Source organism: Hemiscyllium ocellatum, chromosome 30, assembly GCF_020745735.1.
Source record: "Hemiscyllium ocellatum isolate sHemOce1 chromosome 30, sHemOce1.pat.X.cur, whole genome shotgun sequence".
NCBI lineage: Eukaryota > Metazoa > Chordata > Chondrichthyes > Orectolobiformes > Hemiscylliidae > Hemiscyllium > Hemiscyllium ocellatum.
The window spans coordinates 50,667,177-50,802,214 of NC_083430.1; the positions used below are offsets into that span (position 1 = coordinate 50,667,177).

Below are 135,038 nucleotides of genomic sequence, written 5' to 3' on the forward strand. Positions count from 1 at the left end.
ACGTAGGTACAGTCCTTGACTCTGGTACTGCCGCATTGAGAGTCAGCTCGTAAGGTGTCATTATCTCTGACACTTCTGTTTATATCTGTCAGCCAGGGCTCCCTGATGGGACCAGATTAACAGCCCCAATCGGCCCAGCCCCAATTCTCTGAGGTCCAGCTGGCTGACTCGCCCTAATCATTACTGCTCCCAGACTCTCTGGTCATCTGAAAATGTGAGAACGATTTTGAACAGACATAGATTGTAAGTTTTTGCAAGGAATTTCCTCACTTTTCACATGATTTACAAATTGGCAATGTTCGTGTGACAGGAAGTGAAAACGTGAGTTGGTGTGTTGCGATCCTGTTTGGGGAACTGCTGGGAGGGTCAGTGCTGCGCTGTTATGTTGATAGTTGTTTGTATTAGCCTAAGGAATAGAAAGGATAATGTCCCTAATACAGTGTCTGAAATAAGTGCAAACGTTGTATTGCTGTTATAAACCAGGAAGCTGGAGTCCTCCCCCTTTCTCTCGGGGATCTGGGGTGGAGGGTGCTGCACACAGCAGTCCCCTGCAACCGCAGATTGCGGTGGTTCACGGACTCCCAGCCCAACTGCTTGTTCTGTGGTGCTGTGGAGTCCGTGGACCATGTGTATGTTGGGTGTGGGCATTTGCACTCCCTTTTTGATTTTCTGAGAAACCTCCTCCTCTGTTTTTGGTTGCACTTCAGTCCCACGCTCCTGATCTTCAGGCACCCGGTACGGAGGAGGGAGGGCAGGTCTGAAGACCTCCTCGTGGGTCTGCTCCTGGGCCTGGCCAAACTGACCATAAACAGGTCCAGGCAGCGGGCCGTGGAGGGGGTCGTTAGGGCCTACTGCCTGCCCCTCTTCCGCGGTTACGTTAGGGCCCGGGTATCCTTGGAGAAGGAGCAAGTGGTGTCCACCAGCACCCTGGAGTTGTTCAGGGAGAGGTGGGTGCTGCAGGGAGTGGAGTGTATTATTTCCCTGTCCAACTCTATTTTGATTTAGTCCCTGCCCTCCCCTTCACTGTTTTGATCACACAGCATTGCCCTTTGATGTGAAGGGCACTGCTTGTCACTGGCCACTCGGGTGTTTTCCTACTTTTCCTGGTGGTGGAAATTGAATAAAGACTTGTACACTTTGTGTCTTTCACTGTGTCTCACACCTGCACGCACACACCATGGGTGCTGGGGAAAAAATAAGCACTACCGCAGTGAGGCGGTAGTGTGGGGGTTAAATAAAAAAGGAAAAAAATTTTAAAAAATAAACCAGGAAGCTGGACTGGAAAGGAACATTGTTTATTGTTCCACACTACTCATGGTGTTCATAGACTAGTCCCAGCATGGACAGGCAGTTCCTGGGTGTGCTTTACTTTTTTTCTCTATAACCAGAGGTACTCTTACACACAACTGCTACCCACCCACCCCCAACCTGCTCCCTGTGAATATAGACCTCCTGATCCAGAGGCAGGGACACGAACACTGCACAGCAAGTGGCCTTGGACTCAGGTGATGAGTTCCAGCTGGGCAGGAAATTCCCTGTTACCCAGGCAACTCAGTGAGCTCCACAAGAAGATTAATTATTAATCTCCATTGGAATAATGGGATATAAATATGGAAATACAAAGCTCCTGGACTTCACACAAGAGGCTCTGTCAGATATGTTCTTTGAGAACTCTGTTAATGTTTTTATGTATTTCCCCTCACAATGTCAGGGTATTGCTGAGCATTTTATAGCCAAGGAAGTGCTATCTTGAAAATGTTTTCTCGTGTTGTAATGTAGGAAACACAGCAGAAAACTTGTACACAGCAAGGTCTCGTAAACAGTGATTATGGTACTGACTAAATAATCTGCTCTCGCGGTTTTACTATTGACCAGGACATCTCCATTACTCTTCTTCGAAATAATCACCCTGAGGTATTTGACTCCTGCCTGAGCAAGGCAAGGCCAAACAATGCAGCACTCCCTCGGTACTCGAACAGGGGTGTCAGCCCACAGTGTTAATGGTGATGAAGTGGGGTTTGAACCCACATGTTCTGGGAAAGCGGTGAATGTACACCCCGTTGGAGTGGAGCTGACTCCTCTGCTAGCTTCTATGACATGGAACATTAGTAAAAATGTTGGAAACATTCACTAACAGAAGGTTCTCAACTCTGTTCCATATGATCAGAACTCACAACACTCATGGCCGGCTGCAATTACCAGCATTATCAGCAAAGGAACAGCTTTATGACACACAGTAACTCATTGCAGTACTTAACCTTGGTAAGAAATCACTTGGGACCAGCTGTTTTTTATTGAACTGCACTGAACAGTTTCCCATTGTCAGCATTTCCCAATACAATCTCGACTTTTAAGTTGCTGAGTGGCAAAACCGGAATCCAGAAACTAAATTCAGATTGGTGCAGTCTTGTTCCACTTTCTGACAAGTAGCAGACTACAACTTATGAATGTCAATGTTCTCCTTCGTACCTGGGTTTGATATTTCAGCAAAGGCTGGATAATGTTTAGGATGGCACGGTGGCTCAGTGGTTAGCACTACTGCCCCAGGGACCCAGGTTCAATTCCACCCTTGGGCAACTGTTTGTGTGGAGTTTGCATGTTCTCCCTGTGTCTGTATGAGTTTCTGCCCCCAATCAAAGATGTGCAGGTCAGGTGAATTAGCCATGGAAATTAAAGGGATGGAGTAGGAATGTGTGAGATGTTCTTTACAGGGCTCATGTCGACTCAATGGCTTGTTTCCAGGCTGTAGATGTTGGTTTTATCACTATGATAGAATTTCTGTCTCATTTAATCAAGTCACAATTTTGTCAGCTAATTTAAATTAAAAATACATGCAACACATGAAAACTCCCATAAAAATCTTAGCAATTGTTAAGATAGTTTCAATTATTAAAAATTAATGTAATTGTTAAAAGGAGACAAGAAGGTAAAACTTTCCATTTTGTGTTTATCAAAACCAGGACTCAAGGAACGGGCCTGATTTGATTTGAACTGATTTGATTTGATTTATTGTAGTCATTATGTACCTAATTATAGTGAAAAGATTTGTTTTGTGAGAATTACCCACAGATCATAGGGTGCTTAGACAGAGTGAGGCATACAAGGTTACACCTGTACAGGAGGTGCACAAAGAGAGATCAACATAATTTGAAGTTAGAGAGGTCAATTCAGCCGTCAAATAATGGCAGGGAAGAAGCTGTTCTTGAACCTTTTGGTGCGTGTTTTCAAGCTTCTGTATCTTCTGCCCCACGGAAAAGATTGTAGCATATCATTACTGGGGTAGGATAGGTCTTTGATGATGTTGGCAGCCGTTCCTTGACAACGAGAGGTGTAGATGGAGTCCATGGATGGGAGGTGGCTTCTGGGATGGTCTGTGTGTGTTAGAAGGGATACTAATTTATACAGTATGAGAAGAGGGTGCTGATTAGTTGAGTCATTGCTAAAATGGAGATACAACAGGGTCAGTTAATTATCGATCTTCAATCTCAGATATGACTCTGAACCGGACAGAAAGTAATTTCCCCGACATGTAAATATGGCAGAAAAAATACAATACGAAAAATAACCAGACTGATATTGAACACAATGAATACTTTGGAATGTGAAAATTATGCAGCCAGTAGACTTAAAACTCAGATATGGATTAAGTGTTACAGATTCAGACTTGGTGATATTTTAAGTACAGTCTTACAGGCGGCTGTAGAATATTTCTGAGGTGAGTAGGTGATCCCTCCCTTTTCAGCTTAACTGATCCTCGGGCAGGAATGTGGACGATTAATTGTTGACACGTGTACAATAGGAGAGCGTGTGTCCAGGGCCTAAGGCAATCAATCAGAATGCAGAAATCAGAAAAGTGGATCTGAAGATTGTCAGATCAACAATGACCCTATTGAATGGTAGAGCAGGCTCGAAGGGCTGAATGGCCTATTATTGTTTCTATTTCTTATGGTTGTATGGTCTGGAACTCGCAACCCATTAACATAGCCAGCCATATAGTAGGGTGCTGGAAAAGCACAGCCAGTCAGGCAGCATTCGAGGAGCAGGAGAGTCGGCGTTTCAGTAGAAATGTGCTTTTTCAGTGCCACACTGTTTGACTCTGAACTCCAGCATCTGCAGTCCTCACTTTCTCTAATTCCAATTCCTTCGCCTCTGCCGCATCTGCTCCCAGGAGGACCAATTCCAATACCGAACAATCCAAATGGCCTCCTTCTTCAAAGACCGCAATTTCCCCTCCGACGTGATCGACGATGCTCTCCACCACATCTCCTCCACTTCCCGCTTCTCCGCCCTTGAACCCTGCCCCTCCAATTGCCACCGACAGAACCCCAGTGGTCCTCACCTACCACCCCACCAACCTCCATGTACATCATATCATCCTCCGTCATTTCCGCCACCTCCAAACAGACCCCACCACCAGGGATATATTTCCCTCCCCTCCCCTATCAGCATTCCGGAGAGAGCACTCTCTCCGTGACTCCCTCGTCAGGTCCACACCCCCCACCAACCCAACCTCCACTCCCAGCACCTTCCCCTGCAACCCCAAGAAGTGCAAAACTTGCGCCCACACCTCCCCCCTCACTTCCCTCCAAGGCCTCAACGGATCCTTCCATATCCGCCACAAATTCACCTGCACCTCCACACACATCATTTACTGCATCCGCTGCACCCGATGTGGCCTCCTCTATATTGGGGAGACAGGCCGCCTACTGCGGAACATTTCAGGGAACACCTCTGGGACACCCGGACCAACCAACCCAACTGCCCCGTGTCTAAACACTTTAACTCCCCCTCCCACTCCACCAAGGGCATGCAGGTCCTTGGTCTCCTCCATCGCCAGACCCTGACCACACGACGCCTGAAGGAAGACCGCCTCATCTTCCCCCTAGGAACCCTCCAACCACACGGGACAAATGTAGATTTCTCCAGCTTCCTCATTTCCCCTCCCCCCACCTTATCTCAGTCCTAACCCCCGGATTCAGCACCGGTGTCTTGACCTGCAATCTTCTTCCGACCTCCGTCTCCGGCCTATCACCCTCACCCTCACCTCCTTCCACCTATCATATTCCCAGTGCCCCTCCCCCAAATTCCCTCCCCCCTACCTTTTATCTCAGCCCGATTGGCACACCAGCCTCATTCCTGAAGAAGGGCTTATGCCCGAAACGTCGATTCTCCTGGCCTTCAGATGCTGCCTGGCCTGCTGTGTTTTTCCAGCACCACATTTTTCAACTCTGTCTCCAGCATCTGCAGTCCTCACTTTCTCCTATCATGACTTTTATTTTTAAAATTATAAATTTAAAAATCATAATATATAATATGTCAGAATTTATTCTTGTTATAGGATTGGTTTCTTCAGAAATGGCCATTATTCAAATCACCATTAAAGACCCAGCTCCACCTGACTGAATAAGATGGAACTTGTTATGGGATTTTTAACAGAGATATGAAAGTGGAAAGGGGATGTTCTTGCTACATTGCCTGATCCCCTGATTGCTGACTCTGGGAGGTCCACAGTACAGCCTGTGAGGGGACAATGAGGGACAAACCATGACTTCAGAATCTCCCCATGAGTCTGCACTTACTCAAACCTGTGAATGCATGGGCAATCACAGAATGCTAAAGACCGCAGAGATGGTGGCTGCCATACATCAGGGAGGGACCAGTCAAAATTAACGGTTTTATTATGAAATTCTTCTAGTCAGTGACCTTGGAACTTACAGCCTACTCCTGTGTTACTGATAATCTCAGTTAAATTTGTAGAACGATATTCTCATTAATCAGTATGATGCAAAGTTGCATGGTTAAAAGATATACTATCACTCCTCATTCAGGATGTATTACAGACTGACTTTCAGGTTGCCTTGGCCTTTAAAAAGACAATGTGAGAATTAGTGAAGTGTACAAACTCTGGTGATATATCATGCTGCACGAAACCAAAAGGTAAACTCACCTCAGGATTTACGCCTGCTTTTCAATATTGCACCAAACATCCAACTGCTAACAAACAATAACATTTATGAAGTGCTCACTTTCCAAGTTTCAAACATGTCGCTCATGACTGGAATTTGTGTTTGTAACTGTGTTATCTCTGGTAAAAGGCAAGTCAATATCTCCAAACAAAAGAGTAGCCAATGAAGTAACAAGTAGGGAAAGGAGTGAGTCATTATGTCCCTACACACTTCTCCCCCCATTGTTTAATAAAAGTGGGCTGATCTTGAACCTCAAGTAAAAAGTGAGGTCTGCAGATGCTGGAGTTTCCTGATGAAGGGCTTTTGCCCGAAACGTCGAATTTCCTGTTCCTTGGATGCTGCCTGACCTGCTGCGCTTTAACCAGCAACACATTTTCAGCTCTGATCTTGAACCTCAATTGTGTTTCCCCACCCCATCCTCTCTGTTTTCCTTCATTCCTCAGTCCTCAGAATCAAAGAATACAGGAACTAGGTGCAGATCATTCAGCCCATCAAACCTGTTCCCTCATGGCTGACTTTAATCTTGTAGTTGAAAATGTGTTGCTGGTTAAAGCACAGCAGGTTAGGCAGCATCTTGTACTCCACTTATCCATCCACTCAGCATTCCCATTGCTTCCCTGATCTGCCAAAGATCACAAACTTTCCATCCAAAGCTGGAGCATTCAAGCTTTCAGAGAATTCCAAGAATGAAAAAATATCTCCCCATCTCAATCTCAAATCACTGACCCCTTATTCTAAGACTACAACCCCTCAGTTCCATGGGTAGACAAATTAGAAATGATAAGCTAAGGTGTGATGATTCCTTAAAAGGAAAACTGATGGGTTATACACCTCACAAGGCATCACTCATTTCAATCAACCAACTTCAGTAAGAAGCTGTTGGAAATGCTTCTAGTTATACATTTCTTTCTGAAGTCAAATGGAAGACTAAGTAGAGAAGCAAAGGAAGTCCAATTCCTGGTTGGTGCAGGTGAATGGAGAGGTTCGCAATGGTGCACAAGAAGCTAAAGGGCAGCCAGTGGCTGGTGAGGCGAGCTCATTGTGGTGAGAAACAGAAGAGTTCTAAAATGAGCAAAGTACCAACGTTCCCCTGGTGCTCCTTTTCCCATCCCAGCGATTACATGAAACAAGGAGAGTGGAGTTGGCAAATCACAGTGAACAATTTGTATCAGTGAGTCTATAATAGATTCAAAATCATGAGGGACCTGGATAGGGTGAATAGATAAGGTGGGGGAGTCCAAAACTAGAGGGCATAAGTTTAAGGTGAGAGGGGAAAGATGTAAAAAGGACTCAAGGAGCAACTTTATCATACAGAGGATGGTGCGTGTATGGAATGAGCTGCCAGAGGAAGTGCTGGAGGCTGGTACAAATACAGCATTTAAAAGGCATCTGAATTGGTATATGAATAGGAAGGGTTTAGAAGGATATGGGCCAAATGCTGGCAAATGGGACTAGATTAGGTTGGGATATCTGGGACAGCATGGACAAGTTGGACTGAAAGGTCTTTTCCCGTGCTGTACAGTTTTACGACTATGTGACTCTAAATGTCAGCGAGCTTTAGGAATAATAGGTCCAAGGTCACCCAGTACCTCCTGGGAGAAAGTGAAGACTGCAGATGCTGGAGCTCAGATTCAAAGAGTGTAGTGCTAGAAAATCACAACAGGTCAGGCAGCATCCGGGGAGCAGGAGAATCGACATTTCGGGTATCGATTCCTGATGAAGGGCTTTTGCCCAAAATGTCAATTCTCCTGCTCCTCGGATGCTGCCTGACCTGTTGTGCTTTTCCAACACCAACACTCTCCACCCAATTCCTCCATTGCACGCACCATAGTCAGTTCAGTTTCACAATCAGAGAACTGTTACAGTGCATTAGAAGGCCATTCAGCCTATTATGGCTGCCCTGGGGCTTTCTGAGCATTGTGGCTCCTCAACCAATTGTCCTGCCTTTTCCCCATAACTCTGCACATTGTCTCTGCACAATCATCCAACACTCTCAACTGAACCTGCTTCCACCTCACCTGCAGGCAGTGCATTCCATCCCCTAACTGCCCGCTGTTTCCTCATCCAGCCCTCACCTCTTTACAAAACCATTTTAAATCTGTGCCTTCACATTCAGGATCCTTTTACAACTGGGAACAGGTTCTCCTGATTCACTCTGTCCTGACAAACTCGTCATCTTGAGATCTTCTATTTGAATTTCCTCTTAGCTTGCTTCTCGCCAAGAAAGATATCCCAGCTTCTCCAGTCTGTCCTCATTACTGAAGTATCTTATCCCTGAAACCGTTCTGGTAATCTCTTCTGCTCTCTCTTGAATGTTCTCACATTCTTTCTGAAATCTGACCCCTAGAACTGAACACAAGGCTCCAGCTGATGTCTAACACAAATTAAGCATAACCTCCTTGTTCTCGTATTCTATGCACTTAATAAAGGCTAAGATCCCGTATGTTTTATTAATGATCTCTCCATTGTCCTATCACTTTTAATGAGCACAGCAGGTCAGACAGCATCCAAGGGGCGGGAAAGTCAACACTTCAGGTTGATTTCAGCCCGAAGTGTTGACTTACCTGCTCCTTGGATGCTGTCTGACCAGCCGTGCCCTTCCAGCCTCACATCTATCAACTTGAGTTCCAGCATCTACAGTCCTTACTGTCTCCCTGCCCCCTTCAATGTCTTGTACACTTGTGCACCCAGGTCCCTCTGCTCCTACACCCCCCTTTAGACAGTACCCCTTATTATACATCATAGCTTCATCTTCTCCATTTCAAAATGAGTTATCTCACACTTTTCCCCACCCACCATGAACCACACCCACCATCCTGTCTGCCCACCAACAGATTCTCCACTGCCCCTCTCACAGGTTACAATGCTTCAAATCTCAGACTATCCCCGGTTCTGGTGTCACCAGGTTCAGGAATTAATGGCATCATGTCAGATGTTGTTCTGCAGCTCTCATGTGCTGCTGGGGAGGTGACATCCTAGTGGCATCATTATTAGATTATTAATCTAAAGACCCAGGGTTCAAATCCTATCCATGATGGAATTTGAATTTAATAATAAAAATCTGGAGTTAAGAGTCTGATGATGACTATGAAAGTGTTGTCAATTGTTGGGGAAGACCCCATCGAGTTCATTAAAGTTCCTTAGGGAGGGAAACTGCCATCCTTACCCGGTCTGGCCGACATGTGACCCCAGACCCACAGCAATGTGCTTGACATTTAAAACTGCCCTCTGGGCAATAAATACTGGTCTAACTAGTGACATCCACATCCTGTGAATGTGTTTAAAAGTAACTATATGACAGGTACAAAGTATAACGCTCCATTTATACCTTAGACCTACACCTGAGCACACTGAGCGTCATTGCTACCAACACTTCTTTCAACAAGTCCAATAGGGCCAGCATTTGCTACCAATTGTCCTTGAACTGAATGGCTTGCCAGGCAATTAGAGAGGGCATTTAAGAATCAATCATATCACTTTGGTTCTAGAGTCATATGGAGGTGGTTACACCACGCCCAGAAGGACGTTAGGGAAGCAGATATCAGGCAGATGGAGGTTGGGTGTTTCTCCTGCCTCATGGCTCCACCCCTGGAGGATATAATCTCAGGGACCAAAAGGATGGAGATGAGGAGGAATCTCTTCACCTAGAGGATAGCGAATCTTTGGAATTCTCGACCCCAAAGCTGCGAATATTCAGTCATTAAGCAGGTCCACAACAGAAATCTACAGGATTTTGGACAGTAATGACATGAAGGGATATAGAGATAGTGCAGGAAAATGGCATTGAGATGATGCTTCCTCTTAGTGTTGCTTGGATCACTATTACTGAGATTTGCTTTATATTCCAGATTTATTAACCAAAATTGAAATTTCCCCAGTTCCTGTCATAGGATTTGAACCCACATACTCAGAGCATTAGATTGAGCTTCTATAATTACTACCTGAGGAATGTTATTGCTTGGCCACCATTTCACCTTAACTACAAGGCTTCCAGCTGCACAGTTGGTCAAACGCTCCATTGGTAGCTTCATGTTTCTCGCTGACGGTCTTCTTTGGTCTTGGGGAATTATTGTATAGCTCAGCAATATATTTGTGACTATCTGTATATTGACCAAATTCCCTGCTGTACACAAATGATTGCTCAGTATTTGTGTTCCATTGTCTTTGTTCCTAGCAGTTTATATCTATAAGCCTGGATCAACAGGAGGGTAGCAAGGAGATATCTGGTATGAAGCCAAATAAGACATAGACAACATGCAAATCCCTGAACAGCTGGACAGGTTTCAGCAAACACTGTAGGGCAGTATGGTGACTCGCACTGCTGCCTCACAGTGCTAGGGACCCAGTTCGATTCCAGCCTTGGGTGACTGTGTTGAGTTTGCATGTTCTCCTGGTGTCTACATGGGTTTCCTCCTGCAGTCCAAAATTGAGCAGGTTAGGTGGGTTCACCATGGCAGGTTGCTCCATGGTGTGTAAGGGTGGGATGACCTTCAGAGAGTTGTGGTGAGGTGATTGGTGAGTCTGGATGGCAGGCTGTGGTGAGGTGGTTGGTGAGTATGGATGGCAGGCTGTGGTGAGGTGATTGGTGAGTCTGGATGGCAGGCTGTGGTGAGGTAGTTTGTGAGTCTAGATGACGGCTGGTGGTGAGGTGATTTGTGAGTCAGGATGGCAGGCTTTGGGTGGGGGGGGGTTGGTGAGTCTGGATGACGGTCTGTGGTGGGGTGGTTGGTGAGTCTGGATGGTAGGCAGTGGTGAGGTGGTTGGTGAGTCTGGATGGCAGCCTGTGATGAGGTGGTTGGTGAGATGGATGATGGATTGTGGTGAGGTGGTTGGTGAGTCTGGATGGCAGGCTGTGGTGGAGTGGTTGGTGAGTCTGGATGGCAGGTTATGGTTGGGTGGTTGGTGAGTCTGGATGGCAGGCTGTGTTGGGGTGGTTGGTGAGTCTAGATGACAGCCTGTGTTGGGGTGGTTGGTGAGTCTGGATGGCAGGCTGTGTTGGGGTGGTTGGTGAGTCTGGATGACAGCCTGTGGTGAGGTGGCTGCGCCGAGGAGCAGTGATTGAAAGACCATGAGATCGAGCCCTTGCAGGAAAAGCCTGGAGAGGCAATGGCTTGGTGATATTATCGATTGACTATTAATCCAGACACCCAGATTGCATTGTGGGGACCCGGATTAGAATCCCTGCCACAGCAGATGGTGGAATTTGAATTCAATAAATATCTAGAATTAAGAATCTAATGATAAATGTACATTGATTATTGGAAAAACCCATCTGGTTCACTAATATCCTTTAGGGAAGGAAACTGCCATCCTTACCTGGTCTGGCCTACATGTGACTCCAGACCCACAGCAATGTAGCTGACATTTAACTGTTCTCTGGGCAATTAGGGATGGACAACAAATGCTGCCTAACCAGCGACACCCTCATCCTGGGAATGAACAAAGAAAGCCCAGTGTGGAAGGACTGTAATTTGGAACTTCTAACTTTATTTCTTATTTACTTTATACTGACAAGAACTAGAATGTTGAACTTTTAACTTCATTTCTTCACTTTTCTGCTTTTTAATCGAAGATTTCATACCATGGTATCTTGTACCTAAGACAGTGTTGGAGAATGATGACATTGTAAACTTTCCACTATCCTCTTGGACTTAAGTACACGGGACAGTAAAGCCTAATGCTAATTTTTTTTTAAGCAGGAGTAGTTTGCTTTTTACATCCAGAACTGCTCTTACACACAACTGAATGTTTTCTATTCCCCATAACCAAATCCCCTGTGGTATTTTTTCATCTATTGCCCACCTCCAGTAAATCACCGTGTTTTCCAGTTGATTGATTTACATGCTAGGCCTGTTAAGGGCGGTGTGAACCATCAAGAGATGAGGGAGGGGTAGTGTAGGGAGAGGGGGAGGGGGAAATAAAGCACTGAGCCCCCTCCCCCACCGTGATGCCCAACTCCTTCTAAAAACATTGAGAGCGTTGATGGACACTGTGTGCTCTCTGTCCAAGGACACCGGGGCATGAACATAACTGTGGAACAGGGGCAGACATAACCCCCTCCACCTGTTAATACATCGTACAATCAGACGTGAGAATTATCCTGTTAATATTTCTTGTAGGAAGAGGCTATTTGTCATAAAACTCTCAGTCCTTCCAGTGTTCCATCACTTTGATAAGGTTTATCTCCAGCTGCCTCACGGACAGAGCAGTCGCAGAGTCTGTGTCCTTGCTATATCAGCACAATGGCTTCCTGCTGGAGGCTGGCCCAACTCAATACATCACACCAACTCTGGCACATTTATAGTCAATGCTGTGCATGTTCCACTCAAGTTTGTTAAACCTGTAACATTCAACTGACCTAAGCAAATCAGACAGATTGGAAATTGCACTTAATCCGCTGATCTTCAGTCAACGTTTAGTGGGCTGCTTCAAAATTTACAATGTCAGTCTCTTCAGCCGGACTCCCAGGCACCGGAGTGAAGTACAAAAATATTAGTTTTAGCATGATGGTTTATAGGCAGACAGCTGGAAAAATTACAGTTCAGAGAGAGCTGCCCGGTGATTTTGTTTTATTCACTCGGGAGGAATTTTCCAGCTTTTCGTCTCCCTCATTACAAGGAATTACACAGGATACACTGCACCGAAATACAACCAGACCTTTCCACAGTCAGTGCTCTTGCTCCATTTGAGCCACTGCTCATCTTGCCTTACAGAGCAATGCCAACAGCGTGGGTTCAATTCCCACACTGGCTGCGGTGACCATGAAGGACTTTCCTTCTCAACCTTTCCCCTTGCCTAAGGTGTAGTGACCCTCAGGTTAACCCCCCCCCCCCTCTCCCCGTCACCTCTCTCTCTGTAATGTGAGTGTGGGGCTACGGTGGTTTTACTTTTACTACCAAAGTCAGTTCTCCTCTGTCATGTCTTTCATTAACACAAATTGGCTGTAATGTGATTGGGTGAATAGGGAACGCTGTTTCTAAAATGCAAACTTTTAAAGAGTGTATGGGCTATAATGCGATTTTATCGCCAACACTTTAAGTGTTTTTTGTATTGCGCGACTTTTGTAAAGCGTGGGGTCGCACAAGAATGCAACTATCGCGTTCTGGAAGAAATGGCAGAATTCATCTCAACCGCTGTCTTGTGGTTGTGTGTTTTCCGTACGCCTCTCTCTCTCTCTGGTTAAAGAAGGTTCTTCTAAATTTCCGGCTGAATTCCTGGGTACTTATCTCATATTTGTGGCCTTCAGTTTCCCTCTTTCATAGCAGCTGAAACACTCTCTGAGCTCATTCTATCGAAACTTCCAAACACTTCAAGTGTCTATTATGTCACCTTCAGCTTTCAATCTGTTGATCCTTCCTGATTCTAAATACATAAATCAGAGATGAGGAGGAATTTGTTTTCAGAGGGGAGTGAATCTGTGGAATTCTTTACAACAGAAGGCTGCAAAGGCTAGGCCAATAAGTATATTCAAGGCTGATCAGGATAGAGTTTTAATCAGTAAGGGAATCGAGGGTTGGGAGGAGAAAAAAACAGGCTGGGGCTGTTTTCCCCGGAGCGTCGGAGGCTGAGGGGTGACCTTAAAGAGGTTTATAAAATCATGAGGGGAATGGATAGGCTACATAGACAAAATCTCTTCCCTAGGGTGGGGGAGTCCTGAACTAGAGGGCATAGGTTATGGGTGACGGGAAAAGATATAAAAGAGTTGTAAGGGGCAACTTTTTCACAGAGGGTGGTATGTGTATGGAATGGGCTGCCAGAGGAAGTGGTGGAGGCTGGTACGATTGCAACATTTAAAAGACATCTGGATGAGTATATGAATAGGAAGGGTTTGGAGGGATATGGGCCAGGTGCTGGCAGGTGGGATTAGATTGGGTTGGGATATCTGGTTGGCTTGGGATATCTGGTTGGCTTGGATGAGTTGAACCAAAGGGTCTATTTCCAACCTGTACATCTCAATGACTCTATCTCCTCAGTCCCAGAGGTCCATGGGGCTGCTGTCTGATTGGACAAAGACGATTTGCTGGTGGTTTAACCTGAGGGTCACCTCAGGGAAGAGGTTGCGTATTTAGTGAAGCACAAGTTATATATAGCAATCAGGGCAAGAGGATTGTGCCCATGACTCTCTCCTGTCTTTCAAGCATAGTGTGATCACTGAAACAAATATTTGTATCCAATTCTTATAGAAACAATCAAATCATTCCATTTGGGAGCAAATATGAGGAACAGTAGTATTTTAGGTTGCGGTTGGAATATTGTCCTTTGCCCAATTTATTTCCCTTTAGTTGTTGGGTTGGTGATGCTGAGTTCTGTCTAGGGGAAAGCGTTAATATTCACAGAAACATCTATCATGGAATGAGGCCATTCAGCCTATTATGAAAAGGTCATCCAACGGGTCCCATGTCCAATGAAAGAAAAATACTGGGGATGCTGGAGATCTGAAACAAAAACAGCGAATGCTGGAGAAACTCGGCAGATCTGGTATCAACTGTGGAGATAGAAACAGAGTTGATGTTTCATGTCCGATATGAGTTTTATTCAGACCACCTGAAGAACTGAAGAAGAGCCATGTCAGATTTGAAAGAGATTCTCACTCCACAGGCACAGCTAGACCTGTTGAGTTTCTTCACATAGTTATAGAATCATACAGCACGGAAACAACCCTTTGGTCTAACCATTCCATACTGAACATAATTCCAAACTAAACTAATCCCATCTGCCTGCTCCTGGCCCATATCCCTCCAACCCTCTCTTATTCATGCACTTATCCAAATATCTTTTTAACATTGTAATTGTACCTACATCCACCGTGTAAACTACATTCTATGTAAATATTTGCCCCTCATGCCTTTTGTAAATCTCTTTCCTTTCACCTTAAAAATCTGTCCCCTAGTTTTGAAATTATCATCCTAGGGAAATGACAACTACCATTAATCCTATAGATGCCCCACCATATCTCTATGGTGTCACTTCTCAACCTCCAGTGGAAAATGTTCCAGCCAGTCCAGCCTTTCTTTATAACTCAGACCTACCAACATCCTGGTAAATCTCCTCTGAACCATGCCCAGCTTAATAATATCCTTCCTATAACTGGGTGACCAGAACTGGACACAGTAAAAGTGATTCCTACTGTGTGCTCTTTCCCCATATCCCTCAAAGCCTTCCCCCTTTCGGTATTTATCGGATTCCTTTTTGGCATTTATTGTTCATTATTCTTCTCCCACCACTTCATTCAGAGCATCTCAGCTCACATCTAATTGCATCAAAACATTTCTCCTCATCCTCCCCACAGGTTTCAACCTCAATTCCTGTAAACTACATGTTACAGGTGTGGTCAGTAACACAGTCATCCGAAACAATCTCTCCTTCTTTATTCCAATAAAAAACACTCATCAATTTGAAAACATGTAATAAATCTTCCTTTCCCAGTCTCACCAGTGGTTTGGAGGGATATGGGCTGGGTGCTAGCAGGTGGGACTAGATTGGATTGGGATATCTGATCGGCGTGGACAGGTTGGACCGAAGGGTCTGTTTCCATGCTGTACATCTCTATGACTCTAAATTCAGTAATCCGAACATCAACTATCCGAATTTCAGATCATCCAAGCAAGTTCAAGGCCCTGTAAAGATATTCAGTTATCCGAACAAAATACTCCCTGGTCATCTTGTTCAGATAATCGAGGTTGTTCTGTAGTTGGTAAACTGGGAGATGGTGTCCATTCATCAATGGTGTGGAATGCAGTTTAAATCCAGGCTTTGAAGGACTTTCTTGATTAGAAAGTAGGAATGGGGAAAATAGGAGTCAGGTAGAGTTCAGGTCATGCACAAAATGTCTACTTCTTCACCTCTTGATGCTGCCAGGCTTCTTGTGTTCTTCCAGCCTCCTGCCTGTCTACTTTGGATTCTAGCTTCTGCAGTTGTTTTGACCCATATAAACGCAGGCAGAGTGCTGAAATATTGATGAGTATGTTCAGATGTCACATCTACAGGTCCCTGACTTGGTCCTTCCCTCTGGGTCTCGCCAAATGGCAGAATCCAGCCCACACTTCTGGTTTGCAAACTGGTCACAATTCTCCATTCAGAGACACACACAAATATCCGTTGCAGCTTTGAGTGACACTAATTATCTCATGCATGGAGTGAATTGGCTTTCACAATTTTGAACAATACAAAGACTAACATCGAAAGGCCAAGACCAGGCTGTCACGTACATGTGCAGATAAAGAAGCAGCATCCTGGAATACTGAGAGGGAAAAGGAGGGAAATGCCAATATAAGCAAACACCCACATCCTGAGCTCATTGACCTACAAAGGTTCCTACTTAGTAAACACCTAGATTTTAAAATTCTCACCTTAGTTTTCAAGTCCTTCGTGACTTTGTCCCTCCCTACCTCATGTAAGGACATGGAAACAGGCCCTTTAGCTCAACCCATCCATACCAACCCAGTTTCCTATACTAAACTAGTCCCATTGGCCTGAGTTTGGCCTATATCCCTTTAAACCTTTCCTATCAAGGCATCAGTCCAAATGTGTGATTAAATGTTGTAACTATACCCTCCTCTACTATTTCCTCTGCCACCCTATTCCAAAATCACAACTGAAAAGAAATCAGAGTATATGAGGAAAAGTTGCGTATTAGATCCTTTTTAACTCTTTCTCCTCTCATTTTAAAAAATGTCCCCACCCTGGGGAAAATCTCTTAACTATTCACCTTATTCATACCCCTCATGATTTCATAAACCTCTAAGGTCACCCCTCAGTCTCCCACACTCCAGGGCAAAAAGTCCCAGCCTATCCTTACCACTCAAACATTCCAGTCTCAGTAACATCCTTGTAAATCTTTTTTGCACCCTTTCCAGTTTAACAACATCCTTCCTATAGCAGAATGATAGGCAGCACTCCAAATAGATCTTGGAGCATTATATCATGGCTGGACAACTCCTTTCCTCAATGCTCTGACCCATGAAGGCAAACATGCCAAACGCTTTCTTCACCACCTTGTCCACCACCTCAAAAGAACGATGTACCTCTATTTTAGATCTCTCTGCTCGACAACACGCCCCACAGACCTACCATTAACTGTTTCATATACAAATTCAACTTCACTCCTTTCTCACATGCTCTATGCCTATTTGTTAATAAAGTTGAGGACATTCTTAGAAACTTACAAAATTTCTACAGGCTTTGAGATGAGGGATTTCCTTACACAGGATAGTGAATCACCAGAATTCTACCCCAGATGGATTGGAGGCTCAGCTTTCAAGTACATTCAAGACAGAAAGATAGATTTAAAGATTTGAAAACATCTAGGAATCTTTGGACAAATGTGAAAAATTGGCATTTTTGGGAGCATAAGAGAAAATGGCATTGTGGCAAATCAAGTCTTGACCTTACAGAATGGGAAAGAGCACACGGATTAGGAGGGGAACACTAACACTTGGAAATGACTAGTAGTTGCTCAAACCAGAGTTCATCTTAAAATAACTAAGACCAGTAAATATTCCTCACAAGTCCTTAACCTAACTCCCACACACCAACTCTTGTTATCAGATAATCTGCTACTATACCATTAATGTTTAATGGCTGCAGAAAGGCAGTTCGATAGGGGATCTGCCTTTGGAGGTAGTATGGGCTGAAGTCAGAAATAGGAAAGGAGCAGTCACCTTGTTGGGTGTTTACTCTTGGCCCCCCAATAGCAGCAGAGAGGTGGAGAAACAGATTGGGAAACAGATTTTGGAAAGGTGCAGAAGCCACAGGGTAGTAGTCATGGGCGATTTCAACTTCCCAAATATTGATTGGGAGCTCTTTAGATCAAGTAGATTGGACGGAGCGGTGTTTGTGCAGCGTGTCCAGAAAGCTTTTCTAACTCGGTATGTAGATTGACCGACCAGAGGAGAGGCCATATTGGATTTGGTGCTCAGTAACGAACGGGGACAAGTGATGGGCTTGTTAGTGGGTGAGCATTTTGGTGATGGTGACCACAATTCTGTGACTTTCACCTTGGTTATGGAGAGAGATAGGTGCGTGCAACAGGGCAGGTTTTATAATTGGGGGAAAAGGGTAAATACGCTGCTGCAAGACAGGATCTGAGGAGCATAAGTTGGGAGCAAAGGCGGTCAGGAAGGATGTCGTTGAAATGTGGAACTTTTTCAAGGAACAGATATGTGTCCTTGTTATGTATGTACCTGTCAGGCAGGAAAGAGATGGTCGTGTGAGGGAACCTTGGTTGATGAGGGAGGTTGAATGTCTAGTAAAGAGGAAGAAGGAGGCTTACACAAGGTTGAGGAAACAAGATTCAGACAGAGCGTTGGAGAGATACAGGATAGCCAGGAGGGAGCTGAAGGAAGGGATTAGGAGAGCTAAGAGAGGGCATAAAAAATCTTTGGCGGGTAGGATCAAGGATAACCCCAAGGCCTTTTATGTGTATGCGAGAAACATGAGAATGACAAGAACGAGGGTAGGTCCGATCAAGGACAGTAGTGGGAACCGGTGTATGGAGTTGGAAGAGATAGGAGAGGTCTTGAATGAATACTTTTCTTCAGTATTTACAAATGAGAGGGACCGTATTGTTGAAGAGGAGAGTATGAAACGGACTGGTCAGCTAGAGGAGATACTTGTTAGGAAGGAAGATGTGTTGGGCATTTTGAAAAACTTGAGGATAGACAAGTCCCCCAGGCCTGACGGGATATATCCTAGGATTATGTGGGAAGCAAGAGAGGAAATTGCAGAGCCATTGGCAATGATCTTTCATCTTCACTGTCAATGGGGATGGTACCAGGGGACTGGAGAGTGTTCAAAAAAGGGAATATGGATAACTCCGGGAATTACAGGCTAGTTAGTCTTACTTCGGTGGTAGGCAAAGTAATGGAAAGGGTACAGAGGGATAGGATTTAGGAGTATCTGGAAAGACACTGCTTGATTAGGGACAGCCAGCACGGATTTGCGAGGGGTAGGTCTTGCCTTATTGAATTCTTTGAGGAGGTGACCAAGCATGTGGATGAGGGTAGAGCAGTGGATGTAGTGCACGTGGATTTTAGTAAGGTATTTGATAAGGTTCCCCATGGTAGGCTTATGCAGAAAGTCAGGAGGCATGGGATAGTGGGAAACTTGGCCAGTTGGATAGAGAACTGACTAACCGGTCGAAGTCAGAGAGTGGTGGTAGATGGTAAATATTCAGCCTGGAGCCCAGTTACAAGTGGAGTTCCGCAGGGATCAGTTCTGGGTCCTCTGCTGTTTGTACTTTTTATTAATGACTTGGAAGAGGGAGTCGAAGGGTGGGTCAGTAAATTTGCTGACGATACGAAGATTGGTGGAGCTGTGGATAGTGAGGAGGGCTGTTGTTAGCTGCAAAGGAACTTAGATATGATGCAGAGCTGGGCTGAGGAGTGGCAGATGGAGTTCAACCCTGCCAAGTGTGAGGTTGTCCATTTTTGGAAGGACAAATAAGGATGCAGAATACAGGGTTAACGGTAGGGTTCTTAGTAAGGTGGAGGAGCAGAGGGATCTTGGGGTCTATGTTCATAGAGCTTTGAAATTTGCCACTCAGGTGGATAGAACTGGTAAGGAGACCTAAGGTGCATTAGCACTCATTAGCAGAGGGATTGAATTCAAGAGTCGTGAGGTGATGTTGCAACTGTACAGGACCTTGGTAAGGCCACATTTGGAGTACTGTGTGCAGTTCTGGTCACCTCACTTTAGGAAAACATGGAAGCTTTGGAGAGGGTGCAGAGGAGATTTACCAGGATGTTGCCTGGAATGGAGAATAGGTCTTATGAGGATAGGTTAAGAGTGCTAGGCCTTTCCTCATTGAACGGCAAAGGATGAGGGTGACTTGATAGAGGTTTATAAGATGATCAGGGGAATAGATAGACAGTCAGAGACTTTTTTCCCGGGTACAACAGAGTGTTCCAAGGGGACATAAATTTAAGGTGAAGGATGGAAGGTATAGGAGGGGATGTCAGGGGTGGGTTCTTTACCCAGAGAGTGGTGGGGGCATGGAATGCGCTGCCTGTGGGAGTGGCAGAGTCAGAATCATTGGTGACCTTTAAGCGGCAATTGGATAGATACGTGGATAGGTGCTTAAGCTAGGACAAATGTTCGGCACAACATCGTGGGCTGAAGAGCCTGTTCTGTGCTGTATTGTTCTATGTTCTAAACACCACCCATTGTTAGCCACCAGTAGTCCTCATTAGTAGCCATTCGTTATCCTCAGCTGCTTGTAATCCACTCTTTTGTCTATCCAAGTCTCTTTTGGCTCCAACTCCAGCCTATCACCTTTTTCATAGCTACCATCAATTCTGAGGAAGACTGCTTGTCACTGGCCACTGGTCTTTTTCTATCTTCCTGGTGGTGGAAAAAAAAGAAAAAGAAAAAGGAAAAAAAACATTCTGAGGAAGAGTCACTGGACCTGAAACATTAGCTCTGATTTCTCTCCACAGATGCTGTCAGACCTGCAGAGCTTTTCCAGTAATTTGTGTTTCTAGTTTCCAGCATCCACAGTCCTTTTGGTTTTTTTTGATATTTCCAGATTTTACTGGTTTTTCTCTCTTCTACTATGCAATCAGTAGCAAGCCTACATTAAATCAAGACCTCATTGTCCTGTTCAACACACTTCTTGAAACAAAGCCAGAGCATTTTGACAGGACACGTGATGCTGAGGGATTGAATTGAGATGTGGTTTTGTAGCAAATGGCTACGCATGTTGGTCAACATAAAAATGACAGCTCTTGGCTACAAAACAATCTGACATCCTGAAGATGCGCAAATACAAATTTCTTTCTATAAATCAATAATCCAAAAACTATTCACAAGTGCAAAGAGAACACATTTTTAAAAAAGTATCTTTATTTTAAGGAATCAAGTCAAAAGTGGTTTACAACTTCTAAAACTCCCACAAAACTCCCAAGATGAAATTAAGTCAGTCAATAAACAGCTTAGTAGGTTCACAGATTTCTGAAGACTCAATTACACTTTCTCTTAAGCCCTGCTTGTATGCTAGATGCATGCAGAAAAATAGAACGCAGGTCAGTCACCTGTGGACAAAACCAAGCTAAGATCAGCTTCCACAAATGCAACATGCTTGTTGACAAAAATCCAAGAGAATCAGCTGTAAAATTTGGTACAAGTTTCCAGCTGTTTGTAAATTGCTCACAAATTTAAATGTTGTACCACTCAACGTCAAAACCAGCACAAAACTGAAAGAGGGGAAATAAGAGTTAAGTACATTGTAGAGTGTCCAAGGGACAGCAAAGTAATAGAGATCAGCACTGCATCAAGAGTTAACTGTGCTGTCCATTATAAAATAAAAATAGTTCAGTGCATCAGTAATTTTATCGGTAATAAACTTAGAAGGGGTTCTCATATCTGAGGAATACGGGAGTGTAGTAAAGCTCAGGGCATTCTCAGACACCATCTACAAATGAGATTCAAAGCTAGGTCATAAATAGGTGTCAATTTTTGTTGACTTTAAAAAGGACTTTTTTTTTTAAAAAAGTAGCCTATGACTTTCATGCAACTAGGAGCATCTAAATGGTAAATAGATACTTGCTCATTTGACCTTGTGATTGCAAAAACTGTTTACAGAAATTGTGCAGATGGTTCATTTGACATTGAACATACTGGCTTTACTTTTATCCTTTTGACAGTGCTGTGAATTTTTTTTAAAGCCTAACCCTACAGCTACGGAAATGAGTGCATGACTATTCCATCTCAGAATTCTGGCACATGGTTTGTCTAACAGGTCACAACATGTCCCAGCCAGGCATTTATATTCATTCTACACTCTCCTCTCCTCCCAAAATGCTGAAATTGACCCAGGTTTCACAGGAAATCCACACAACTGCGATGGGTTACTGGGTGAACTAGTAACTTTAGTGTTCAATCACTGGTGTATAAATAATCAACAAAATATACATTTGAAACATGGCTCAATATTTGAAACCACCCAGTTTGTCAGCATCATTTTCCCCACTATTTAAACAACTTTCCGCCATCTAAAATAAAGCTGAGTGTTAATGATGCAGAATAGTTCGATGTAAACTAGGTGGCTTCACGCTTAATGACATCAGGTGTTAAGTTCACCGCACATGTTGGATGCCTGCATCAGTCACTTCCCACTGCACTCTGCAGGTGAATCTTTTAATGCTATGGATAATGTAAGCATTTAAAAATGATTACTCGTTTCATTTCAAAAGATCAAGAAAAAATTCACTGAGCAAACGAAACAAATACAGTTGAGTCCTGGATCTTTCTGCTCTGCAAAGAAACCAGTATACGTCAGGGGCAAAGCAACAAAACAAAAAGAAACTGTGCTCAGATGTGATACCGAATAAAGATTCTCTCCCACTACTGTACAGGCCTTCGTTACTAGAAAAAAATATACATATCTTACATCGGTGTTGGCTCACAAGGGGATACATCCTACTCATCACAAAAAATGGTAATTCTAGTTTATCAATGTGTAAAAAATATTAACAGCGGAAAAACTGTTTAGTGCAGTAACAAAATGCATCCAGATGCTTAGAAAATGCTATGTGCAAAAATCAGAAACAAAAAAAAAGTTTCACAGAGGAAGGCACGTGCAAATCAAGGCAACAACAATTCTTTAAGAGGATGTGTATTTTCCAAAATTTTGACATTTTCTTTAACGTTTTGGACCAATAATAATCATTGATTAAAAAGGAAACTATTATACTGACTCCAAATAATGCATTTCAATATCATGGGTGACCGTGTAGATAACATCACGAGCAATGTTTAAAAAAAAAGCAATGAGATAAGGTAACAGCATCATATTTATCCACTCATTGATGCATTTAACAGCAGCACCACTGGTGATACTTTCTACACTGTCAGTCAATCAGTAGCAGGGTAATGAAAAGATTTAAATGCTGCAAGAACTCTACTCTTTTGCAAATTTGTTCTGGTTTAATGCATTTCCTGGGCTATACAACAGCTTTGTTTCAGTAATCCTACAAAACAGTCATCCAATTTAAGTGTTTAGGAAAAAAAGACTTGAAACTGGGCTAGTGGTTCCTTAAAGACAATTTCAAACTTGGCATACTTTTCCAAAAGGAAGCTGCCCATTCCAAATGAAGGCATGCTGAAAGTGAACATTCTAGTCTAAAGTCACCTTTGGTACTGCAAGACCAGTGTACAGATGATACCATGCCAAAAATAACTCAAGAAAATCGATCTGTGACAACATAAATAAGTACGAGATCAGTGAGAAGTGTCAACACACACACACACGCACACGCACACAATGGTCTGTGCTTTGACAGCACAGCCAGGTTCACAGCTTAAAGTCAAATTCAATACATTCAGTCTTTTACTTCTCTAGCATTATCACCCATGAGGTGCAAATAGAACATTTATATGCATCTGGTTTGAACTCAAAGTTTCAAACCTTTTTCTATAATTCACCATGTACTGAACACAGTAAAAGGAATACTGAAATTGCTCCCCCAAAAACAAATAATAGAAATCTGCTGAATTGCACACGGCTGCTCACTTCAGGTGAAGCAAGTCAATAGATGCTTTCCAATGGGGCCAGTCCTGAAAGCTTCGACAGGATCATGTCATGTAGCGTGTAATAGCCCTCAACGCATACAGGAGCGCAGCTTGCATTCTGGCTTCGAGAAGGATCAGGTTTATATGCACCTAAAATTAGGGAAAGAAATGGGTTTAAGAAAATGGCTTCTATTGTGACATTTGCACAGAAATAGTGGAATAAAACACAGGCAAAACATTCCAGATTTTAAAAAAATCATTTAAGCCTTTTCATAAAACAGGACTCAATCACAATCTTGAAATGGCAAGAAGGGGAGTTTTTGGGTGGGGTGGTTTAGAAGGAGGTGAAGAAGAGAGCACAAAAAGAGAATGAGAAAGCAAAAGAGAAAAGGGAGAGGTAGAAAAAGGGAGAGAAAAAAAAGAAAGTAAAAATGAGGATGACAATGAAAAGCATCAAGCCTAGGCACATTCAATTTTAAAGAATCCAGTTGCTAGGGTCAGAATAAGGTCTAATCTGATCTCTTTTCTGTAAAGCACTGGGGTAGCTTCAAGATGCTTGACAACAGGTTTTATTAAACCCATGTCACATTTCATCAGGTCTTTCAGATTTACCACTAGACGATAGGACAGTTTTGCATAACCATTGATGCTCTAACTAACCCTGCAATTAGAGTTCAAGTTAAAAATCAAAAGATAACATTGTTATGTGAAGAAACAAACCTTTTCTGAATGTCGGAAGTGTCTCCAGAAACCTACATACATTCTCTTGGTCGTTTTCTCAGGATAGCAGGCAACAGTTTTGATATAAATCTTCAAGCTGCGCTCCAGAAGCTGATTGACCTCTCCATAATCATAGTCGTCATATCTTACCCAAAAAGAAAACCAAAATGTATGAAAATTGAATGTAGTGCTCGAGTTAGAACACCCCTCTCAAATTGCACAGCAATATACCTTATGCCAAATACACAGTGAATGTAATTCCAAATGGCTCGTCTCAACATGGAGGTGTCGACATCACAGTGCATGGCCATAGTGTTATAGGTTAAATTGTACACAACTTGAAACTTCTCATCCAAGAGCTGCCCAACTTCAGGGTACAGTCGGTTAATCAGAGAGTAACCATGATCTTCCCAGGAGTAATCCTGTGGAGGACATACATAACGTGTGAACACAAATCAGAAACCAAATAAAATAATTAAGAGTCTGAGTGACCCAGAGGTTTTTTTTATATCCAACATGTAATATTTTATAACTGACCCCAATCCCACATATCTCCTGGGGATATTGCTTCTGATAGAGGGAGCATGGACACAAGACAGAACTTCATATAGACATTGAACAGGAACTAAAACACTGTTCAATTTATTTGAGTCTAGAGGAGGAGAATTAATTCTTCTCTTTATTAAAAAAAAATAATTTACAGGATGTGGCCAGCTTTTATTGCCCAACCAGAATTTCCCTGGAGGTGGTGGCGATGATATGCTGCAGTCCATGGGGTGTTTGACCAAGCAGTGAAGAAGGAACAGGGATCAGTTTCCAAGTTGCTATTGTTTTCAAGTCTAGACGGTGTATAGTTTGGAGGGGAACTTAGAGGTTGGTGCTCCCACGTAGGGGCTGCCTTGTCCTTCTAGGTAGGAGGCAGCACAGGTTTAGGTAGACCATCAAGAGAGCTTTGGCAAGTTACCGCAGTGCATTTGGCAGATAATACAACACTGCTGCTACTGAATGTTGGTGGTGGAGGGAGTGGATGGTGAAGGCAGTGGAAGTGGTGCCAATCAAGGGTCTGCTTTGTCCTAGATGATTCAAGCTTTAAGTGTTGTTGGAGCTGTACCCATCCAGACAAGTGGGAGTATTCCATTACACTTCTGATCTGTATCTTGTTAATGGTGGACAAGAGTTGCTCTGCGCAGAATTCCTTGTCCAATTAGTATCAAACTGAAATTTGACTTGTGCACAAGTCATTTCAGATCCTAGAACCATTTTCTTTACATGGTTTTATCATGCTTGCTTTAGCCAATTCAACAATTGGAGAAAATGCCACCTTTAGTATGCACTAACCACCCTCTCAGAGTTCATCATTTCTGAGTAAACATTGAATTACCTGGGCCCGGAATGTTGGAGGAGTCTGCTCCCCACGTCTGCTAAAATCCTTGTACCCAAAATCTGCATCTTCAACAAAGCATGATAAATTGGTCGGTGAGAGTGATTCATTGTCATCTGCTGGGAAAGGAGAAGTGTATTCAGGAAAAAAATAAATCAAGGAAAATTCTCTCACAGAATCAGAACAGCAAACAAACAGTCATTAACCTGCAGGTGCAACCAGCAAACTTTCCCTCTTCTCCCTTTCAAATCGTGTTGCCATCTCCTCCTGGCTCGCTTCCTCATCCTGTCTGCCTTCCTGCAGCAGTTTCATTTTCTCTATTAGAACCTCCAGCTCCTGTAAACCATCTCTGCTCTGAAACATCCAGAAAAAAGTGTTTGTGTCAGATAGGAGCCCATTACAAAAATAAGTTCAGGTGCTATTTACTGGAAACTCACTTCCTAATTCTGAAAGAAATGCTAACACAGAAGCAAGATTGCTTCAATTATCCCACACACATTTCTACATAGATGAATATTGAGAAATAAAACTTCTCAAACAAGATTAATTTTTAAAAAATCAAAATTGCTACAGAATGCACCCAATGCTTACATGCAACAGACTGAAGCTCAGTGGAATAATTCACATACTGCTGAAAAGCCTGCTATTAAGAAATCGTTCAGATGTGATTTATTTATCCCTACCAAACATCATGAGTATTGTGAATGCATTGCTTGCTACAGAGCTATTCATGAGCTGCACATTAAAAAGGAGAAAACCTTTGGACTTACTGCACTGCCATTGATAGCCTCCTCTGACCCACTGTTACTAGCACTGTCAGAGTCACCGCTTTGTGGAGAAGGAGGTCCGAAGGTGTAGCCACCATCCTGGTCCAGCTCTGGCCTGATGCCACAGCCTAGAACGAATGATGCCAGGGAATGGTAATGTGTGAGAAGGACGACAGCATGGATGAGTTCAGCGAGTGACCAGCTACTCTCACCAGTCTTCAGCAGATTCTTCAATAAACCAAAAAAACACCAAAAAGTGAATAAACCAAACGTCCAGGAATTATCAAGTCGCAAAGTTGCCGTAGTCCCAGAGGACCATAAGGCTGCTCCCTCATTAGAGGCACACAACTGGTGTTAGTTTCACCTGAGGGTTACCATGTCTCAGGCAAAGGGAGAGGATGAAAAGGAGAATCCTTCATAGTAACCTAGCCAATGTAGGAATTGAATGCTGTTGACATCACTGCCTCATATACCAGCTGTCCAAGCAACTGAGCTAATTGCCATCCCCAAATGACAAAAACATATTCCGTAGTATAAATGTAGAGGGAGAATCAAAATGAACGGTGTACGCTCCAGTGCAGTGAAGCATAAAATAATGCTCACGTAGTTACTGCTGACAAACGTACAAAAGAGAACAAGTAGGTTATTCAGCTCCTTCAAGCCTGCTGCACCATTCTATAACATTCCTCACCAACCCTCTGCAGATTATCCCACCCAAACCCATTCCCCAACATTTGCCCCTGATTAATGCACCTAACATACACATCCCTGAACACTATGGGCAATTTAGTATAGCCAATTCACTGAACCTGCACATCTTTGGATTGTGGGATGAAATTGGAGCACCCGGAGGAAACGCCCGCAGACACGGGGAGCATGTGCAAACTCCACACAGACTGCTATTAAGAGGCTGAGGCTGGAATGAACCTGGGTCCCTGGCACTGTGAGGCAGTAGTGCTAACAACTGAGCCATTGTGCTGCCCTCTCCAGTGGTGTGTTCAAACGTTTCTGAACAGGGCAATTAGAAAATATCTAGAATGGAGGAACGAAGGTCCTTGTGGCACAGTCCCCACCTCTGAGCCAGAAGCTTCTGGTTCAAGGCCGATCTGCCCCAAATATATATCAGCGCATGTCAATTGTTGTAAAAATAAACACATCTGGTTCATTAATGCCCTTTAGGGAAGGAAATTGCCATCCTTACCTGGTCAGGTCAATATGGGAACCCAGACCCACAGTGACATGGCTGACTCTTAAATGCCCTCTTCGCAATTCGGGATGAGCAATAAATGCTGGCCGAGCCAGCAATGCCCACCTCCCAAATACGTTTTTAAAAGATAACATTGTAGTTATTTTAATCAACCTGTTATGGTTGGATTGCAGGCTGAACTTCCTTTTTGTTTGGGCCCTTGCTGTTTAGCTACTAATGTCCCCATTTCTGAGCCAGAGGCCCAGGTTCAAGTCCCACTTGCTCCAGAGGTGCATAATAACATCTGAGCAATAGGATTAGGAAACCTTTATAAACATTTCCTTTTCATCGAAGAATTTATGACCACTTTACTTAGTTTTAAATTAATCATGAGCGAATTCTCTCTCCCAATTTACCTCGATATGTTCTTTGGTGATCAGCCATGGTCGATGTGCGAGGATTTTGTTGATTTCGTTGAGAGTCCGCATTTTCGGAGGTACAAAGTTGAGGCCATTTAACCACTCCGGATTTCCACCGACCTGAAGAAACTCATTGATGTGGAGGCTGACAAGGTATGAACACTGATGTCGTGCAGCAGCCTGAAAGACAGATATACCATCAAAACAGACTTTATTCTCATTTTACTCATTCACATAAGAGATCAGGAAAATCCTGTTCTACAAACAATTGTGAAATGTTTCTCGAAATCTTGCTTTGAACCGTAGCAAACAGGCAGCCTGAAAGCTCAAAATATCTTTGAAAACACATGTTAAAATGTTAGGTGTTGTGCATGTCGTCTATGTAAACATGAATACTTTCAAACTATGATTCCATGTAATGGACCTTGTAATACACTCCACTTTTGTCATGCTGCTCTTGATAACTCAGACGAATCTTTATTACATCCAAATACTACATACAATTGCTTGAAACAGCTAACCCGAGTGTTGAAGAGTCTTACTGAATTCAACATGTTAACTGCTTCTCTCACCACAGATGCTGCCATTTCTGTGGAGTTTCTCCACCTTTTTTTTAAATACAGATTTCCAGTATCTGTAGCATTTTGTTGTAAACCTTATTGCTTCATACTTTGAACAGTCATCTGCTGAACCACTGAGTGACAAAGAAACAGGAAACTTTATTTAAAACCTCAAGAATTGGATTAGCTTGATCTTCGATATTACCCGAAACTTGCTATTGCAAATCCAGTGCTGTTCCAGCAATTTCATTCAGTTTCCTTTAAGGAATTAGATCAAAGACACCAAAGGACTACGGCAGGAACTTACCATCACTGCAATGTAATGTCTATAATGATATGGTAAAGGACCATCCATCTGTAAAAGATAGTACTGTGTTTTCCAAAAACTTTCAAGGTACTGTGAGTGCATGCCCATCACCATGGTAACATTATCTACACGACCAGTGGAGACGAAAGCTTCAATAAAGATCTGTCTTTCAGCATCTTCTAGGTCTTTCTGCAGAATCTGTAACCAGAAAGAAAATTACTTTAAATGAACTGTCAAATAATCATCCTTACCAATCCTGAACACCCATTTTAATTGACAATGTTAAGGCTCCTCAATTTTAAAGGTAGTCGAAATTCTGAGAGATTCAGGTAAAGTCACCATTGGCCCAGAGGACCATAGAGCCATTCTCTCAGGAAACGACTGGTGGTGGTTTAAGCAGAGGGTCTACACACCTCAGGAAATGGGACAGGTTGACAGGGAAAGTCCTTCATGTCTTCCTCAGCCAGAGTAGGAATTGAACCCACACTCTTGGACTTACTCTATGTGGAATGCAGAGGATAGGTAATGGACTATTTATTTGCATTTCCAACTACCTCAGTTTAGGAGAAGCAATTCCATAATAATGGTGGTGGTGGTGGTGGTGGGGGGTGGTGGGGTGGAGGTGGGGGAAATAAGTGCCAAAGCAAAAGCTGTTCCTGAAACTATGTTTTCAATTTCAGATTTTTCAGATAGACACGCTGCAGCTAATTGTAAAACTCAACCACATTCCAGCCAAATAAGGTACCCAGTTAAATAACTGTAGAAATTGTACTGATTTTAGTGTAGTCAGATATTTTGTTCAACATCAGACATGCAGCAGCCTCTGACCTTGAGAAGCTGACCCCCAATCTCTCTGGCTTGACGCTGGAGCGCTTTCAGGATTTTGTGCTTTGAATTTCAATGATGTCAGCAACTGGATATTTGAAACTTATCTTGAAAAACTCATGTGGGTATTTTTAAAACTATTCATTCATGGGATGAGGGCAATGTTTGTTGCTCATTCCTAATTGCCTTAAAGGCAGATAAGAGTCAACAACATGGCTGAGAATCTGGAGTCACACACTGACCAGACCAGTTAAGGACAGCAGATACCTTTTAAAACTTTTAGTGAACCAGATGGGTTTTTCCCCTGACAACGGTCATTAAGATTCTTAATTGCAGATATTTTCTACTATAGCAGAATTTGAACCCAGGTCCTCTGGTTTCTGGATGAATAGTATAGCAATAATACCAGCCAGCCATTGACTGGTAAGTGTTGCCGGAAAAGCACACGTTTACAATTTCTGATCAGAGTTCAAATTGTGCCAGGTTATTTCTGGATGAACCACAAACCTAGTGGCATATTAGTAAAAGGCCAACTGTAAAACCTGGATGATTACAAACAGCTTTTAAATTTCAAACTACAAAATCGTACTACCCCTGTCTTAAGCCACACCACATCCTATCCTTGGGCTCACTGACCTAGAATGCCTCTGGCTTAAGCAAAACCTCAATTTAAAATTTCTTATTCTGGTTTCAAGTTTCTTCACAGCCTTGTCCCTCACTTTATCTAACCTTTTAAATTGATCTTCACAATTGTGTTAGAGCATCCCTGATTTTAACATCCTTCCACTATAAAGTGATTGTGTTCAGATGACTGGGTCCTAAGCCCTGGAATTCCCTCCTTAAACCACTCTGGAGACAGTATGAGTGTCGAGTATGCTGCATCAGCAAAATCCCAGCAAAAAACCTAAAACATAACACTTAAGAACTGTAAACAGATTTTAAAATTTGTGAGGAAACATACTGTCAGTCATTCCTTCAGTTCAACTCATGGCCACAGGATTTAAGTGTTAGTGTCAATATCCCAGGCAATTAATTTCTAAGTAACACTATGCTCCAACAGACCTCATCTTTAAAGACTCCATTGAGGAAAATAAATTATTACAAATAGACTGCACTTCCTGCAGTTCAGAGTTTACACATCTACTTAAAAAGAGATAGACAGGATAGATGCAGATAAGCTGGTCCCTCAGGCTGGGGATTCTAGAGCCAGGGCGCACCATTTAAAAATAAGGGAACGTCATTTCAGATTGGGAGGAGTAAAGTTTTTTGTTTTACACAGAAGGTGGTGAATCTTGTAAGTTAATTGTCAGAGGCTGTGGGAGCCCTGTCTTTAAAAAGAGGTCAGTAGATTTCAGATTCCCAACGTGTAAAGAGTCATGAGGTAAAAGGCACTGAAGTGTCCAATCAACTATGATCACGCTGAATGACAGGTCAGACTTGATGGGCTGAATGGTGTGTTCCTGTTCTAGTGGGAACAGATCCAGGATCATTTGGGGGGTGGGGAAGAGGTAGAAACAATACAGAAATGAAAGCAAATAGCATTGAACTAAAGTTAAGATTGCTGACCATATTTATCTTCTTTAAAACTAGGCACAACTGAACTCCATGTTAGGCTGTGTCCACATGATATGCAAATATGAAAATAAGGAACAACTAGCTACCAGTAAACAACTTCTCAGCTGATGTAACGCAAGGTTCTGATTAGATCACTTGTTTACTCAAATTGCTGTACTGCCTTACACAATGTTGGATCAAGGATTTTCTGATCAATTTGTAGAGTTCAGAAAAAGGAACAAAATCCCCCCATGTCAGTTCTGATTCTGCACAACAGGACTCAGTTATAACAAGAAACTCAGGAGGCAGAGTACAAAGTACAGTTTAAAACATTTCGGTCACAGCTGAGCTGCTTCGGCTCAGTATCCAGCTTTGGCAATTTTTAACAACCTCCAAACAAGAGTTCTCCACCACTGATATCTTAAAGCAAAACTGGCAGTTCAATGTTTTGAAATAAGGGGCTGCACCCATTTAAGAACAGAGGAGCAGAATTTTTCTCTCTCCAAAGGTTGGAGAGCTTTTGGCACTCTCTTCCTCAAAAAGGTGGCAGAAGCAGGGTCTTTGAATGTTTTTAAGGTGAAAGTCAATAGAGCCTTGATAAAGATTGTTTCTTTTTGGGGGGGGGGGGGGGGGAAGGAGGAGGAGGTGAAAGATTATGGGGAGCAGACAGGAAAATGGAATAAATAACATCAGCCAAGATCTCTCTGAATACTGCAGGCTTGAGGGTCCTACTCCTGCTCCTAATGCAGATTTGAGTATGTTTGCTATTTACACTTGATTAATAGTCGATCTCATGAAAACGTCGACACCCAAATTTTTGGCCAATTTTCCATATATCTCATGTAAAAGTCGACCCTAGTTCTTCACAGACAACAGATCAGAGTCTGTCAGTCAGTGTGCTGGCTGTCACGTCCCACTCCAGCTTTCCAGTCTGCTGGTTGCGCGACTCCGCTCCAGTCTTCCAGTCCACTGGCTGTTGCGTTCCACTCCGGGTTTTCATAATTATTTTTTTTCCCTTACTTGTTTAGCGATCAACTGGGCTTCTGCTAATATGAAATGAATTTTTACGGGCATCAATTTCAGCCCCTCAAAAGTAGTATCCATGTAATAGACAACCCCATAAATTTAACCTTAAAAAGTAGTTGCCAAAAATTCTACAATTACTTGATTATATACATGCACCATGGCAATGATTTCACTGGAACCCCTCCATCTGAACCACCTAGGTTTCGATTCTTAAACCGGTGGTGTCGTGTGGACTTGTTGGGCCGAAGGGCCTGTTTTCACACTGCAGGGAATCTAATCTAATCAAACTGTTCCCTAACTGCTCAACATTCTCCAACCAAACTTTTGTCACCTTTAAATACACAGCTACACTCATACACAGCTGTGGAAACGCTGCCCTTATGTGAAAATCAGACTTTTTGATGGATTATTCTTCACTTTGAACAGGTTGTACTGATTTAGGAAAGTGAGGTAGGTGTGAAAGAGTGATAAAGCTCAAGCTGTAAGAAGTTAATTAATATCTGCAGCAACAGGTCCATTAACCTAAAATAGGCAGAGGAGATGACCTGGGGGGGCACTGTGAGAGAGGGACTCACTAAGATCCTTTTGAGAGAATTTCAAGGTAGGCATCCTTGGAACAGGCTTCACAGTAGGGTTGAAATCAACTTGGAGAAAGTGAGGAATGCAAATACTGGAGATCAGAGTCGAAAGTGTGAAGCGGGAAAAGCACAGAAGGTCAGGCAGTGTCCGAGGAGCAGGAGAATCGACATTTTGGGCATGAGTCCTTCATCAGGAATGGGCTGATGATTCCTGATTAAGGGTTTATGCCCAAAACATTAATTGTCCTGCTTCTCGGATCTGCTGTGCTTTTCCAGCACCACACTCTTGACATTGCAAAACATTTAGGTTCAATCAGACTCAGGGATTGTTCTGCAGAACGGACTGTCCTATCATGGGATTAGCCTATGTAGCCCACAAGTGGTGGCTCTATTTTGGTGTTTAGTAATAAACAATGTTTCTTTTTAGTCAGGCTTTCTGAGTTATAACATACATCATTTACTTTACTTAATTCAATTTGAATTAACGCATTCCTGGGAAAACTGGGAGTTTCTGATATCCAACATGGCCTCAGTTCTGAGACTGCTGGAACTATGCACAGTCGTGTATTTCACAATCCACTCCAAACAGATCCTAATCCATCACCTACCATACAGACACTGTTACACGAAAGCTCTTAAAATGCAGTAGCTTAATATCTTCAATTATAAGGTGTCTCACAGAAGGCTGCCAAAAAACACAGGAGCTCAGTGTTAGGGGCAGGCCTCTGGCATTGCTAGAGGATTGGCTAACTGGCAGAAGGCAGAGAGTATGGATAAAGGGATCTTTTTCAGGATGGCAGCTGTTGTCAACTAGAGTTCCACAGGGGTCTGTATTGGAACTACAACCATTCATGTTGTACATTAACTACCTGAACAAAGGAACGGAGGGCACTGCTTCTATATGATACAAAGAGAGGTGGAGGGGCAGATAATGTTTACGAAGTGGGGAGGCTGCAGAAACACTTGGACAGGCTAGGAGTGGGCAAAGAAGATGGCAGATGGAATATAATGTGGGAAAGTGTAAAGTTATGCGTTTTGATAGGAAAATAGAGAAGAGTGGACTACATTTTCTAAATGGAAAAAGGCTTCAAAAATCTAATGTACAAAGAGACTGAAGAGAATCCTGAACTAGGACTCCCAAGGTTAACATGCAGGTTCAGTTTGTAGTCAGTAAGTCAAATGCAATGCTAGCATTCATTTCAAGAGGGCAAGAATACAACAGCAGTGATATGTCTGCTTAGGCTGTATAAGGCTCTGGTCAGACCACATTTGAAATATTGTGAGTAGTTTTGGACTCTGCATCTGAGAAAGGTTGTACTGGCACTACTGAAACAGCATCAGGAACATCAATGCCAGATACAAGGCTCCACTAAGTGAGAGAGACAGCTTAATTCAGGGGAAAAAGTTTGGCACAAGAACCACAGGAATGGCCCTGCATGGGTAAGAGGCATTGGTGACACGAGGTCAGGTCCAGTGACACAAAGCTTAGGTATGGACAATACAAAAGCTGCAAACCCACAAACAGTACAGGAGCAAAATGTGCCTGGTTCCTCGACAGCCTTTCTGACTGTTTTGGAACATGTGGGTTCTCCCTCTCCGCTAAGTGTTGAAGATACTTTAGCATCTGAGATGGACTCAGTGAACGTCGCTGCCTGGACACCTTTGCCACCTGAAGACGACAATGAATTTCTTATGAGACGCTCTAGTGCAAGAGACAAGCTACTGTGCATTATATGCCACCCACAGAGACAGAGTTGGAGGATTTGGTGCTAAAAAGAACCAGGAAGAACTACGAAAAAAAAACCAACCCATGTCCTAGGACTGAGAGGGGAGGGATGTAATGATTGTAATGAGGTCGGCCAGATGGACCACAGAATAGGACTGTCCTGATTGGGGGTGTTCGTGTGGTCTAACTTGGGAGTCCTAGCTTACAGATAGGAACAGGGAGTGTTAGAGGCTCTGTTCACTCTTGGATCTGGCTCTGAGGTAGCTGAGTCAGTGTCTTGCACTACACATGCGTAAGTAAAAAGGTGACTTGGTAACAGGATAATGGCCTTCATGGTGTTATTTTCTATTAGCAGGAGAGACTAAGACCTGATGGCACAGTCTCAGTGTGAAGGAACAACATTTTAGAACCAAGTTGAGGAGGAATTTCTTCAGCCAGACAGTGGTGAATCTAAGAAACTCACTGCTGCAGAAACCTGTGAAGGCTAAGTCATCGGATGTATTTAAGACAGAGATAGATAAATTCTTAATTGATCAGGGAGCCAAGGATTGTGGGGAGAAGGGAGGAGAATGGAATTGAAAAACATATCAGCCATGATCAAAAGGTGGAGCAGACTCAAATGAGCCAAACAGCCTCATTCCGCTCCTATATCTTATGAGGTGGAGAGGCCTGAAAGTGAACAGCACAAAGCAGCTATGTGCTTGCAAACCAGACACTTAGTGAGAGTGCAGTCAGGACCTTTGCTTGATTCTATGTAGAGTTGGTGAAGGCTCAACATTGTTGGAACCATGTTCCTGGACTAGGTGACAGCCTTACTGTTCAGCCTATCCAACAGCCAGGTTCCAAAACATTAAAAACTCAAAACCTGCCAGTGAACTCCAGCATGAAGATGTGCAGGTTAGGGTGGATTGGCGATGCTAAATTGCCCATAGTGTCCAGGGATGTGCAGGCTAGGTGGATTACCCATGGAAAATGCAGGGTTACATGAATAGAAAGGGGGAGTTGTTCTGGGTGGAATTACCTTTGGAGGGCCAGTGTGGGGTCAATAGGCTCAGCAGCCTGCTTTCACACTGTAGGGGTTCTATGAACTGACTCGTGATGGCATCACTGCAGTTTTTTTTTGGCAGGGATATGTAGTCACATAGATGACAAGATTGCATCATACAGGAACACCTAAAATGCTGTAAACAATTCAGGGCTGGAACCATTTACACCTGAACACAGGATTCGACAGTGATACGCAATGAGGGAGCACTCAGGCGAAGGGTTATGGGGTTAAATGATAAAATCAAGGGTCATGTCAACATTTTTTAAAAAAAATCGATTAGTTAAGTGTCTGTGGGAAAGAAGAATCATACATGGGGAAGATAAAAAACACAAGGGATTAGAGCCAGTGTTCAGAAGAGGTTAAACATCAACATGAAATGGGTTGGACAAACATTTGCATGATGCAATTTCTGTGCAACAGTGGAATCTTGATGAACTCAGAATGGAGGTGAAATAAACTTCATTTGGAAACAAACTCTATAGAGTTAAACCTCACTTAAATCTGGAGTCTTCCTCACTGCTATGCAACCAATTCCCATAAAACAAGTCTTATTTAGAAAAACAAAAATCAAAGAATTTTAGTTTTGATACAGAAAAGGAACATTACAGCAGTAAGCACACACAATTAACCTGACAACAACTGAAATTCAAGAGATGGTACCTCTTTGACTGGAATGAAGGCACTCGGACCTTGTCCTAATGGGCGAGGTATTTTTACTCTGCGATCCTAAGAAAAGCACAAGAAAGGCACAGAGTTTGCATGACATCATTCACTTTAAAATTAATCTCAAAAACCTTTACATTTCAATTATTTAAAACGTTCTATATTTTATCAGAAGCTGGGTTTGAACCAAATGCTTTCAATTGGAAAAGAGAGTAAGAGATTAGAGTACAGACTCATTGCAACAACTTATTCACTTATTCTGCGTTGCGTTTACATTGTAAAACATTTGGTCAAACACATACAACTAAACTCACCATCAGCAGGTGTCAGTCATAGCTCAGGAAGATGGGCACAGACTGAAACACACCATATTCCATTAGATTCTGCCAGCTTTTCAAAGATGTGGAATTCTATCGTGCCAAACAGTTTACTGCCTATTCCAAATAAGTCTTCCTGTTTATGAATCACCTCAGAATTCCTCACTGATGTCACACCCATGCTTATTGTAAAACCAATTAAAACATGACTGTATGATCTATCAGTTACACATCCCACAGAAACTGAGGAACTGAATGCCATAATAAAATTCAGTGTTTACAGATATTCAAACGGTTTTGCTCCCATTTGGTCAGACTATAAAATAACTTCAACACAATAGTTTCTCAGTTAGGGAAATAGAATATACAGTACTAAATTAGGAAGGACCTAACCATGTGTGAACTTAACTTCAGAATGGGAGAGAGTTGAGAAACAGAAGTTGAGAATTCAACAAATCGTGGCTCCTTGGGAAAATAGTAGCCACGATCACTTCTGATGTCACTGTGTTCTGCTGGGAGAGGCAAGTAGAGCTTGACTGGGAAGATCATACAGTTGGTCAGAGCTTCCAGTGGGAAATCAACACCCACCATAATGAGGACAAACTGTCCAGCTGCAGGGACCAACCTCTATTCTGGTTACCAGTTGTTAAACACTTGTATAATCACAGCCACTTGCAACTACGCCAGAATGTTGAAGACTCATCATCTGGTGCTTATGTGGCTCTTCAGAGTGGGTCACAAAAGGTGAATGCAGAAATGCTTGACAGATCCACTCCAAACCCAAAGTCAGTGTGTTGAGATTTGATACTGGAGCTCTCATTCACTTCTCAACATCGCTGACAACATGTCAAAAGGACTTAAGCAGGGTTGAACTAACTACACACAAGGCAACAGAAGAACACAAAACGAGAAAAAGGAGAACTTGCAGCAATAAACATTGAGATGGAGAATTTGCCATTTGACAAAAAATTACATCCATGAAAGCACAAAACAAGGACAAATCACAACATAAAGAAAGCTCAACAGGAGGGGCTCTCTCTAACTTGACTGTAGTACTCACATTGGCAAAACCATTCCAGAGGCTTCTTTGCTGTAAATACTTCAAGTGGGAGCCCAGAGGGCAGTTGCAGTAGGAATTCTAGAGACTCAAAGTACTTTTCTAATTCACCAGTCATTCACCCCACTCCCCGAACAAAGGAACCGCCCTAAGATTTCAATTTAGTCTATTCATTCTAAATACTGAGTTATAGAGTTTTGTTTTAATGCGATTACAGAATGATGTTTTTCATCAAAGCGGTTGTGAATTAACATTTCTACTTGACAAACCACAGGGGCTTTTCAGTTTGGTATCAGAGTTAGGACACCTCAGAATCATTCATCTTGCACACTGGTGATCTTCCCTTAGTAACAGGCAAATGAAAGCAACTTTTTTTTAAATTCAGGAAACATTTCTTCCAACAGGAAGGCAAAAGCGAAGGCACACAAATAGATCTAAATTAAACAAATTAAAAACCAAACCTCACTCCGTTTCCATCTTGCTGGGGTGGCTGGGTGGCGGGTGGGGGAAGAGGGTGGGGGAGGTGTGTGGAGAGTGCTAGTGAAACAAAGTGTAGACATAAATATAGCTTTTTTGAGAGGTAGAGTCAAGGCAATGTATACAATGGGGACTCTGTTCTCTCTCTCTCTGGGTAATCACAATTGATTTCGCAACTAAAGCAAAAACTGACCAAACACAGAGATGGTTCTGAATGTGACAGTGAGTAGCAACCATACCGAAGTACATAAGGACCCATTTTAAATGGGAAATGGCCCCATAGGAATGCAGATGATTTTAAAGAAGGGTCAGGTAGCATTCAGCTAGGCCTCAGTAAATTGCCAACTTCTTTCACCTGGGAATTAGAGCACAGGAAGAGGCTATTTGGCCTGTCAGGTCTATTCTGGCTCTGGAGGTGCCGTTTAGCCTAGTCTCACTCCCACCCCTTTTGACACAGTGCTGCGATAAGTTTCCTTTCAGATCAGATCCAGTGGTAAGACGCTGCTTTCAGTATCATCAGTACCCAGAGTCAGTCCAACATTACTGCTCCAGTGCCGAGCCTCAATCAAAACAAATTAGTTTTTCTATAACTCATTCACGACATGAGGGAATTGCTGTCATTTATTGCTCACCCCTAATTGCCCAGACAGCAGTTAAGAGTCAACCATATGACTGTTGATCTGGTGTCACATGTTGGCCAGACCAGGTCAGGATGGCAGATTTCCTTCCCTAAAAAGGACATTACTGAGCCAGACGGCTTTTTATGACAATCAACATGGTCGCCTTTAGACTACCTTTCTATTCCACACTTTTGTTAAATTCAAAAGTTCACTATCTGCTATAGGTGGATTCAAACCCATGTCCCAAGAACATTAGCCTGGGGTTTTGGACTACAAGCCCAATGACATTACCATCATGTCACAGCCATCTTAGGTTGAAATTCATAAATTTGCGGTGGCTCAGTGGTTAGCACTGCTGCCTCACAACACAGGGACCCGGGTTCGATTCCAGCCTTGGGTGAAGGTGTGTGTGGAGTTTGCACATTCTCCCTGTGTCTGCGTGGGTTTCCTCCGGATGCTCTAGTTTCCTCGCACAATCCAAAGATGTGCAGGTGAGGTGAACTGGCCATGCCTAAATTTCCCATAGTGTTCAGGGATGTCTATGTTAGATGCATTAGTTAGGGATAAGTACAGAGTAATAAGCCAGGGTTACTGTTCGGAGGGTTGGTTTGACTTGTTGGGCCGAAGGGCTTGTTTCCACACTGTAGGAATTCTAAAAAAAATTCAAAGGCTGGTGACTTTTTTGGGAATACAGTAGACCCACAGAACAGTCATAGCACACAAAGTGGCTCGCTGAGTCAGCGGTGTCCATGCTGACTCTCTACAACAGCAATTCACCTTGAGCTGCTCCACACTCCTGCAAAATCTTCTGTCTTCAGATCCAATTTCCTTTCAAAAGCCTAAACCAAACTTGTTGCAACCATACACAGGCTGCACATTCTGGATCCTAACTACTTGCTGCATGGTGTTTTGCATGTCACCATTGCTGCTTTTGTTGCTTAAACCGGTACCTTCTGTTTCTCAATCCTGCCACCAGTTTCTCCTTCTCTACTGTCTGGACTCTACATGAATACTTCTATTCAATCCCATCTCCTGATTATGGGCAGCCATTGTTCAGTCTCAATATTGTTGCCAATTTCTTGGGATTTTCATAGATTCATTGAATCCCTATAGTGTGGGAGCAAGGCATTTGGCCCATCCAGTCCTCCAAAACGTATCCCATACAGACCCACCTACCACATTCACCATAACCCTGCATTTCCCACAGCTAACCTACTGAGCCTGCAAATCCCTGGGCACTATGGGCAACTTCACATGACCAGTCCACCTAACCATTATAGCCACTCTTACTCTATTGAAGTTTTCTTCCTCTGCATTGATTCTGGTCTTTTATGTCCCACACATTATATTTCTTAGTAAACTTGCAGTGATACAAATAAAGCTCTCACCTGCAGGCTTGTTAAAACAGAACTACAATCATCCAATTAAATCAGAGAGAAGGCAAAACATTCTCTTTCAGGTGGGTTGTTAAAGCTTTCTTCCTAAATTTTTGTTGGGAGCAGAATCCTTGAATAATTTGAAGGTAGAGATGGGTAGTCATGGACTGTTAATCAAGAAGATTAAAGGTTAGCAGGGATAAGCAGGAATGCAGATTTGATATCACAATCTGGTCAGCTCATGATCTTATTGAATGGCAGGGCAGGTTCGAGGAACTGAATGGCATATTTCCTGCTCTGAATTCCTACATTTGTATGTTCCTGGGCCCCAGGCCCTTGAAGCATTTTTGTTCTAAATGGTGGTCCTGTGCTATCAGTCCTAAATTGTTTTTTAAAATTTTTTTCATGGGACGTAGAAGTCACTGGCTAGGCCAGCATTTATTGCCTCTAATTGTCCAGAGGACGGTAAAGAGTTGAACATGTTTCTGTGGATCTGGAGTCACATGTATGCCAGTCCAACAAAGGACAGACTGTCTAGGACTCTTGTAGTACAATGATAGTGTTCTTAGCTTTGAGCTAGGAGATCTGGGTTCAAGTCTCACCCACTCCTGAGGTGGGTCATAACATGTCTGAACAGGTTAATAAAGCAAGGACAGATTTCCTTCCTTACTATTTCAGTATTTAACAACTGAATTCATATTCTACCACCTGCCAGGGTGGGATTTGAATCCACTTCCCCAGAAGATTACTCTGGCTCTGGATTAGTACTCCAATGACATGGTGGCATCTTCACTGCACCACTGCCTTCCCAAGCAGCTGATATTCTCTCCCTCCCTGAAACCCAACATAAAAGCCACAGTTGCTGGGAGCAGAGCACTGAGTAGGGAACTCAATTAATTCAAAAAGTCCAAGCCACAAGCCAGGGAGCAAACAAAGATCTCACCTGATATTCTAGTGCAGCACTCGGAGTGCTGCAGTGTCTCATGTGCCACCTTTCAGATCACACATTAAACAGGGGTCCTAGCTGCTCTTCGACAGATGTGAACATTTCCATGCTACCATTTTGATATCCCCCAGCATCTTGGTCAATATTTATCTCACAATCATTAAATCACACGACTTAATCAATTGCCATTTATGGGTGCTTTGTGTACAGATTAGCTGCCATGTTCCTTACATTTTGTAGACTACACTTTGGAAGTACGTCATTAATTTTAAAAATCTTTTTGAGATGTCTGGAGGTTGTGACAGGTGCTATATAAATACAAGTCTCTTCTTTATTCTTCATAATCTATCAGGGGAGTGAGATCCTGGGAGATAAAAAGTGAAGATAGCCCCAAACACACAAAAAGACTATTGTATTACAATACAATATGCAATTTAAATAGGCTTGAAAACGCCAGAACCCAGTCACACTGGAGTTGTTAAGTCTTTATACCGTGGACAGAGACAAACAAAACCTTTCTGTAGCCTCAGGTTTGTTACCTTTCACATTTCAAAGTGGTTTTAACAGGATATTCATTTGAAAAACATTTGGTATTATTTTACAGTCATTGGTAGTTACAGGAGGAAAGTTTAAGACAAATGCTGAGGCTCAAGAAACATTATATTGCAGACATTGTATCTGGCAAGTAATCTTATACAGAAACAGACCAGAGCAAACTGGAGGCTAGAGTTAATGCTCCCGATGCATGTGTGCTGATTCAGCAAAAGCTACAAAGAGAATTCACAAGGAGCTTGACAGGGTAAATACTGAGAGGATGCTTCCCTTCATGGGACAGTCTAAGACCCTCAGGACGACTGTCTGTATGAAGTTGGCATGCTCTCATGTAACTGCGTGGGTTTCCTCCAGGTGCTTCAGTTTCCTCCCACAATCCAAAGATGTGCAAGTTAGAGCGAATTGGCCATGCTAAATTGGCCCATAGTGTTCAGGAATGTGTAGGAGTGGTGCATTCATCAGAGGTAAACATAGAGTAATAGAGTTGGAGAATCAGTCTGGGTGGACTGGTGTGGACTTGTTGGGCCGAAGGGCCTGTTTCCACACTGTAGGGATTCTACGACCCAAGAACATAGTCTCAGAATAAAAGGGATGTCATTTTGAGACTGAGATGAGGAGGAATTTCTGAGGTTGAGTGTCTTTGGAACCCCTCACCACAGAGATGAGTGGGGGCAGAATCCTCGTGTATATTTAAGGCTGAGACAGATAGATTCTTGATCAGCCTGGGAATCAAGGGTTATGAGAAAGAGCAGGAAAGTGGATGTGAGGAATGTCGGATCAGTCATGATCCTATTAAATGGTAGAGCAAGCTTGAGGGGCCGAATAGTTACTCCTGATCCTATTCCTTATGCTCCTGTAACTAAGATGCTGTTTTAAAATGCATTAACATGCCAATGGCCAGCACAGGTGCTTCAGATACAGTTAACAAACAATCTGAATGACAGATTGTTGAAATGGACTTCAGAAAGCAGCTTGCATGGGTTACACGTGGCTTCAATACTATTTTCAACAGCCCATTCCCCAAGTGAAACATATTTGGAATGGAACATTTATATTCCCATTTCTGTTCCTATTCTCACCCTGACCCACTTCCAAAAAATATCTAATTCAAACAAAGAAGTTTGTTTGAATGTGTTTTTTTTAAATTGCCCCATTTATTTCTATGTGCATACAGTGATGGAAGTGCACTCATCTTTTTAACAGCACAACTTCTCACACAGCAGCACACTCAAATATCCACCTAAGATCTGAGCAGGAGTTATACCGATGCCTGTACTCAGCTTGAGAAGGGTGGCAGCCAGTTCTGAGTTCTGAAGACCATGATCAGGTTGCTTCATCACTTTTAGTGTTGATGTCTGTCTGAAGCTCCTTGACTGATGCTAAAATAGTCTTTGAATATGCTGCTTCAGTTTTATTTTAGTTAAAAGTTGAAATGTGACAATCAGTATGGCTCTGTTCTAACTGTTGCGTATGACTCAGGAGATTAAAAAAAATCAAAGTGTACTACAGGGCTACATCAAATAATCTAGACCAACAAAGTCAGTGCATTTCCAAGAGAACATTGCTTGAGTATAGGTTGCTATGCTGCAGATGTTAATAGGCAGCAGTTCTGATAAGTTTAGTGCAGGCTAATGATACCAAGCCACAAATCAAAGTGCAAGGAGCTCTCTCAGCTTATCCAATCCTACCTTCGATACTGACTCACGTCATTTTTTTCTTATTTGCATCAAGATACCACAAAGTCCACCCCCACACTTAGCTAAACAAGTGCCAGCATCTCCTTCAAAGCAAAGACTTCCATTGACATAGCACCTTTCACAACCACAGCAAGATCCCACAAACAGACATGAGATAACAATCAGATCATTTGATTTTTCAGATGTCGCTGAGCAAATAAATACCTACCAAGGTTAACTCCTGGTTTGTCTTGGTCATGGGATCTTTTAGATTCACCCGAGATGCAGATAGAGACTGTTTAGCACATCACCTGAAAGCTGGAGAGTGCTGCACTCCATCAGTGTTTGTTCAAGTTTTGAAGTGCAGCGTACTTCAGCCTCTGATTTGAGGGATAAGAAACACCCACTGAACTAGAGCACCAAAAGTACATAATGTCATCTTCAGGTCTCTCCAAAGCCTGACATTTACAATAAGTTTTTCTTATCTCGAGCAATCTTTCATCAAAATAGAAAAATAAGCAAATTTACAATACAACCTGTTTCTCATTGCACATTTATAACCAGGTCAGGCTGTAAATAATTGCTATATTAGCTTTGAAAGCACAGCCAAACAACAAAACAGACTCCTGCCACCAGGAAGATGGCAGTTGCAGCTGCACGCCTGGTTTGGAAACATGTCCAGATAGATCCTCAGCAATGCTGGGTTATGCAACATTCAAACACATCTGAAGTCGTTTCCCTTAATTTAAAAAAAAAACACAAGCAAAACAGTACTCCTAATCTAGAAAGCAGTATTTTCATGATTTCAACAATTTCAGAGACAAAGCAGAGTGTACAAGATGCTCCCGGGTTTGATCACTAGCTTGTGATGGAGGCAACTGTTTTCAGGTAGAATGGGGAGGAAGACTGCAGTTAGCATTTTTAAATCATCTTAGTCTCTCAATTCTATTAATTGGGAAGACAATACTGTTAGTCCTAACCAAGTGAGAAGCAGCACAAACATTTAGCTAACCAACTTCTCCAGGCCCTTAAACAAGCACAAACATCTTGGAGTTACTGGTGAAAAATCAAGACACAACCAAAAGCTTACTCAAAAGGTGTAGATTTGAAGAAAACTGCCATTCTGAAATATTAGATGATGATAGAGAATACAACAAATTCAATACATTTAGCAGAATTGGAAGCTGGGTGTCACCGAGAATGGTACACATGTTCCCTGTGTCATATTTCACAATTATGGACTCAGCCTTAATATTACCCCAAATTCAACCACAGACTCAGAATGGATAGTGGAAAAATATTTAAATCAACACCCTCAAGCAACGAAAATATACAGTTTGCCAAGAAGGGGTTAACAGCAGGAGTAAGATTGGCTTAAAGATTTCAATAAGTACTTCAACAATTCTTCATTCTTCAGATTCTATTGCGCAGTGAACATGTCCAAAAGTCATGCAGGCTCCTTACAGTAGTTAAAACTTTACTCCCCACATTAAGAAAAATCCTTGTTTTATTAACGTCCAAAGTTAGGAGCTGCAAATGTAATTGCTGAGTTGACAAATTCAATACAGGGCCTAAAGCTCAAAGTTACAATTTTTGTTTTTAAAAAAAGGAGTTTTGCAACTTCCAATATTTGGAACAACAGATTCAACTGTAGTGCAGCTGCAAAACAACCTCCATCTCCGCTCAGAATGGATGACTTTGGAATCTAAAAGAAAAAACGAAGTACAGCAGTTTCTTCTCAAACACAGAAGCCCAAGAAATGGTGGGTAGGTTTAAGATTTGAAAAACACATTTCTAACTAACAAAACAGCACGCAGTAATGGATCTGGCTTTTGATGGTGGTCAACGTTATTGTTTTACTGAGCTCACCAGTATCATCTTGGGTACATTAATATGACGAACAGTTTCCAAAATAAGAAAATTGTGACAGTTGTGGGGGTAGGTTGTTGACTTGTAATTAAGACCACACGGTAATAATATTCCATAACCTTAGCATTCATTTACATGCATTTCTCTCACACAGGCATGCACATCACACACATACACAAGTTAAGAATCCAGAAAAAAAAACTATCGCTTGAGCCAACGTTGAAGGACAGGGTTGTGAGAGGAGGAGGTTGATGGTGACTTTTTCAGTTGCACAGTATGATGCAGGATCTCACTAATAAACCCAAACAATGAAAAAACACATGCAAAAAGGAAAACTTTTCCTGTAATGCATCACGTTCTAAAGGGAATAGATGACAATTGACATGCAGGCCACAAAATGACGACGACTTCTAAACAGAGAACGTAGATGAATTGAGCGCAGCATTAAAAGCAGAGCACCAGCCACTGAAATAAATCCACACATTTCAAAATGTCAGGGATTATCCTCTCACTAAGAAAGCTTATGGCAGTAAGCGTCCTCTTTTCAGTTCTTTAAGCAAAATCCAGCTGATAAGGCATTCTCACAAAACACTCGCTCCAACTGACCTGATAGATTCACCATTACAGGACCCAACAAAAATAAATAAAAGGAGAGAGAAATAACAGCAATCTGCAGATTTACTGAATTAGCAAGGAATGGGCAGGTGGTGGCTAGAGTGACAGGAACAATACTGTTTGAAACTAAGACCAGGAGAGAAATGGAACTAGGATGATGCAGGGGAAAAACAAAAAGGACCCAGCTAAGTTACAAACAGTATTTAATGAAGATGTAAAGAAAAAGTATATAATAGAGACTGAGAGAGATAACATATAATAGAAATGTATAGATGATATATAATGGTTATAGATACAGACATATGGTATATGATACATATGCCCAGTTTCTGGGAGATATCACGTAAGAGACAGTATATAATAGATACAGGCAAATAGAAATATAGATAACATAACACTTATAGATGATATACAATAGCTATAGGCTAACAGCATATATGTCACAGACGGACAGTATACAAAAGAGATGCAGACAAATGGTATACAATACTTATGGACTATATAGAGATCCTATAGAGACGGTATAGAGGAGTCCCGGCCGGTGTCTGTGTGACTGTGAGGATGGTTCTCTCTCACTCTCACACACACACACACACACACACACACACAGAGTGAGGGTCGGGCCCTGTGATGAGGTGATTACCCCCTCCCTGCCCCCCGGTACCTTGCTGCGGACCCTGTCGCATTGCTGGCAGCTCGGACAGTCCGTCACCGCAGGCTCCAGGCGGCCGGAGGGAGCGGGAACGGGGGCAGCGGCGGACACTCGCATCCCGCACGGAGCCGGGGAGAAGGCGCTGTGGGAAGGGGGGCAAGAGAACAGAGAGAGAACCGGAGACCGGGAGTTGGGGGGGAAAGGGCTGCTCCGTTGGCGGTTGGAGACACGGCGAGAGCGCGAGGCCCCTGCTCCCCCCAGAGGCTTATATAGACAGGGACCCGCCCACTACCCTTAGCCCCGCCCACTGAGCCTTATATAGATAGAGGTCCGCCCACTACGCAAAGCCCCACCCCCAGCCTAATGCCCCCGCCCATTAACACCGAGCCTCCTAATGTCCCCGCCCACCGATCAGTGTGGACGGGGGCTCCGCCTATAGCCTCCAGTCCCGCCCCTTCACGCCTGAGGGACCGATACTCCGCCCATAGCTCCCAGAGTCCCGCCCCCGCCAATCGCCCCACCATGATGCCCCGCCCCACCATGAATGCCCCGCCCCTGTGCCTAATATAGGCAGAGGCCCGCCCATTGCATTGTGCCCCGCCCCCTCCTTGTATCATTTACTGTGCAGACTGTGTGTGTGAGAAACAGATACCTCCCTTTCAGGTTCATTCCCCTCTCACCGGACATACCCCATGCCATCCCCTCCAGGTTTGGACTCCCCTACCCTGGAGAACAGTACAACATTGTGAAGAATATAGAATTCAATTCCACTTTGCATTTATCCCCCTTTCCCCAAAGCCCTGTGTAGAAATTGTTGCAAAATTAACAAAATGAACCTTAACCTCCGCAAAAAACCCCAGGTTTGCAGAAATCCGGGTCACCTTCAAACCGATAAAAACTCTAGAGATGAAGAGTGTCCCAAATCTTTCAGTTCATCGTTGCTTCCTGAAGGAAACCTTCTTCCCCCCAGCTTCATGGGAAAGTCCCTCAGCTGAAGCCAAGTTTTCGTTTTAAATCCTGTTTTAAATTGTTTATGGACGCAGTTCCCACAGCCCACTTTTTTTTTAAAAACCCCTTTGTGTCAGCTTCAGTCTGCAAACTACCGGCACACCTCCACCGTGCAGCCCCACCAACTTTAAATACAACTCTATTTCAGCCCAGAAATACATGTGAAGTAAAATTGGAAAAGCAAGCTTTTGTTCCAATCCTACTTACACAATATTAGAAACACAATGTGCTTTCATATCAACAATTTGAGGAAGAAGAAGTTTTTAACGTTTGCAAAATGAGGACAAAAGGGGAGGAAAGTGTTAAACTTTCGTCTAAACAACAGCCGAGCTCTTGGAACGAATCGGATCCGAGCATTTCCCGTTGTACCCAATCGGAGTTTACTGCATTGATGTAGCAACAAACTAGAGGTAGATACAAGATATCAGATCAAAGATGCTGTACTTTGTATCCAACCATGACCAATCAAGATGCCCAGGGCCAACCTCAGGCTTTCTATTGGTGGTAAAACAAGCCAATAAAGGTCCTGCTAGCAACAACTAGTTCTTTAAATAATAACGTATTGTGTAAACAGGAAAAGGAACTGCTCTTACTTCCATCGGCTTAAAGCTCTCTTGTTCAACAAGTATAGAAATGAGGAGCAGAAATTGGCCACTCTGCCCCTCAATAAAGGAGAAAGTGAGGACTACAGAACCTGATGAAGGGCTTATGCCTGAAACCTCGATTTTCCTGCTCCTCGGATGCTGCCTGACCTGCTATGCTTTTCCAGCACCACACTATCCACTCTGCCGTTCAAGCCTGTTCCACTTTTCAATATGATCATGGCTGATCATTTCAGTCCCCTGTTTCCCACTTTCTCCCTTTATCCTTTGATCCCTTTAGCTTGAAGGGCTGAATGGCCTAAATCAGATTTTACTCTCTACGCATCTATTGACCAGATTAATTAAAACAAAATCAAATAAATAAGCTTCTTCATTACCTTCCACACACACACTTTAAACATATTCGTTGAGTGATTATCACATTACACTTTGCCAGGGCTTTCTGTGTAAAAATTGGCTGCTGTATTTAGAGTCATAGAGATGTACAGCATGGAAACAGACCCGTCAGTCCAATCCATCCATGCCGACCAGATATCCCAACCCAATCTAGTCCTACCTGCCAGCACCCGGCCCATATCCCTCCAAACCCTTCCTATTCATATACCCATCCAAATGCCTCTTAAATATTGCAATTGTACCAGCCTCCACCACTTCCTCTGGCATCTCATTCCATACACGTACCACCCTCTGTGAAAAAGTTGCCCCTTAGGTCTCTTTTATATCTTTCCCCTCTCACCCTTTAGTTCTGAATTCCCTGACCCCAGGGAAAAGACTTTGCCTATTTATCCTATCCATGCCCCTCATAATTTTGAAAACCCCTATAAGGTCACCCCTCAGCCTCTGACGCTCCAGGAAAAACAGCCCCAGCCTGTTCAGTCTCTCCCTATAGCTCAGATCCCCCAACCCTGGCAACATCCTTATAAATCATTTCTGAACCCTTTCAAGTTTCACCACAACCTTCAGATAGGAAGGAGACCAAAATTGCACGCAATATTCCAACAGTGGCCTCACCAATATCCTGTACAGCCGCAAGATGACCTCCCAACTCCTGTACTCAATACTCTGACCAATAAAGGAAAGCATACCAAATGCCTTCTTCACTATCCTATCTACCTGTGACTCCAGGATTACACTTCAAAAGTGCTTTGGAAAGTTCTAGTTGTGAAAGGGGAAATTAAAATCAAGTTTTCTTTACCATCATTCAGTTATAGAGTCATAAAATTATACAGCATAGAAACAGACCTTTCAGTCCAACTCATTTATACCAACCAGCATGATAAATAAATCTAATCCCATTTGTCAGCACTTGGCCCATATACCTCTCAAGATATACCCATCTAAGTTCTTTTAAATGGTGTAATTGTACCGGTCTCCACTTCTTCCTCTGGTAGCTCATCCACACACACACACCACCCTATGTGTGAAAAAAATTAACCCTCAGGACTTTTTTAAATCTTTCCCTTCTCATCTTAAACCAATGCCCTCTAGTTTTGGACTCCTCTTCAACAGGGAAAAGACCTTGGCTATTCACCCTACCCATGCCCCGAATGATTTTATAAACCTCTAAGTTCACTCCTCAGCCTCTGACACTCCAGGGATAAAATCCCCACTTTAATCCCAGCAACCTCCTTTGTTATTGTGCAATTTTAACCCTGAAAAGTTACATGGCTTCCATGTAAGATGCTGTTAACTCATTTTTTAGATTAGAATCAGTTTGGCACAGACAACAGCACACGGGGTGGGGGGGGAGCTCACACCTTCAACACATTATCTGGGCTGACACCAATTGTTAACCTGAGAATGTAACTTTTAGAAACAGTTTTGTGATTTACATATGAAAGAAGTGAAACTAACATGATTACTCTAATAGATGAGAGACTTAACAAACAATCCAGGTCTTTTTCAATGTATAATTTCAGTTACATCACACTGTAAACCTTTGCTATAAATTCCGTGTCTAACAATTGTGTACACCACAACCACCTGATGAAAGAGCAGCGCTCCGAAAGCTAGTGCTTCCGATTAAACCTGTTGGACTATAACCTGATATTGTGTGATTTTTAACTCCACTTAATTCGTAATTGTCTGAATAGCATTTGAATCCATAAGGCCATAATACGTTGAAGAAATAGACGATTTAGCCCATTGAATCTGCTTCACCATTCAAGAGATCACAGCTAATCTGACAATCCTCAACTCCACGTTCCTGCCTTTTCTCCTTAACCATGGATTCCTTTATGGAATTTTTTTTAAAAAGTCTCTCTTACCCTTGAATACATTTAATGGGCCATCCTCAACAACCAGCTGCGATAAAGAATTCTGCAGATTCAGTCCCCTCTGAAAGAAGAGATTCCTCCTCATCTTGGTCTTAAATGTGTGGCCCCAACTCGGAGATTATGCTCTCTGGTCCAACTTTCCCACAATGGGAAACAACGTGTCTCCAGTTAACCTGTTAAATACCCTCAGAATCTTGTATGTTTCAATAAGGTCACCTCGCATTCCTTTACATTCCAGTGGGTACAGATCTAGCCTCCCTCACAGAATAATCCCTCCGTATCTGCTTGCCAATATTTCTCTATCAAATCCAAAACATTGATTTAGGAGGTGTGATTTTAGTGACCAAGTTAAATTTCATATTTGTCCTTCTTTAGATCTACATTTGAGTTTTTTTTAAAACAAATATTGTCAATAAAAAAAATTGGTGCTGCACAGTGGCTCAGTGGTTAGCACTGCCCCCTCAGCACTGAGGGACTCAAGTTCGAATCCACTCTCAGGTGACTGTGCAGCGTTTGCACATTCTCCCCATGACTGCATGGGTTTCCTCCGGGTGCTCTGGTGTCCTCCTACAGTCCAAAGATATGCAGGTTAGGTGGGTTGGCCATGAGAAATGTGGGGTTATGGGGAAAGGAGAGGGTGCTGTGTCTGGATGGGATGCTCTTTGGAGGGTCAATGCAGACTCAGTAGGCTGAATGGCCTCTATAGAATCATGAAGTCCCTGCAAGGCCTATGAAAATTACTTCCCACCCAGCCCCCAGTGGTATATGGAAGCTTAGCTCAGTCATCAGGCTGCCAGTACCTTTGTTACATTAACACAAGGAGCATAGGGCTCACCCCTGGTTACTGGCTGGATAGGCCTGAAGCCTGCTTCCTTTGCCACTCCGTTGGTAAAAGTTGACAGCACTTGGCCATAAACATTCACTCAGGTCATGCTATCAGACAAATAACTGAAGATAAATTTCTATTCAACAGGCCGTGATGGAAAGGAAGAGAGAACGCAGGAATGGGCCCATGTGGAAAATGTAACTATTACTGACCCTGCTACAATCATCCAGATGATGAGGAGGCCATTCAGCCCGTTGTTTTGTACAGCTTAATTGAAGAAAATATCCAAACAGCCTCTTTTCCCACAGTTCTGGAAGAGGAGAAGATTGGAATCGGTGGTGACTTTTTAGATGGAATTAGACAATGTCAGGATACAGGCCAATTCATAAGTCAGTGTTTAAAAAGAAAATCTCCTAGACTCACTTGTATAAGACTTTGGCTGATATTTTTCCACAGTGGCCAATGACCACAGCACATGGGTGAAAACATGAAGCATTTATTATAGTGGTATCCTTCAAGTATGAAATAATTAAAATATGTTAAAAGTTTTATTTTAAAACTAATATGCTTTAAGACACACATTGTGTGAAAAGAGAGAAAGCTCCATTGTTGAATAGCTGATTAGAGCTGAGCAAGATAATGTAAGTGCACTTAATATTGTGGAAAAGAACAATGTGTACTTTAATATAACGCATCCGGTGAGACAAAGATACGGATGTCTCACATACTGGGCTGGGCAGCTGCCGAATGTTGCAGCAAAAACAAGGGTACGCGGGAAAGTGGGAGTTGTGAATCTGCAGAGACAGAAGGTGATATGCAAGGAAGGAGCAATAGACAGCAGCTGCAAATGTTGCAAGTAGAAAGATAGGCAGCAAAAGCAACCACAATGCCGAATTCCAGAGAAAGAAAAACAGGAATAACAGAGTGGCAGATTCAGTGAAATAAATGGGGAGATTTAAGGAAAGATTCAATTTTGCATCCAGCATTTCTCATCTATATTGTTCACTCTAACTTCTGGCTGATGAAGGAGGACAATGGGACCTTCAGAGAGAGAGGGTTTGGGTACAGAAGCAGCGATGCCTTGCTGCAAGTGCACAGGACATTAATGAGACCATAGATTCAGACAATGCAGAGAAGTCTTTTCAGCCCACTGAGTCTGTACCAATATAACTACCACTAAAAGTGTGGACAAAGTTAAAGATCACATGACACCAGGTTATAATCCAAACAGTTTATTTGGAAGTACCTGACAAAGCAGCAGCGCTCAGAAAGCTTGCACTTCCAAACAAACCTGGTGTTGTGAGATTTTTAACTTTGCCCACCTCAGTCCAACACCAGCACCTCCACATCATGACTAAAAGTGTGGTGCTTCCAATTTCCTGCACTTATCCCATTTCTGTGAGTGTTATTCCACACCTGGAATATTGTGTGCAGTTTTGGAACTCCTCATGTGAGGAAAGATGTTCCAGCTATAAAGGGGGTGCAGCTATAGTTTACCAAACTAAATCCTAGGCTGGCAGGACTGACCCATCAAGTGAGACTGGATGGATTACCTCTATATTCACTGCAATTAAGAAGAATGGGGCAGGGGGAGGAATCTCATAGAGAACAATAAAAGTTTAACTGGACAAGACAGGGTCATTGCAGGGTTAATGTTTCCAATGACCAGGGAGTCGAGAGTTAGGTCTCACAATCAAAGGGGCACAGGTTTAGGGTGAGAGGGGAAAGATATAAAAGCGACCCAAGAGGCAACTTTTTCACGCAGAGGGTGGTAGGTGTATGGAATGAGCTGCCAGAAGTAGTAATGGAGACTGGTACAATTGCAACATTTAAAAAGGCATCTGGATGGGTATATGCATAGAAAGGGTTTGGAGGGATACGGGCCAAGTGCTGGCAAATGGGGCTAGATTAGGTTAGAATATCTGGTTGGCATGGACGAGTTGGACCAAAGTGTCTGTTTCTGAAGGGCTGTACATCTCTGACTCTATGATACTGAGTGGGTGATTTAGGAATGAGATTAGGAGAGATCTCTTCACCCAGAGAGTAGTGAGTCTGTGAAATTCTCTGCCACAGAAACTAGTTGAGGCCAAAACACAATGTTTTTTAAAGAGTTAGATACAGTTCTTAGGGCTAAAGGGATCAAATGGTATGCAGAGAAAATAAGAACTAGGAACGGAGTTAGATGATCAGCCATAATCAGACTTAATGATGGAGTAGGCCCTTCAAGCCAGCTCTTATCTAAGTTTCTGTGTTTCCTCCTCTCCTGGCTTTGTTTATCCTGTCACAATATGGCTGCACTCCAATAACATACCCAAGAAGGGGTTACCTTGTTGTCCCAATCCCAGTACAGGATACATCGGAGGCTCACTTCCTGTCCAGTGGCGAAGCTCAATCCCACAAAGGGACAAAGAGAGGGTCCCCCCAGAGCAGACAGCAGTGTCAAACCGGACTGAATATGAAATTCAATTGTGTGGATTTAACTAGACTGGGTCCTGGGATTGTCTTAAGAAAGAGTAAGCAGACCAGTCCTACGTACCCTGGGCTTTACAAAAACCAAAGAGGATTTCAGTGAAACAAACACACTTCAGGAAGGTTTTGTTTCTATATTCTTCCATGGAATGTGGGTGTCATTGGCACATAGTGCTCCCTCTGAGTGACCATACACGCTGATCGCCTTGCCAATGCTTTCACTTCTGGTTTCTCTAGATGCTGTCAAGCACATACCCCAGAGATCCGCACAGCAGCTGGAGAAATTAGAATGTAGCTGGTGAGGCCAGAATTTGTGTCATTGATTATTCAGTGCATAAGAGGTTGACCAGGCAGAGGAGTGTGTACCCTGGTGCATTGACATTCGAGTCTAACTAAAATTAATGGCTGCAATGTCCAGAATGCAGGGTAGCCCTATGGTGGATCCATCCCCAATGTTGTTGGAGACTTGTGCCCACCTAACTGATGTGGAATTGTAGACGGATATGTTTGAAACCAGCCACGCTGGGTACACTGGACGGAAATGGATGAGAGTGACTTGCTCAGCTATTTCAAAAGAGCAGTCAAAAATCAATGGTGCTGCAGTGGGTGGGCCTGGAGTCACATGTAGGCCAGACTGAGTTATAGTGACAGATTTCCTTCCTTACCGAGCACCCAGGGTGGATGCTGAGAAATGTACTGCTCCAGCTGGGGAATCAGGAGCATGGCTATCACAGTCTTAAAATAAGGGGTCAGCCACTGGGGACTGAAGGGTGAAAGTTCAGCCCATTGTATCTGTGTTGAATCTTTAGAAGAACCATATCCAACTGGGAGACTTAAAAAAAATGCTTTTGTGTGACAGGGGCATTGTTGGCCAGCAACTGTGAACTATCCTTAACTGCCCCTTCAACTGACGGCTTGGCTGGGCCATTTTGTAGAATTATAGAACACCTACAGTTTGGGAAGAGGCCATTCGGCCCATCAAATCTGCGTTGACTCACAAAGAGCTTCCCACCTTTATAACCCCACATTTCCCATAGTCAATCCACCTGACCTGCACATCTCTGGACTGTGAGGTGAAACTGGAGCACCTGGAGGAAACTCACGCAGACCCAGGAAGAATATGTAAACTCCACACAGACAGTCCCCAGAGGGTGGAATCGAACTGGGGTTCCCTGCCACTACGAGGCTAACTACTGATTTATTAACTGCCTTGAAATTCCAACAGCTGTGGTGGATTTTGAAACAAAAGTGCATTAGGCAAGGCGTTTGGATTGCTGGTCTAATGGTATATGCAATACATCACTCCCTCATCCCCTCTTCCCACTCTCAAATAATTAGGAATTTTGGAATTCTCTACATCAGAGAGCTGTGGACATTGAGTGTGTTCAACATTGAAGTTAATAGTTTGTTAGAAACTAAACAAAAAGGAGCAAGTAAGTGGAAGTGGGTGAAGTAACCTGCTCTGATCAATGATGGGCCAAGTGGCCTCCACCTGCTCCTTTTCTTAAATTCTCATTCTCATCCATTTCCATCCAGTGTACCCACCGTGGCTGGTTTCAAACATATCCGTCTACAATTCCACATCAGTTAGGTGGGCACAAGTCTCCAACAACATTGGGGATGGATCCACCATAGGGCTACCCTGCATCCTGGACATTGCAGCTGTTAATTTTAGTTAGACTCGAATGTCAATGCACCAGGGTACACACTCATCTGCCTGGTCAACCTATTATGCACTGAGTAATCAATGACACTATATTTGACCAAACAGCAACCACTGACTTTAGAGACACAGTTGGAGTTTATGCCAAACAATGAAGTACAAAAAAAAACCCTCAGAACAGTCTCCCCAGTTTCATCTCCGGCTAGGCCATTATTGCCCATCCCTAATGGGTGGCACAGTGGCTCAGTGGTTAGCACTGCTGCCTCACAGTGCCAGGAACCCAGGTTCAATTCCAATCTCAGGCAACTGTTGGTGTGTAGTTTGTACATTCTCCCCATTTCCTCATCAGCCATGCTAAATTGTTAGGTACATTAGTCAGAGGGAAATGGGTCTGGGTGGGTTACTCTTCGGAGGGTCGACGTGGACTTGTCATGGTGCATGTGACAATAAATTCACCTCAATGCAGTAGGATCCGACACAGCATGAACTGGTACCAACTTGTTAGGAGAAATCACCAACTGGTCAACAGACACTGAAGCGACTTGAGAACGTTGGTCATGGAGAGCAGAGAGTGCTTTGTCTGTCTCGTGTACCTCTAGATGTGGGAGTTACTGAGTCTCAGTCACCTACTGTGTTTTTAAAGTACATTACATGGAAATTTCTTTAAATGTTTGCAGTACAGTAAGACAAGTTATTCATACAGGTCCTTCTGCTATAATGCCTGATTCATCCACGCAAATTGACAAATTGTGGATGCGGTTTGGATAACGCAAACTTTCTACTGAATAGGCAAAGCGATTTTCTATTAGCGATCTTCGACAGCGCAATTTTCTATAGCACAGGGTTGCAGAGGAACACAACCGTCACGTTAAAGCAGGATGACCTTAATCCAAACTATCACTTGCTCTTCAGATTGTGAAATCATCCCATGGTGGCTCAGTGGTTAGCACTGCAGCTTCTCAGCACCAGGGACCTGGGTTCAATTCCAACACTGGGCGACTGTCTGGGTAAAGTTTCCACATTCGCCTGGTGTCTGGTGTGGGTTTCTTCGGGTGCTCTGGTTTCCACAGGATGCCCTACATCCTAATTTAAATGACATCACCAACCCAAAGAAACCCAAACATATAAACAGAAAGCAGGACTTATCAGCAGTGCTTCAACTGAGACCCACTGAAGATGTTACCTAGTTGGATGACAAAACATTTGGAAATGAACCTTCCAGCTCAGTGAGCAAACCTACATCCATGGGATTAAAGGGATTTGGGGAGGGAACTGAGTTGGATGATCAGCCATGACCATATTGAAGGGCCGAATGGCCTATTCCTGCCCCTATTTTCTGTGCCTCAGTTGTACCATACATGTGTTGATCTAAATATTCAGTGGATCTAACGAAAGAAATGAAGCATTTCTCTTGACAGAGTAGAGAGAACAAGTTGCAGATGAAATACTGGATTAATTTTGTCCTGATGTACATGGAAGAGGCAGCTGGGGATCAGATTGTTTGAAACTAACGCATGCACACAGGCTTCGCAGGAGCCTGATCGACCAATTTCAGTTTATCCGACCCCCTGAGAGTTGCTGTTCTTGGCTACAAGTGGTCTGCAGGGCTTGGGAAAAGAAACTGCTGGGGTTTGCTAATCTCACTGAGAAGAAAATTACAATTCTTCAAAAGATTATAACATTTAGAAACAAACATTTTATCAGCATTGAAACCAAAGCACACAGAATTAATGCTGATTCATCATGCTGTGGGTGATGTAACGTTTCTGTGATGGGGTTATTGTAAATGAGGTGTGTGTGTCAGTCCTGGTCAATAACTGTGAGCCAGCTGCTCAGAACACAATCACAGGGAACCACTTCTTATTACTCAGCCTGATCCTCTGATACATTTCAGTTTGGAGTTAGAGGTCAGCTTATTATACCGAGCTCAGAACTGGTTCTGTGCGAAAGACCAGCAATTGCAGTCTTGAAGATTGGCTGTTTCACAGCTCAGTTATAGATTCGGTATTTAAACATCAAGCTGAGATTAGTCTCAGAGGAATTACTGCATCATCTTCATGTGCCCTGGTCTAGTCAATCAAACATCATAAAATTTACAGATGGGAGGGACATCACAGTTGCCCTATTACCCTCACCCCTCTGACAACAAAGCCTTGCAGGGAGTTCAGAAGATAACGGACGTACGGAGACAGCTGTACTGTCACCTGAAGTATCTCAGTATTTATTCATATTGTGTGGCACCCAATTCTGAACCTCAGGCACGTGGAAATTGGACTAGAGTTACTGCTCCTGATAATAACCTCATATCTGGCTTCCCCAAAGCAGGCGCACAGACCCCGGGTGGGGTTGCTTGATAGAATTTTGGGGTGGACAGCTCTGAAGCAGCAAAGGCCACTGTAGAACTTCTGCCAAAGTACTGAGAGATACCTGCTCCAGCCCCAACCCTCTCAGCCCTACTTGCACTTCCAGTTCTCACTGAGGGCTCGCAACAATTTTCAAATCTCAATTGGTGTTTATAGCGGGAACATCAGTGTCTCGTGACAGAATCTCATCTGGATTAACACTGCAATAGTGAGTATTCAACAGTTGGATCAACACTGTTACACACAGAAAGAATAGGACTGAATAAAAACTGAAGGAACATTGGATGCTGTAAATCAGAAATAAAAATAATCCAGCTTACAGATTTCTCCCTCAGCGTACTGCGCAAGTCCTATTCTTTCACAAAATAAAACAGAAATTGCTGGAAAAGCTCAGCAGGTCTGGTAGCACCTGTGCTAAGAAGCTAGAGTTAACATTTCAGGTTGGGTTCAGTGACCCTTTCTCAGAACATTCTGAGGAAGAGTCACTCAACCCAAAATGTTAACTCTAACTTCTCTGGAAGCTGCCAGACCTGCTGTGCTTTTCCACCACCACACTCTTGGTCTGGAACAAACTGTGTTATTCCAGTGGTACATCCTAGTGTGTGTGTGTGTGTGTGTGTGTGTGTGTGTGTGTGTGTGTGTGTGTGTGTGTGTGTGTGTGTGTGTGTAGGTTCATGTTAGGTCTTTCAGAATAGTCCTTGTGCAATGTCACTTTTCTGGTTCAGGTGTATGTAAAAGCTCTATGGAAGAGGAATTGACTACATGGTTTATTAGTCCGTGTATCCCCAGTGTATCTTGAGGTACTTTGAGAGGTGGTAATCGGACGGTAGCCAAAACACAATACCCTCACAGCTGTATGCACTAACTTCACAAATAGAAACTCCTGTTTGTTGGTACCTAACATTTTGTGATACAAGAAGGTTTATTGAAAGGCTGAACACTGGCACACTGCCCTCTGCTCAGCTCAAACACAAAGGACCAACACTTGGAATACGCCTTATGCAAGTTGAAATCTGTTCACTCAGCACAGATCAAAGACCAAGGATGTAATCTGGCTCCAATGGTGCACGGAGTGTTGTAATTGATGCTGGTTCTCTGCAGTCCTTGCTTATCTATTCACTTTAACTTGTGTTTTTTTAAAAAAAACATAAATCAGAGTCTGGAATGAATGCAATACAATGATGAAAGTGAATAGAAAACAGGGTCTTTCCTGATATAATTTTGAAGTCTGCAGCACTCTCAGATTTCCACTGGACCAAGCCGTCCAGAATTACATCAGCTAAAGATTCTAAAGCTAAACACAGATTTGGCAGTCAAACAAAAACAAGTGATATCAATTTTTGCCTTAGCAAATATTAATCTTTACATTGTGAACTTAGTCCTGAACAAAATTTATAAAGATACAAAGAAAAACTCCAGAAATATGCAATACAATTTAAAAGAGAAGATAATAGTTGGCTTGTCAGCAATCCTGAATATATCACATTGTAAATGTTACCGTCCTTGACTCACTAAGTAGCTTCTCATTGAAGTTACTCAACAAATCCATTTAAAAGGAACAGGATTAAACTCTCAACATTTTTTCTAGTTCATTAGGGAAAAATACTCACATTTTACAACGTCAAACAGATTAGTTAAAAGCCACTGCTTATTCCTTGGCTGAAATTATACACAGAAGTCACTAAGTTACTACATATGGAGGCTGTTTTTGTTTGTTAAATTCACTCATGGGACATGGGGGTCACTGGCTGGCCCAAGGTTTATTGCCCGTCCCCAGTTGCCCTTGACAAGGTGGTGGTGAGCTGCTTTCTTGAACCACTGCAGCCCATGTTGTGTAAACATAGCCACAATGCTGTAAGGGAATGAGATCCAGGATCTTGATCCAGTGATACTGAAGGAATGGCGATACATTTCCAAGTCAGGATGGTGGCGTCCCTGTGTAAGCGCTGCCCTGGAATTTCGAGATGGAAGTGATCAAGTGTTCGGAAGGTGCGGTCTATGCAGCACTGGCGAAGGATAGGTGCATGGGATGGGGGGGGGGGGTCATGTTAGCCCCTCTGTCAACCAGAGCTAGCTCAAGAGAAGCTGTACACATTTGTAAAGGAATGAGAATGAGAGGGCATAGATTTAAACTGATGTGCAGAAGAAGCAACTGTGATACAGGGAGTTTGGTGGAAGCAGCTTCAACTGAGGCACTCAAAAGGACATGGGATGTGTATTTGGGTAGAAATGGTGTGCAGGAAAATGGGGAAAAGGCAGGAGACTGACACTGGTGACATAGCCAGGCTAGGTAACAGGAGCTGGGAGAAAGTGAGGACTGCAAATGCTGGAGACCAGAGTTGAAAAATGTGGTGCTGGAAAAGCACAGCAGGTCAGGCAGTATCCAAGGAGCAGGAGAATCGACATTTCGGGCATAAGTCCTTCTTCAGGAATAGGTAACAGGAGCTGGTTCAGGCAAGATGAGCCAAATGGCCTCCTACATCATGGTAATAATTCTGTGATTCTTTTGCCTGTCAACAGTGATTGCTTTTTCCATCTGCTATCTAATAAATTTTCAAAATTGCTTCTCATCTTTGAAATAATTGGTGGAATAAAGTAAGAATCATATATTCTTCAGCAACTTTTCTAGTTTCGTGGCTATCTTCCTCTGGTTTCTATTCTTGGGAAACATTAAACTCACGTGACTGTAATCATGTCTTCCCAGCAAACGCCTTGCAAACTCATTATTCTTTCTCGAAGGCCTCTTGATGGTACACTAAAATTTGGGGGGTATTTATACAGATAGTTGAATACATCTGGTCGTAACGAGTAATTAAATCTGTGATTTTAATGTTGCTAACTATTCCGGTCATTTTCAGGATTGTACTTTGGTTCTCAAATTTTAGCGCATTGGATCCTGAGAGAATACGGTCACTTTTTAATGAGTTATATGAAAAATTAACCCATCGAGATGCCTTTTAAATGTTGTAATTGTACCAGCCTCCACCACTTCCTCCAGCAGCTCATTTCATACATGCACCAACCTCTGCATGAAAAAGTTGCCCCTTAGGTCCCTTTTATATCTTTCCCCTCTCACCCTAAATCTATGGCCTCTAGTTCTGGAATTCCCCACCCCAAGGAAAAGACCTTGTCTATTCATTCTATCCATGCCCCTCATGATTTATAAACTTCTACAAGGTCAACCTCAGGGTAATCTTCTAAGGAAATTCTACCAGCAAACGTCCTCTGAATCAAAGATGGGCTTACGGAGACCAGAATGGTTTTTGCCAAACAGGTACAGGGCAGGATAAGGCCTCTGACCTCAGTACAAACTCTTTACAAAAAAATGCACATGACAGGGAAGTCTTGGTATGGAGATAAAACAGGAATATGGCATTGAGATAGAGAATCAGCCATCATCATATTGAATGGTGGAGCAGACTGGAGTAGGCCACTTAGCCCTTTCACCTCAGTTTCTATGATTCACTTGCTGAGTGGTGGACTGATCACCTAAAATGAAGAGGCTATCACTTGATTCTAGGAATTTGTATTTGATAAACAAACAAATAAAAAAGTGATTCTGAAGTTCAACCAAGACAGCTGGAAAGTTTGGATCAAACACAGAAATTGCTGGAAAAGTTCAACAGGTCTGGCAGCATCTGTGAAGGGAAATCAGAGTTAACATTTTGGATGTGGTGACCCTTCCAGTTCTGAGAAAGGGTCACCAGACCCAAAACATTAACTTTGATTTCTCTTCACAGATGTGCCAGACCAGCTGAGCTTTTCCAACAACTTCTGTTTTTGTTTCTGATTTACAGTATTTTTTTTAGAAAGTATGGATACCATTTTGTCTACTGTTCCTTGAAAGTGGAGTCGCAGATAGACAGGGCAATGAAGAAGGCATTTGGTATACTTTCATTTATTGGTCAGAGTACTGAGTACAGGAGTTGGGAGGTCATGTTGCAGGTGTACAGGCCACTGTTTAGGCCACTTTTGGAATACTGTGTTCTATTCTGGTCTCCCTGCTGTAGGAAAGATGTTGTGAAACTTGAAAGGGTTCAGAAAAGATTTACAAGGATGAATGTAGATTTGCTTGCTGAGTTGGAAGGTTCATTTCCAGATATTTTGTCACCTCTTTTTCTCAGGGGGTGGTAGATAGGATCCAAGTCAATGTGTTTGTTGATAGAGTTCCAGTTGGAATGCCATGCTTCTAGGAATTCTCATGCGTGTCTCTGTTTGGCTTGTCCTAGGATGGATATGTTGTCTCAGTCGAAGTGATGTCTTTCCTTATTTGTATGCAAGGATACTAGTGAGAAAGTAGTAATTGGGTACCCATTCTTTTTGAATACACAGTATATGTGATTTTCCTCTGCTCCGCATAGTTCCTCTGTGCTGCAGTGGTACAATTACAACATTTAAAAAGGCATTTGGATGGAGACATGATTAGAAAAGGTTTACAGGGATATGGGCAAAATGCTGGCAAATGGAACTAGGTTAGTTTAGAAAATCTGATCGGCATAGAGGAGTTGGACTGAAGATTTCCAAACATTACATGTCTATGACTCCCTGAATCTGTCCCGCAATCACAATGAAACAAATGATGGTTAATTAATGTTTCAAGTTAACCTGGGAAAAATACTGTTGACACCAAGAGAATGAGGGAAGGTTCAGTAATTAGATCGAAATTCGTGGCAGAGATTGATTAAAATACATCTTCAGTCTTTAAATACAAGATTTCCAGCATTGTTCACCAACAATAATGAGAAAAATCAACATTGACCAAAACAAATCAAACCAAAAGATTCTTATTTATGAACCACTTCTTCAGAGAGCATGGTGGGAGTTTGGAAGCACTACCACACATGATTGGTCAACTGTCAATCTTTTTTTGTGTTAACCAAATTTAGCAAGGGAAATGCAGCAAAAGTCCTGACTCAGGCGACTGACTGTGTGGAGTTTGCACATTCTCCCAGTGTCTGCGTGGGTTTCCTCCAGGTGCTCCGGTTTCCTCCCACAGTCCAAAGATGTGCAGGTCAGGTGAATTGGCCATGCTAAATTGCCCGTAGTGTTAGGTAAAGGGGTAAATGTAGGGAAATGGGTGGGTTGCGCTACGTCGGGTCGGTGTGGACTTGTTGGGCCGAAGGGCGTGTTTTCACACTAAGTAATCTAATCTAATCTAATTTAATCTAAATATGTGGAATTAGATCACAGGTCAACCATGACCTCACTGAAATGGGGAATAGGCTCAATGACCTCTTGTTGTTCTTGCACTCAATTCCCCCAGGGTGTTATTGCTAGAGGAGCCACCAGTTATTACACACTTCGGGAGCAGCTGGGCCTTGAACCCAGGACCTCTGGCCTACTGCAGGGACACTGCTATTGTGCTACAAGAGCTTTCCAGGTTGGTATTAATCAGTTTCAATTGGGGCAATAATCAGTCTCCCAAATGATCTCGGAAGCAAGGATAATGGGTAACCATTCTCTATTCATCCCAATAGTATAGAATTGCCAATACCTTCAGTCCTGTCAATGGAGAGTTGGGAATAAACAATGTTATTGTAACCAAATATCCATTCCAATTTGGGTCATAAATTTGACTTGAAAGTAAATCTTGAAGCTAACAAAAATCAACCAGAATAAACAGTTCCCCTTGATGGAGAGATCAACGAACAAGAGGCATCGATTTAAAGTCAAGGGCAGGACATTTTGTGGAGATGTGAAGCGAAGATTGTTCCAGCTGGAGGTTGCTGTGAATCTGGAACTCACTGCCTGCGAGGGTGGGAGAGGCAGAAACTCTCATCACATTGAAGTAGTGTTGAGATGTGCATTTACATTGCCAAAAGGTATAAAGCTACATGCTGGGAAATAGGATTAGGATAGTCAAGTGTTTTGGTTTTCACCAGTAGAGCCTCGATGACTGAAAGGCCTTTTTCTGTGCTGCAGATCTCTCGTACTATTCAACTCACAAACTAAGAAATGGAGTATAATATTTCACATTCTCTGGTTATCCCAGTGAGTGTTACAGCATGTATAGTTACTATTATTTAAACAATTGAATAGTGTGCACACAATAAGATCCTGCAAACAGTCATGACATCAGTGACCAATTAAATCTATTTCAGTATTTGCTGATGGATAAACATTGGCCAGGGCACACAGAGTTCCCCAAGACGTAATCAACTGGGGTCATTGGATTGTTTACAGGCACCTGAGCGTGCACATGGGAGTCTTTACTTAACACCTCATCTAAAATCTGAAAGCTCGAACAATGCAATGTTCACTTTGTACCTGTACTGGACTGAAAACATCAGCTTCGATTACATGCTCAGGTGCCTGTAGTAGGATATGAACATGATCTTCTGACTAGAGGGGTTTGGACTCACATAAACCGTGTTAGAACTTCAGTAAAACATAGACACACCCAAATGTAAACAGCCAACAGAAATTTCAAAGCAATGCATAGGTCCTGCTCATGTGTGTCGTAATAGCTGAGAACAGCATCAGTCACTCACTAATATCCTCACTGGGATTCATGGCTTTCAACTAAAGAGCTTTATAGAAGGACAGTATAACATCAAGATTCACCCATCTCCCAGTGAATCCACCTCACATTACGGAGGTAATTGTTTTGAATACTAAACTTATCATCAATGTGGTAAGTGATATCCTGAAAGTTTTTCAGGTTGTATTTTTATATCCTAAAAAAAGTGTTCTTACATACAACTGAGCCTTCCTCTCCTCCACCCACCATCACCAAATCACCCATGGTATGTATTTTTTCCATCCATTAACCACCACCTGTAAGTCAGTGTTTCCAGTTTGTATCAAAGGTGAGGCAGGGGGGTGGAGGAGATAAGGAAAGGGAATGGGGAAGGGAGTTTGATCAAATTGGAGTTGGAAGGGATCTGCAAGGTTTAAATACAGATATTTTTTATATCTGGAAATGCTCTTCTTAGACATATCTGAACATTTGCTTTTCCCCAACACCTATGGTCTTTTTTTTCCATCGATGTCCAGTAAACCATCTGTGTTTCCAACTGAATAATTCACGTACAAAGTCTGTCAAGGTCAAAGCAAACTATCAAAGTTGGGGGAGAGGTGGGGAGATGGGGAAGGGGACTAAATCAGATTGGAGTTGGAAGGGGCCTGCAAATGTTACAAACTGTTTGAAGCAACCCATTCAGATATGCAATGGTGTCCCTCTGAGCTAAGTGGGAATTGAACCCTGACCTCTGGCCTAGAGAGAAGCATACTACCAGTGCACCACAAAAGATCTTTCCTGAAAAGTTTTAATTTTTTTAAAACCTGTTTTTGTAATCAACCTGTTCACAGATGTTATTATACATCTCTGGAGCAGGTAGGACTTGAAATTGGTCCTCGCAGCCCAGAGTAGGGACACTACCTCTACATCACGAGGAGGCCCAAGTTTAGTTTCACTTTACTTTCCTTTTTTTTTTAATATCGTCAACCTGTTCAAAACAGACACTATTACCGCACCACAAGAGATGTTTCCGGTAAAGTTTTAAATTTGTTTTTAAACCAGTTTTTCTAACCAACTTGTTCAGAGGTGTCAAAACACCTCGAAAGCAGGTGGGACTTGAACATGGATCTCTTGGGCCAGAGATGGGGACACTATCACGTTAGCGCAAGGACACTTTTTTTCTCCTTTTATAAGGACAATTTTCCCCAATCATCCCGTGGTTTAGAGTCATAGAGATGTACAGCATGGAAACAGACCCTTCGATCCAACCTGTCCATGCCGACCAGATGTCCCAACCTAATCTAGTCCCACCTGCCAGCATCCGGCCCATATCCCTCCAAACCCTTCCTATTCATATATCCATCCAAATGCCTCTTAAATGTTGCAATTGTACCAGCCTCTACCACTTTCTCTAGCAGCTCATTCTATACATGTACCACCCTCTGCGTGAAACAGTTGCCCCTTAGGTCTCTTTTATATCTTTCCCCTCTCACCCTAAACCTATGCCCTCTAGCTCTGGACTCTCCAACCCCAGGGAAAAGACTTTGCCTATTTATCCTGTCCATGCCCCTCATAATTTTGTAAACCTCTATAAGGTCACCCCTCAGCCTCCAACACTCCCGGAAAACAGCCCCAGCCTGTTCAGCCTCTCCCTGTAGCTCAGATCCTCCAACCCTGGCAACATCCTTGTAAATCTTTTCTGAACCCCTTCAAGTTTCACATCTTTCCGATAGGAAGGAGACGAGAATTGCATGCAATATTCCAACAGTGGCCTAACTAATGTCCTGTACAGCCGCAACATGACCTCCCAACTTCTTTACTCAACCCTCTGACCAATCAAGGAAAAGCATACCAAACATCTTCTTCACTATCTTATCTACCTGCGACTTCACTTTCAAGGAGCTATGAGCCTGCATTCCAAAGTCCCTTTGTTCAGCAACACCCCCTAGGACCTTACTATTAAGTGTATAAGTCCTGCTCAGATTTGCTTTCCCAAAATGCAGCACCTCGCATTTATCTGAATTAAACTCCATCTGCCACTTCTCAGCCCATTGGCCCATCTGGTCAAGATCCTGTTGTAATCTGAGGTAACCCTCTTCGCTGTCCACTACACCTCCAATTATGGTGTCATCTGCAAACTTACTAACTGTACCTCTTATGCTCGCATCCAAATCATTTATGTAAATGACAAAAAGTAGAGGGCCCAGCACTGATCCTTGTGGCACTCCACTGGTCACAGGCCTCCAGTCTGAAAAGCAACCCTCCACCACCACCCTCTGTCTTCTACCTTTGAGCCAGTTCTGTATCCAAATGGCTAGTTCTCCCTGTATTCCATGAGATCTAACCTTGCTAATCAGTCACCTATGGGGAACCTTGTCGAACACCTTACTGAAGTCCATATAGATCCATATATTTGATTTTTTTTATTATATAGAGTGAGACAGGAAGAAAAGACACTATGGTGAATATCCTTTATTAAATTTTCCCACCACCAGCAAAAATGAGAACCCTCTTTGGACTCTTATTGATCAATTTGTACTGGACCAATTAATAGTTTAATACATGCTCAATTCAGCATCTGCTGGACCACTGCAGTCTCTGGTTTTATTGTGGTTTGCCAAGTAAATATTGTACAAGCATACGTGAGAGATAATGAGTGTAATTTTAACCCATGTTAACTGATTGGGGTAGAAATGCAGTGTTGCAAGTCTTGAAGTATTCTCTAAGTATTTCACCGTCTGGCCATTTGACATGTATTGTGTCTACATACGCACAAGCTGGGTATGTGAATTCAACATCATGTGAGCTACCAAATTAGCAAAGGCGAGAAATTTTAAGGTTTAATTCATACTCTGCTAAATTAACGGATTCCAGTGGTCAAAGGAGGAAGTGCTGACATGTCACTGGCATTTTTGTTTTTGTTTCCCAAAATATTTAGCTTTGGGACATACTGGAAACTACATTGGCTAAGGATGGATCAAAGATGTGTTCACGTGGACCCTGAAGAAACAAGGAAGGGATATTGGATTGCCCCGTAAATACACCTTCACATTACAACAATCAAAAACAGATTCAGGAAAGAGTACGATCTGGGTCCCATATCTAAGGAATGGTGCGCTGTTGTTGGAGGGGGGTCAAAGGAGGTTTATAAGAACAATCCTGGGAATGAAGGGCTTGTCATATGAGGAGCTGTTGAGGACTCTGGGTCTGTACTTGATGGAGTTCAGAAGGATGGGGTGGTGGTGGTGGGGGAAGAGGGGTTCTTACTGAATCTTGCAGAGGGGCCTGGATAGAGTGTATCACAAAGTACCACCAGTAGGAGAGACTAAGACCTGAGGAGGCATTTCTTCAGCCAGAGGGTGGTTAAATCGGTGGAACTAACAGTTGGAAAAGGCTATGGAGGTCAACTCACTGAGTGTGTGAGATAGATAGTTTCTTCATTAGTAAAAAAAAAAGGATCATGCGTTACTGGGAGAAGGCAGAGAATGGGATTGAGAAACTTAGCAGCCAAGATCAAATAGCAGAGAAGACTCAATGGCCAAATGGTTCTACATCTCATGGGATTATGAATAGGATACACACCAGAAATTCAAATTTTGAACATTTCCTGAAAACAGCCTCGGTATATTTTTTCATAGAATTTTCATAGAATCCATACATCATGGAAGCAGGCCACTTAGCCCATCAAGTCCTCACTGTCCCTCCAAATCCACTCCCTTAACCTTTCCTTGTATTCCTGCATTTCTCATGGCTAATATATTTAACCTGGACATCCCTGAACACTAAGAGCAATTTAACATCTAACCTGCACATCATCTTTGGACTGTTGGAGGAACCTGGAGCATTGGAAGAAACCCAAGCAAACATGGGGAGAATGTGCAAACTCTACACAGACAGTTGCCCGAGGCTAGAATCGAACCTGAGTCCCTGGCACTGTGAGGCAGCAGTGCTAACCACCAAGCCACCGTGCTGTCCCTAGTTTAGTCATACACACTCATTCTATAAGCAAACGGCAGATTAGAATGGCTCAGAAGTAGATTAAAAATGATCCTGAAAAACAAGGAGGATTGAATAATTGTCTCCCCAGCTGGAAATCTATGCACTCGTTGCCCTTGTTCACTCGGTGAGAATGCCCAGCTACTTCACTCCTTGGAAGTGGATAAGCTGCCTGCAAGAATAAACAAGTTCACCAACTTATCTAATGATTAACTTAAAAAAAACAAACATTTTTTAAACATGGCCAATTTGTTTGTCATAAGTATTTATGATTTAATCTGCTAGATCAGTCCAGGCATTAGGTAATAGCTGGCTTATGTTGTGGTTAATGAAGCAACTCCAGTATTTTGAAGTGAGAAGGCACAGTAAATGTTCAGCTCTTATACTTTTATGTCCCCTGACCTTTCCCTCCCCAGAAGGTACATGGAGGGTAATGGGTGGCAGGAGTTTACTTTGGGAGTTAAAGGGGGCAGAAATGCAAGACTCTACATATAAAAGTGATTCAGCCAAATGGGCCCTGCTTCCAAGATGTAGGGATTCTTTGAAAATATACCAAGGTGAGACTGGCTGTTTTCAGGAAATGTTCAAAATTTGAATTTCTGGTGCATATCCCATAAGATGTGGGACTAGAATCTTGTAGCAAAACACAAAGATAGAAAGGAGGATAGAAACAAGTTTGAATTTAGATGGCATCTTTCACAACCTCTGGCCATCATTAAACCAAATTAGAATTTGGCTTGTTTAAAGTCAGAGCAATATCGTAAGGTATTTACATGATTAATTTACATGGATTAAATTCCTGTGAACAGCAAAGTCAGTCAAATTGGCAGCTCGTGTGGATTTTGCAGGATTGCTTAAGCCAAGACAGCACACAACACTCCATTTATATGGAATATTTTCATCCCAAACAGAGAAATTAAATCCATCCAAACAACTACACTTCCCACTGCTGAAATGGCAGTTGAGATTATGTCCTTCACATTCCAGATTGAGGCCTGAATTCCAGAGTTTACTGCTTTACTGAGTTTTAGAATTTGTTCTTGGAATTTGGGTGCCACTGACAAGATTACCATCCTATCCCATCCCAAACTGCGCTGGTGCTCAGTCACCTTCTGGAATTGCTGCCCTCCATGAGTTGTAGGTACATTGCAATCTAGGCCACACCAACAGCTAAACAGCAACATCAGGATTGGACTTTATAAAAATAAAATTAAACCCGAGTGGATTTTGCAAATGAAGTACAATCTCTTCACTTCTTCTTGCTTTCTATTTTCCTTTGTTGACCTAATCCTAATTCTACACTTAAAAATACACAATATTTCTATCAAACCCAACCTCCTGTAAACATCAACATATCGTGTCTCAGTGGTTAGCACTGCTGCCTCACAGTGCCAGAGACCCAGGTTCGATTCCACCCTTGGGTGACTGTGTGCATACTCCACACATTCTCTGTGTGGATTTCCTCCAGGTGCTCTAGTTTTCTCCCATAGTCCAAAGATGTGCATTTTAGGCGGATACTAACACCATGCTAAATTGCCTATTGTGCCCAGGGATGTGTAGGTTTGGTGGGTTAAATATGAGAAATGCAGGGTTACGGGAATTGGTGGTTGGGAGCAGTGGGGGGGCTCGGTTTGGGTGAATGTTCTTTGGAGTGTCGATGTGGACTCAATGGGCTGAATGGCCTGCCTTTCAACAAGCTTGGCAATTAAGTATCAGTCATCATGAGCCTGGTGCATTCTCCATGGCGATGCCAGTTCGAGTCTGATAAAGACAACCAATCAGCACTTTTTTTTTTGCAGACAATATAAAATGTTGTTTTCCCTTACATTGGTTGTCTTGTGAATGCCTTGATGTCTATACGATACAATTTTTTTGAGAAAATGGATCTTTGTCCAGCAGCACAAGTTCAGTAAAACCAAAAACTATTCATATGGAACCTCTCTGACTGATTATGATTTTCTAACTGGGTTGTGGACCTTTCAACCAATACCTGCTTCTTAGCACAATGTGGCTGTTTGAAAACAGTAAATTGATGCCCAATACCTTAGTGGTTCACAACAAATGGCCTAAAGTTTCCAGAAAAAGGAATGACTGGTGATGTTTCCTAAGTTTAATTCGTACACAGATTTAATCATCCATAACCTTCTCCAATATTTCCTACAGCAGGTTCACTGGTGAGACAGCAGCACCACAACCTATCACAATATTATTAACTCTTAAGCCTGAAAGGGCCCAGTACACAAGCAGACTTCTCACCTCCATCTTCCTAATAAACTATCAGCAAATGGCAATAAATGCTGGCCTTACCAGAGATGCCTGTATCCTGTAGATGGATTGAGGGAAAAAAAATTGTCACATCCTCTGACAACATACCTTCCTGGTTAAGGTGTTAGAAGCTTCACTTTTGGAGCTTTCCCCAACACAGTGTCAAAAATTCTCATCACAGAATCCCTAGAAAGTGTGGAAGCAGGCCTCTTGGTCCATCAAATCCACATCAACCCTCTGAACAGCTTCTCACCCAGACCCACCACCCTACCCTATCCCTGTAACCTGGCCAATTCACCGTGACCTGCACATCTTTGGACTGTGGGAGGAAACCAGAGCACCCGAAGGAAACCCACGCAGACGCGGGGAGAATGTGCAAACTCCAAACAGACAGACAGTCCCCCAAGGCTGGAATCAAACCGAAGTCCCTATCGCTGAGGAAGCAGTGCTAACCACTGAGCTACCATACCATTCCGTAAAGGCAAATTACGGATGAAATATGAACTGCTCCAAAAACGACTCAAACTGGCCTTGAAACATTAACTCTGATTTCTCTCTCCACAGATGCTGCCAGACCTGTTGAGTTTCTGACGCATTTCCTGGTTTGTACCATCTCAAACATGCATCGCATGTCACTCAAGCTCTGCAGGAGCAGCAAGATGTCAGAAATTTGTGGAGACCATTGAGCGAGAAAGCCTTGGCCTATGTCAGCAAGTGTGTTGTCAGGAAGTGGTCAGGCAGAGTGTCTGTAGACGCAAACCCGCTAAACAATCCATCTTGGTCTATAGTGCATGTTCAAGCTCATCAAGAAGGGTGAATGCAGTTTTAAAAAAAATACAAAGCAAGCTTTGTAATTGTTTTAGTTACTAACATCTTACAAAATTCTGCAACATCATGTCCAGCTTCAAAAGCAAGATTATTAACACAGAAGCAAACAGGGAAGAAATTCAGGCAACAGTAAATCATATTATATTATACAGTTAAAGAGGACCTTCAGCCCATCAAGTGTAAACCACCAAAACTAGCCCTACTTTCTTGCACTAAGCCCACAGCCTTGAAGGTTATGATATTTCAAGTTTTCATCCACGTACTTTCTAAAGTTTGTGAGGTTTCCCACCTCATCTCCTCTCCCAGGCAGTGCATTCCAGACCCCTACCAGCCCCTGGGTGAACAATATTTTTCTCAAATTCCCTCTAACCCTTCTACCTTTCACTTTAAAACAATGCCTCCTTATTACTGACCTTTCAGCTCAGGGGAACAGCTATTTTCGATCCACCCTGTCCAGCCCCACAATCTTTCATTTCTTGCATTTTGAGATGTATAAGTCAAAAGTGACATCATTTTACACAGCAGGAGGAAGGAGTGCCAATTGCTTGGACCATGGTTGACAAGGCGATCTAGAAGGAACTGTTAAAGTCTCAGTCTTAGCTGATTAACCTCAAGCCAGGCAGGTAGACAGTCGCTGCCTACACTGTCAATCACTGCTGCATTCCTAAAGGCAATCTCCCTAACTCTAATGGGAAAGATGCAACACATGGACACATTTCTTGTGCCTGCAGAGGACACGATCCTGTGTGACAATACCTTGAAAGCAATCTAGAATCCCATTGCAAACCCAAATAATGACCTTAGCAGAATCTTGGCTATTCAGTGAAAGTTGTGCAATTGCAGAACATCAAAATGTTGCATGGTGTTCCAAAGTTGGCAATTGCAGGATGTAACCACAAATGGCATGCTGCCAACAGTCAAAAGGAGTCATGTTGTTTGATGACCCCTCTGTTGATAGGAGATTGCCAGGTTTATATATAGGTCCTATCACTTTTCCAAACCAAATGCTCCCTCTCTCTTTCACAGCTATAATGTATTGCTGAAATAGTTCCTGTTGGCAGTCAAAATACAGATTCCTTCACAGAAAGATGGGGAAAAAAGAGTGCCACAACAGCACAGCTTGTTAATTCAACATAAAAGCATCGTTCTGAGAATCATTCATGGCTAATGCTTCAAAGTACAACTGTTTTGTCGGTGAGGGCAGCAAGTCTTTTTACTTCCTGTTCTTTCTTCCCAGCAAAATGACCTGGAGTCAAAGGGATTAGTCTTTAGGTTTGACTGTACTCATTAAGAAAACAACCAGGCCAAAGTTACAGAACAGAAAAGATTTTAGTCAACTCAGCATGACCTGCCAATAGGATAATAACAGCTCACTGGAAATTTTAGGAACTGCATCAAATGCTTTTCTCCCCCGCTCCCCCCAACATTTTAATACATTTCTCTACAATATCCTGGTAACCATCTGTTACCCACAACATGAACAACAGCATTTCATGAAATACTGTTGCATCTCTTGAGTTATACTAAATCAATCCGGACAGGACTTTTCACAATGTCCTGGTTTAGTTCAAAGGACATCACAAGATTAGACCTGGGTTCCCCTACCTTACCGCTGTACTCAACTATAGCAAAAGCCAACATGTTGGAAGAAACTATTTATTTCTTGTATTGACCTCGCAACGGCAATTAAAGAATATCACGTTCCTTTAACTGCTTACTCCTCCAAATATGCTATCCTTTGGTAATGTTCGGGGAGGTTATCTCTGACATACAGTAAGCTTTTATTTAGTTACACAATGTAACAAATATTGACATTCTAGCCTCTTTCATTCTTTACTGTTTGGTGTAAATTAAAATTGTTCAACTATCTTGCAAATTTTGTTTGAAGTTAAGACACTCACGCTAACAGTATTGTTCTTTGTGAAGGGAGGATCAAGTTTTGATCCACATTCTGTTCCGTTCCAGCCATCAGGATGTTCTTGCGATGGGTCCATCACTTTGGGAATTAAAATCAGACTGAGTCACTGTTCCTCAGCAGCCAGAGATTCCCATTGGACATCTGTGTCAATATCAGTTGGCTGGGTGGCTAGTTCACAATTCAGAGTGACACCAACAAGTGGGGGTTCAATTGCCGCACCAACTGGGGTCACTATGAAGGGCTTTCCTTCTCAAACTCCTCCCTCTCCTCAGGCGTGGTGATTCTGAGATGAAACCACCACCAGTTGGGCCTCTCGGATGAGATCACATTATGGACCTCTGGGACTGCAGTGACTTTCCCTTTCCAATGAAACATGGTTCAATTCTGATGCTCTTGGACAAATAGTCCAATTAGTCCAAAACATGCAAAAAAAGTTCCAGCTGCAGCAAAGTTATTAAATACCTGGGTCAGTGAGGAGGTTCAGGTAACTTTACCAGAGGCTAACTAAATAAGTTACAATAGTGTAATCTCTTGGAATGAGCAGAGTTTACAGAAAACAACAATCATTGTTTTGAGAACTCCGCTTCCCTTTCATTCCTATCTAGCATTCAGCTGAGTCTGAACAATGACCTGCTGAGGCACATCGCCATGCCCTAGTTACACTCAACAGGAATGGACCGGTTCCAATCAGCTGTAACCCAACCTTTGCTCCTCAGTATTTGCAAATGCATAAAAGACAGTAACAAAAGGCACCAATAAACTAAGTCAGTCACATGTTACTGAAACATCCAAATTGCTTGATCAAACACAACGCACTTAAAGTTCTAATTATAAAAATGCAAAGTTTCCAGCTCAATCCTCCTGTATTCTGCTTAATGAGCAGTAAATTAATTCAATTGAGTCATAGTCATACAGTACAGAAGCAGACCCTCTGGTCCAACTCATCCATGCCAACCAGATATCCTAAATTGATTCAGGCCTGTTTGCCAGCATTTGGCCCATATCCCTCCAAACCTTTCCTATTCATATACCCATCCAGATGCCTTTTAAATGTAATTTTTTCAGCCTCCACCACATCCTCTGGCGGCTCATTCCATACACACACCACCCTCTGGTGAAAAAGTTGTCCCTCAGGTCCTTGGGAAAAAGACCTTGGCTGTTCATCCTAGCTTAAACCTGCAATCCCGACGAACACTTTGTTAATCTTTTCTGAACCCCTTCAAGCTTAACAACATCTTTCCTAAAGCAGGGGGACCAGAATTGCACGTAATATTCCAAGAGTGGCCCGAATCAATGTCCTGTACAGCCACAACGTGACCTCCCAACTCCTACACTCCAAGCACTGACCAACAAACACCTCCTTCACTACCCAGTCTACCTGCAACTCTTTCAGTAACCATGAAGCTGCACCCCTAGGTCTCTCTGCTCGGCATCATTCCCCAGGGCCCTACCATTAAGTGTAGAACTCCTGCCCTGATTTTCCTTTCCAAAATACAACACCTCACACTTATCTAAATTATACTCTATCTGCCACTCCTCGGCCCATTGACCCAGTTGGTAAAGGTCCCACTGTACTTGGAGATAACCTTCACAGTTCACTTCACTACTAACTTTGAAGTCATCTGCAAACTAACTAACTAACTATACCTCCTATATTCATATCCAAATGACAAAAAGCAACTGACCCACCGATCTTTGCAACACACCGCTGGTCACAGGCCTCCAGTCTGAAAAACAACCCCTCTGCTCCACCACCACCACCCTCTGTGTCCTACTCTCAAACCAATTTTGTATCCAATTGGCTAGTTCCCCCAGATTCCATGTGATCTAACCTCTGAGCTTTGGCATCCAGATCACAATATTTTTACATTGAATTATTTTCTCAACCTGTTCAGAGATGTTATGACACATCTCTGGAGCAGGTAGGACTTGTACCTGGACCTCCGGGTCCAGAGGTAAGGACATTAGCGCTGCGCCACAAAGAGTCCTAACTGTAACATTTATGAGGTCGGATTAATTCACACCTGTCAAAGTAGAGTGATACAAAGCTGCACTGGACAGTCACATTTTGCAATGGAACTGCATTTGTGCAGCATTGCTGCAGACCTAGGCACAGGCGACATCAGACAGTCTTTCACGCAATTCTCCACTTCCATCAACTCTCCCTCCTGCAGGTTCAAATCTCAACATGGCGGATTGAATTCAATAAAATGAATCTGGAATGCAGACTCTAATGATTTACACTGAATCCATTTCAGATTGGTGTGGAAAGCCAATCGGTTTCATTAGCGTCCTTTACAGAAGGAAGCTGCCATCATGACATGGTCTGGACTATGTGACTCCAGGAGATTTAAATGCATTTGGTTTCTGTTGCTGGTGCTCCGATTCTAATTCACAGTGAGCAGGTCATTCCTTTTCAGCATGCGGGTACTCTCATTTTAAAAGCTTAAAATGCCCAGAGTTCAAGAAAGAAAGAAAAAACATTCCTTTACGTAGAAACGTTCAGGAATTTTGGACATCCCAAAAGTGAAGACACTGCTTTCACGTAGGAAACACAGCAGTCAACAGTACAGAGCAAGATCTAAAGAACAAGGTGGTAAACAACCAGATAATGATTCAAAACATCTCCATGAATGTGAATGTGAGCTCTCTCAGCTCAGGATGATCAGATATTCCAAGTCTTGTCAATAGACACTAGCAACTATTTAATGTATTGGGGATAACTAGAATCACTTGTTTTGCAAACAGTGTACACAGATTGAAAGGATTATCCTCGCTTCGTGATAAAAATTTACCTTTGGAAAATTATCGTCTGAGATGATGATATAATTCCACTTATTAGCTTTGCTAATTAATAAAACACTTATCCCAGTCAGTCAGAACATCTTTTAAACCCCACTGAAGAGATAATAACTTTGGCTTGGCCATGTTATTCAGGCAAGAAAGTGAGAGCCCATCTCATTCTCCATACTGGGTCCTTGTGGTGCAGTGGTAGTGTCCCACACTCAGAGCCAGAAGGTTTGGATTCAAGTGCCTGCCACTTGAACACACCACCATGTTTCTTGGCAGTGGAGGCCCAGTCTCTGGATTCATTTAAGAAAGAGTTGGATTGAGCTCTCAAGGATAATGGAATCAAGGGTTATGGAGATAAGGCAGGAACAGGATACTGATTAAGGATGATCAGCCATGATCATATTGAATGATGGTGCAGGCTCGAAGGGCAGAATGGCCTACTCCTGCACCTATTGTCTATTGTCTCAGGCTTGCTGCAGTGCTCTAACAAAGCTCAGTGTAACCTGGAAGGACAGCACTTCACTTTCCTCTAGGGAACCCTGCAGCCTTCTGGAGTCAATATTAACTTCAATAATTTTAGGGCTGGAACATCTTCCTTGTCCTTTACATATTCCAGGCCCATCATGACATGGGCTGCTTTCAGCACAACCAACTCTTTTTCATCTACTTATCGTCTCTGCAATCAGCTTTTCTTCCTCTCTGACTTACTATCAAAAATTCCTTTGTCTGGCAGTCGTTCTCTCTCTTTCTCTCCCCATCTATCTGCTCATTCCTTTTCCTCCTCACTTCCCTTTCTTTAGTTCATATACAATCTTTTCCAAACCAATATCAGTTTTGAAAACTTTGCTTTCTCTCCAGACCTGCTAAAGGTCTCCACCAACTTCTGCTTCAAGTCCCACGTGCCTTCCAAGTGTGTAATTTTGATTTACGAGTCACTGGAATTCTGTACTGTTATGTTTTAGCTGTAATGTTAACCAAGAATCTGCTTCTTTAGGTGAAGACGACAAAAACTAGGATCAGGAGTAGGCCATTCAGCCCCTTGACCCTGCTCTGCCATTCAATACGATCATAGCCGATCTCATCTTGGCTCCACTTTCCTACCCGGTCTCGTAATGCATTAAAAATCTGTCTGGCTCCTCCTGAAATTTATTCTGTGTCCTGGAGTCCACCGCACTCCACAGATTCACAACCCTATGAGAGAAGTAATTACTCCTCATTTGTGCTTCCCCTTATCCTAAAACCATGAGTTCTCGTTCTACACTGTCCCACAAGGTGAAGCATCTGCTTTTTGTCTAGTTATCCCGACACCAGCCCGTGGCCCACTCTAAAGAACTTTTTGCTAATATCCAGGTCAGAGGTTACCCTCAACAAATCAAAAAATTATTGATCTCATCACTTTTCACAGGGCCTAGTGTGAAAGTTAGCAGCAGCACTACTCCAGATAATAGTGACTATATTGTTAAAAAGAAACAAATAATTAGGAGTGCTCCCTTTGGAGAGAAAAAAAAACAAAAGAGAAATCTGATGGAGGTTTGCAAAACGACGAATAGGTTGAAGAGAGATCCTGCTTGTAAAAGGAACAAGAACACAGACTTAAAACCACATGCAAAGGAGCATAACTGTAATAAGAAAAAACATTTTTACTCAGTAAGCGGTTATGGTGTGGAATGCACTGGCTGGAAGTGTGGAGAAGGCAGGTTCAATCGGGCCATTATTTTTATTTAAATGATTATACCCTTGCACATTGTACAGTGGGAAAAACAGGAGACCTCCTAGTGCCAATGAAGATTGTTTGAAGAGACACTGCAGACACAAAGGGCCAAATGGCCTCTGTGACTCTATGAACAACAGTGAAATGGCTTGAGGCAGAGAACTCAATAAAACATCCCAAATGCTACACAAAAGTGAAATTATCTTAATCAAATCCTTGTTAATAGCATGCAGGTGGTCGGTGTATATATTACCTGAAGACAATAATCCATCTTTATTCTTCATCACCAGGCTTCATACTGAAAGACTTTTCCCTATTGATCAATTTATGTCAAATGCCATTGTCATAGAGTCATACCGATGTACAACATGGAAACAGACCCTTCGGTCCAACTCATCCGTGTTGCCCAGATATCCTAGATAAATCTAGTCCCATTTGTCAGCACTTGGCCCACATCCTTCTTAACCCTTCCTATTCATATATCCATCCAGATGCCTTTTAAACGCTGTCATTGTATCACAGGAGGTCATTAACATGGTGACAGCTCATTAATACTTTTACACTTCATTTGCCACTAACATTTTCAGTCTCCTTGTCATCTCCCTTGCTGTGTTAAAATGATCAAGGGTCAAGAAACAGTGCAGTTTGTTAGTGCTGCTCTGACATGGTGCTCCAGCTGGTGGTGCTGTTGGAATCACCAACAACTCCAGCCAGCTCAACACCGCCACCTGCAGATACCAGGAAATAAACCAAAGACAGGCAAGGCAGATTGACAACAAGAATGATCCTCAAAATTGAAAACTAAAGCTTGTGGAACTCGGCCAAGGTGAAAGACGATTTCAAATCAGTGCAAGATAGAAAAGGAGAAGCAGAAAGCCACCAGTCCTGACTCTAATCTGTTGGAACATGTGCACATCTAGCATGGACAGGGTCCAGCTCCCTTACAAACAACTCATCAACATGTCACCTTTAGCAGAAAACGGAACAAAAAAAGTGGAGGGATACAAAAGGGAAAATGTGTTAGTTAAACAATATGAATTCTGCAGAGTGTCACTTTTCGATGTGTTATTCTGTTCATGATTGGGTAAAAAACTTGCACAATGTTTGTCTTTTAAAAATATGGTTGAGAACCCTGGGAGATTTAAATATGGTATTGTACAATGCATCTAATTCAATTGTACAAATCATAATACTGGGATTATGCCTCCCTCACTTGAAAAACCTGTTTGTGCTAAGCCAGCACCTCAACATTCTATGCAGCTGCAACTATTCAACAATAATGTCCTTCTCAGCCCAAGAGAGACATTTGTGGCACTAAATCAAGATTATTTCAAACCTGCTGGAAGGGTCGGTGCAGACCTGATGGGCCGAGTGGTCTCCTACTGCACTCTAGGGATTGTGTGACTCTATTGTATCAGACTAGGAGAAAATGTTTCTGTTTTTACACCACGGTGATGAAGCTCACATACAGAGTTAAATATTTAAGTCCTAAAAATGGATCATTGCTGAAGGAAATATTAAGCTGTAGGCCTGGGTGGGAGAAAGCATGACAGTGGCACCAACCGAGCTCTTACAGAGAGGCGGCACAGGTACTTTGGGCTGAATGCCCTACTCCTGTGCTGTAATTGGTCATGAAGCCTCTGTTGCTGTGGCAGTACAATGACCCTGTTAGTATTAATATTCTTTATTCTGTCATGGGTCATTGGCATTGCTAACTATTGCACATCCATAGTTGCCCTTAAGAAGATGGTGGTGAGCTGCCTTCTTCAACCACTGCAGTCCATGTGCTGTAGCTAGACCCACAATGCTGTCAGGGAGGGAATTCCAGAGAGGGAATTCCAAGATTTTGACCTAGCAACACGGAAGGAACAGCGATATATTTCCAAGGCAGGATGGTGAGTGACTTGGAGGGAACTTGGAGGGGGTAGTGTTCCCAAGTATCTGTGGCCCTTGTCTTGGGTTTAGAAGGTGCTGCCTAAGGAGCCTCAGTGAATTTCTACAGTGCATCTTATGGACGGGTACACACTGCTGTGACTGAACGTTGGTGGAGGGTGTGGACATTGTGCTTGTGCTGGTCACTTTATCCTGGACATGCAGAAGCCTACATGGCATGAAGTGCTTCAAGAAGGCACCAGCACTTTCACAAGGGAAAGTGGGAATAGGCAATAAATTTGCAATTTTAGTGAAGATTTGTAGCTCGGGTTGTAAGTTTGCTCGCTGAGCTGGTAGATTTGTTCTCAGGCATTTCATCATCATGCTAGGTAACATCAGTGAGCCTCCAATATTCCGGCCCACTTTCCATTTAAGAGTCTTGGTCTGTTGTGGTGGGTGATGTCACTTCCGGTTCTTTTTCTGAGAGGTTGGTAAATGGGGTCCAAATCGATACGTTTGTTAAGAGCGCTCCGGTTTGAATGCTAGGCCTCTAGGAATCCCCGTGCATGTCTTTATTTAGCCTGCCCCAGGATGGATGTATTATCCCAATCAAACTGGTGTCCCTCTTCGTCTGTGCGTCTGGATTCTAGTGATGGCTGTTCACGTCTTTTGGTGGCTGGTTGGTGCTCATGTATCTGGTGGCTAGTTTCCTGCCTGTCTGTCCAATGTAATGTTTGTTACAGTCCTTACATTGACCATCTTATACAAAATACATTCTGCTGGTGGTTGATGTGGAGTCCTTTAAATTCATCGGGGCTATTTCAGTGTGGTGGTAAGTTTGATGCCTAGGGAAGCTGGAGTAGTCTGGATGTAATCTTCAAGATGTCTTTGATGTATGGCAGGGTGACTAGAGTCTCTGGGCATGTTGTGTCTTCTTATTTAGGTCTGTCGTGTAGGAACTGGCAGACTGGGCTTATCGGGTACCTGCTGTTGCTGAATATATTGTACAGTTGTTTTCCTCGGCTTCTCATAGTTCCTGGGTGCTGCTGCAGTGTGTTGTGGCTCGTTTAAACAATGTCCTGATGCAGCTCCGTTTGTGGGTGTTAAGGTCACTACTACTGTAGTTGAGTACCTGGTCAGTGTATGTGGCTTTCCTGTAGACTCTATTCCGATCTACCTTCCCTCCAGCCTCACCCCCTCCCAGTTAATCTCTCAGCCCCATTGGCCCACCCTCCTACATTCCTGAAGGGCTTCTGCCAAAATGTCAACTCTCCTGCTCCTCAGATGCTGTGCTTTTCCAACACCACACTTTTTGACTCTGATCTTCAGCGTCTGCGGTCTTCACTTTCTCCATGTTTTAATTACTATTAAACTAACTCTCTGGTGCTCAGACCTAAATGCCTACAAGTGTGGACTGTTATTCCTTCAGTTTGAGTTAGAGTTAGAAATAATTATTTTCAGTGTTTCAATTGCTGTACATGATTTGGAATTGGTTCATTTCCTCACTCGGATGCTGGGTGTTCTGTTTGCAGGTTCCAGATCCCCTCTCGAGGGCGCTTCACTGTCTGGGCAGAAAGCAGACAGTAGAAAGCTCATAAGTGTCTCGGCAACTGCCAGGAGTAGTTGCTGCTGGGTGTTTACTGCTGACTACCAGATCCAGCCCATCGCTTGCAGTTTGTCAGCCAGGTAAGTTGGCAGACTCACCAACAAATCTCCTCCTCACCCCAAAGACAAGTCTCAGCATGTCCCAATTCTTTACTGACTTATTCTTTGTTCAGCTTTGCCTGTAAAAAGAATTCAATTCACCAGTGCCTTCACAAAGCTTCACACCTGGCTTGGTATGGAACCACCCAGAATAGGAGATCATTTCCACACTTAGGATAGTCATTTTGAAGAAATCTGCCCAAGTGACCCACCTAGCTCAGGCAGACTGACGGCCATCTCAAAGTGCCTGGATGAGGAACGACAGAGGAGAAGTAGGCCATTCAGCCCATCAAATCTATTCCACCATGTCTGATATGATAATCCTCATTTCCTACCTTTTTCCCATAACCTTGATTCCCCTACTCTTTAAAATCATCCATCTCAACCTTGAATCTTCTTGATGACCCAGTCTCTACAGCTCTTTGCAGTAAAGAATTCCACAGCTTTACTACCTTCAGTGAAGAAATTCTTCTTCATCTCAGTCTTTAATATTCAGCTCATTACTCTGAGATGCTAGGCTCTCCCACAAGGGAAAACTGGGATTTAGATGTTTCAGGTGGGATAGAGAGGGATGTAAAAGAGGTGGGGGAGTTGTGTTACTGATTGGGGAGAATCACAGCTTTACGGAGGTAGGACACCCTGGAGGGCTGATCCAGCAAGGCCACATGGTTAGAGCTCAGGAATGGGAAAGGTGTAATCACTTTGATGGAATTGTGGTAGAGGCCAGTCAGTGAGGGGAACAGATATGTGGACAGATTAGAGAAAAGAAAAAGTGTGAAAACTTCAATGTTGTTGCAGTTGGTGATCGTAACTCCTCCAGTATTGGCTGGGAATAGCTTAGTGTCGAGAGCGTGGTGCTGGAAAAGCACAGTGGGTCAAAAGCATCCGAGGAGCAGGCAAGACCCCTTCATCAGGAAATAGCTTAGGGCCAGAGGTTTCTTGAAGAGAGGAACGGTTTAGGGAGAAGGTGTGTGCAGGATGGGTTTTTTTTTTAAGAAACAATATGTAACGAGTCCAACTAGGAAGGGAGCTGAAAATGTGTTGCTGGAAAAGCGCAGCAGGTCAGGTAGCATCCAAGGAGCAGGAGATTCGACGTTTCAGGCATAAGCCCTTCTTTCATTCCTGAAGAAGGGCTTATGCCCGAAACGTCGAATCTCCTGCTCCTTGGATGCTGCCTGACCTGCTGCGCTTTTCCAGCAACACATTTTCAGCTCTGATCTCCAGCATCTGTAGACCTCACTTTCAACTAGGAAGGGAGCCATACTAGACCTGGTACTGCACAATGGGCCGGTCAGGTGATCAAAGTTTCAGTGGGATAGCATTTCGGGAACAAAAACAAAAATTGCTGTAAAATCTCAGGAGATTAGATTAGATTCCCTACAGTGTGGAAACAGGCCCTTCGGCCCAACAAGTCCACACCGACCCGCCGAAGCGCAACCCACCCATACCCCTACATATACCCCTTACCTAACACTACGGGCAATTTAGCATGGCCAATTCACCTGACCCGCACATCTTTGTGACTGTGGGAGGAAACCGGAGCACCCGGAGGAAACCCACGCAGACACGGGGAGAATGTGCAAACTCCACACAGTCAGTCGCCTGAGGCGGGAATTGAACCCAGGTCCCTGGCGCTGTGAGGCAGCAGTGCTAACCACTGTGCCACCGTGCCGCCCAGATCTTGCAGCATCTGTGGAGAAAACTCATGAGTTAACGTTTCTGGTCCAGTGACCCCTCCTCAGAACTAAAGGTGGCTAGGAAAGTGTTTTTTTTCATACAGAGGATGTGGGTGTGGGGTGGGGTGGGAGTGTTAAGGAGTAAAGAACAGGTGGAGATAGAGCCCAAAGAGAAAGAGTAGTTGCACAGACAAAAGAGTGGATAACAATTTACCTAGGAGGGAAAATAGCTGTCAATGAGGACTGCCAGTGGCTAACACTGGATTGTGTCTCATAGCAGATTATGTGAACACAAGGTCTGGTGTGTGGGGGTTGGGGTAAGGGCATAGGGAGGATCAAGCCCAAATGTTTTTGAACTCAATATTGAATCCAGAAGGCTGTAGAGTTCCCAAGCGGAAAATGAGGTGCTATTCTTCCAACTTGCACTGAGCTTCACTGGAGCACTGCATCAAGCCTGAGGCAGAGATGTTTTGTCAGGGAACAGGGTGGGGTGTTAAAATGTCAGGTAAATAGAAGCTCAGAGACTCACTTTTGCGAAGCGATCACTTTGTTTCCCCACTGTAGAGGAGACCACGCTGTGAGCAGTGAATGCAGCGGACTAGATTGTGAGGAGTGAGGGTAAAATGCTGTTTGCCCTGGAAAGTGCATCTGGACCATTGGTTAGTGAGGAGGTGGCAAGTTATTGGACAGGTGTTACACCTTTGGTGGTTACAGGGGAAGGGCTCAAGGGGATGGAGTGGGAGTGAAGGAGTGAACCAGGATATCCCAGAGGGAATGATCCTTGTGGAAGTCTGATAAGGAAGGGGAGGGGACTGTGTGTCTCAGGTGGCATCCTGCTGGAGATGGCAGAAATGGCAGCGGCTGATCTTCTGGATGTGGATGCTGGTGGGATGGTAGGTAAGGACAAGGGTGGGGAGCTATCACTGTTGTGGGAGGAAAGAGAGGAACAGCGACCTTAATTCCATGAGTTACTTAAGGACAAGAACAAGAATAGGAGAATCGACGTTTCGGGCATAAGCCCTTCTTCAGGAATGAGAAAGGTGTGCCAAGCAGGCTAAGATAAAAAGGTAGGGAGGAGCGACTTGGGAGGGGTGTTGGGAATATGATAGGTGGAAGGAGGTTAAGGTGAGGGTGATTGGCCGGAGAGGGGGTGGGGACGGAGAGGTCGGGAAGAAGATTGCAGGTCAAGAAGGCGGTGCTTAGTCCGAGGGTTGGGACTGAGGAGGCCAAGGACCTGCATGAAGTTGGCGGAGTTGGAGGGGGAGTTAAAGTGTTGAGCCACGGGGCGGTTAGGTTGTTCGGTCCGGGTGTCCCAGAGGTGTTCTCTGAAACGTTCCACAAGTAGGCGGTCTGTCTCCCCAATGTAGAGGAGGCCACATCGGGTGCAGTAAATGATGTGTGTGGAGGTGCAGGTGAATTTAGAACATAGAACATAGAAGGATACAGCGCAGTACAGGCCCTTCGGCCCTCGATGTTGCGCCGACCGAGTCCTACCTAACCTATACTAGCCCAATAACTTCCAAATGCCTATCCAATGCCCGCTTAAATGACCATAAAGAAGGAGAGTTCACCACTGATACGGGCAGGGCATTCCATGAACTCACAACCCGCTGTGTGAAGAATCTACCCCTAACATCTGTCCTATACCTACCACCCCTTAATTTAAAGCTATGTCCCCTAGTAACACCTGACTCCATTAGCGGTAAAAGGTTCTTAGTATCTACCCTATCTAAACCCCTAATCATCTTATACACTTCTATCAGATCTCCCCTAAACCTTCTCTTCTCCAATGAGAACAGCCCCAAGTGCCTCAGCCTTTCCTCATACGATCTTCCTACCATTCCAGGCAACATCCTGGTAAACCTCCTCTGCACTCGTTCTAAAGCTTCCACATCCTTCCTATAGTATGGCGACCAAAACTGCACACAATACTCCAGATGAGGCCTCACCAGAGTCTTATACAACTGCAACATGACCTCAGGACTCCGGAACTCAATTCCTCTGCCAATAAAGCCCAGTACACCATATGCCTTCCTCACAGCACTATTTACCTGGGTGGCAACTTTCAGAGATCTGTGTACATAGACACCAAGATCCCTCTGCTCATCCACACTACCAAGTAGCCTACCATTAGCCCAGTAATCCATCATCTTGTTATTCCTACCAAAGTGAACGACTTCGCACTTAGCTACATTGAATTCCATTTGCCACATTTCCGCCCAGCTCTGCAACTTATCTATATCCCGCTGTAACCTACCACTTCCTTCCTCACTATCCACAACTCCACCGACTTTCGTGTCATCCGCAAACTTGCTTACCCAGCTTTCAAGTCCTTCCTCTAGATCATTTATAAAGATAACAAAAAGCAATGGTCCCAAAACAGATCCTTGTGGTACACCGCTAGTAACTGCGCTCCAAGATGAACATAATCCATCAACTACTACCCTCTGTCTCCTTCCAGCCAGCCAATTCCTAATCCAAACCTCTAATGTATCCTCAATGCCATACCTCCGAAGTTTTAGCATTAGCCTACCATCGGGAACCTTATCGAACGCCTTACTAAAATCCATATACACAACATCTACTGCTTTACCCTCATCCACTTCCTTAGTCACCTTCTCAAAGAACTCAATAAGGTTTGTGAGGCACGACCTGCCCTTCACAAAACCATGCTGGCTATCCCTGATCACGTTATTCCTACCCAGATGTTCATAAATCTTATCCCTTACCATTCTCTCTAAGACTTTGCCCACCACTGAAGTCAGACTCACTGGCCTATAGTTACTAGGGCTATCCCTACTCCCTTTCTTGAACAATGGGACCACATTCGCTATCCTCCAGTCCTCTGGTACTATTCCCGTTGACAATGACGACATAAAAATCCAGGCCAATGGCTCTGCTATCTCCTCCCTAGCTTCCCATAGGATCCTGGGGTAAATGCCATCAGGCCCAGGAGACTTATCTATATTCATCCTTTCCAATATTCCCAAAACCTCTTCCCTGCATATTTCCAGGGCATCCATTCTAATTATTTGTGATTCCATATTCACATCAGCAACAGTGTCCTGTTCCTGAGTGAATACTGATGAAAAGTACTGATTTAATGTCTCTCCAATCTCCTCTGCCTCCACACACAACTTCCCACTACTATCCTTGACTGGACCGATACCTACCCTAGTCATCCTTTTATTCTTGACATACCTATAGAAAGCCTTTGGGTTTTCCCTAATCCTACCAGCTAAAGACTTTTCATGTCCCCTTCTCGCTTTTCTTAGCTCCCTCTTTAGCTCCTTCCTGGCTACCTTATAACTCTCAATCGCCCCTACTGAACCTTCACGCCTCATCTTTACATATGCCGCCTTCTTCCCTTTCACAAGGGACTCCAATTCCTTACTAAACCACGGCTGCCTCACAAGGCCCTTTACACCATGCCTGACTGGTACATACCTATCGAGGACACGCAGTAGCTGCTCCTTGAACAATCCCCACATCTCATTAGTGTTCTTCTCTTGAAGCCTGTTTTTCCAATCCACACAACCTAAGTCATGCCTCACTGCATCATAATTTCCCTGCCCCCAGCTATAGCTCTTGCCCTGCGGCGCACGATTATCCCTCTCCATCACTAAAGTAAAAGTCACCGAGTTGTGGTCACTGTCCCCGAAGTGCTCACCTACCTCCAAGTCTAACACCTGGCCTGGTTCATTACCTAGAACCAAATCCAATATAGCCTCCCCTCTTGTTGGCCTGTCGACATATTGTGTCAGGAAACCCTCCTGCACACATTGTACAAACACCGACCCATCTAATGAACTCGAGCTATAGCTCTCCCAGTCAATATCTGGGAAGTTAAAGTCCCCCATAACAACCACCCTGCTACCTTCACTCTTTTCCTGAATCATCCTCACTCTTTTCCTGAATTTGTGACGGATATGGAAGGATCCCTTGGGGCCTTGGAGGGGAGTGAGGAGGGAGGTGTGGCACAAGTTTTGCATTTCTTGCAGTTGCAGGGGAAGGTGCCAGGAGTGGAAGTTGGGTTGGTGGGGGGTGCAGACCTGACGAGGGAGTCGCGGAGGGAGTGGATTTTCCAGAACGCTGATAGGAAAATATATCCTTGGTGGTGGGGTCTGTTTGGAGGTAACAGAAATGACGAAGGATGATACGATGTATCTGGAGGTTGGTGAGGTGGTAGATGCGGACCAGTGGGGTTCTGTCCTGGTGGCGATTGGAGGGGTGGGTTTCAAGGGCAGAGGAGCAGCCTTCCACCGCTCCTCCACCCTTGAACCCCACCCCTCCAATCACCACCAGGACAGAATCCCACTGGTCCGCATCTACCACCCCACCAACCTCCAGATGCATCGTATCATCCTTCGTCATTTCCGCCACCTCCAAACAGACCCCACCACCAAGGATATATTCCCCCCCCTATCAGCGTTCCGGAAAGACCACTCCCTCATCAGGAGGGGTATGTTGATATTCTAGGGCAATATATATTAAAAATAAGGAGATGAGAGAGGCAGACTTTTTTTAATAACACAAAAGGCGGTAAGTGCCTGGAACGTGCTGCCAAAGGAGGTGGATGCAGCAGCAACATTTAAATGGCATTTTGACAGATACAGGGATAAGCAGAGAATTTTTAGTTTAGAAAGGCATCATGTATTGACACAGTCTTGATGGGCTGAAGGGCCTGTTCATGGAAAGCTCTTTGTTCTAATCACTGCCATTTCACTGAACTTCAATCTCCATACATTGATCTTCCGACAAAAGTCGTTACACCTAAAAGTACCTCATTGGCTACCATATACTTCAGGATATCCCGAGGTCAAAAAAGGCACTATGCAAATCAAACTCTTCTGATTGTCCAGCAGCCATACCAAGCCAGATGCACATGTGAACAAGAACCTGGGTTAATTTTGTTACCTTCCAAGACAAGATGATAGAGTGTGTTTTACTCTAATCCAGGATAAAATCAACAATATGCATTCAGATACAGATCATGCTGCTATAATGCGCATTTCGTCAGCGCAAATCAGCTATAATGCAATGGACAAATTGTGGACACTCTTAGTATAACACGAACTTTCTACTGAACAGGTATAGCTATCTTCTGTAGCGCAACTTCCTATAGCACAAGATTGCAGAGGAACACAACTCTCACGGTATAGTATACAACCCATACCCTGAGAATGGGAGCAGTGCTATGTGACAGCCCTGCACTGGTTAATCAAGCGCTTTAATTAAACTCACTGTTGCAATGTTTAAAAGCATGCCAACCAATTTGTATTTCGCAAGATCCTGTCAACAAATGTGGTTCATGCCAGACAGCCTGTCACTACCAATTGTTGGTTGAAGGATGAATTTTTTCCCAGCACTGAGGAAATACCAACATCCTTCTTTGAATGATGCCTCAGGTTCTTTCATTCCATCAGAGGGACTAAACAGGTCCTTGCACTAACATGTCGCTCCACCCTAACCATTGGCATCTCAGGCAGTGCAGTACGGAAACATCAGCCTGGCTTACGTGCAGAGTTCTAGAGCGGGGCTTCAACTCCTACATTGAAACAAGGCAGATACATATCTAACATGTCACTATAAGCCAGATCCAGCCAGACTGGATAATTCCCTATTTCTGCCTTTGCCTGGATCAGTGGTATCATTGCTAGTCTACTAATCTAGAGACCCGGGAACGGAGTCCAAGTCCCACTATGGCAGGTGCTGGAATTTGAATTCCGGTTTCCTCCCACAATTCAAAAGATGTGCAGGTTAGGTGAATTGGCCATGCTAAATTGCCCATAGTGATAAGGAATGTGTAGTTTAGATGCATTAGTCAGGCCTGAAAAATGTTTTGCTAGAAAAGCGCAGCAGGTCAGGCAGCATCCAAGAAGCAGGAGAATCTAAGTTTTGGGCATAAGCCCTTCTTCAGGAATGAGGAGGGTGTGCCAAGCAGGCTAAGATAAAAGGTAGGGAGGAGGGACTTGGGGGAGGGGTGCTGGGAATACGATAGGTGGAAGGAGGTTAAGGTGAGGGTGATAGGCCGGAGTGGGGTGGGGGCGGAGAGGTCAGGAAGAAGATTGCAGGTCAAGAAGACAGTGCTGAGTCCGAGGGTTGGGACTGAGCTAAGGTGGGGGGAGGGGAAATGAGAAAGCTGGAGAAATCTGCATTTATTCATCCCTTATGGTTGGAGGGTTCCTAGGCGGAAGATGAGGCGCTCTTCCTCCAGGCGTCATGTTGCCATGGTCTAGCGATGGAGGAGGCCAAGGACCTGCACGTTCTTGGCGGAATGGGAGGGGAAGTTAAAGTGTTTCACCACGGGGCTGTTGGGTTGGTTGGTGCGGGTGTCCCAGAGGTGTTCTCTAAAACGTTCCGCAAGTAGGTGGCCTGTCTCCCCAATGTAGAGGTGGCCACATCGGGTGCAGCGGATGCAATAAATGATGTCTGTGGAGGTGCAGGTGAATTTGTGGCGGATATGCAAGGATTCCTTGGGGCCTTGGAGGGAAGTGAGGGAGGAGGTGTGGGCACAAGTTTTGCATTTCTTGCGGTTGCAGGGGAAGGTGCCGGGAGTGGAGGTTGGGTTGGTGTGGGTTGTGGACCTGACGAGGGAGTCGGAGGGAGTGGTCTTTCCGGAACGCTGATAGGGGAGGGAAAGGGAATATATCCTTGGTGGAGGGGTCTGTTTGGAGGTGGCGGAAATGATGAAGGATGATACGATGTATCTGGAGGTTGTTGGGGTGGTAGGTGAGGACCAGTGGGGTTCTGTCCTGGTGGTGATTGGAGGGGTGTGGTTCAAGGGCGGAGGAGGGGAAGTGGAGGAGATGCGGTGGAGAGCATCGTCAACTACGTCAGAGGGGAAATTGCGGTCTTTGAATTGGGTTGTTCGGTATTGGAATTGGCTCTCCTGGGAGCAGATGCGGCGGAGGTGAAGGAATTGGGAATATGGGATGGTGTTTTTACAGGGGGCAGAGTGGGAGGAGGTGTAATATAGGTAGCTGTGGGAGTCGGTCAGTTTATAGCAAATGTCCGTGTTGAGTCGGTAACCCGAGATAGAAATGGAGGGGTCTAGGAAGGGGAGGGAGGAGTCTGAGACGGTCCAGGTAAAGTTGAGGTCGGGGTGGAAGGTGTTAGTAAAGTGGATGAACTGTTCAATCTCCTCGTGGGAGCATGAGGTAGCGCCAATACAGTCATCGATGTAGGAGAGGAAAAGGTGGGAGGTGGTGCCAGTGTAGCTGCGGAAGATGGATAGTTCCATATATCTGACAAAGTCCTCACTTTCTCCGCATTAGTCAGGGGTAAATGTACATTAATAGGGCAGGAGAATGGGTCTGGGTGGGTTACTCTTCAGAGGACTGGTGTAGAGTTGTTGTTCCAAACTGTAGGGATTCTACGGGTTCTGTGTTGGATTTCTCCAGCATGGTCTGTCCTTATTAATGGCCACTCACTGTCAAATGTGAAACTAACTCCATCTCCAATCAAATGCCCAGGATTCAGTGTTTCAAAATTCTAAACAATCCTGTTACAGCATTTACTAATTCAAACTAAAAAAAACTTATCTTTAAATAGCTCAAATCCTATAAGAGAGCCTGCTGTGGGAAGGAGTTAAATCAAAATTGAAAACCCAAACAACCTAATGGCCACTTTACAACTCCTACTTCCTACACATCCCGGGGCTATTCATTCAATAAGTTCACATTTGATTGTCAACAGATAGGCAGGACTCCTATCAACCACCATCCACAATCATCCAATCCCAGTTTGGACATTCACTACCATAAACTCCAGGTGCTGCTTGTCACTGGCCACTCGGGTGTTTTCCTACTTTTCCTGGTGGTGGAAATTGAATAAAGATTTATACACCTTGTGTCTCTCACTGTGTCTCACACCTGCACACACACACCATGGGTGCTGGGGAAAAAATAAGCATTACCGCAGTTAGGCGGTAGTGTGAGGTTATATAAAAAAATAAACAGGAGTAAAAAAAAGAAAAAAAGTAAAAAAGAAAGAGAAAAAAAACAAAAAAAACTCCAGGTGTTTTTTGCGGTAGTGTGGGGGGTTAATAAAGAGAAGAAAAGAAAAAAAGAAAAAAAAAATTAACCAGGAGGTTGATCACACAAAAAAAACAACTCCAGTTTTTTCTGCGCTATGATGGTGGATGGGAGGAATGGCGGTAATAGGATAATATTTTATTTTGTGATTTTAATTTGACTGGAGACAAGACTGAGCAGACGCAGTTGTATTTTGTTACTGTCAACATTTAATTATGCCTACATAAGCGATCAGTTGGCTGAATGACTGGTTTGCCACGCAGAGTGACACCAACAGTGTGGGTTCAAATCCTGCACCAGCTGAGGTCACCATGCAGGAATGTCCTTCTCAACCTCTAACCGGTTTGAGCTATGGGGAGAGGCTGAATGTGCTGGGGCTTTTCTCCCTGGAATATTGGAGGCTGAGGGTTACCTTGTAGAGGTTTGTAAGATCATGAGGGGCATGGATAGGATGAATAGCCAAGGTCTTTTTCTAAAGTGTAAGGGAGCCCAAACGAGAGGAGATAGGTTAAAGGTGAGAGCAGAAAGATTTAAAAGGGACCCGAGAGACAACTTTTTCATGCAGAGGGTAGTATGTGTATGGAATGAGCTGCCAGAGGAAGTGGTGGAGGCTGGTACAATTGCAGCATTTAAAAGGTATCTGTTTGGGTATGTGAATAGGAAGAGTTTAGATGGATATGTGCCAAATGCTGGCAAATGGGACAAGATTTGGTTAGGATATCTGGTCGGCATGGACTGGTTGCATTGAACAGTCTGTTTCCCTGCTGTACACGCCAATGACTCAATCAGGTCCATTGCTGCAATAGCTGTTCAGAGGGAGAATATTGCATTATTAAACACTTCATTCTGTTAAAGGCCAGCATCGGCTGTACAAGACAGATCTATTAAAAATGTCTGATCCAAATAAAATGCACTAATTCTAGCCAGGTTATATGTGCAAATTCCATAGCATTGGTTACAAAAAGGGAGATGTGTCTATCTAGGTTTGTCTTTGCATACCTTTATCAGAATGTTCTAGAAGACCTGAACTCAGCAAGGGAAAAACCTTTTGTAATTTGAGGGGAGATGTTGCACCCCATAGACATCAGTATTTTGCACTGATAATTGTGTAGTTGAATTTGATAACACAGGAAGACTGCACAGTGCCTGTTGCCAGCTACAATTATCCAGCTGTCTGTAAAGTGGGTAGGCTAGGGATCTCTGTGCTCCCAAACCCTGAGATGGTAACTTTTTCATTAGGAGCTTACAATACAACTCCTTGACAGCCTCTTATTGTCTTATCCTCCAACAGCTTGAAGCCACATAAAGTCAGATTCTTCCTCATACCAACTCCCATTCACCCATCAGCCCTGCATGCTTTCAGTCGAGAAAAATGTTGATTTTAAAATGCTCACTCTTGTTCTCAAATTCCACCATGGCCTTGTCCCTCCAGCCAACAATGCTCACGATATCAGAACTCCTCATGTCTAAGAGTCATGGAGGTCTACAGCACAGATAAAAGGAGCTTTGGCCTATTGGGTCTGTCACTGACACACACCAATTTTATTGTTCTGTCACTGGGACCCATGCCTTCAGCTGCCAAGCCCTGAAATTCTGGAATTCTGATCACAAAACTCTTTCTCTCTCTCACCCACTGCCCCCACCCCACTTTGAAATGCTATTAGTTCCAGAAGGCTTTTGGCCACTTGCCCTAATAATTTTTGTGGTGCAGTATGTAATTTTGCTTTCTAGTGCTCTTGTAATGGCCTTAAAGTTTGCATCACAAAAGCATTAAATAGTTGTCCTGATGTAAGTCAAGAGGCCTCTTATGAAAACTCAAGGAAATGCAATCGATACCCTTCCTTCAATAGCTCCAAGGATACCCAAAAATCACAAAGCTGCGATGCCACACCACGCATGCACACTCTTTCTGGAACACTTTTATTGCCACAATTGTAATTAGCTTCAAGTTTCACTTCCATTTGCATTTTTGCAAACTTGTTTTAATTATCACAGGGATCAATCTCACTATCCCAGCATAACTGCATTGAACAATGACTCCCTAAGGTGAGGACAAACAGGCCAGTAATACAAGAGCTGGTAGATTTCTGTAAATCCACCCTTCCTCGTGCCTTCATTGTACAGGAACAGGATCACCGACATCCGATCAGCCCCACTGGAAACAAGGTCAAACTCAAATGTCGTGTTACAATCAATTTCTCCCAACTCCCCGCAGTTACATGTAAATGTTGGACCTTCTGTCCAACAATTTAACCGAGAAATTGCCCTTATTATACCCAACATTCAGCAGCAAACGTTGTAACCCGAGGTGGGCGTGACCCAATTAATGTGGAAATATAGACGCCCCTTGAAACAGCACATTGCAGCCGCAAAATGAATCGTTCTCATATTATAAACAGCAGACTCAGAGAGAATGTCTGTGGAGAAAGATACACACGCGTCTAGAGAGAGCGAGAGATGTGGACAGACACAGAGAGAGAGAGAGAGAGAGAGATGTGGACAGACAGACAGAGAGAGAGAGAGAGAGAGAGATGTGGACAGACAGACAGAGAGAGAGAGAGAGAGAGAGATGTGGACAGACAGACAGAGAGAGAGAGAGAGAGAGAGATGTGGACAGACAGACAGAGAGAGAGAGAGAGAGAGAGATGTGGACAGACAGACAGAGAGAGAGAGAGAGAGAGATGTGGACAGACAGACAGAGAGAGAGAGAGAGAGAGATGTGGACAGACAGACAGAGAGAGAGAGAGAGAGAGATGTGGACAGACAGACAGAGAGAGAGAGAGAGAGAGATGTGGACAGACAGACAGAGAGAGAGAGAGAGAGAGATGTGGACAGACAGACAGAGAGAGAGAGAGAGAGAGATGTGGACAGACAGACAGAGAGAGAGAGAGAGAGAGATGTGGACAGACAGACAGAGAGAGAGAGAGAGAGAGATGTGGACAGACAGACAGAGAGAGAGAGAGAGAGAGATGTGGACAGACAGACAGAGAGAGAGAGAGAGAGAGATGTGGACAGACAGACAGAGAGAGAGAGAGAGAGAGATGTGGACAGACAGACAGAGAGAGAGAGAGAGAGAGATGTGGACAGACAGACAGAGAGAGAGAGAGAGAGAGATGTGGACAGACAGACAGAGAGAGAGAGAGAGAGAGATGTGGACAGACAGACAGAGAGAGAGAGAGAGAGAGATGTGGACAGACAGACAGAGAGAGAGAGAGAGAGAGATGTGGACAGACAGACAGAGAGAGAGAGAGAGAGATGTGGACAGACAGACAGAGAGAGAGAGAGAGAGATGTGGACAGACAGAGAGAGAGAGAGAGAGAGATGTGGACAGACAGACAGAGAGAGAGAGAGAGAGAGGTGGACAGACAGACAGAGAGAGAGAGAGAGAGAGATGTGGACAGACAGACAGAGAGAGAGAGAGAGAGAGATGTGGACAGACAGACAGAGAGAGAGAGAGAGAGAGATGTGGACAGACAGACAGAGAGAGAGAGATGTGGACAGACAGACAGAGAGAGAGAGAGAGAGATGTGGACAGACAGAGAGAGAGAGAGAGAGAGATGTGGACAGACAGACAGAGAGAGAGAGAGAGAGAGGTGGACAGACAGACAGAGAGAGAGAGAGAGAGGTGGACAGACAGACAGAGAGAGAGAGAGAGAGAGAGAGAGAGATGTGGACAGACAGAGAGAGAGAGAGAGAGATGTGGACAGACAGAGAGAGAGAGAGAGAGATGTGGACAGACAGACAGAGAGAGAGAGAGATGTGGACAGACAGACAGAGAGAGAGAGAGAGAGAGAGATGTGGACAGACAGACACAGAGAGAGAGAGAGATGGACAGAGAGAGATGTGGACAGATAGACACAGAGAGAGAAAGAGAGAGAGAGATGTGGACAGACAGACAGACAAAGAGAGAGAGATGTGGACAGAGAGAAAGAGAGAGAGAGAGATGGACAGACAGAGAGAGATGGACACGAGGTAGAGAGAGAGCTGGATAAAGAGGGGATGAGAGGTGTTGGAGGGTAGTGTAGCCCCTCTGTAGGTAGGGGCTGTACTTACCAGCACGGTGTGCAGGATGTGCTCACTCCTCTCTCGGACATCGGGGAAGGGGCAGCTCTGCGAGAGCCGGAGCAGGAGCAGGAGGAGCTGCTGTAGCTGGAGCTGGTCCCTCGCCTGTCGCCCGGGCGGCGGCGGCGGCTGCTGCTGCTGCTGGTCCAGGCAGGCGTGCACGGTGCGGGCTGCTCGCTCCATCGCCGCTGCCCGGTTGCCCTCCTCCCGGCTGCAGACTAACTCTCTCCACTTGCGGAGGTCTCCGGGCGGCCCCGGCTCCAAGGCGGCAGCAGGATCACCTCTGTCCAGGGACATCGCGGTGACAGCAGCCGCCGATGCTGGAGAGCGAGCTGCTCATTCACACTCGGTCATTGATCGGGGGGAGCAAACTCTGTCACTAACTTCAGAAAAGTTTCAAAAACTTTTTCTCCCCGCTCCAGTCACCTCCAAGTTTACCGTTTCCAACAAATATAACACACCACTGCTGAATTGTGGCACTCTTTAAATAGCTCCACTGCTTCAAAATCGAAACTATATATTTTAAAAAAAATATTTTGGCTAGAATTCTGTCCCGCAGCTGACGCAACTTTCACAACTGGTTACTGGAGAACGGACCTACGCATACCCAGCCGGCGCGATGGCCTTCGGGAGTTGTAGTTCGGACCGGGCTCCCGCTTATATCCGTTGTGGTTGCGAGGACTACAACTCCCGGCGTGCGCCGCGCCGGCCCACCAGGAGAACACGCCTTCCAGAGGTTAAAAAAAATCACCCAACACCAGGTTATAGTCCAACAGGTTTAATTGGAAGCACTAGCTTTCTGAGCTCTGCTCCTTCATCAGGGGGTTGTGGGGGACACAATTGTGAGGCACAGAATTTATACCAAAAGTTCACAGTGTGATGTAACTGAAATTCTATATTGAAAAATACCTTGATAGTTTGTCGAGTCTTTCATCTGTTTGAATACCATGATAGTTTCACTTCTTTCATGTGTAAATCACAAAACCTTTTTTAAAAGTTGCATTCTCAGGTTAACTGTAATAATTGGTGTTAGCTAGACAATATGTTAAAAGTGTTAGCCCCCTGTGTTCTCTGTCTGTGCCATGATGTTTAAATTGTTATCTCACTTTTTAGATTAGAATCAGTTTTACACGAATCCATGCAGTTTTTGAGCAAAGTACAATGTAACTCTGCAAGTACAAATTCACCCCACAAACGTATATGTATGTGGGTCTTTGTGTCTGTCTAGGTTGGAGGGTTATGAGTATGAGAGAGAGTGTATATGTGTGTGTATGTGAGTGTAGAGCGTCTTAAGTCTGTGAGGGGGTGCATGTGGGAGTGTGTGTGTGTGTCTGGGGTGGGGGGTTGTGAGTGTCTGTGAGAGAGTGTGTATATATGTGTGCATGAGTGCAGAGTGGTCTAAGTCTCTGAGAGGATGCCTGTATGAGTGTGTGTGTGTGTGTATATGTTTGTCCGTGTGTATTGGAGTCCCTGTGTTTGTATGTGTGAATAGGAGTGTCCATGTGTGTGTATAGTGCAATGGTGGTCACCTGTAGTGTGACACGAACCCAAAGTCTTAGTTGAGGCCCTCCCTATGGGTATGGAACTTCAGCCTCTGCTCGGCCACTTTTTGCTCCTGCTTATTCTGAAGTCCGCCTTGGAGGATGGTCATCTGAAGGTCCCTCGCCAAGACCTTCCCCACACCTCCACTACTTGCCTTTAAACAACCATCCAACCTCAAACGGATCATTGTTCATAGCAAGCTGCCTGGCTTTCGGGACAATTCCATACAACCCTGTCACAGTAGGCACTGCAAGACATGTTAGAGTGTGGACATAGAAACCACCATTACACGTGAGGACACCTCCCACCACGTATGTGGCAAGTACTCATATGACTCAGAGAAGGTAATCTATCTTATACGTTGCAGACAAGGATGCCCGGAGGCATGGTACATTGGGGAAACCGAGCAAAAGCTACATCAACGGATGAATGGGCACTGCACAACAATCAATAGACAGGAGGGTTCCCTCCCATTTGGGGAACATTCAACCTTGGACTTTCGGGTGACCCTGTGTATGTGTTTGATCATGACTGCTTTCAGCATAGCCAACCTGTTTTCACCTACTTATGGTCCCCATTATCAGCCTTTCTCCATCTCTTTGTCTGCCTGTTTTTCACTCCCTCTTCGCTCCCTCTCCACCTATCATTCACTCCTATCCCGAACCCCTACCAACTGTTCCTAGCCACTATCAGGTCTGAAAAAGGGTCACTAAACCCAAAAAGTTAACTCTGCCTTCTGTCACAGAGTCATAGAGGTGTACAGAATGGAAACCGATCCTTCGGTCCAATCCGTCCATGCCAACCAGATATTCTAACCTTATCTAATCCAATTTGCCAGCTCTTGGCCCATATCCCTCTAACCCCTTCCTATTCATACACCCATCCAGATGCCTTTTAAATGTTGTAATTGTACCAGCCTCCACCACTTCCTCTGGCAGCTCATTACATACACACACCACCCTCTGTGTGAAAATGGCTGCCCCATAGGTCCTTTTTTTTAGATTACTTACAGTGTGGAAACAGGCCCTTCGGCCCAACAAGTCCACACTGACCCGCCGAAGCGCAACCCACCCATACCCCCACACCTACCCCTACGGGCAATTTAGCATGGCCAATTCACCTGACCCACACATCTTTGGACTGTGGGAGGAAACCGGAGCACCTGGAGGAAACCCATGCAGACACGGGGAGAACGTGCAAACTCCACACAGTCAGTTGCCTGAGTCGGGAATTGAACCTGGGTCTCAGGTGCTGTGAGGCAGCAGTGCTAACCACTGTGCCACTGTGCCTTCTATATCTTTCCCCTCTCACCTTAAACCTATGCCCTCTAGTTCTGGATTCCCCAAACCCAGGGAAAAGACTTTATCTATTTATCCCATCCATGCCCCTCATAATTTTGTAAACCTCTATAAGGTCACCCCTCAGCCTCTGAAGCTCCAGGGAAAACAGCCCCAGCCTGTTCAGCATCTCCCTATAGCACAAATCATCCAACCCTGGCAACATCCTTCTAAATCTTTTCTAAATCTTTTCTAGTTTCAACATCCTTCTGATAGGAAAGAGACTAAAAATGCACGCAACATTCCAACAGTGGCCTATCCAATGTCCTGTACAGCACAATACGACCTCCCAACTCCTATACTCAATGCTCTGACCAATAAATGAAAGTATACCAAACACCTTCTTCACTATCCTATCTACCTGCAACTCTACTTTCAAGGAAGTATGCACCTACATTCCAAGGTCTCTGTGTTCAGCAACACTCCCCAGTACCTTACTATTAAGTGTATAAGTCCTGCTCTGATTTGCTTTTCCAAAATGCAGCATTTTGCATTTATCTAAATTAAACTCCAGCTGCAATTCCTCATCTCATTCAGTTGTACTCTGAGGTAACCTTCTTTGCTGTCCACTACACCTCCAATTTTGGTGTCATCTGCAAATTTACTAACTATACCTCCTAAGTTCACATCCAAATCATTTGTATAAATGAGAAAAAGTAGTGGACCCAGCACTGATCCTTCTGGCACTCCGCTGGTCACAGGCCTCCAGTCTGAAAAGCAACCCTCCACCACCACCCTCTGTCTTCTACCTTTGAGGCAGTTCGGTATTCCAAATGGTTAGTTTCCCTGTATTCCATGAGATCTAATCTTGAAAACTCGTCTCCCATGAGAAATCTTGTCGAAGGCCTTGCTGAAGTCGATTTGGATCACATCTACCGCTCATCAATCCTCTTTGTTACTTCTTCAAAAGACTTAATCAAGTTCATGAGACATGATTTCCCATGCACAAAGCCATGCTGACTATTCTTAATCAGTCCTTGCCTTTCCAAATGCATGTAAATTGTGACCCTCAGGATTCCCTCCAACAACTTACCCACCACCAATGTTAGGCTCACCAATCTAATGTTCCCTGGCTTTTCCTTCCAACGACACGGGGTAAAATCTCCTGCTTAATTTAATCCAGCAACACAGAAAAGATTTATCCTGTGCAGTAATCTGTGAAAATTCAAGAGGCCACGAACTACTTAAAGTAAAAAATAACAACTTTATTTCTTAATGTATAACAGAGAATAATTAACTAACCACTATTTACAACTCCTTCCTCTAACCTATCTTTTACCTTCCCCTTCTTCAATACTAGTCTGATAAAATCCCCGATTAAGATTTACCAAACAAAACTTCTTCGCTCAAAACCAGGCAGCTTTTGGTTCTTCTCTGTATTCGGTCTTCTTCTTCGGGATTCTGCTTCACAGGTTACTGATCGATAAAGGTACCTTTAAGAGACCTATTTTTCAGGCAGTCTTTACATGTTGGTGGCTCGGCAGTTCTCTTCCCAACTGTCCAATTGTCCCTGGTCGTATATCCCAAAGCATCAGATTATGTCATTAGCTTGTAAGATTGTCAATATACTAAATTCAAACTTGATTGGAATTTGTATTTTTCAGGGTATAATTTAAACTGATAGGCCGAATTTGCATTTGTTTTTGTCTCATAACAACTCAGCCAGTGCTTTCTGTTCTGAACCAAATGTTACTTAGTAAAGTCTCTAGCAGTCAGTATGCTTGCCAAGTCCTTCACTCTCTTAAAGGTACAGTACACTTCTACACCTTCATAACACCGCCCCCACTTAAGGAAAAAAAATGAACCATCATAATGAAAAGATGGCTTCATTTTTCTTACTATTCTTTTTAAACACATTACCCTAAAATACAGATAACTTTAATTTACGTTCACTTTAACTTCGTCCCATATACCTATATATTATTTATATATATATATATATATATATAAAACATTAAATAAGTACAACTCTCGTCTAAACTCTATTAGTTAAATCTGCGATAATGCATTTGCAATTACATTCTTCAACCTGCAACATGTATGATATTTAAATTAAAACTCTGTAACACAAGACGCTAACAAAATAGTCTCATATTCTTGTCTTTAAAACTTTCTAAGAATGTAAGTGGATTGTGATCCATTACACAACCATCTCCAACTCATTGCTCATGACATACACATTAAAATGTCGTAAGGCCAGCATCAAACTCAACTATTCCTTTTTGATTGTGGAGTATTTCTTCTGGTGGATGTTGATCTTCTTCAAACAGTAACCAACTGGCGATTCAATCCCATCCTCACCTTCTTGCAGGAGTGTAGTTCCAACTCCTATATCACTAGCATCGATGGCAACTTTAAAAGGTTTTGAAAAGTTTGGTGTAGCTAAAGCTGGTGCATTGGTTAATATTGATTTCAAATGGTCGAATGCCTCCTGGCATTGTTCTGTCCACCGAAACTTTGTGTTCTTCTTCAGCAAATTGGTTAACGATGCCAATACACTGCTGATGTTTGGAACAAACGTCAGATAGAATCCACTCAGTCCTAAGAATCGAAGCACCTCTTTCTTTGACGCTGGTCGTGGAAATTCCTCAATAGCCTTCGTCTTTGTATTCCGTGAGGTCAACCTTCCATGACCAATGTTATGTCCCAAGAACATAACCTCTGCTTTCGCGACTTCAGTTTATTTATCACCAGTTTTGTTTCTCATAGTCATTCAAAAAGCTCTGCCAACTGTACAATGTGATCTTTCCAGGGATTACTGAAAATTCCTACATCATCCAAATAGGCTGCACAGTTTGTAAAACAAGCCACAGCTCTGTTCATGAGTCTCTGGAATGTGGTGAGTGTGTTCTTTATTCCAAAGGCCATCACTTTAAATTGATACAGCCCATTTGGGGTTACACAAACAGAAATTTCTTTCTCTGTCTCTGATGAAGGTACCTGCCAGTAACCACACATTAATTCCAACTTGGGATGTAATTGGCTTGTCCGAATTTCTCAATACTGTCCTCCAATTTAGGAATTGGATATGAGTCCGATTTTGTAATGGCGTTGACTTTCCTGTAATTCATGCAGAATCATTGAGTCCCATCCGGTTTGGGAACTAAAATGATCGGTGAACTCCACTCGCTCTGGCTTGGTTCGATGATATCCGCATCGAGCATGGCCTCCACTTCCATTTGGACCTAAGACCATAAGACATAGGAGTGGAAGTAAGGCCATTCGGCCCATCGAGTCCACTCCACCATTCAATCATGGCTGATGGGCATTTCAACTCCACTTACTTGTCTGGCTTTGAAAGGATTAAGCTGATAGGGGTGTTGTTTTATCAAAGCAGTATTCCCTACATTTACTTCATGTACAGTAGCATTAGTCCTGCCCATCTGATTCTTACACATGCCCTTATAGTGCAGTAACAAATCTTTCGACTGCGTTCTATGCTCTTGAGACAGGTAGCTTACTAACCTATCCCACTCCTTGAAGTCTTTTTCATTTTTTAATCTATTTTGAGCACATCAAAATCTACATCATCTGGATTTGATTCCTCATTCTGCTGGGCAGTAACTAACACCTGTTTCTCCAGTTCTTTCTCTCTTGTATAATACGGTTTCAACTTATTCACGTGAGATACCCGATACCTTTTTTCTCTATCTGGCATCTTTCCTAAATAGTTCACCAGACTCAATTTTTTTCTCAAATTAATAGGGACCACTTAATCTGGCTTTGAAGAGATCTTCTATCTCTGGTAACAGTACTAACATGTCATCTCCTCAAAAAACGTCCTGGTCTCAAGAGTTTTTATCTGCCACCTGCTTCATTGTATACCGTGCCCTCTTTTGGTGCTATTTAATCTCACTTATGCTATTTAATCTCTCCCTCACCTCCAATGTATCATCTAAGTGTGAGATCTCTGACTTTGGTCCTGTCACTTTTTGGTTAATTAATTACAAAGGGTCTCTCACTTAATGCCCAAATATTAACTTGAAGGGAATGAACTGAGTAGATTCATTTGGGGCAGCTCTAATGGCAAACAATATGAATAAGATACTTTTATCCCAATCATTTGGGTAGTTCTGACAGTACATTGTCTTCAAGGTCTGATGCCACCTTTCTAAAGCCTCCCTGGGATTCAGGATGATATGCACCGTACGTAAAGTGCTTTATACCTAAGCTATCCATAACCTCCTTAAACAGCCTAGCTGTAAAATTTGACCCTTGGTCCAACTGAATCTCGCATACCGTGTGAAGGAAGCTACTAACTCCTCTACCACCTTTTTTGCCCTGAAGTTCCGTAATGCAATTGCCTCTGGAAATCTGGTAGACGCATCCATTATGGTTAGCAAGTACTGGTTTCCACTTATAGTTCTCATGAAGGGACCTACACAATCAATTATAACCCACGTGAAAGATTCTTCAAGTGTGGGAATTGGCAACAAAGTTGTTGGTTTTATTACCACCTGTGGCTTATCTATCAATTGGCATGTATGACACATATGGCAAAAGTTAGCCACATCCTTGTGCATTCCAGGCCAATAAAAATGTTTTTATACCTGAGCTTAAGTCTTTCCTACCTCCCATAGGTAGTTCATGTGCTACCTGGAATACCTCCTAACTGTATCCTACCGGTACTTCGGCCCATTTCTCCTCTGCACAAACCTGCTGTGGTCTCCATTTCTGTCTTAGGATTCCATCTTTTAGATTATAACCCTCCGGAATATTCTCTGCCCCCTTTTCAGAGTACGCATCCACATATATATCTTTTATTGTTTTGTTTTGCTGTTGCAAGTCTCTTTGCCTTTCTGGATTAAACACTTCTGTCTGACCCTCTGCCTGTTCAGGTTTTTCTTGAACCGTTATGTCAAACAGGGATCCGCTAAACTGAACCTCAACTTCTTCATCTTTCTCTTTACTTTTCACTTTCTGCTGTGACTTATGTTAGTGCGATCTGGTTATCACATAGTCTGGGAAAATTCCAGGATATTTCTGTTTTAACCCCTCAGTTTCTTGGTCTTCCATGGGCCTCTCCACAACAAGGGGTGTCATTCCCACTTTGGATCCTGCCAAATCATTCCCAAGAACAAACTGAATTCCTGGAATTGAACTCTGTCAATCAATCCCACTGTAACTTCCCCAATCTTGAGTTGACACTCCAACCTGATCTTACACTGGGGAATGCTAAATTCCTATCCATATATCTCACAAATTACCGCACTCTTGGGAACAGATCAGAAAGAGTGCATCCCTTACTATCACCAACTGGTTAGATCTTGTATCTCTCAAAACTATAGATTCTTGTCCTTCACCCCCTGTTCTTTCTGAGTAAACTTTACCTACAGAGGCAAATTCTTTGTAAAGATCTGGTACTAACTCCATACCCAGCTCCCGCATAACCCAAGCACTCTCCTGCAGCTCCTCAGACTCTTCTTGGGGCCTCCTTTACCACCTTCCCTAATGCCACTGGCTTCGCTTCTTTTACCACATCTTTTCCCACAGCACCTTTCTTTAACGTCCAACACTGTGAATTCATGTGTCCCACTTTACCACAGTGGAAACACCTTTTTCTCAGTACCCTTCTGAAACCACCAGCAGTGTAATTTTCTGTGTCCCACTCCATTACAGTGAAAACACCTGAGGCCTTTCTCCTCCTTTCCACTCTCTTGGGCTTCTTTTTTTTTATCCTGTGGTAAATTCTTGCCAGTGCTCTCTACTCTTGGTTCTCTCGTGTAGGATCTCCCCTTCTCCCAACTTCTATCCCTCACAGGACAAAATTCTGGCCAGAAGCTTGTCTTATGCACTAACACGTACTCATCTGCTAATTCTGCTGCCCTTCTCATTTCCTGAACTTTCTGTTCCTCCACGTGAATTCTTATCATCTCTGGAAATGAGTTTTTAAATCCTCCAGCAGAATAGTCTCTCTTAGGGCCTCAAAGGTCTTATCTATCTTCAAATCACGCATCCATTGACCAAAATGACTAAAGTTTAATTCTTTCAAACTCAGCATGCATCTGACCTGGTTCCTTCTTGGTGTTTCTGAACCGCTGTCTATATGCTTCTGGTACCAATTCATAAGCACTTAAAATAGCCTGTTTAACCTCTTCATAATCTATTGACCCCTCATCTGACAAATGAGGGAAATACCTCACTAGCCCTGCCGACCAGTTTAGTCTGAACTAACATTACCCATAAATCCTCGAACCACTCCATCTGCCTAGCCACATTTTCAAATGAAATAAAGGAGGCTTCAACATCTTTCTCATCAAAATGTGGCAGGGTTTTGACATATTTATATATATCACTACCTTCTCTTTCAATCTCTATCCTGTTGACTTTGCTAACTAAGTCACAACTCTCAAGTTCATATGCTCTTTTTGCTCAGGTAAAAACTTTTTCTTTTTCCTCCCTCTCTCTTCTCTCTTTCTCACTCCCTCTTTGCTCAGCTAAAAACTTTCTCTCTTCTTTTCCTTACTCTCTCACTCTGTCTTTATCTTCTAACTCAATTTTCCTCAATTATAATTTAAGTTTTTCTACATCAACTGCACTTGTCTGCCTCTCTGATACACCAAAGTGTTTGAGTAATTCCCTTACAATTTCAGCTTTACTTTAGTCCTTGATTAAACCCAAATCTAACTTATTTGCTAATTCTATAAGTATGGCTTTTTTCTTTCCTTCTAAACTTTCTTGGCAAATTTGAGAATCATCTTCAAATCTCAGAACCTCTTTAGCAATTTTAACAGCCACTTCTCTCACTTTTACTTTAATCAACCACAAGTCACTGAAATTAAATAAATCATCTCACCTATGTTTTATTTAATGATATAGGCTACTTACCTGCAAGTATTTAAATCTGCTGGGATTTTTTGTAACCCCAAATCTATTCAAATCTGTCTAAACCAGTTAAAATCATGGATGCAAGCCCCCAAATTGTTACGACATGGGGTAAACTCTCCTGCTTAATTTAAACTAGCAACACAGAAAAGATTTATCCCTTGCAGTAATCAGTGAAAATTCAAGAGGCCAAGAACTATTTAAAGTAAATTTAACAACTTTATTTCTTGAAGTATAACAAAGCATAATTAACTAACCACTATTTACAACTCCTTCCTCAAACCTATCTTTTACCTTCCCCTTCTACTAGTCCAATAAAGTCACTGATTAAGATTTACAAAATTTCTTATCTCAAAACCAGGCAGCTTTCAGTTCTTCTCTGTATTTCGGTCTTCTTTCCTTCTTCTTGGGAATCTGCTTCACAGGTTACTGATCAATAAAGGTAGCTTTAAGGGATCTATTTTTCAGGCGGTCTTTACATACTGGTAGCTTGGCTGTTCTCCTCCCAACATTAGATTTTCCTCAGTTTTATGCCCCCAAAGCATCAGATTGTGTCATTGGCTTATAAGATTGTCAATATACTAAATTCAAACTTGATTGGAATTTGGTATTTTTCGGGGTATAATTTAAACCGATAGGCCAAATTCAAATTTATTTTTGTCTCACAGCAACTCAGCCAGTGCTATCAATTCTGAACCAAACATTACATTGTAAAGTGTCCAGCACTCGGTGTGCTTGCCAAATCCTTCACGCTCTTAAAGGTACAGAACACTTCTACACCTTCATAACATTTTTACCACCTTTCTTAAATAGTGGCACCACGTTATCCAACCTCCAGTCTTTGAGCACCTCACCTGTGATTATCGATGATACAAATATCTCAGCAAGGGGTCCAGCAATCACTTCCCTAGCTTTCCACAGAATTCTAGGGTACACCTGATCAGGCCCTGGGGATTTATCCACCTTTAACCATCCAGCACCACCTCCTCTGTACTGTGGACATTTTTCAAGATGTCATCATTTATTTCCCCACATTCTATATCTTCCATGTCTTTCTCCACAGTAAAGACTGATGCAAAATACTCTCCTTTCATATCTTCTACATCTCCTGTGGCTCCATAGATGGGATGCCTTGCTGATCTTTGAGGGGCCCTATTGTCTCCCTTTTGTTGCCCTTTTGTCCTTAATGTATTTATAGAATCCCTTTGGATTCTCCTTAACCCTATTTGCCAAAGCTATCGCATGTCCCCTTTTTGCCCTCCTGATTTCCCTCTTAAGTGTATTCCTACTGCATTTGTACTGTAAGGATTCTTTTGATCGCTCCTGTCTATACCTGACAGATGCTTCCTTCTTTTTCTTAACCAAACCCTCAATTTCTTTAGTCATTCAGTATTCCCTACACCTACCAGCCTTTCCTTTCACCCTAACAGGAATATACTTTCATCTGGATTCTAGTTATCTCATTTCTGAAGGCTTCCCATTTTCCAGCCAACTCTTTACCTGTGAACATCTGCCCAATCAGCTTTTGAAAGTTCTTGCTTAATACCATTAAAATTGGCTTTCCTCCAATTTAGAACTTTAACTTTTAGATCTGGTCTATCCTTTTCCACCAGTATTTTAAAACTAGAGTATAGAATTATGGCTGCTGGCTCCATAGTGTTCCCCCACTGACACCTTAGTCACCTGCCTTATTTTCCAAGAGTAGGTCAAGTTTTGCACCTTCTCTAGTAGGTACATCCACAAACTGAATCAGAAAATTAAACAAATTCCTATCCATCTAAACCTTTAAAACTATGGCAGTCCCAGCCCATACAAACTGCCATACCTGCTGAGTTTCTCCAGATATTTCTGTTTTTGTTTGGGGCAAATAGTATGGAGTTGTTCAGAAATTTCTTCACAAAGAGAGTAATGAGTTAATGGAATACTTTGCTGCATAAAGCATTTGAGGCCAAAACATTTAATGTCTTCAAGGTGGGTAAATATGGTTCTAAGGACTAAAGGAGTTAAAGGATATGGAGAGAATTCAGAAACAGGAGAGTGAGGTGGATGATCAGCAAGGATTATATTGAATGGTGGAACAGGCTTGAAGGGCTGAATGGCCTATTTCTGTTTTCTATCTTTCTATGCGTAATATAAATGGTGTAGTGTTTATGACACTAATAATCCAGAGGCCCAGATTAATGCTGTGGGACATGGGTTCAAATCCCACCGTGGCAGCTGGTTAAATTTTTAAAAATTCAAAGAACAAAGCTTGAATTAAAAGTTAGAACTAGTAATGATTAACATGAAACCATCATCATTTGTTGTTAACAAAAATCTGCTTTAGTAAATTCTTATAGGTAAGGAAATTTGCTATCCTTGGCCGAAGGATGGAAAACTGAAAGTGACGGCAAATGGATATTTTACAAACTGCAGGAAAGTTTGTACCAGAGTTCTCCTATGTCAAGAGCGCAAGAATTGTTCAAATGTGACTGATAGGTTAAATTTTTTAAAAACCTAACATTATTTCGCTAATCAATCTGTTCAGAGATGTTATTACATACCTCTGGAGCAGCTGGCAATTGAACCTGGTTGTCCTGGTTCATGGGTTTAGACACTACACCACAAGATGACTCCATAATGTTACATTAATGCTTACAATGTATTTGGAATCCACTCCCCTAACAAAACTGGCACTTATGGTAGCTAGTGGTGAGATGTACAACCAGCAGGTATAGACTGTGCTTAATTGAAGCATTCTTGTTTATATTAATTTCAATTGTGTGGAGAATTTCCAAATTAAACACAGATGAAGAAACATCACAAAATGTGTTTGAAGGTAATGTTGAGGAGACATCATGGTTATCTAAATGGTCATATTACCCCTAACAACTGCCTCCTTGCTCTGCCAAGAAAATGGCTCAGGAATGCAATGAAGCTCTATACAATATTATTATTATATTTCAAAGAGCTTGGTTCTAAAGTAGAGGAATGATGTATCACTTCAAGCTTTAAAGGTGTATCTATATTGTGACATTAAGGGGGTAAATATGCCTTTCAGTTTCACTTTAGATGTGTTCAAGATGTGGTAACGGAATGTCCTTTTTTTTCAAATAGAAAGGAAATGTACATGCTCTGTGTTTGTTTCAACTCAATGGAATAGATGATAGTCATTTAAAGGCACATTTCTATGAGTAATGCCCTAACCAGAGTCCACCTGCCTAGTTTAAAATTTAAACAAAACCTGGCTGTTAACTACCATTCATTATTACTGGTGCATTCTCCATGACACCATCTTTACCAATTGGAATCCACTTGCCATCTAATCAGCACTCTCATGTAGTACAAATGTTGGTTTCCCCTTGAACTGGTATTCGTGAATTGTCCTGATTAGGGGAAAATGAAAAGTTTTGACAAATATGTCCATTTTCATTAGTTCTCAAATTCTTTACCACCAAACTATTTGAAAGAGTTTTCCCAGATTTTCATATAAATCACCTTCAGCCACAGGTTTAGCTTCACACATGAGGGTAAGATACAGATCAGTACTGTTCTAAACTATTTTGATGTGTCTTTTGAAAGTTATAGGATTTCAAAGTCCAGCATGGTCAGCAGGATGGTGTATAAGGTAACAATATATTAAAAGACAAACTAGTAACAAGAAGACAACTGCATGTCTACAATGACACAGTGACACAGAAGAGGAGGTCTCACAAAATATAGACTAGTATCTACACTTCAACAAAACTAATACCTTTCCTTAAAAAGTGGTTAAAATTAAAACAAGATCAGAAACTGAATATAAATGCTTCTTAACCAAAAAGTTACACTGTCAAAAAAATTACATTGTATTTATTGATGTGATGTGCTAATAATGTAGCTCTATAACAAAGAAAGAGATCGAGACATTCTGAAACAAAATTACAACCAGTACTTACATTAAGGAAAAAAGTACATTCACACACAATAATAACCAAAACAGGCTTTTTTTTTAAAATGGCAATAGTACAGAGCTTATTTTATTATTATTTTTATCTTTGAATTTAAAACATATCATTGCTGAAAATCAGAAACAGAAGTAAACTTTCAAATCATGCCTGCTGAATCAATCACCATGAGCTGGTACAAATACTTTTGTTATGGCAGCAAAGAGAGGCATGAGTGTGATTTACTAAATAACATATATTTTGTGAACACTTTATAAACAATATTCGAATTTGCTGGGTAAATTCATGACATGAGGCACACATTTGAGGAAACTGCCAAATTCACTGGAACATCAGTGCCAGGTTAGCCAGTTAGCTTTGGACAAATTAGCTTTACCTCCCTGAGCTGGACAGAACTGATCATTGTTCTGCAAATGTACAATCTGCAGATGCTGCAAATCTGCAAATGAAAATACCAGCAGCATCGCTTGTGGACAGAGAAACAATGTTAGTATTTCAGTTCGATGACTGCTCATCAAAACTGCAAAAGTTAGGGATGTAAAACAAACACAGAGAGAGCGCTGGAGACACTCAACAGATCTGGCAGCATCTGTGGAGACAGAAATAGAGTTTACATTTCAAATCCCGGAAATATTAAGAAGCACTTTGAAGAAGACGACTTCCATTCTAAAGAATCACACTGTGAGTTTAGACCCAGAAGGCATCGATTCAGAATAAAAAGGCACCAATTTAAGAGTGAGCTAAGAAAGAATTTCTTCTCTCAGAGTGCTGACTGTCTTTGGAAATCCTTGGCACAGAGAGCCGTGGAGACAAAGTCCTTGCATACATTTAAGGCTGAGATAGATAACTTAATTAATAGGGGAATCAATCAATATGGGGAAAGGACAAGAAAGAGGGCATGAAGATTGTTGGATCAGCCATGATCCTATTAAATAGCTGAGCAGGCTTGAAGAGCTGAATGCCTACTCCTCTTCCTATGGACTTGAAGTATAACAGGTTTTTCTCTCCACAGATCCTGCCAGATCTGCTGAGTTTCTCCAGCACTTTGTGCTTGTTTTAGATTTCCATCATTTGCAATATTTTGCTTTTATTCTAAAACTAGAGATGTGAGGGGTTTTAAACAAGTACAAATAAGGAGCCGGGTGGGGGGGTCAGGGTCAAAAGGCAAGGTATTTAATAGGTGGAAGGCAGAATAGATCAAGTAACAATGTTGGTGATGCTGCAAGGCAAAAGATGATGGATAATGGGGCAAGAAACAAAAACAACAACAGAAATGAGAATGACAGATTTGTCACCAAAAGTTGTCGTGTGAATAAAAATAGGGACTGAGGTTAAGATCTTATATTGCTAATTCAAATGATGAGTGCATTCTGTTGTCAAATGTCTAATGAAAGATGAGATGCTGTCATTGAGCTTCTTTAGAACAATATAGGAGGCAGGTAACAAACAGGTCAGTGTAGGAGTGGGCAAACAATTAAAATAATAAGAGTAGAAACTTTACTTGCTAAATGGAAGTGATTCCTGAAACTCTATTTTTAGCTCTGTATCTTCAGGAAGTTAGACAGGCATTTATTTTTTGTTAGTTCACATCATTATTTATTAATTACTCCAAAACATATGTAGCTATTTTTAGAAATATTAAAAATAAATTAAGAACATAAGCTGATGAAATAAGAATTTAGAAATGGGTGATTATATGTAGAAAGCAGTTCTGGCAATTTAATTTTGTCTCAAATTATTCATTAACCAAAGTAAATAACCATTATTTAAAAGCAACATTTTAAAAAGCAAACTGTGTTATATTTTACCATTTTATGTCATTCTACATGAAATCTTATCCAGTCAAAGATTGGAAAATTCAAGTTCAAATTTAATATTGCTGTGTTTACACCTGACACATTGGTCTTGTGCAACTATTAAGAATAAACAACTTGCCTCGGGTAGCGAGCAGGAGTTAACTCAGTTTCTTCTCTTGCTGGTTTACTGCCATTTGTGAGCTCCATGTTCATAATGTCACCAACAATACAGAATTACTAAAACAGCTTCAAACTGGCCTTCATAAAAGAATTGTTGTACCAACATCTAAACATTTAGACCAAAAATATAATTTTGGCTGAGGTCATTGACAGTTAAAAATGCAGAACTATGAAGCTTATATACTCCAGTAGCTTTCAACAACAACTAGAACATAAATTCTGGATCCATTGAAGGGCACTGGTGATTTTATTTGCAGATTTCTTTCAGGCACGCATCACTGAACGCAAACATCCACATTTGATTCTGTGAAACCCTGAAACTGTAACTCACTTTGAAAAAGCTGACTAATTGTACTCTGAAAAAATTCCAACTTTTTTTTAATTCACCTGAAAAATAGGCTGTTCTTAAATTGTGCGAAGTGTCGGTCTGGGTAAAGATGACAGCTTCCTTCACTAAAGGATATTATCGAACCAGGTGGGGCATTCCTGACAATTGACAATTGACAATAGTTTCATGGTCATCATTAGACTCTTAATTCCAGGCTTTTATTGGATTCACATTCCACCATCAAATTTTAGAAACAAGGGGCATTTTTTTATACAGAGAGTGGTTAGTATGTGGAATGAAGTGGAGAATGAGTGTACAGTTGGTATAACATTTAAAAGACATTTGCTTAAATACATGAATAAGAAATGTTTGGAGGGATATGGTTGATTTGGGATTATGGTCTACATGGACTAGTTAGACCAAAAGGTTTATTTCCATGTATGACTCTAACTGCTGTGGCAGAATTCAAACTCAGGTCCCTGAAACTTTAACTTAGGTCTCTGGATTAAGAGTCTTCTGATAATACACGAGACCATCACCTCCCTAGTGGGTGGCACGGTGGCACAGCAGTTAGCACTGCTGCCTCACAGCGCCAGAGACCCGGGTTCAAATCCCGACTCAGGCGACTGACTGTGGGGAGTTTACACATTCTCCCCGTGTCTGCGTGGGTTTCCTCCGGGTGCTCCGGTTTCCTCCCACAGTCACAAAGATGTGCAGGTCAGGTGAATTGGCCATGCTAAATTGCCCCTAGAGTTAGGTAAGGGGTAAATGTAGGGGTATGGGTGGGTTGTGCTTCGGTGGGTCGGTGTGGACTTGTTGGGCCTAAGGGCCTGTTTCCACACTGTAAGTAATCTAATCTAATGCTGTAGATGTTGGATGACAATTTCTGCATGTCATTCAGGCATGCAACTCAGGTAAAGAACAACTTGTTAACCTGATGATGTGCTAACCTATCGTCTTTGTGAATACTGCATACAATTCATTTCATTGTTGCTGCAGGGTTGTCTGCAGTACACAGGCATGAGGCTGGAAGAACTCAGCAAGCCTGGCAACATCAGGAGGTGGAGGCGTCGATGTTTCAGGTGTAACCCTTGGGTCCTATTGTTGACCTGCAAGACTGTCTGCACAGCCAGCTTGCGACAGAAAATGTAAGTACGGTCAGGAGCTGCACAGCATTGTCATCCCATCTGTGTTTACTGCTGGATTCAGACTTCAGTTCAACAAAAATTTGAAAAGTAAAAAGGTTTGCCTCAGCCAGGGGCCATAACGGAGGTATACAAGATTATGAGGGGCATGAAAAGGATAATGCATAGAAACATTTCCCCATAGCACAGCAGTCAATAATAAGGTATGCAGTCAGAGTGTTCCAGAGATTTACAGCACAGAAAAAGGCCCTTAGGCTCATCCAATCTGTACCAGTCAATATCAACCACTTCACTTTTCTAATCTCATTTTCCAGCACTTGGCCCATGGCCTTGGCATTACAGGTACACATCTAATTCCTTCTTTAATGTGCTGAGGGTTTCTGCCTCTCCCAGACTCACGGGCAGTGAGGTCCAGATTCCCACCGCCCTCTGGGTGAAAAAGCTTTTCCTCACATCTCCTCTAAACTTTCTGCCCCTTACCTTAAAAATTGTGAGCCCTGATCATTGAGTTTTAAGGAATAGGAGGTTTTGGCCGGATTTGGGTATTTTTTTTTACCCTGAGGCTGGTGGCTATCTGGAATCCTCAACCTAAAAGGATGGTAAACCAGGGAGCTATTAAGACATTTAAGAATTATTTAGATGAGCCCCTGATGCTCTATAGTATACAAGGCTACAGACCATGTGCTAGAAAATGGAATTAGCAATGATAGATTCTTGATGACCAACACAGACACAACGGGCTCTATATTTACTTTATTGAGAAATAGCAATTGTTCTAACGCAATTTTTAAAAACTGTTATTTCTTCCTTGAGTTAAATAAAACAGCGTCAAACTACACATGAGTCAGGTCTGGAAGTGAACTCTATAAGAGACAGAAAAGAGACAATTGTACCATTGTAAAATCAAGATAATCTGTTTATAGTTATCATCTGATAATCCTCAATGTGAAGGGCAAATGAGCACAAAATAACTCAACATACCATATACAGGATACATTGGTTGAATTATTATAAGTCAAAATGTTGGCAGGTCACACACAATAGATCATATTGAATGGTGGAGCAAACGTGATGGGCTGCGTAGCCTACTCCTGCTCCGAGTTTCTGTATATCACTAATGAACTTGCCATCACTAATCCCAAACCGCGCTGAAGGGACATGAACCATCCAGGATAAACTTTCACTAAAGTGAACAATTTTTAGGTCACTCACGAGCTAAGACAATCTCCTGCCCAAGATCCACAAACCTAACTACCCTGGCTGACCTATCATCTCACCCTGCTTCTGCCCCACCAAATTCATCTCCACCTACTTCGATACTGTCCTATCCTCCCAGTCCAGGAACTGCCCACAAACATTCTGGACATCACCCACGCCTTCTACCTCTTCAAGTTCCCTGGCCCCAACGCCTTATCTTCACCATGGGCATCCAGTCCCTTTACACCTAAATCCGCCATGACCAGGGCCTCCAAGCCCTCCATTTCTTTCTCTCTTGACGTCCCTACCAATTACCCTTCCACTGATATTCTTATTCATTTGGCTGAACTGGTCCTCACCCTCAACAATTTCACCTTCCCACTTCTCCAGACGAAAAGGGTAGCCATAGGCACCCACATGGGCCCCAGCTATGCCTGTCACTTTGTCAGTCACGTGGAACAGTCTACCTTCTGCAGTTACACCGGTACCACTCCCCACCTTTTCCTCCACTACATTGATGACTGCATCAGCGCCACCTCGTGCTCCCACGAGGAGGTTGAACAAACTTCACCAACACATTCCACCCTGACCTTAAATTCATGTGGACCATCTCTGACACCCCTCCCTTCCCATATATCAATGGTGACCAACTCAACATTGACATTTTCTACAAACTCACCGGCTCCCACAGCTACCTGGAATACAGTTCCTCCCACCCTACCTCCTGCAAAAATGCTATCCCTTATTCCTAATTCCTCCGTCTCCACCGTATCTGCTCCCAGGAGGACCAGTTCCACCACAGAATACCCCAGATGGCCTCTTTCTTTAAAAACCATAATTTCCCCTCCTATATGGTTGATGATGCCCTCCAGTGCACCTCATCCACATCCCACACCTCCGCCTCAAACTCCACCCTTCCAATCGCAACAAGGCCAGAACATCCCCGGTTCGCACCTTCAACTCCACCATCTCTGTATGCATCGCATCATCCGGGGGTCTATTTCCCTCCCACCCCTATCCGCTTTCCGTAAAGACCATTCCCTCTGTGACCACCTCGTCAGGTCCACGCCCCCAATAACCCACCCTCCCCTCCCAGCACTTTCCCCTGCCACCGCAGGAATTGCAAAATCTGCTCCCATACCTCCCCCCTCACCTCCATCTAAGACCCCAAAGGACCTTCCACATCCATCAGAGTTTCACCTGCGCTTCCACACCTCACTTACTGTATCCATTGCTCCCAATGCAGTCTCCTCTACATTGGGGAGACAGGACGGCTACTCGCAGAATGCTTCAGAGAACATCTCTGGGACACCCACACCAACCAACCCCACTGCCCCGTTGCCAAATACTTTAACCTCCCCTCCCACTCTGCCAAGGACATGCAGGTCCTGGGCCTCCTCCATCGCCACTTCCTTACCACCCAAAACCTGGAAGAATGCCTCACCTTCCACCTCAGGACCCTTCAACCGCAGGGCATCAATGTGGATTTCACCAGTTTCCTCATTTCCCGTCCCCCCACCTTATCCAAGTTCCTGCCTTCCAGCTCAGCACCGTCCTCATAACCTGTCCCGTATTTCCATCCTCCCCTCCAACCTATCACCTTTACCACCACCTCCATCCACCTATTGCACTCCCAACTAGCTTCCCCCCAGCCCCACCCCCTCCCATTTATCTCTCCACCTCGAGGCTCCCAGCCTCATTCCTGATGAAGGGCTTTTGCCCAAAACATCGATTCTCCTGTTCCTCAGTTGCTGCCTGACCTGCTGTGCTTTTCCAGCATCACACTCTTGACTCTAATCTCCAGCATCTGCAGATCTCACTTTTGCCCTGCTAAGATAATCTGCCCGCACAAGCCTCGTATTGAAAGATGGAAGTTTTTTTTCAAATAAGCATTCAATATGGGCTCATCGGTTAAATTTACCATTAAACATATAGTCAGTTCTGCTATAATGTGTGTTTCTTTAATGCAAATTGGCTATAAAGCAATTGAAGAACTTAGACTGTTATTTGTAGAATGCAAACTTTCCTTACCTGTATTGGCTTTAATGAATTCTGATCCCATTGCTTTAAATGGTCCTGCTATTACGCAATTTTTTTATAATGCAGGATCGCACGGGAACGGAACTATCACGTTATATCAGAACAGACTGTACATCTAAAGGTCTTAATTCTAATCAATTGAATGTAGCATTGTTTCTTTAAAGACTGTATAAGAGACCACTTATTTTCCATTTTTGGGACTATAAACTAAAACAGATTTTGGACTGCTTTGATTTTAATACCAGGAAGTTTTGCAACTTGAAAGGCAAGTGTTGCATCTTGTTCAGATGTACAGTACAATGCTGCTTTTTGAAGTAGTAAGAAGGGAGATTTGAGACCGAACAGCACTGCAAATCATCTGACATAAGGAAATTCCGCCTTACGATAGCTCTCTATAGATATTTCCTAATCAATCTGTTCAGAGATGTTATTACACACCCCTGGAGCAGGTGGGACTTGAACCCAGGCCTCAGAGTTAGGAACTCTACCACTGCACCATGAGATAGCAACTCTCGGGTTGATTTGTTGAGTTATAAAGAGCTTGAAGTTAAAAGAGCAACAGAGTGCAAGAAACATCCAAAGCATGCAGACAGAAAGCTTCCATTTCCCTCCTCTCTCCTTCCTTCTGTGTGGGGATTAAAAACCAAGAAAGTTTAAAAGAAGACCTGTTTATCCCAATAGCCATCGAACTGAAGAATGGGCACCACGTTATTGTGGTTCTGTTCGCCGAGCTGGAAGTTTTTGTTGCAAACGTTTCGTCCCCTGGCTAGGCGACATCATCAGTGCTCTGGAGCCTCCTGCGAAGCGCTTCTTTGATGTTTCTTCCGGTATTTATAGTGGTCTGTCCTTGCCGCTTCCGGGTGTCAGTTTCAGCTGTCCGCTGTAGTGGTTGGTATATTGGGTCCAGGTCGATGTGTTTGTTGATGGAGTTTGTGGATGAATGCCATGCCTCTAGGAATTCCCTGGCTGTTCTCTGTCTGGCTTGCCCTATGATAGTAGTGTTTTCCCAGTCGAATTCATGTTGCTTGTTGTCTGCGTGTGTGGCTACTAGGGATAGCTGGTCATGTCGTTTCGTGGCTAGTTGATGTTCATGTGTGCGGATTGTTAGCTGTCTTCCTGTTTGTCCTATATAGTGTTTTGTGCAGTCCTTGCATGGTATTTTGTAAACTACATTAGTTTTGCTCATGTTGGGTATCGGGTCCTTTGTTCTAGTGAGTTGTTGTCTGAGCGTGGCTGTTGGTTTGTGTGCCATTATGAGTCCTAAGGGTCGCAGTAGTCTGGCTGTCAGTTCTGAAACGCTCCTGATGTATGGTAGTGTGGCTAGTCCTTTTGGTTGTGGCATGTCCTCATTCTGTGGTCTGTCTCTTAGGCATCTGTTGATAAAGTTGCGCGGGTATCCGTTTTTGGCGAATACCTTGTATAGGTGTTCCTCTTCCTCTTTTTGCAGCCACACACGCAGCCCTAGTAGCCACACACGCAGACAACAAGCAACATGAATTCGACTGGGAAAACACTACTATCATAGGGCAAGCCAGACAGAGAACAGCAAGGGAATTCCTAGAGGCATGGCATTCATCCACAAACTCCATCAACAAACACATCGACCTGGACCCAATATACCAACCACTACAGCGGACAGCTGAAACTGACACCCGGAAGCGGCAAGGACAGACCACTATAAATACCGGAAGAAACATCAAAGAAGCGCTTCGCAGGAGGCTCCAGAGCACTGATGATGTCGCCTAGCCAGGGGACGAAACGTTTGCAACAAAAACTTCCAGCTCGGCGAACAGAACCACAACAACGAGCACCCGAGCTACAAATCTTCGCACAAACCACGTTATAAATGACAGCATATCACAGTACAGAGAACAGTCCAGCACAGGAGCAGGCCCTTTCACCACTATGTCTGCTCTGACCATGATGCCATTCTAAACTAATCCCATCTGCCTGCATATAGTCTGTATTCCTCTATTCGCTGCCTGTTCATGTATTTGTGTGAATGACTCTTAAAAATTGCTATTGTCTCTGTTTCAACACCACGCCAGGCAGCATATTTCAGGCATCTACCACCTTGTATGTAAAAAAAATTGGCCTTGTACATCTCCTTTAAACTTGCTCCCTCAGCTTCAACATATCATGATTGCAAAAAGAAAGTACTGAAGGAAAATAAATTTCCATCTTGTGATTGGGACTTTTGATCTTTGGAATTTAGTTTAGTGTTCTATATTCTTTTCCACCTATGGTATATGTTAAACTATTTGTCTTTTGTCTGTCTAAATTATGGGACTGTGTTTGCACATGGGGTTTGACAGGTTTAGTTTAAGTTATATAAATTAATGACATTTTCTTTTCATTGCTCATTAAAATTGTGTTGGAATACAATTTATCTTTACTTTTACTGAAATTACCTGGTGTTACTTGCTTTTGTCGAGTAGCAGTCAGACAAATTGGTCATTTTAGTGTTCTCATTCTGATTTTGTTCATTTTATCACTGCTTGTTGAATGGTGGGGAATGATTAAGGGGACAGTCTTCAATCCCTTCCCAGTTAAATTGTGACAGTTGATAAACGGTATGTGTTTTTATCATTTGCCAGACTATCAAAATACTCGTCTACAATTTCAAAAAAGACACCTTATATTTCCAAAATGCTTCCATCAAATGGAGGATTCATTATAATGTATGCTGCTAAATTTAGTACACTTCTTTCTCCTTTAAAGAGTAGTCTGACGATGATGTTGGGCTTTTCTCCATTGCTGTTTGGTCTTCTGGAGTACTTATGTGACAACGTCCAGAGTCAGCAAGGTAACTTTCCATCAACTTCACGTGAAGGAAACAGTCACGTATGTTAAAAATAAAAGAATTTGAAATATGTGGTACTGCATTAGGTAATAATAAACAGAGGCATATGTATAATGGGATCAGTGTCAGTTTGACACTAAGTCTGGTGAAAGAAAAATGTCAGAGAGTTTGGAATTTCTTTTACTGTTAATGAATTACTAGAGTTTTTTTTCAACAGGAAAAAAAAGGTTAAAATGAGCCACACCAGCAATGGAAATGTGAGGTGAGGAAGGAGACCAACAATTTTAACACTTTCTCTAACTAATTAGAAATACTGTTGAGTACATGGCAGCTACTCACCAAATAACTCCTGGGAAAAATGCATTAAATAGTGCAGTTCTAGTTGTACAGATAAAGGAGTCTCCTTGTCAGATCCCTGTTTCGTGCTAAATGAGCAAAGATCAACCAACAATGTGTTCCTTGAACTTTGTTCGCTGAGGCATGTTAAGTGAAAGACATCCAATTCCTACTGTTGATGATTACCAAGTCATCCATGCTGGAAACAGCACATTTCTGAAAGTCAGTTGAGGACAAGACCAGATACTTCTTCAATAGTTCAGGTTAACCAGTCACCACTCATCAATAGATTTCCGCAGAAAGAATGGTCCTTTGTATCAAGTGTAGGGAGAGCTTCAGCTGTACAAAAGACCTCTACACACTCTTACCTGCCACAGCAGGATCAACAGGATTCAAAACTTTGTGAAGTATCAGACTTAGATTTCATAAAGCTTTTCTGGTCTTCAATGCGCTGACATTATCCCATTTTCATACATTCAGATTGTAATAATGAAAAAGGGTCGCTCAGTCATCCAAACTTACAAAAACAAAAGCTATATAAACACAATTTGGAAGGATCTTATTGTAAATGGCAAAATTAAAGATTCATCCTTTTTTTAATCCAGCATTTTCTTTCATAGACACTCAGTCCCCAGTGAATTATCACTGTATCTTCACATGAATCATTCCTATTCAACCAGGGAGGTCATACATATTTCCTTTTGGTGGATTTCTGCACATTCACAGTTGTGATTCACCCACTTACTATCTCTCCCTGAGACAGATGCTATTTGACTTTTTTCACTAACTCTTAAAATAATCAATCATTGAGCTTTGTCAAACTATTTTGACCATTTTTAGGTTGCTAAACAGCACATCTACTGGTATGGATAGTTTCTTATAAACTGAACCTGCTCTGGCCTATTATCGGTCTCTCTCTGTGTCGCAAATCTGAGCATATTAAACTTTTCAACTATTATCTCACTAGGTTGCCAGTTTCGTCATTATTTCTTGAAACTGCTGTTTTGATTCAATTCTAAATATGTTTCTGACCCTTTCAAGACAGAAATCAAAACCAAAAACAGATTTACACTACTTTAAAATCTGAGCCCACAACAATTCTTATTATTAACCTTCATCATGAGTATTCCCAAAGAGAGGAAACAAGCATTACTCTTAGACTGAAGTATGTCAGAATACGTCCTTAAGAGATAAGGCTTAAAAACTGGGCCGTGAAGAGGTAGATCTGAGATTGCTAATGACACTTGGGATAGATGTTGTGGAGACTCTTGTCGAAAAACATCTATACAACAAATTCAAAAACAACGGGTACCTGATAAGCACAGTCTGCTGATTCTTACACAATAATCCTAAACAAGAAGACCAGAGAGTCCAGCCATACTACCATACATTAATTTATCTCAGTAATAGCGAGTTCTGAGAAGATTTGTAGCTCAGGTTGAGGTTCTGGATGTAGGTTTGCTCACTGAGCTGGACGGTTCATTTCCAGACGTTTCATCACCCTACTAGGTAAATCTTCAGTGGGCCTCCGGGCGAAGCACTGTTGATAATTCCTGCTTTCTATTTAGTGTAACAAACGCTACATTGGACAAACAGGCAGAAAACTAGCCACCAGGATATAAGAACATCAACTAGCCACAAAACGACATGACCCTTTCTCACTAGTATCCTTATACAGATAAGTAAAAAATGAGGTCTGCAGATGCTGGAGATCACAGCTGCAAATGTGTTGCTGGTCAAAGCACAGCAGGTTAGGCAGCATCTCAGGAATAGAGAATTCGACGTTTCGAGCACAAGCCCTTCATCAGGAATAAGAGAGAGAGAGCCAAGCAGGCTGAGATAAAAGGTGGGGAGGAGGGACTAGGGGGAGGGGCGATGGAGGTGGGATGGAAGGACACCACTTCAACTGGGACAACACAACCATCCTAGAACAAGCCAAACAGAGACACGCACGAAAATTCCTAGAAGCATGGCATTCCAACTGGAACTCTATCAACAACCACACTGAGTTAGACCCCATCTACCACCCCCTGAGAAAAAGAATCGGAAATGACAGTCCCAGGAAATGATGTCATCATTGGAAATGATGTCAAAAGTGCTTTTCCTGGAGGGCTACTGAAGATGTTACCTAGTAGGTTGACGGAACGTCTGGAAATGAACCGTTCAGCTCAGCGAGCAAACCTACATCCATATATCAGTGATGTTGGCCAGGCTACTCCAGCCCCTTGGCATCATGTAGACTTCAGTCTCTACTATAATATAATCCTCAACTTACTTCTTAATCGTCTAGATTTCTATAAATCACATCTATAGCAATTTCCTCAGCTACTTCTTATCCTATTGAGTTCCACATTTTCAGCACACAATGGAAATAGCTTTTTTTGTAAAACAAATTTAGATAAATGTGAGATGCTGCATTTTGGAAAGGCAATTCAAAGCAGAACTTATACACTTAATGGGAAGGTCACGGGGAGAGCTGCTGAAGAAAGACACCTTAGAGTGCAGGTTCATAATTCCTTGAAAGAGGAACCGCTGTAAGAGAGGATAGTGAAGGCAGTGTTTGGAAATGCTTGCCTTTATTGATCAGTGCACTGAGTATGAGAGTTGGCAGGTTAAGTTACAACAGTATAGGGCATTGGTTAGGCCACTTTTGGAACAGTGCATGCAATTCCAGTCTCTCTGTTATAGCAAGGAATGTTATGGAACTTGAAAGGGTTTAGAAAAGATTTACAAGGATGTTACCAGGGTTGGAGGGTTTGACCTATAAGGCCAGGGCTGTTTTCCTTGGAATGTCAGAGGCTGAGGGTGACGTTGTAGAGGTCTATAAAATCATGAGAGGCATGGATAGGGTAAATAGCCAAGGTCTTTTCCTTGGGACATGGGAGGCCAACACTAGAGGACACAGGTTTAAGGTGAGAGAGGAGAGATTTAAAAGGGGCCTAAGGACAATTTTCTCACACAGAGGGTGGTGCGTGTATGGAATGAGCTGTCGTAGGAAGTGGTGGAGGCTGGAACAACTACAACATTCCTGACAATGGGCTCATGCTCGAAATGTCAACTCCCCTGCTCCTCAGATGCTGCATGACCTGCTGAGCGTTTCCAGTCCTCACTTTCTCACAATTACAACATCTGGATGGGTTTGTGAATAAAGGGTCGAGGGGGATATGGGCCAAATGGGATTACGTTATGTTGGGATATCTGGTCAGGATGGATGAGTTGGACCGAAGGGTCTGTTTCTGTGCTGTACATCTCTGTGGCTCTAGTTTCTAGAAGCATCTTTCATCAATTACAGGACTTCACACTTCATCATGTACAGCCTTTAATTCTTCAAAATCTCAACTGTGCACAGATGCTGCCAAACCTGCTGGGCTTCTCCAGTATTCCCCGGGTTTGGTTAGATTCCAGCATTCTCAACATTTCACTTTTATTGATGTATTTCTTGCAGGTCAGTCACCAAAGGGCAGGAAATCTACGCACAGCAAGATCCCACTGTCAGTCATGATGTCATTTAGTGTCAGACTCAAAGTACTGCAGTATTTTCTTCACACGGCTCTGTGATAATGATGGGACCCGACTGGTTTCCTGAAGCGGGCTGGAGTATAAATACTGGCCAGTGCACCCTCCAAAGCCCCAGCTCCCTTCAGCCTGACCGTCTCTCTCTCTCTCTCCCCTCACCGGCCGTTATCTTCAACACACGCTCCCGCCCAGCCCCAGTCACCGCCCACTCTTCCCCACCGATTGGTCAATACCGTCCGTCTGCCCAAGCTCCATTGGTTGGCCCCAGTGCCAGTCAGGGCCTGGGTTTTTTTTCACACCTCTCCATTAATTGGTCAACACACCGCAAATAGACGTATCTGAGCTCCAGTCAATCACACAGTAGACACGCCCACCTGACACCACCTCTCTAAGTCTATTGGACATAACCTATGTCATTCACAAAACAGGCCCCGGACCTTACACGCTTCCCTGCGCCGATTGGGCACAAACCATGTCAATTACACAACGGACCCCGCCTGATACTACTTCCCTGCACTGACTGGCTTGGATGGTCCCCGCCCCCACCGATACAGATGAATCTATTGGTGATCCCGGATCTCCATGATAATTGGATGCTGGTGGCCCGCCCCAAAACAATGTTCACTCTTTATTGGGCTATCAATCTGTCCGTCAACAGTAGGGCACGCCCTACACCGTCTGACCAGCTATAATTGGTTGATATGGAGCAGTGCCCTGTTACTATAGGTCAGTATATCTGTCAATCAAAAGCTGTCAATGCTCTCCTTTTATTTCAGGCATCAATTTTAAAATAGCAGGGCCACTGAAGCTCAAACGACAAGGAATTTATCTGATATACTAGGTTTATATGGACATAATCTTCACACTGACTTTGTCATCGAAAACTTGATAGCACACAGGAACACAAAGTAGACCATTCAGCCCATTCATTGTGATCATGGCTGATCTCAAGTCTAACTCCACATTCCTGTCTTTGGCCCATATCCCTGAATACTTCTCATTAACACAAAATTTTAAATTTAAAATTGACAACAATTCTAGTTGAGTACATTGAGTACACACTGACACTTCACATAGCATCCCTCCAAGACCCATCCCCTCTACCTCCATAACCCTACACTTCCCATGGCTAATCCATCTATCTTGCACATTCTGGACATTATGGGCAATTTAGCATTGCCAATCCACCCTAATCACATCTTTGGACTATGGGAGGAAACTGGAGCACTTGGAATAAACTCCACAGTGACAGTTGCCCGAGGCTGGATTCAAACCTGAGCCCCTGGCGTTGTGAGACAGCAGTGCGAAACACCCTTCATATGTCAAAGTACTTTCTAACATCTCTCCTGAACAGTCTGTCCCTAATTTTTATACTATGCTCCTAAAAAGGAGGTATCAACATGGTGAAGCGGTGGAAGCTGGTACAATTACAGCATTTAAAAAGGCATCTGGATGGGTATATGAATAGGAAAGGTTTAAGAGGGATATGGGCTGGGTGCTGGCAAATGGGATTAGATTAGGTTAGGATATCTAGTCAGTATGGATGAGTTGGACTGAAGGGTTGGTTTCTGTGCTGTACATCTCTATGACTCTAAGATAGGTGATCTTGGGGAGACAGTAGCATAATGGCGATGTCACTGGAATAGTAATAGAGAACCTCAGGCAAATGTTCTGGGGACATGGGTTCAAATCCCACTGTGTGGGATGGTTCAGAGTCAATAAACCCACAAATTAAAATCTTAGGATGGCTCAGTGGTTAGCACTGCTACCTCTCAGTGCCAGAGACCTGGATTTGATTCCATCCTCTGTGCAAACTTCTCCCAGAGTCTGCCTGGGTTCTCTTCGAAAGATGTCTAGGTTAAGTGGATTAGCTGTGGGGTTATGTGATATGATAGGGGCATGGGTCTGGATGTTCTTCAGAGGATTGGCATGGACTTGATGGGCCAAATGACCTGTTTATACACTTTTCAGATTCTATTATGTATTTTGGGAGAACTAACAAGGCAAGGGAGTACAATTGATCCTGGCTCAAATGAAGTGGGCATGCCAGGAGCAGCACCAAGATTTAAAAATGAGGTATCAACATGAGGCTACAAAAAAAAATCACTTGAGTAACAAACAGCATTACCAGCAAGTGGTGGAGATGACTAAGAAGTTACATAACCAACAGATTGGATCTTAGCTCCATAATCCTGTCATAAACAGTGGTGAGTAACTCACTAAAAGGAGACAACCCCACAATACCTTCATCCTCAAAGATGGGAAAGCCAGGGTTGGAGGGTTTGAGCTACAGGGAGAGGCTGAATAGGCTAGGGCTGTTTTCCCTGGAGTGTCAGAGGTTGAGGGGTGACCTTAGAGGTTTATATCATGAGGGGCATGGATAGGATAAATAAACAAGGTATTTTCTCTGGGGTGGGGTAGGCAGTCCAGAACTAGAGGGCATAGGTTTAGGGTGAGAGAGTAAAGATATAAAAAGGACCTAAAAGGGCAACTTTTTCACGCAGAGGGTGGTACGTGTAAGGAATGAGTTGCTAGAGGAAGTGGTGGAAGCTGGTACATTTATAACATTTAAAAAGGCATCTGGATGGGTATATGAATAGGAAAGGTTTAAGACGGATATGGACTAAGTGCTGGCAAATGGGACTAGATTAGGATATCTGGTCTGTATAGATGAGTTGGACCGAAGGGTCTGTTTTCGTGCTGTACATCTCTATGCCTCTGAGTTAATGCTGAAGCATTTGCAACAATATACAGCTAGAAGTACCCAGAGGATGATCTGTCTCAGCGTCCTCCAGAGGTCCCCAGCATCACAGATACCAGTCTTCAGTCAATTTGATTCTTTTCACTGTCACTGGGTCAAAATTCTGGACTGTCCTCCCTATTGGCATTTACAGGTCCCCACAAGAAAGCAGCTCACCACCACCCTCAAGGGCAACTGGGAAGGTGTAATAAAATGATGGTCTAGCCAGCGATGCCCACGTCCCAGGAGTGAATTTTTTTTAGAAAATAAAACGTTTGTGCATGCAATTTATCAATTTTATAAAACTTTGTCCTTTCATTCTTTTTCAAGAGGTGACAAAGGATGAAATGACTTGACACTGCACCGTTACTGCATCTTCAAACTCAGTCATCGAGATATATAGCATGGAAACAGACCCTTCGGTCCAACCTGTCCATGCCGGCCAGATATCCCAACCCAATCTAGTCCCACCTGCCAGCACCCGGCCCATATCCTTCCAAACCCTTCCTATTCATGTACCCATCCAAATGTCCCATGTATCCAACTCATATTTCAAACAAAAAGTGCAAACAGCCCACTATTTATTTTAACAAGTCAAAACTTTATTTCACACAATCACAGCAATATTATGGTATGTTATTACATACCAATGTGAAAAAATACAGAGCACTGTATAATACACAAATGATCAAAATATAGTGCAATCACAATCCAAGCAGTTTTCTAAAGTACTTTGTACAAAAACCCGTAAAACAGAAATAAATATATCTAAACAAACAATTCATCTATGTGAATACGTTTCAGCTACCTGACTGATGACACTTTATGACAGTTCTTTTCACAAGTGTGAAAATCAAGAATGCTTTAGGCATGGAGGTACAAATCAAGTTGACATGACCCCAACCTAACAGACAGAACAAAAGAAATTGAAAGTAAGGATCTCCAAAAATGCCATCTGCAGCCAGAACAGAAATTCTAAAAGTACCTAACAAGTCCTTTAACATGTCAATAAAGCTAATAGCTCTATAATAACCAAACTTCTATAACAAAAACTGTAATAAGATGTTGTTGATGTTAGCATTAAATATTGCTATTAAGTTGGTTATAAAGTGTATAAAGGAAAAATATCATTGGCTGATTAGTAGAAGTTTCATCAGTATTGATCAATGAAAAGGGAACTAAAACCAAGTAGAATTACTTTTAAAAACTTCGTGGTTAATGTAATTTCTGCATTAATTTACAAAATATTGATTTTTTTGCCATTTAAGACCCCAAAGAAATCTGTACTCCATACTGGAAGATGGCAATGCAAAGTCATACCCACAGAACATTGATGCTCTATCAGATATGATCCTAGTCATCAAAAATGTATGCCTTAAATCAATGGAAGGATGGATATGGGACATTTTCTGTTATCTTGAAACATCAAATATCCAAAAGATGCTCAGAAGGCATCGGCCAAAGCCCCAAGGACTTGCTACATCACCAAGTGATGTCTTCCCCCCCCCTCACCCCTAACATTGCTCTTCTTCCTCACTGTCTTTTTCTGAAGGCCAGCCTTATTGTAGCTTGCAGTATTAGTAAGGATTGGGCGATACACTGTCTTTGCATATAGGGTTCAAGTCAGACACAGACTCCTTTGGTGAAATGTCATTCCAGATTGTTGACTGCACAGCTCCATAGCAAAAACCCTATCACCAATTTCGCAATAAACTGTTAGAATTTTAACCAAATAACTGCAAATCTTTAGATAGCAATCTGACAACACAAGTTTAGATATATCTGAAATGATTAGGAAACCACCTTTTGATCAGTAGTTGAACAATACATTTCTGGATCAGACTCTAACCTGAGCTGATGTGGTTAGAGAAGTTTGCTATTACTTTTTCTTTGCCGCTATGGATTGATCTCTCCAAAAGCAACAGGAATATTTCTGATTTTTGTTAATGGTTTAAATCATGGTTTATCGGCAGCACGGTGGCACAGTGGTTAGCACTGCTGCCTCACAGCGCCTGAGACCCGGGTTCAATTCCCGACTCAGGCGACTGACTGTGTGGAGTTTGCACATTCTCCCCGTGTCTGCGTGGGTTTCCTCCGGGTGCTCCAGTTTCCTCCCACAGTCCAAAAGATGTGCGAGTCAGGTGAATTGGCCATGCTAAATTGCCCATAGTGTTAGGTAAGGGGTAAACGTGGGGGTATGGATGGGTTGCGCTTCGGCTGGTCGGTGTGGACTTGTTGGGCCGAAGGGCCTGTTTCCACACTGTAGGTAATCTAATCTAAAAAATGGCATTTTGTGAAGTCTATTGTCTTTTAAGTCCTATTTATTGCAAAAAGAGAAAAGTACATTTCAGGTAGTTTAGGTATCTGGGAGGGGGTTTCATGATTTGCAGCAGTTTGCACGTACCTTGGTTAGGTCACACTTTAAGCTGGGATGCATTAACACGCAGAGTGTAGATTTTGCTTTGCAATCCAGAGAGATTGGATTGGATCTCTAGCCACAGCAATTTCATTCTGGAATCTCTATAACTTAACTGTTTGTGGGTAAATACATTGATAATTGCATTGCACAAACTTGATGATTCTAGCAAGAAGAGAGGCTTAATTTGAGCATGCCTTCAACCAGAGGTGAAATAAGTTTGTCCACCAAATTGTACTCCCCTCAACATTAGTATTTGGATTGTTCTTGCAAATGCAGCAAGACCAGGAACTGAAAACAAAATTGGATTGATGCCATTGCACGAAGGGCAGGAATTTTGAGCTTAGTGTTTAAATTGCAAACACTAGTCAGTCATTTTAATTATCTTCCTTGAACTTCAGTACACCATAAAAATAACTGACATTTCTACAGTTAATGCCGCTTAGACATGGAGGCAATGAAGGTGTTTAATGGGCAAGAGTACTATTAACGTCAGACACATCTAAATGCCAGCTGCCAGGAAAAAAAACAATTAACCTTCTGGTTTTAAAAGAAACATGCTCCTGAAATTTCTAAAACTGCTCCAAGTACAAGATTGAACTCCTATGTCTTGAGATTTTGTGAAAGAGTATTAACTGCCAAAGTTGTTAGAAACTCAAATAACAAATCTTCTAAGTAACAAATGTCACCATACTACATAGTTAGCCCCTTTCTCAACTTAAAAAGGAGAAAATATTCTGTAAAACTGAGATTTAGCTTGATGTCTTCAAATTGCTGTTTTCCATCCATAAAAATACAACAAAAGCTAAAACTAAAATTCCAACCTTTAAATTGGCCAATATCAAAGTACTGCACAGTATAAACTGGTAGATATGTTTTTCCGATCTGGAATAATTTGAAATGAGATTTAAGTGGCAATTCTACAATCCTCCTCCCATTTCAGGAACAAATAAAGTCACTCAAACCTTATACAACCAAAAGTCTGTTTCAAAATATTCTGGTCAATCAGCACAACAGCAAAGGCCCAAAGCTTCCAGTCTCTGCATCATTGAAGACTGGACATACGAGTAAGATGTGGACTGGACACTGGATCTCCTGACTTATTGACCCACAAGGAAATTGACTGGAACCCTGTATTTGGCGATGATGCAAACTTTAACACTCCATAAGAATGTCTCCAACTTTAAACTGGAGTCAGAGCCTTTAGGCCATTACATCTCTTGGGTAACCTTTTGGGTGAATTCACTAGAAGACTGATTAGAACTTTAGACTAAATTTCTGGGTTAGTCCTGAATGGACATCCACAACATGGTTTCTAACATTAATGCTTCCTCCCACTAACCTGACTGCCACCTCAGTCACATATTCACCTAACGCTCTATCTACCGAAGCAAGTGTTTTTGCTGTGGAGTACTTGGAGCTGCTAATATCTTACAGTACCAACTTAAAATTCTTTTAAATATAAAATCACAGAAAATAGGCCAAAAATCATTTAGCCCTTCAAGCTTGCTCTACCATTCAAAAAGATCATGGTTGACATCTAACTCAGTCCTGTTTTGTTCTCTCCCCACATCCTTACTCCGGAGGGAGAGAGGGATCAATCTCCGACACCGATTCTCGTCTGCTTCAGAGCACTCAGGGATACTGCACGCCACACTTCTGGGAGAGGATGGGCTCAGATGGTGGTATCAAGACTGGGCAAAACTGAACGCAGAAGCAATCCAATCATGACTGAACATCCCTGAAACTTCTCAGCCAGAGGAAAAAATGAAACAAACATTTTATGTACCATAAACAAGAATTACAGTAAGTTTTTGCTCCACCGATCAAAACTATCTCCAGGTGACAGGATCGATCTATACAGATTAACATGCAGTGAGGAAACAAAGGAGTCAGAGATTTTTAAAAATCAGCAATGGGTTGAAGGGTTACAGGGAGTGGGCAGGAAAGCAGAGGAATTCAGTAATGACCATACTGAATGGTGGAGTAGGCTCAAGGGGCTAAATGCTCTATTTCTTATTAACATTTCAACTCCAATAGCATGGGTTAGTTTCCCTGCAAATATGAACTTGCACTACGATGGCAAAAGCTTCAAAAATAGGACCAAGTGTGCAGCAAATTGTTAATTTTCAAGTCAAGCAAGATCAAATCCCAGGTTTTGTATGTGCATACAAAGGTGAATCTGATCCTGTCCAGACAACATTGACAATCAGCCTAATTGATGCTATACACTCCTCTCCAAAAAACCAAATGGAACATTTTTCAGCCATTTTGCGAAAAAACAAGTTACAACATTTAGTCGGAGTGAAGGAAAACATTGTGTTGTGTTATAACCTTATTGAACATCGCATTCGCACAACAGATCATGGAAATAAGGCTAGTACAAGAGAAGACAAACTTCCCCCAGGGTCATCAGAACAGCTGAACGCAAACAGTCAAAACTATTGGTATTCAACAAAATGAAAAAAAAATGGAGTTGCATGCAAGGTTGGAGAAAAGATTGTGGATAATTTCAACAACCTACATTTATATAACACTTAAGGTAATTGAGCGTTCCCAGGTGTTTCACAGTATTCTTAAACAGAATGGGACACAGAGCCACAACTCAAACGTTTGGAGCAATTTTACTGTCTAGAAATTTAGAAGACTGGGGTGGGGGGAAAAAAGAGGGGAGAAGAGGGGAAAGTGGAGAGAGAAAAAGAAATCAAATTGGAGGTATTCAAGATGATAAAAAAAAAGGTGTGAATAAAATAGATGTGGAGCGGATGCTTGCTCTAGTGGGGCATTTTAGGACGAGAGATCGTAGTCTTAGGATAAGGGGTAGAAAATTTAAAACAGTTGAGGAGAAACTACTTCTCCCAAAAAGAGTTGTGAATCTGTGGAATTTGCTAGTCCAAAGTGCGGTGGATGCTAGGACAGTGTGTGTAAAACTTGGAGGAGTTAGACAGATTTTTAAATTGTTAATGGGTTGAAACGTCATGGAGAGAAGGCAGGAAAATGGGGGTGTCGAGCATATCAGCCATGATGGAATGGCAGAACAGATTTGATGGGCCAAATGGCCTAATTCTGGTTCTAATGTCTTATGTACGTTTTATATAAAAAAAAGTAATCAGCATGTGCAGCCATCCAGATTCAGAGAATAAACAGAGAACCTGGAGATTGAGAGGGGGTTAACATCATACAATAATTTAGATTCAATGATGGGAATAAGAAAGGCCATAAGTTAAACAAAAGTTGGTGAGAATTACATACAATACAGACAGGGGTTTAGATGACCATTATGGGGGTGGGGGTGGGGTGGGGAGGGTGTAATGGAATGTCTACAAGGAGAAGATTAGAATCAAGTTCATTTTCAGTAGATTTGCCTGCCCTCAACTCAGCGCCTGAATGACTGGATCCTGCGGCGAGATTATTAAAGCTGTGCGAACTGATCTGACTTATCAGCTATGATTCAATGGTGCAGCAGGCTCAATGGGATGAATAGCCTTGTTTCTGCTCCTACATGTTTTCTGGTCTTATTGGGCGGGGAGAGCAACAGTTGATTGGGATTATTAATCTAGAGATCCAGATAATTCTTGGGGACTGAGTTTAAATGCTCCAGTGGTAGAAGTTAGATGTGCATTTAGAACAAAATCTGGAGTTAAAGGTCTAACAATGATAATGAGACAGTTGTCAATGGTCAGGAAAAACCCATCTGGTTCACTAATATCCTTTAGAGACATTCCTACCTTGCCTGACCGACATGTTACGCCAGACCCCTGAACTCTTAACTGTCCCACCCCTTAGAGATGGGCTCTCAGTGTTGGCCTAGTCAGTGGTGGTGCCCACATCTTGTGAACAAATAAAAATCTCCTCCAAAAACTGCTACTTATATCATAACTTTCAGCCATTCCCATAACACCCCTGTGCTTACTGACCGATATTAACTTCCAATCAAACAACAATTTTGATTTTTGAATTCTCATCTTTGTTTTTAAATGCTTCAATCTGCTCACATTCTAAGAAACACCAGCCTCTAAGATGGCTATGCTCCTATAATTCTGTACCAGACATTTTAAAAATCACTGCACCTTCTCATAGTCAGTTACCCAGCAGCCAAATCTCTGGATTATTCTTGCTTCTTTCCTTTAACAACTGCTGACAGAGACCTTGCTTATTTGGCCCAAGTCAGAATTCAGGGCAAACACAGGAAGGGTGTTCCAGAACCTAGGGTCAGCCATTTAGGACTGAGATGAGGAGAAACTTCTTCCCCCAGGAAATGATGAGCCTGTGGAATTCTCTGCCTCAGAAAGCAGTTGATGGCAAAACATTGAACGTTTTCAGGAAGGAGTTGGATTTGGTTCTTAGGGCTACAGGGAGAAAAACGTAGGAGCAGAACGTAGAGTTGGATAATCAGACATGATCATATCAAATGGTAGAGAATGGTCAGTGGGCTGAATGGCCTACTCCCGCTCCTACTTGGTGTTTTATATTGTTGGTATTGTAGAGAGGTTAGCAATTCAAAATACTCAAAACAAAACTTCCTATACATTTTACAATGGTTTCTGGGTGATATTTTACCAAAGAAGATGCTGCAGTTTTTGTTATTGGTATTAACCGGCTCACTACCAGAATCAATCCACTACCATACACAATCGTCAATGGAAAGAGATTTAAAATCAATTTGACAAGAATTTTTTGTGTTTTAAGTTGCACAGTGTAGCATAAACTGGGTTTGCAGTGGATTTCAAACCTATCCCAAGAGTACAGTGAAAAAGTTGAAGATTATATTTCAAAATTTAAAAGAGAGCTTGTCGACATGGCTTTTACACACATCTTTCATGAATCTAAAAACATCAAAATTTCAATTCATGAAACAAAAACTTGATAAGCACAATTGAACTGAAAGCATCTTGCAACACCTCAAAAACACCATCATGCTGCACAGGACATCTGTTGCAAGCTACTTCAAAAGAAAATTACAGTCCAATGGAGATGAATTATAAGTCAACTGACATTTAAATTTTTTGTTTCAATCCTACTATACACAGAGCTCAAGAGAAACAATCATGCCAGCGTGTGGTGTACTGCAGTCCAACTTAAACATCCTGTTAATCTTTAGATCAGTCAGTAAACAATTTGACAATTATTAGAACTACATTGCCATCCAATTACAGTATTGTTTGCCAATTCTACTTCAAAAAAGGTCACACATGGTCACAATGTTAGTAAGTGGAATGATAATGGGAGGTAGTTTTGGTTCACATTTAGGTAGATTTGCAAATTTAAATATTAAGAGCATCATATGACTTCAGCAGAACCAGTTTGCAGTAAATGGAGCAGAAAAAGGACAATTTGATTTGAAGTTTTGAGAGCAGTATGAAAATCTTCATATGATGATCAGGGAAAGGGATTGGGAATTGGAATTGGAAAATCAGCAATTTCATGATAATTTAAATGAATAAACCAAACACATAACAAACATGCTGAACAGCAGAGGTCCCACTGTGACTATACTAGACAACATAAACTAGACAATATAATTAAAAGCGCAGTTAAAGAAATTTTACACCTCCCGCAATCCATCACAGATGGAGTGTTATATGCTAAGTCCCGTGATGGTGGCCTCGCATTAAACAGATTGTCAACCTACATTCCAATTTCGATTATGAGGAAGTATGGGATGCTACATAAATCAGAGGATGAAATTTTGCATGCCTCGTTTCGGTTCGAGGGTGAAAGTGTGGCAGTGAAAATGTATAAGTTGAGCAAACTAAAATGTGTTGAAAAAGATCTGGAACCTGAATATTAAATCGGCAGTTGGTTGAAGATGGCATTATCGTGGAAGATAATGAGGATGACATGGAGGAATTTAGTAGTATTAACTACGCCAATTGGAGAGCCATAGAGTTACAGAGGTGGATGGTCCTCCCCTGTCAAGTGTTCATTATTATAAAAACGATAATATATCTAACAACTGGTTGATGAAATTACAATTTATGAAGATGCTCAAAGTTGTTAAGTCGGTCTTGTTGAGAACAAATTTATTTCCAACACGGGCGTCATTGTCATACAGAAGGCCACTCAATATCAAAAATTGCAAGAGGTGTAATGATATTTCAGAGAAGTTTGTGCATATTTCTGGGTGGTGCCCATACATTAAAAACATGAGAATTAAAAGGCATAATAGGATAACAGAAGAATTAGTCAAGTTTGTTAGAAAGAATGGGTGGACAACATATATAGAACCGCAAATTAAAAAGATGACACTGGAAAACTTTGGATACTGGATTTAATTTTTAAAAAGAAAGAACATCAGATTGTCGTGGTGGATGTAACTATTAGAACGGACCTACAGATCAACTCTTGAAATCAGCTTGGGAAGAAAAGATAAACAAATATAAACATCTAGAAAAAGAGAGATAACGGACCTCACTGGTGGTGGAGGAAATATATCTTTTTACAGTTTTGTGATTGGTGCCCGAGGGAAGTGGTTTGAAAAGAACAGAGTTAAAGAAAGACAAAAGGGATCTTGAAATTTAAATCTTTTGCACAGAATATCACAACCCTTGTTTTATCTTTGACCCTTGAACTTTTACGGATTTTTATGGACTCTTAATATCTCCTATTGACATAATTTAATAAGATTTTAGGTAATTTAATGATTTTAATTAATGATTAAACAGTTTAGATTTGAATTAGTTTTAAATATTTTATTAATAAAATGGTGTTATTTTAGATCAGTTAACTGGTGGTGGGTAATTTGAGTGATTAATTAAAGCGCACGCTTAACTCAACACGTGAGCGGCAATCTAGTCTAAATGGTCGAAAAACCCAGCTCATCCCTCGCCTCGCTGAAATTCTGATTAGTGTTATTTTATACTATCCCCTTAAGGTCATCTGGCTGTCGTTTTGCTAGATAGGGGTATTCATTCGTCAACGAGCGACGTTAAAATCTCAAAGGACACGATCCATTGCGTATGGATAAAATAGTGCATAAAATAGCCAAATGCCTTGTCATCTAATTAGTGACATGCATGAATGGATGAACGAGATTCCCACCGTCCCTACCTACTATCTAGCGAAACCACAGCTAAGGGAACGGGCTTGGCAGAATTAGTGGGGAAAGAAGATCCTGTTGAGCTGGACTCTAGTCTGGCACTGTGAAGAGACATGAGAGGTGTAGAATAAGTGGGAGGCTTTGGCCGCCGGTGAAATACCACTACTCATCATTTTTTCACTTACCCGGTGAGGCAAACCCCGAGGGGCTCTCGCTTCTGGTCGGAAGCGCCCAAGCGCGACCCGCTCCGGGGACAGTGGCAGGTGGGGAGTTGGACTGGGGCGGTACACCTGTCACACTGTAACGCAGGTGTCCTAAGGCTAGCTCAAAAGGAGGACAGAAACCTCCCGTGGAGCAGAAGGGTAAAAGCTCACTTGATGTTGATTTTCAGTACAAGTACAGACTATGAAAGCGGGGCCTCACGATCCTTCTGACCTTTTGGATTTTAAGCAGGAGGTGTCAGAAAAGTTACCACAGGGATAACTGGCTTGTGGCGGCCAAGCGTTCATAGCAACGTCACTTTTTGTTCCTTCGATGTCAGCTCTTCCAATCATTGTGAAGCAGAATTCACCAAGCGTTGGATTGTTCACCCACTAATAGGGAACGTGAGCTGGGTTTAGACCGTTATGAGACAGGTTAGTTTTACCCTTCTGATGTTGCAATAGTAATCCTGCTCAGTACGAGAGGAACCGCAGATTCAGACATTTGAGTGAGCTTGGCTGAGGAGCCAACGGTGCGAAGCTACCATCTGTGGGATTATGACTGAACGCCTCGAAGTCAGAATCCTGCCTAAATGTAATGATACCCTAGCGCGGTGGATCACTAGTTGGCCTAGGATAACTGACTCTGGTCGATGCGTATCGCCATTCGATTCTGGTCTGAGTGCGGCGGTATGGGCGCCGCCTCTCTCCTTTACTCGCATCTCATGTTCATGGGGAACCTGGTGCTGAATC

General features: G+C 42.8%; 1 protein-coding gene across 3 annotated transcripts; it reads right to left on the reverse strand.

The window, feature by feature from the left end:
• Positions 1-20,787: 20,787 nt before the first annotated feature.
• LOC132829876 (sestrin-1-like) lies at positions 20,788-95,479 on the reverse strand. Of its 3 annotated transcripts, none has more exons than XM_060847271.1 (10): positions 94,911-95,479; positions 36,232-36,297; positions 28,815-29,012; positions 27,945-28,127; positions 26,346-26,570; positions 25,782-25,929; positions 25,576-25,694; positions 24,426-24,616; positions 24,195-24,339; positions 20,788-23,624 (listed from the first exon to the last, which is right to left on the reverse strand). In XM_060847271.1, the coding sequence occupies exons 1-10, from the start codon at positions 95,214-95,216 to the stop codon at positions 23,538-23,540; spliced, it is 1,668 nt and encodes a 555-aa protein (XP_060703254.1). In that variant the 5' UTR covers positions 95,217-95,479; the 3' UTR covers positions 20,788-23,537. The 3 variants fall into 3 exon arrangements, with proteins under 3 accessions (XP_060703254.1, XP_060703255.1, XP_060703256.1); XM_060847272.1 differs by having other exon boundaries at positions 25,576-25,691; positions 94,911-95,477; XM_060847273.1 differs by lacking the exon at positions 94,911-95,479 and adding an exon at positions 46,404-46,641.
• Positions 95,480-135,038: the final 39,559 nt, after the last annotated feature.

Excerpts from the sequence above, each read along its gene's own strand:
- LOC132829876 (XM_060847271.1), bottom strand. The coding sequence starts at position 95,216 with ATGTCCCTGGACAGAGGTGATCCTGCTGCCGCCTTGGAGCCGGGGCCG. Across the intron at positions 26,571-27,944 it reads TCACCAAAGAACATATCGAG|AATCTGCTGAAGACTGGTGA; the intron begins GTAAATTGGGAG and ends GGTTTATTGAAG. Across the intron at positions 24,340-24,425 it reads CACTGTGTATTTGGCATAAG|ATATGACGACTATGATTATG; the intron begins GTATATTGCTGT and ends TTTTTGGGTAAG.